The 124,405-nt window shown below is 43.6% G+C and overlaps 4 protein-coding genes and 1 long non-coding RNA gene across 8 annotated transcripts in view; 3 read left to right on the top strand and 2 right to left on the bottom strand.

The window, feature by feature from the left end:
• Positions 1–10,503: 10,503 nt before the first annotated feature.
• Positions 10,504–22,137, bottom strand: BLOC1S6 (biogenesis of lysosomal organelles complex 1 subunit 6). Of its 2 annotated transcripts, none has more exons than XM_029574390.1 (5): positions 21,883–22,121; positions 17,557–17,701; positions 14,936–15,023; positions 13,047–13,133; positions 10,504–11,405 (listed from the first exon to the last, which is right to left on the bottom strand). In XM_029574390.1, the coding sequence occupies exons 1-5, from the start codon at positions 21,977–21,979 to the stop codon at positions 11,286–11,288; spliced, it is 537 nt and encodes a 178-aa protein (XP_029430250.1). In that variant the 5' UTR covers positions 21,980–22,121; the 3' UTR covers positions 10,504–11,285. The 2 variants fall into 2 exon arrangements, with proteins under 2 accessions (XP_029430250.1, XP_029430251.1); XM_029574391.1 differs by lacking the exon at positions 10,504–11,405 and adding an exon at positions 11,413–12,904 and having other exon boundaries at positions 21,883–22,137.
• Positions 22,138–34,423: 12,286 nt separating this feature from the next.
• SLC30A4 (solute carrier family 30 member 4) lies at positions 34,424–60,353 on the top strand. Of its 3 annotated transcripts, XM_029574389.1 has the most exons (8): positions 34,424–35,034; positions 35,487–35,633; positions 47,318–47,471; positions 48,918–49,131; positions 53,766–53,871; positions 54,707–54,841; positions 56,885–56,997; positions 58,550–58,715. In XM_029574389.1, the coding sequence occupies exons 1-8, from the start codon at positions 34,629–34,631 to the stop codon at positions 58,571–58,573; spliced, it is 1,299 nt and encodes a 432-aa protein (XP_029430249.1). In that variant the 5' UTR covers positions 34,424–34,628; the 3' UTR covers positions 58,574–58,715. The 3 variants fall into 3 exon arrangements, with proteins under 3 accessions (XP_029430249.1, XP_029430248.1, XP_029430247.1); XM_029574388.1 differs by lacking the exon at positions 56,885–56,997 and having other exon boundaries at positions 34,425–35,034; positions 58,550–60,353; XM_029574387.1 differs by lacking the exon at positions 58,550–58,715 and having other exon boundaries at positions 34,426–35,034; positions 56,885–57,666.
• A 6,343-nt stretch (positions 60,354–66,696) lies between these two features.
• SPATA5L1 (spermatogenesis associated 5 like 1) lies at positions 66,697–78,632 on the bottom strand. Its single transcript, XM_029575327.1, has 9 exons — positions 78,443–78,632; positions 76,693–77,836; positions 75,606–75,791; positions 74,054–74,212; positions 73,664–73,873; positions 72,792–73,016; positions 69,462–69,596; positions 68,618–68,743; positions 66,697–67,186 (listed from the first exon to the last, which is right to left on the bottom strand). The coding sequence occupies exons 2-9, from the start codon at positions 77,761–77,763 to the stop codon at positions 67,004–67,006; spliced, it is 2,295 nt and encodes a 764-aa protein (XP_029431187.1). The 5' UTR covers positions 77,764–77,836; positions 78,443–78,632; the 3' UTR covers positions 66,697–67,003.
• Positions 78,633–78,766: 134 nt separating this feature from the next.
• LOC115075391 lies at positions 78,767–96,694 on the top strand. Its single transcript, XR_003852478.1, has 2 exons — positions 78,767–79,275; positions 92,134–96,694. It is a non-coding gene; the product is annotated as an uncharacterized LOC115075391 (long non-coding RNA).
• Positions 96,695–101,936: 5,242 nt separating this feature from the next.
• LOC115074739 (probable phospholipid-transporting ATPase IM) overlaps positions 101,937–124,405 on the top strand; it is a 126,248-nt gene continuing 103,779 nt past the window's right edge. Inside the window, exons 1-2 of the mRNA XM_029574501.1 lie at positions 101,937–102,058; positions 118,796–118,878. The gene's annotated coding sequence lies outside the window, so the exon portion shown is untranslated. The remainder of the gene's footprint in view (positions 102,059–118,795; positions 118,879–124,405) is intronic.

Genomic DNA, 124,405 nt, shown 5'->3' with positions numbered 1-124,405 from the left:
AATGGAGATCGCAATGGCTGACAGAAGATACTGAGACCACGCTTGCGAAAGCTCCTGCCAGATTAGAGGTATGCTTTGCTATTTTAAATTGGCCAGTTTCTAGGTCATATGACCAATTCCACAGCGAGATCAATAGACTGTGCTTTTCCTCTTTAGTTATGGTACTTTGTACATTACAGACAAGCAGATCTAACAATGTCTGTCTGCAATCAATTAATTCACAAGCCCTGACCAAGTAGAAACACAAAAGACCTTCTATTATTAGGAAGGGAATGGTGAATAAAACGGAAAATGTCATAATGCCTCTATAACACTCCAGGGTGAGACCGCACCTTGAATACTGTGTACAATTCTGGTCGCCGCATCTAAAAAAAGATATAATTGCGATGGAGAAGGTACAGAGAAGGGCTACCAAAATGATAAAGGGGATGGAACAGCTCCCCTATGAGGAAAGGCTAAAGAGGTTAGGGCTTTTCAACTTGCAGAAGAGATGGCTGAGGGGGGATATGATAGAGGTCTTTAAGATCTTGAGAGGTCTTGAATGAGAAGATGTGAATTGGTTATTTATACTTTCGAATAATAGAAGGACTAGGGGGCATTCCATGAAGTTAGCAAGTAGCACATTTAAGACTAATCGGAGAAAATTCTTTTTCACTCAATGCACAATTAAGCTCTGGAATTTGTTGCCAGAGGATGCGGTTAGTGCAGTTAGTGTAGCTGGGTTCCAAAAAGGTTTGGATAAGTTAATGGAGGAGAAGTCCATTAACTGCTATTAATCAAGTTTACTTAGAGAATAGCTACTGCTATTAATTGCATCAGTAGCATTGGATCTTCTTAGTGTTTGGGTAATTGCCAGGTTCTTGTGGCCTGATTTGACCTCTGTTGGAAACAGGATGCTGGGCTTGATGGACCCTTGGTCTGACCCAGCATGGCAATTTCTTATGTTCTTATGCTGCATATTTTTGCTCCATCTCTATTTTTGGACTCCCTTTATGACATTCTATACAAAATGCTTCATTTGATTGCTTTTAAATTTTGATATTGCATTTTTATATGCTTAGTATTAGAATCATTCACAAATATCTCATGATATGATAATTAAGGTAACTTGCCCATGCATACACTAGTAAATGCGAAATAATTTATCCCTTGGGATATTATTGGCTTTTCTTAATTACACCTCTCATGTTTGGTATATCATAGAATGTACTATACCATTAGCTCTAATGGCTAATTGTACACATAATTTCCTGTCAAGTTACTTTCCCTTTTGGCTGAAAGGGAAAATGTATGCTTGTCTGCACATTTCCTTTCCAGACTTGGAATGAGAAATGCACTTTTGTAGTCCTGCACGATTCCAATGATCATTTATTGTTCTAGTACATTTTATGACCAAGTTCTCCTTTTGGTAGAAGTAGCTTGGTCCCTTCCTACCTACACAGACCACAGTGCAAGGTCACACTTACAAAGTGGAAACCTGATGTAAGAAAACCATTTATTTAGAGTGAGACAGGAAATTGAGAATCTAATGCAAACAGCTCTCACTGAGTGCTTTAATGAGTTGACAGCTTTTTAAAATTAGTAATAAACTGAATACCAAATTTTCTGAATACATTTTAGTTTGGTGCACACACATTTTTAGACATGATGTATAGAAATTGAAAAATAGGGTGGAATCTCTAAAGGTTTGTGTCCATAATTTTAGAATTTTCTTTTGCTAATTACAGTGGAATCACTGAAACAGCAGTCAGCTAAGAAAAATAAACTTTATTAGCACTGGATTTGTTGTTAATACCACCATGAGGCCTATGCCATACACTCTAAAACACTTATGGTTGTTAGTGTTAGGTAGATGTTACTGATGATACCCCTATGGTTCTTAATTTAACCAAGCATTTAGAACACAATTATAAACGGTCCCCTGATTAATTACTAGAATGAGAGTGATAAACATTTTATCTTTGTGGGAACAAATTAAAGGATGGGGAACAAAATTATTAATCTATTTCCTCATAGGATTTGCATGTTGCATTGTAGTGGCTTTCATTATAATGGTTAAAGGTACTATTAAAGGGTTTGTTATCATCTCATGCCCTAATACCATACATGAAGAGCCACTTAAAGCAAGAGCTAAGAACTCATATACATAATCATCTGGACCTATTCTGAACCAAAGAGAGGGGGATGGAATGTGTAAGGATAATTTTAGGCAAGCTAGTTAGATCTCCAGAAGACTTTGTAACGTGAATAGACAGCTATGGATCAGAACAGACTCCAATGATTGATAAGTTTGAATCAATATATGGCATGGGATTGTACAAAGGCAGGACACTATGACTGTTTCTTCCCTCATTCCTGAGACTTCCTGGCCCCAGAGTGCTGATAAAGAGGGGGAATGGCCCCAAGGAACATTTGATATTTCTTATCACCTGGGAAGATCAGATTCTAAACACTAGTACCCATACCAATCAACCAATAACAAGTTAAACAATCGATGTCCTTTACCAAATGGGAGATCAAAGGACTGGTACTGAAATACCCTCCTGGATAAAAGTGTAAACAGAAGCACCGAACTTGCAGAGAGGGATATATAAGACATAGAATTTCCTTATTTTAATTAGATGAGTTGAGGAGGAACAGAGAATGGATAGCTGGTTCTTTCTTCTGAGTCTTCCAGCCCGTAAAGTCCTCCACATTTCCTAAGAATACTGGCTTATGTGAGGAGGGCATATAAGGGAGGTGTTCATCCTTTGATTAATGTTCTATTTTTATTTCTGTCTGTCTCCTATTCACCCATATAGATTTCTGTACAGCTCACTGTGATACTGTATTCAATGTTGATATTACTTTGCTGATTTATTATCCATATATTTACAACATTTAGTAAACTAAGTTTTGCATCACCAGATTGTGTGTAGAGTGTTCTATGATGTAATCTAAAATTAAACCTCTCACGACCAGGGTGCACATGGTTGGAACAGCAGCCTAAGAGCCTGGGGTCAAATCCTAGGGATGTTCCTTGTGACCTAGGGCAAATCACTGATTTCCTGTTGCCTGGATACCCATTTAGATAGCACATTTTTTTGAGAAAATGATCTATTGTACCTAAAGTTTAATTATGCTGAAAGGTGCTCTAAAAATTACTAGTTTAGATTATTTTTCAGTTTAGAGGTAACCAGTTAGTCCATCGACTATCGCAAACAGGTCTAGTTTTCAGGATCTTCATCATGAATATGCAAGGTGTCACTAGCCAGGGACTCCCGGGGCTTGTACCCTGAGGCTATAGATCAATGCTCCAACTACCGGGCAACCCAAAACAGCTTTTCTGTTTATTGCACCAGCCCCACCTGTGCCCCTTCTCTCCTGCTTTCTGAAGGCTGATGGGGAGAAGGGGCTGGGGAAGAAAGCAGAGCTGTTTTCCCACTCAGCAGGATCTGCTCCGGCCTTCCTCCTCCCCCTTCTTGGGGGGGGTGGGGGGAAGATGACCCTGAAGCAGACACTGGAGGTAAGTGGGGAGAAACGGAAGGGAGGGGCTGGAGGAGGACAATTTGTTCGGCTTTGCTCTGTTCCTCCAGCTTTATCCCCCCCTCCCGCTCCTGTTTCAACAGGCAGCACTGGGACAGAACAAAAAGGAAGAGATTGGAGCAGATCTGTCTGATCCCAGGACTTGGGACTCAGCTGAGAAAAGAGTGGAGCAGGCATCCTGGGTGCAAGTGACTGATGGGAAAGGAGGGGAGGTAGATCTTTTATCTTTTTATTAAAGATTTATCAAATCGCTTATCCAACAAGGCTCTAAATGATGTACATGTGATTCTAAAACACATAGAAGAGAATAAAACATCAAATAATAAAACTAACATAAAACATAGCTGAAAGGGGATGGAGGCGAAAAGGGGTGAATGGTGGAAGAGGGAATGAATGCTGTGGAAGGAATGAATGCTTGAAGTGGTGGTGCAAGAGGGCGTTAATATTAGAGGTAAGAAGGGTTCGCATGTTGGAGAGGTGAGGAGCAGGTTTGCATGTTGGGAGGGGGAGGAGCAGAGCAAGAGGGATAAATGCTGGAGGAAGCATGAGAGGGTGAATGCAGTCAGCTCCCTCCTTTCAGAAATTAGCAATGCAAACTTGGGCTGTCTGAGATGGTGAGAGAAAGTTAGGTTACAGGAGTGCTTGAGATCCAGATGGGAGGAGGGGTTGTTTATGGGTGGGAGTGCAGGGGCACAAGACCAGGAAATAGGGTGGGGGCTGTTTGAAAGAATGCCAGTGATGGTGGAGTGGGAGTGGGGCAGAGATGGTGATGGAGAGGGTGTGTGAGAGAGAGAACCATAGGTGGTGAAGTGGAGGAGGGTTACAAATGGAAAGAGCCAGCGTGGGATGAGGGTGGAGGAAGTGAAAGAGAGCCAGAGGTAGTGAGTGGGAGGAGGAAGAGGATGAGAGAGTGGGGTGTTGGGTAGTGGGAATTTGAGAGGACATTGAAGAATTATTGAAAAATTATTGCACATGAGCTGGCTGTGACAGCTGAAGAAGGGGCCTCTAATTTCAAAAGCTCATTACAATCATTGTTGGATAATTCTTACACTGATCCAGTAAAAGGTTTCAGAATTTGCCATGAATCTCGTGACTGGAATATAATTGTCAGTATTAAGTTATTGCATGTTCTATGTACTATTTATTTTTTTTTTCTGTGGAGAGATGTGGTACAAGAATGAAGAGTTTCGTGAAAACAAGCCGAGCCTCACCACGAGGCACAGAACAGGCGAGAGTGCCTCGCTAAGAAGGTGGCGGCAGCCCATCCCTGCTCGTCGTGTAAAAGGGTATCGCCTCAGCTCTTCCAGTGTGGTTGGTGCCAGTTTTTAAAATTGTCCCCATAAGCTCAGCAGGATCTCAGTAACATTAGTACCCTGCATTTTTTACAGAATTGTACGGTGCTGATTGTTGAACTGAATCATTAAAATCTTGGGAGACTGCGTAGGCCCATGCCCCATGTCTTAAGTATCTGGTGATGCCTCCGTAGATAAGTATTAGATGAATGTGCACACTGTTAGGCTGAGACCCTATTCTAGTTGCCTGGAAAGCAGAATCACCAGCAGGTCAAGGACCAGAGTGGGCTGAGTTTGGACAGTACAAGCAGCCAAGTGGGAGCTTCTATCACAAAGCACAGCCTGATACTTCACAGTCAGAGCGTTTGGGTTTTCTCACATTCACTTTTCCCCAATCCAGTTCACATCCATGAGTGGTTTGAACAGCATTGGGTACTGAGCTAATATTGCACCTTTTTGCTTCTGGCCCCTGTTATGCAGGTCTGAATTTGCCCCAAGTGTAGAAAACAAAATATCACAGGTACTGTTTTCATTTTCTAAATCATTGAGACCGTTTTGGTTTTTTTTTTCAGGGTTTGGGGGCAGGTGCTTGGTTTGTGCAGTGCGCACTGCCTTAAGTACAACTCGGCAGAGACGCATTTCACAGGAGGGAGTGAATGAAACCAGTTACAAAGTTAGTATCAAACAAATAAAGCCACGGTTTAAAACAGGAACCTGCTTCTAGAGAGGGGAAAATTAGCAAAGTGGTTGATAGGGAGGAAGTGAAAGCCATGCAGAGGCCTGATTTTTTTTTTTTTTTAGCGCTTTTCAACATTTTGCTATTGAAAATTATCTGAACCTCCTCTGAGCCCCCTTCGTTTACAATAGCATAACTTGTAGGACCATGCTGGCCCTTCACCCCCCACGTCTGGCTGGACAGACTGATCGAACTGCTGCTTTTGTGCGTTTGCTCTCCATATTGTAAAGCATTAAAAAGGGTAAATATCAGAACTTCTCCCAAACCTCAGCTGGAAGGGCTTCTGACAAAGGGAAATCTCTACTTTCCTGTCTCACGCCTTTCTTTCCAGAGTCAAGGTTCCCTTTATGCTAAGAGTCGTTGGGCAGCAAGAAAAATGCTTTGTCCAACTGCACCAACCGCACAGTATTTAGAGCAGGGGAGCCCCCAAAGCCACAACCTCGCCTGCTTGTCAGGACTTCCACAACGAAAACGCAGGACATTGTTTGTATGCACTGCCGCCGCTGTATACAAATATCCCTTATTCATTGTGGATAGGCAGAAACCCAGACTGGGTTCTGACCTTCACGGATCCCCGATCTTTAGGAACAATCCAGAGCCCTCTACTGTTGGGTCAGAACCAGGTGGGCAGCATCCAGCACTCATCCTTACAAAATAAGGACAAACAAGACCGTCTAGGGCCAGGTTCCCACATTTTAATCCAGGTTTGTAGCCCTCTGCTTCACAATATGTGAATTATCTGTACATATGACTTCAGAAGATGCTCAGATGTGCACTGATTAGTAAGCAGCTTCCTAGAAACCCCATTCCCATCCCTAGGAATCAATAGGAGCCCTTTTTTCATCTTTAAAAAAAATCATGTAATCAAAATCATGCATGTGCACATCCTGCGTGGTGTTTTGCACTTTTAACTTTAACACAGTCCAGGGAAGGAAAGATGTCAATCTTATGTTTTTGGCAAAACTTTCTCTATTTTACCACTGCCACTGATCAAACTGTGGTGAATTTCCAGGACTCAAGACGATGGTTGGCCTGAAGAAGTTTGAATGGCCTCAGCCCATATTAATGAAAGTTATTATGCTTCTGCCATCTAAGTACTTTTCAGATGTTGAAAGCTGACAGCTAATGGGCTGTGGGTGTAATCATAGTCCCTCCCAGCTCCCACAGGCATCTCCCAAGCAGCAAGAAAGCCTTTCTAGTCACCTTCCAAATCTGAATGGTAAACATTATTCAGAGTGGGGGGGGGGGGGGGGGTCAAAGCTATCCCAGAAGAGGGTGACAGTGAGCATCCTGATAAAAAGGTTCATCTCTCAGTGCTGCATGCCCCTGCTAGCTTTATTCAGCTTTGGTGGTAATGTCCAGATCATGGAGGAGCTAATAAAATACCATAGAGGGTTGGGATTAAAAAAAAAAAAAAAGTAGTCTTTCCATTGTTAATAAATAACCCACTCTTCCCACCAGGGATGCCCTCAATTTAAAAAATTGTAAGGATAAAGGACTTTTTGGGAATGTTACAGAGAATAACATGGTTAAAGCTTTTGCTACTTTTAATGAGGGAGTTTGCTTTCGAGGAAGGCAAGAGACAGATTTGCTTTCTTTACAAATTGCCCAGTTGCAAGGAGAAATCCCCCACCGATGTCACCACGCTTAAAGATGTTTGAAAAACGTTTACTGAAGCAAAAAAAAATACAAAACAAACAAAAAAAAAATAACACAGTGAAAAGGCTCGAATGAAGAACGTAGCAACTCCTTTTAGATACAGATTCTTGCAGTCACCTGTACTGGCGGGAACAGGAAAATGAATGTAATGTCAAACATCAGAAGAGGTATTGTGAAAAGTATGGGCCAGAGCTAAGAGATCAGCTACATCGACAATAAAGATTGAAAACGGTACATGGCAGTCTCAGCAAGAACAGATTCCTGCAGCTACATTCGTACGTGACTGCAGTGGCATGCTAGCATTTTCAGAAGTCCAATGATCTTTTTGGGTGTAGTCATGGCTAGGGCGAGCTTGAGTACCTTAATGACGTGACTTCCAATCATTCCACCTCTCACTTCTTTTAATGCATAACGTGATGTACTGACAACACAAGCTTCTGGGCCAGATTCTTTGTCCTAAAATTGTGTCGTCAGACAGAAAGTCAGTGACTGTTTCCTGTTGTGTTAGGCAAGATACTTGCTCTTTGCTGTGAGGTGTATTTAAAAGCATACCAGGCTAATGATTTCTCTTCAGTTTGGCATCTGTTATCCCACGCAGCTTTTGGAACATTTTTCACTTATTAAGACGACTGTGAATCTTATCGGATGTACTGCTTACTTGCTTCATTAGCAAAACAGACACATGATAATGTCTATGAACTGTTTTAACATAGGTTAGCTGTGCACTATTGTAATATGTTGTAGAGAACATGTCACAGGATGTTTAATACTTGGATAGTAGCATTTTGATAGTTATTTTAGATAAAAATAGAAAATTTTCAAAAATTAAATAACTTACTACAAAAATATAATTTACTGCAATTTTATTTTTATGAATAAAGATTGTGTTAAAAAGCATATTTATCATTTTTATGGTATGGTAATAAGTGTTAGCATAATGTTCATGTATTCACAGTATGTGTGACTGAACATTTGAATGTGATCGTTTTTGCTCACTCAAATTGTTTGTAATTTTATATAAAACCTAAAACAACTATTTTTTCTCTGAAGATGGTTTCATATAAACTGTAAAACAAAAAAAAAAAAGTTACCCTAACTTATAGAAACATAGAAATGACGGCAGAAGAAGACCAAATGGCCCATCCAGTCTGCCCAGCAAGCTTCCCTCATTTCTTCTCCCATACTTATCTGTTTCTCTTAGCTCTTGGTTCTATTTCCCTTCCACCCCCACCTTTAATGTAGAGAGCAGTGATGGAGCTGCATCCAAGTGAAATATCTAGCTTGATTCGTTAGGGGTAGTAGCCGCCGCAATAAGCAAGCTGCACCCATGCTTATTTGTTTTACCCAGTCTATGTTATACAGCCCTTATTGGTTGTTTATCTTCTCCCCTGCCGTTGAAGCAGAGAGCTATGCTGGATGTGCATCGAAAGTGAAGTATCAGGCCCATTTGGTTTGGGGTAGTAACCGTTTCTGTATTTATTGTTGCTGTTACAAAGCTCCTCATTGCCATCTTACAACTGCCTTAGCTAACAGGGGCTCAAGGCCACAGACATGGCAGAGATACCCTCCTTCCTTCTGGTATATGAAGGAAGCACAGAAGCTGGATGGGCCTACCAGCCATGGTTTTACAGCTGGCAAAAGTTACTTTAAAAATTAATTTCAGCTATAACGAGACAAACAAGCAAGGAAAAAAATTGCAGAGCAATTCTCACGAACACTTTTGGACTACAGCCATCTGTTTAAAGGGAAAAAAAACTGTCATTTTTCCCCAATTTTGGGCTAGATCCATAAGTTATCTGGAGAAACATTCTAGTTTCTACCTTTAGTGTACATATGCCTATCCTGAAAACTTGATTGTGTCAGTTGTATGGTCTGGAAGATGTGAATAGGCACTGTGAAAAACAAAAAGCTTAAGGAGAAATGTGAAACGCAGCTTCCCTGAAAAGGAATCAGATTTTTGTCTCACTTTGCAGCGAATGTCAATACTTCCTTTGAATGAGCCTGGGCTATCAGTAAGCAGTGGTGGCTGCTATTCTAAGATAAAGACAAATGCTAGACCGATCTTTATATTACCATGTTGTGCTTTCATCAGGACTATGTTTTACTCATGAGCACTGTACTTTAGGGAACCCAGTTTTATAACAACCGAAAACCTGATGTGCATAAATGATTTCCCTGCCCCATCTCTCTTTTACACATAAAACCCTCAGGCTAATTGTCTAAAACCAGGTTTATGCACAGATAAGCCTTTGAAAATTAGCCCCTTAAAGTGACACAAAGCATGAATAAATATTGAAATATAGCTTGTGTTCATCTTGTTCATAATGGGGCAGATTTTTTAAAAAAGTGCGACTGGCGCAAACAAGAGTACGCCGGATTTTAATAGATACGTGCGCATATTTTAAAATCTGGGGTCGGCGCGCGCAAGGCTGCGCAAAATTGGTAGCCTGCGCATGCCGAGCCGTGCAGCCTGCCTCCGTTCCCTCCACCCCCCCCACCTTTGTTTGAAAAGTTACGCCTGCCTGAGGCAGGTGTAACTTGCGCGCGCCAGCGGGCTGCTGGCGCGCCATAACCCGACCCGGGGGCTGGTCCGGAGGCCTCAGCCACGCCCCCGGGCCTCGGCCACGCCCCCAACCCCCCCCCCCCCCCCCGAACATCACACCACCCCCGACACGCCCCCCTAGCAAAGCCCCGGGAATTACGCGCATCCCGGGGCTTGCGATCGCTGCCGAGCCTATTCAACATAGGCTCGGTGCGCGCAGGGGGAGCTTGGAGTAGGTTTTCGGGGGTGGGTTTACGCGCTTATCTCTTTGAAAATCTACCCCAATTTGCTTTAACATGCTTTAAGAATCATATGTTCAGGAACACGAAGTCAGCAGCTCTATCTGTGGTCATCTCCCTTCCTCTGCCATCAAGGTCCCTCTCCCTCTCTCCCAAGGAGGGCTGAATTCTGCTCCTCCACTGGCAGTCTTCCAGGTGTCTATCCCCCTCTGCTAACCCTACATTAGCTGCTTGCTTTGTTTTTTCTATTATTCTGCTGGGTTTTTGTTTTGTTTTTTTAGCTTCCTAGGATGACCCCTTATAGGGGAGCTTATCATTCCATGAAAAATGCTTCCTTCTAGTACTACACTGAAACCTGCTACAGATTTGAGTGTTTGTATTGCATCTCTCGCTCCTTTTCTTCTCTCCGGGTAAAGCTTATAGTGGAGGCCATTTGAGTGGTCGCCCCTGAAACAAATCCATGTGTTGCAAAACATTGTGACAAGGTATTTATGAGAGCCAGAGGAACGCTAGGATGAAAAGTAAGGTTTTATCAGTAAGGGGAAGGGGGGAAACTATACCTCTGTATGAAATCACTGGTAATGCACCAGCTGGCAAACTGCATCCTGTTCCGGTAGCCCCATTTCCAGATGGCTACAAGAGCAGAGTCCATCCCCAAAATGGCTCATAAATGTGTGCGGCCTACGCCATAAACCCAATGAAGGGAGATCTGAAGACATATTTGTTCATTCTAGAAGCAAGTGAATATAACAGACATCAAAATATCTCACACGTAGGATCATCAGCTGTGAGAAAACAGTAAAGCCAGAAATCAAGTAGAATCTATGGCATTGTACCAGGAAAGGGAAATGGCCAGGCCAAATGGGTCTTTATGGGATGTTATATGCTCCGTTTTCTCACAGTGCAGTTCCTCCAGGAAGGCGGGGGAACGGCACATTCCAGTGGTTCTGTCTGCAATGTATTTGCATCCTAATGATTATAAGAAAAGAAAGGTTTAGCCATTCACTCTTGTGCTTGCAGAACACAATAGACTGTATAAGGCCAACCTTCAATGAGGTAAAACAAGGATGTAGTTACTCTAGAAGGTATATTTCCTATAAGCTGGTAAACTTTCTCTCCAGGGTGACAGTACATGCAGAGTTTACTAGAAGAGGAATTCTGGATGGCTGGATCCTTTGTCACCAGGTCAGTGAAGACGGGCTTCTGGCATTTATACCTTTGGCAAAAGAGGCCCACGGACTCCAAGTAACAAAACCACGACGAAAGATGAGAAGCCGACACATTCCTCGATTTTATGTCCTTTTGGCTGGTTTGGCCGTTAACTGTTTCTCCCTCTCAAGTTCCTTTTCCCGTTGCTGCTCCCGTTCTAAGTCCTCCTTCTGCCTCTTCTGCTGTAACTTGAGCGCCCTTTTCTACAGCAACAAAACAGCAACAAGTGAACAGCCTGAACAACCTAAAGTCAGCAAACTGCAGCAAATACAGAAAGGCTTACTGTTAACAAAAAAAAAACAGATTAAAAAAATGCAACTGGACACTCGGAGCATTTGAATTTACATCAAAACCACCACCGTTTCAGTTGCCAGCAGTGCGGCCGTGAACATTTGCTACACTGCGTTGAGAGTTGAAGTCTGCACAGCAGGTTTATTTTTTTCTTCCAATTTACATTTTTATTGAACCAAAGGCAATGTACACGGCAACAAACAGATGTCCAAAAACAAGTTACATAATGGAGAACCCAGTTGGTTCACCATTTCCCCTTAACTTCCCTACTATAACCCCTCCCCTGTGGGTCAAGTCATTTACCGTAACTATCGAAAGGAAAGCTGACAAGCCTCATCCAGAAAGCTCATGAACTTTGTCTTCCTAAAGAGTCCGCAATCCCCTTTACATCCCCCAACTGCGCACCGTCTTTCAAAACGGCTGCCACACGGTGTGAAATCTTGTAACAGTATCATTTCTAATCGCAGTTAATTTACTCATAAAATAAAAAAAACAAAAATGTCCAATGGTGATGTCGAAGGGATCCCTCAGATTGGGAGTTGCGACTTCTTACCTGCGTCAATCTCACAGCAAGCAGCAACAAGATTAGGACCATCAGGGGAAGGAAATCCCAACAAGAATATCTGAGGATCTCTCCTTAAGGAAGTGACCCACTGCACTATTGCACCAATACTTCCACGTCAAATCACAATTCTACCAAGTATGATAAAAACTCCCAACGCAGCCACGATTATACCAAGTGCCCTGCACTTTCATAAAATAGGCCGCTCTGGTTGCAGAACTGTCAAAGAGCTCAGGGAGCTCCTGCGGAAAAGTCAAACAGCGGGAATCCTGTCCGAGAGAAGGGGGTGGGGGGAGCCCCCGGAGTTATACCACAACTTTCCAGAGATGAATATTGCACGTTTTACAGCAGAGGTCATTAGTTATTTAAAAATCCTGGTCCAAGAATCAATGCAGTGTACAATCAATTAAAAACCCAGTACATAAAATTAAGTACAGTAAAATACAAACCTAACTTTCCCAGTTTATACATCAAACTATGCCCCACTGGACTTTCCAATAATTCATACAATACGCACCCATTTCCTAAAAAGCCATACCAGTCCCAACCACCAACCACCTTTGCCAGCCTCCTGCACCTTTGGAAAAAGCCAAGTCTTTAGCTTAAAGTCAATAATTTAAACTCTGGACAGATCTCCGGTGGCAACCTGTTCCAAGAAGTAGGAGCCGCAACAGAAAGCCCTCATCGTCTTAACTCTGGGCACCTTCAAAGTGCCCCGTGGTGCAGGCATCAACTTCCATTTAGTGGTGGGGGCAGTACTGCACCCAGGCACCTCCTTGGCTTGAAGGCACATCACGGGCATTTTCACATTTCCTTTTCATTCGCCAAGCAGTATTTACAGCTTTATTGCTATGAAGATTTTTAAAAAACATTTGTTCATTAAAAAAAAATAAAAATATATATATCTATATAATCTATATATATATATATATATATATATATATTCTACACATTTGACATTCCTTTAAATAGGAGGTAGATGGCAACTTACTTTTAACTTGGATGTTTTTTCATGCAGCATTAGCATCTCTTTCCTAATATTCACTAGCTTGCTGTGATAACACTTAGCTTCAGAAAACTAGAAAAGAAAAATTGCATATTCCAATATACACACGGTCACAACGGTAGAATATCAAATACAAGTTGCTAAAAAACAGGGTTACTATATTACTTAATGCATATCCAAGCACTGCTGGGGGATGCACCAACAGAAGTGTTAAGTATGCTACCCTAGCATGTTCTACTCTACGTTACCCTTCACATGCCCCAGCTATTGCCCTGAGGCTTAAACAGTTTGTACCGTACTAATGAAAAAGAGTGGAATTCCCACCGGTTTTACTCCAAGAAGCATGCAGTACTCACCCACCGCCCCTGCCTCATCCCCCATAACCAAACACCTAGACTTCCAGGTTCCAGCACAGGATGCCCACAGTCCAAAAGACCAGGGCTATCCTGCTGCACTGAAATAAAAGCAAAATGCAGGTAAAAAAGAAAATCTGTGCCACAATTTTTAATCGCCTACAGCTGCAGAACACTACAGACAGTGCAGAGCTGCATCATGCCGACGTGTGCTTCAGCTTCACCGAGGAAACGCAAACCGTATTGGTGCTGGTTACAACAAAAGTGATTTACACGTTGTATACAATTGGGGGTCACAACAGTAATTTTTTTAAAATTGTGGCTGGAATCTTACCATTTTGCCAATATGGTAAAGTAGCACAGATGCGGTGCTTTGGATTGTGTAACAAAATATTTGGACAAAAGGCACTTCCTGATACTGGCTCCAAAGTAGTAAGATGAGAGTAAAAACTCATGTTTTATGTGCACAAATCACGTACTGCACACAACATGTGTAAGGCACAAAACATGCTTTGGGTGGAAATCGTATTTTATGCACATAAACTGCAGAGTGCAGGACCATGGCACCATGAACTCCCTAGATTAATACTGAGCCCCAGAAAACCTTTACTCCACCCTCTGACCTGGAGTTAATTTCCAGGTTTAAGAAAACATGAGCTAAGCCTCCACACCTCTCTGCACTGGGGAATAAGAGCTAATGTGGGGTTTGCATGGAGTTGTGCATTACACTGCTTGCTGCATCAGGAGTAGCACAGAGCTGAGCACATCGTATTACATCAGGGCAAGCCTCCTAGAGACAAGGTCAGGAAGAGCTTTCCATTTATCGCTTCTACACCCACTGAATCTCAACCATCTTCTTCTAAAACCGAAGTCAGTCACAAGGCTCATGCCAATTTAATATGTCTGGATTTCTGCACCCATTCCCAATTAGAATACCAATTCCATGAAAACGTTTTAGCATGTGCTACAGCAGTGGTTAAACTGGTTTTGGGTTACGGACCCCTTTAAGAACATGATGTAAGCTATGGACATCCTTCCCCGAAAAATGCACACACACACAGAAAATGAGTGTGTCTGGTTCATGGACTCCAGATTAAGAACCCGGCGCCAGGACCCCTTTACAAAACACATACCGCTCTTGCAGCAGGTGTAGAAAATTGAAATAAATAAAAACGAACACACTAAACTGGGCACCAGGGACATTTTTTTCCATGAACTGTCCTTTGACTTTTTTTCCCCCTCGAGTTCTCCCCCTCCCCCACCAGCTTTTACTTATGTTGTGTGCATCTTATTTTGATTCTCCTCCACCCTACTTTTGATTCTCTTTGCTCTTCCCTTCCCTCCCATCTCTCTGCCAGCCACAGCGGCTTTCCCTGTACAGGTGCTCAGCCCCAAATCTTAGGCACCCGGGTTTTTCCAGCCATCTTTCAGGGGGATCTTGGTTAAAAGAAAGCAGATCCAACGGGAAATGAAGCCACGATCAATGCTAAGCTGTAAGAGAAGGCACTGAAACAGACTTACCAAGGCATTGATATCAAGGATCGAATTACACTCTTTGAATTTGGAGATTTCTTGTTCCAGAGTGTCAAGTAACACCAGTTGGTTCTGCCTATAGAAAAACCACAAAACCCAGTCATGGCACACGCTCCATTAATCAAGTCAAACCAGGCAGAATAATTCTCTGTAACCATTAGACAAGCAAGTCCCTTGAGTTATTCCTTCCTTGCCTACTTACTGAATGCTATTCATGCCTCTCTCACCATGACAGAGGAGATCCCTCCCCTGATCATCATTATGTGGCCATGGGAGATTCATGCCATCTGCTCATTTTGATTTAAAAACAAAACAAATACACAGCAGCAACAAAAAAAACCAGCAGGGCCTTGTACTTGTTGCAAAATTACAGTCTTCTACGAGGAAAGTTGTGGTGTGATTTGTTTTGGGTCAGTTAGAGTTGGCTGGGTGGTTGGGTTATGTATGATGTATATTTTTTGTCTTGTATATATATTTAGAAAAAGTGGGTTTGTTTTAGTTTTTTTGTGAAATTTGGGGTTGTATTTTGCTTTCTTTTTGTTTTAAATTGACTGTACATCCCTTTTGCAGTTTGGACTGAGTAGACAAAACATTTTTAAATTAAGCTGTGCCAAGACCAAAAGGAGTGCCAATCTCCCTTCCATGTCTCATTATGTCTCTAAATCAGGGTAGATAAACAAAAGTACAGACATCAGAATTTAAATCATTCCTTATTTAAAAATAACTTATTAAAAAAGCTTTTCTTTTTTTAAATAAAGATTAACAAAATCTGAATACGAGTACTTAAAATCTTTTGCATTAAAAAGGTCCTCTAAGGAATCAGAAGAAAAAAAAATATTTCCTGAAAGTCACATTTTATAAACAGAGCATAAAAAGTCAGCTACCTTACTGAATGTGATTTGTTGGGAATTCTGCGCTTGGGTATAACAGACTGAAAAATAAAGTCAGGGCAGGCCCTAGAAGTCGACTCTATTCTCATCCAGATGCTGCCATAATGCATTTGATCATAATAAAACAGTCGTACATGGCCACTTGATGCTTTTTCAAACCTATTCAAACTATGGATAGGAAACGACACTACACTTTCAGCCCCAGTTTCTTGATGACTTGGCAATGTCACAAACTACCTTGTTTTGCTTGCATGTGTAAATAAGATAGAAATAAATACAAGCAAACAAAGCATTTAAAGTTACTTTAATACAACAATCAATTGTATGTGTTTAAATTCCACATACCATCCTAAGATAGCAAATGCAAATCAAAAGTCTGTACACTGATGAATATCAAAGCTCTCTGGTGAATTGAATCAGTTTGATTTAATCAGTCCTCCCGGCTTTACGTCAACTCCCATCAGGTCCCACCAAGGTTTGTTTTTTTTTTGTTTAAAAACACTTTCCTACTTTTAGTCCTTGTTTCTCACTATGGATTTTAATTCTGCAGCCAACATGATATACATCTAATGTAAACAGGGATTAAGTGCAGGAGTGCTCAAATCGGTCATCACCCCCTCTTTAGCCAGCACGTTTTTCAGAATATCCCTAATGAATATGCATGAGAAATATTTGCAGACATAAAATATTTCTCATGCATATTCATTAGGGAATCCTGAAAAAAATCAGACCAGTTTGAGCACCCCTTAGTGGATTTTCAGGTTAACTGCATGCAACTCTGGTTATGCAAAGTTCTACTAGCTAGAATGGCCTGGGAGAAAACTCATCTTTATAGATTGTGATACCTTTCATTGGGCCAACAAAAAGACGATGCAATCTGATAATGGATGAGACTAAGCCACTGGTTTCCGGACTCACTGCAGGAGCCTTTAACACCTTTTGCTCTCAGTCATGTCCACTGGATACCTTAATACCTGTAGACAATATTTCTAATATCTCTAGAGACTAAGCTTCTGCTAATCGATACTAATCCAATTGCCACCTGCTACCACTTGAAGACCTGTACTGAGAGATTTCCTAAGTCATTCTGTAGCTTTAAAAAACTTTCTGCTGCCTTACAGTCACATCTGCAGAAAGGACCTCTGTGGGCTGCAAAGCTCATGTACTACCATGGGCTGTCCCCAAGTCTGTCCTGATGACCCACAGCCAATGAATGTGCGTATGAGAAATCCATACAAACTGGAAATCCGGTAACATACATGCCAAGCCTGCAGTAGTACCTTGTTATAAGGGTCGTTCGCATCATGTTAATCCTTAATACCATCCCCGTGTTCCCTTACTCCTCCCCCCCCCCCCCATCCTTCCCCCCTCTCCGGCACCCTTCCTTGCCTACCCTACCCCCTCCCCGGCACCCCATCCCAGGTACCCCCTGCCCTGTGCTCCCTTCTCCCTCCTCTCTTCCCTGCTTAAGGTTTAAGTAATCGTGTTTTAGCCCTTCACTTCATGTTTCTCGCTTTTGATTTTTACCAGTTATTTACTTTTTTATTACTTATTCTTGGAATCTCACCCTGGTCACCCATTTTGACCAGTACTACCTCTTGTTCATGGCAATCCCCTGTTTGATGTAATCCGATGTAATATGTTTATTTTCATGAACGTCGGTATAGAAAAGTTTTAAATAAATAAATAAGGTAATAGCATTAATAAGCGTCTGCCTACGTGAGTTCCTGTAGCGCCAGCTTGGATCGCTGAAGGTCGGGTAAATAGTGAGAGAGCAGTCCTTCGCTCAGTCGCTCCACGGCTTTCCTATTGACAGGTGCCAGCTCTTCTCCCAGCCCTTCGTCCACAGCCCCATCACTGGAACCTGCGGTACAGGCAAGGGCATGTTAAGACATGGCTAAGGCTAGTGGCCAGCTGATGAACCTTTTACATTATTAGGCTGGTAAAAGCGATACAACTTCTTGATTCATCTTTAAATGCTAATAATGTAAGTATTTACACTAAGTGCATACAGATATCTTGGGGATAGGGAGGAACTTTGACTTGAGACAAATAGTCCAGACACTATGTGACTGAACATTGCTGAAGGAAGTTACTGGTCTTAGTACAAAAAAAAAAAGTGACTATTTAAACCAAATAAAGATGAAACACAAATAAAAATAGAGAAAAATGTGTTTCTAAAACATGTACTCAATGTTAACTCAGAAACAGGTAACTTGTTTCACCCATGTAGGGGACCCAATTCTCTGTGACAGACACAGTGGGCCTAAGAAAAAGCCTGGCAATTCTAGACTTTATTAGGCAAATTGTGCACATTCTGTAATCTTTGCAATAAATAACATACATTTGCATTTACTAGAGCAGAGGGTTAATTAAAGTCAGCTCCCAGGCTCCTGCCCATCAATAGTGGAGGCGCTTAATTATCTCACTGTAAAATAAACAAGCTTATGCGAGGACGTGCACATCCCAGCTGGTTTCCTGCTGTGGAAATCCATGAAACTGCCTGTTAGCACTGCGCTGTACAGCGGCTCACTCTCCCCTGCAGTGCGCAGTACTGTGCTGCAAGCCGACTGGCGCTCTCTCTCTCATACAATCACATTTCCGCCAATGCTAAAGGCAGCAAACCAGACAGCCATCGGTCACTGGTTCCTTGGATTGATTTGTCATCCATCTGGTTAGGCAAACTCTCTCTCCCAGCAAGAAGCCATTGGAACCTTCAAGAGAGTCAGAGGAACCCACAGATCATCCCAGCATGGAGACCTCTTAAACCCCAAGAAACAGGCCACCCCAATGCAACTCATGGTCAGCATTTCTGCGCTATCAGTTGCTGTCCCGGTGTGTATGGATGATGTTAGAAATTTCGGCGTGGTTGGAGGGAACAAGAACACCACTGCTAGTCATTCAGGGGATCTCTCTTTGATTTCAACAGAAGATATCACCAGCCTTTTGGAAAGTTATCAGCCAGGAGAGGGGGAATCAATATAGCTGCAGGAAGCTGTGGTGGGGTATTCAGTATAGTCAAATAAAAGCTAAAGCATCAGGTTTCTCCTACAGAACTTTTTATACTACAACACCCTAAACAAGTTAGTCAAAACAGCATCTCAAATGGGATCCAAACTATGTATTGATCTCTATCTATTCCACTAGAAATATTCCAGTTTTCCAGTCTATTGTATTTTATGATTGATTATTACACTTTATTTTATAGTATATGATCTCATTTTTTAACTTTTATTGTAAACCGTTTTAATCAATTATATATATTGTTAAAGACAGTATAGAAATATTTTAAATAAATAACTAAATAAATATGATTAATTTGTAATCTATACCACTCATATTTTCATTATCGTGCCTTGTTGTAAACCGTTGTGATGGTTAGCTAACTTAACGACGGTATAGAAAATTTTTTAAATAAAAATAAAATAATATCTTCTAAAATGGATCAAACTATGGAAACTTTTGGTGTCCATGAGACTGAAATGAAAATGCTTAAAACCCTTTGGGGTAGATTTTCAGAGCCCTGCTCGCCTAAATCCGCCCAAAACCGGGCGGATTTAGGCGAGCAGGGCCCTGCGCGCCGGGAAGCCTATTTTACATAGGCCTCCCGGCGCGCGCAGAGCCCCGGGACTCGCGTAAGTCCCGGGGTTCTCGGAGGGGGGCGTGTCGGGGGCGTGTCGGGGGGCGGGCCCGGTCGTCGCGGCGTTCCGGGGGCGTGTCGGCAGCGTTTTGGGGGCGGGTACGGGGCGTGGCTACGGCCCGGGGGCGTGGCCGCGCCCTCCGTACCCGCCCCCAGGTCGCGGCCCGGCGCGCAGCAGGCCCGCTGGCGCGCGGGGATTTACGTCTCCCTCCGGGAGGCGTAAATCCCCCGACAAAGGTAAGGGGGGGGTGTAGACAGGGCCGGCCGGGTGGGTTAGGTAGGGGAAGGGAGGGGAAGGTGAGGGGAGGGCAAAGGAAAGTTCCCTTCTAGGCCGCTCCGATTTCGGAGCGGCCTAGGAGGGAACGGGGGGAGGCAGCGCGGCTCGGCGCGCGCAGGCTATACGAAATCGATAGCCTTGCGCGCGCCGATCCAGGATTTTAGCCGATACGCGCGACTACGCGCGTATCTACTAAAATCCAGCGTACTTTTGTTTGCGCCTGGAGCGCAAACAAAAGTAGGCTATTCGCGCTCGTCTGAAAATCTACCCCTTTGTGAGCAGGCCAAAAATAGTATTCAGACCAGAAAAATATAGTGGACGCCTTGTTAAAGGACAATTTGGTGATAGCAAGAAAAATAGACACATTGGAGAATATTCAAGGAACTGTAACTTGCATCTGATAAGTTTTCCAAAGATTCCTGCAGTGTTACCTATTGATCCTTTTAAGAGACTCTGAAGATAACAGAAGAGAGTATTCTGCCTGTATCGAAAATGTACATGTTCCTCAGTATGAGGAGAATAAGAAAACTCTACCAGGGGATTTACAACAGAATTTGACTTGATATTTTGGAGAAATCAGGGGAGGTGTCTGTGGTATCGGCTCCATGGTTAATCTCTTTAGCTTTAGATACAGCTATTTCTCAAATTTAAGAATGTATTTTTCTTGAATTGCGGTGTAAGAACTTTCCTGAAGAAGTGTAGGCAATTTCTTTTGATAAGACCAGCAATTTTATGAAATTGGCACTCTTTTTCCTTAAATACCATTGTGTGTTAAATATCACTCTAATAAATTTTGTTTTTAGCCATCCCAACTCACAACCTTTTTGAATGCCAAGGAAAAACTAAGATCTCCCCTTGCTGACTCATCCATATTAGAATTAAGGTCTGAAGCACCTATTTGTTTGGCTTAAGTGCTTCCATTTCCTATTCCTGGTAACTAATTTTTTTCTTCAGGTTTCCTTGATCTTTTCTTTTAGTATACCTCAGGATATTGTTTCATATTTTTGTTTTCTCTGGTTTTATTGCTTGATGTATTTTGCTTAAAGTAAAAAATTAAAGGAACAAAAAGGATACAAGGATCTGTACAGAGAAAGAGGGGACCAAGCTCCCATCTCAGCAGCTTAATTTACTTTCTGATACAATATAGAAGACATGGGATTACTACCATTAACCAATAAGCCTTGATGCTTTTGATGCAACTGGATCATCATCACTCTCTGCTTCGAAGGTGGGTGTGTGTGTGTGCTGGGGGGGGGGGTGAGAAGAGGAATGTGGATTCAGAGACAAAAAGCGAGCTATGACTTTTTTTTTTTTTTTTTTTACAGTCTGGGGTACAGATGCTCGGACATTAAGGAAAAAACACAGAACTGCTTCTAAGGCGAAGTCCATAAGCAAAGCACGTTAAGCAGCACCGACAGATACAGGGGATTAACCTACACGGTGCGGCAGAGACTACTATGGAAAGTTTGCTGGGCAGACTGGATGGCCCATTGGTCCATTTCTGTCGTCATTTCTGTTTCTATGTTGAAAAAAAAAATGGAGAGAAGCTGTTCATCTCTAGGTTAAGACAAAAAATAAGATAGGAAGCGAAAATAAGATACTGGCACAAAAATAATTATAGTCAAAAAAGCGTCTTATAGTAAAATAATGCAAAGATGATAAACAAGTATGTAACGGTAGTAAGCAGTGTCCAAAAAACAAGCCGAAACTGGCTTTACAAATAATAATGCAAGAAAATAGTAACTCTAGACTGCAAACCATCTGGGGACATGGAAATACTGTACGTAAATGTAACTCGCCTTGAACTACTAATGAAAAGATATGAGCTAAATCTAAAAAATAAAAACAGTAGTTACCCAGTCATGCCATGTCTAATCATACTTACGAAAAAGCGATTACAACAAAAGCTTTAATTTCATTCAAAACAAATCAAAAACTTTCCCTAAGAATGTTCCAGGTTCAAGTGCTCGGAAAGAAAACGGGATCCTTCGGTTACATTCCAGCAGATCGCCGTTCTTTCCCCCGCCCTATGAGAAATTAGATAAAAGTATCTGAACATGCTGTCCTCCAAGATCCCTCAGCACTGTGCTCCCCTCCACGTCTTCCATGCATCGCTCTCGGTCTATACCTGCTAGATCCTTTGTCGGCACCGGCGCGGCTTCCCGGTGCAATAACCCGTCAGTCCGCACTTCAGGCTCCATTGATCCCTCCGCCCTGCTGAACATGAACCGCAGTCAATGCCGGGGTCTAACCCCAGGGAACCTCCCCTCCTCAGCTGCTCGGACGCAGACGCCTTGAATCCGGAAGTCCTAACAGCGCCATACACAAGCCACTTCCTGCCTCTCGCCTGAAAGCCGATCTCTGATTGGTTACGGAAAGCTGCTTTCTGATTGGCTAGTTTTACTGCAACGCCTAATCAGTAACTAAGATGGATTTCAAAAGGAGTTTAAGCTCCCTCCAGCGGACTAGAAGAAAAATGTAGAAGGCTAGTGGCCCACCATCCCTGTTGCAACAGGTCCCCCTTCACAACAAAGTTATTAGTAATCACACTGACAACTTCCCTAAAATATTTAGTTAACTTTAGCAGACTCTGATGGCAGCATTTGACAAACTCTGCCTGCCAATACTTTGATGCAAAGAATGGTATTAGATAATTAACTATAAGCAGCGTCTCAAACTTTCCTTTGCTAAAACAGCATTTTTATGCTTTCTAACATACAGAATGATAGAATTCTAAAAATCTGATCAGTTTCACCTGTCCATAGGAACAATAACTCTCCTGAAAAGGGACAGAAATTCACCAAATTTGGCAGACAGGAATATCTAGAAGGAGTTTGAAAACATTAGGAGGTTCATATTCAAAAGTGATTTAGATGGATAAGTAAATGGCAAAAACTGAATTTTCAACTGCTTATCCAGCTAAACTCTAGCCAGATAACTAGCTATCTTAATAAACCGGGGCATTCTAGAGAGGAGCTGAGTAAACCAGATAAGTGAGATGGCTATCTCCTATATTAAGAGTTAGCAGGATAACTTATCTGGCCAACTCTGGTTGGATTACAGGGCTGTCTTAAAGTTAACAGGATAACTTATCTGGCTAACTTTAAGATAGCTGGATATATTCAGCAGCACTGCCATGCCCCAGAATATACAGCAATACTTAGCAAGATATGTTTATCCAGCTAACTAGCAGAGCCACACTGTGAATGAACATGAACCCTGGGGTATTTTCAGAGAACCAAGCCTAAAAACAATCCCCATTGCTTTCTATGGGAGACATTCAGGTCGATCCAGTAAAGTGTGCTCCGTCGGAGCGCACTGTCACCCTGCTCTGGACGCGTGTTTTCCCTTACCCCTTATTCAGTAAGGGGAGGAAAACACGCGGCCCACCCGCGGCACCTAATAGCGCCCTCAACATGCAAATGCATGTTGATGGCCCTATTAGGTATTCCCCAGCGATCCAGTAAGTAAAATGTGCAGCCAAGCCGCACATTTTACTCTAAGAAATTAGCGCCGCCCAAAGGTCGGCGCTAATTTCTTCCGGCGCCAGGGAAGTGCACAGAAAAGCAGTAAAAACTGCTTTTCTGTGCACCCTCCGACTTAATATCATAGCGATATTAAGTCGGAGGTCCCCAAAAGTAAAAAAAAGTAAAAAAAAAAATAAATAAATTTTGAATTCGGCCCGCGGCTGTCAGGCCGAAAACCGGACGCTCAATTTTGCCGGCGTCCGGTTTCCGAGCCCGTGGCTGTCAGCGGGCTCGAGAACCGACGCTGGCAAAATTGAGCGTCGGCTGTCAAACCCGCTGACAGCCACCGCTCCAGGCCAAAAGGAGGCGCTAGGGACGCGCTAGTGTCCCTAGCGCCTCCTTTTCCTCGTTTGCACCGCGTCGCCTAATTTAAATACTGGATCGCTCGCACCGGCGAGGGGCTGGTGCGCGCGCCGGGAGAGCGGGCGTTAGTCCGCTCTCCCACGGACTTTACTGGATCGGGCTGATTGTTAGCAGAGCTGCCAAGTTATACAGTTCCAGGAGGGATACTTTTTGGCTATCCTGGTTTTGAACTTACAAAGCTGTGCGGTATTTGTAGTTTCTGAATTTAATCATTTAAATCAGTGCTGCAGATTCCGTAATGCACCAAAATAGGGCTGTCAAAAACCCAGCATTGGCTTAATATCTCCCTACTGGAACCGAGTAACTTGGCAGCTAGGATGCTGACTGCTGCTCTAGTCTAAAAGCATACACTCTTCCAGCACTTTGCTACTGAGCAACACAGCAACATGGAAAAGTAACTGGAGCAGCTGGCAACAGATGGTATCAAAACTTGTTTTCAAAGCCACCTCCCCCACCCTTCCAAAGTTGCACATACATTCTGGCCTCACATACCAACACTACCACCCTTCTTCCCCTCCCCCACAACTCACAACCTCCATCTCCTCATACATTCCTATTCACCTGCCATCCACACATACTACACAAACACTCCTTACACCCCCACACATCACTACAACCCCACCCAAACCCACAGCCATACACACCCATTCCAACTCCTCATACACCCCCCACTTACTTGCCACCCTCACACTCACCCACCACACATATAGCCACATACAATCATTCTTACATCATCACACCCACGCAAATCCACAACCCACTACCCCACCACACACACATCCCACGTACTTTTATACATCCATACACAAACACAGCCATACCCCTTACATGCACTCCCTCCCCAACTCCCATATAGTGCACTCATCTGTCACATACACACACACCGCATACATTCCACATACCTCCAACCACCTGTCCTCTCCCTACTCCCCACACAAATCCACAACTCACACTCATCCCCCAACAATGTTCCTCCTACATGCTTTCCCTATTTGTTCAAGTGACAGAGAATTTTTTTCTCAGTAGCTTCAATGCACTAAATCAAAAAGTCCCTGAATTAACATCTGGATGATAATGGTAACTCTAATTAGGTTAAAAAAATAGTTCTCTCAGATGAAGAACGGAAAGATCCTAAATATTTCTGCATGGATAGTGCTTAAGATAGTGGTACTAGACTAAATGTATACAAAATTTCCACAGAATGCTTTGCACATGTGCAAAATGTAACAAAACTAACCCTGAAATCTCAAATAAATGTTGGAAGGGATGTGGTCAACCATATAGAGCCATAGAAACATAACAGCAGAAAAAGATTGTATGGCCCATCTTATCTGCCCATCCACTATAATCTCTAATACTCCCAGCTTTTGAGTGGATAAAAGTATTAACCTTGCTGCAAAAAGTGCATGTGCTGTCCTGCTGCTGAGAAGTTAAATGTTCACAGGGTGGGGGGCAGTGAGGAGAATATGGGGGCTATCTCTTTGTGCATCAATGCCTTTCTTCCCTGTTATTTTTGATGGACTCTTATAGGAGTTAATAAATAGTTGAGCAATCTATACAATATAACCAGAACAACATAATTCTTTACATCCTCATTCAAAATTATCCACTTTATAATGTAACTCCTGAGGTGTTATTAACTTTTACAGTTTTAGAACACTGCATTAAGCCCCTTAGGTATTAAAATGAGATGGAACACTCAGTATTAATACCTAATGAAGAAATTTAAATGTTTTGGGAGGGTTAGGTTAATTTGCATGTGCCTGAGAAATGTTGGTAACACTAGTGTGTGTGCAAATAGCAGACTTTAGCTTGATTAATACATGGATGATTAGATTTTTCCTATAGATAATTTATCTATGTATAGGCTGCTCTATCCCATATTCTAAGCAGCTTCCAAAAGTTACATTCATAAAAGTATATAGCACAGATAAAAACATCTTCATAAAACCATTTACAAAATAATCACAACCAAAATATAGAGACATAAAAACATGACAGCAGAAAAAGACCATATGGCCCATTCCGTCTGTCATCCGTCCAATTAATTTAGCATCAATTCCTTAGAGATCCCCTGTATGTATCCTATGCTTTCTTGAATTCAGATATTGTTTTTGTCTCCACCACTTCCATTGGGAAGTTGTTCCATGCATCCATCACCCTCTCTGTAAAGAAATATTTCCTAAGATTACTCCTGAGTCTACCCCCTTTCAACCTCATCTCATGACCACTTGTTCTAGAGCCTCCTTTCAATTGAAAAAGGCTCACCTCCTGTGCATGGAAACCTTTGATATTTGAATGTTTCTATCATATTTATTTTTATTTAGATTTTTATATTTTGCCTTTTGCACTTTTTTCAGCGCTTCAAAGTGGATTACATTCAGGTACTGTAGGTATTTCCACTCCCTGCCAGCAAAATAAAGGTCCTGCGGCATTTGAAGGATTTGCTGAAAGCCTCTTAGGAGCTGGCAAATTCACAGTGTGGCCAGCATAACTGGGAGTTCTCCAGATTTGGCCCGGAGACTCCTAAATTCTAAAGGAATTGCCGGGTCTCTGTGCTAGCAGCAGAAAACTCCGGGCACTGGCGTACTGAGGTGTGGGGGGGTGGGGGTGTTATTTTCTCATCCCACCCGGCAGCCGAACTGAAGAAGGTACATGGCCGCCAGCAATGTTCTCTAATCTGCGCTCGTGTGTGTTGTGGTTACGGGTGTTTTGGTGAATCTGGGTGCTGTGGAGATGACCACGCCCACAGGGAGGAGCCCCGGGAGGAGCTCCAGCAATGGGCTAGACTTGTACTACACAAAACACAAGATAGTTCTTTATTAGACAGCTTGAAGATCTCCACCAGAGGTGCAGTAGTGAGGCAGTCTGTAGTTGTAGTCTCAGGAACCTCGGCAGAGGGAGCCCTTCTCTCCTTGATGACGTCAGGAGTCTCCGCAGCAGGTCTCCCAGCGAAGAGATACTGTGGGTGAGATAGACTGAGAGTTAGAGTACTCACTAGGTGTTTGCTGTTGATATGCAATTCCACCAGGTATGTTGTAGAAGGTACAGGCACTGAGGCAGGGAAAGCAGGCCCTCGAGGAGTGAGTACCTGTTCCCTGTAAGGCACCTGAAATAAAGCAGAGGGCCCCCGAGGAGCGGGTACCCAGGTTAGCAGTTACCCCGAAGGGCAGAGAGAGAGATTCCAGTGGAAGCACGGAAGCGGCAGAGTAGAGTAGTCAGGAACGGATTCGAGTCCTTGCTAACTCAACGAGCTAGCAAATTAGTGAAGGTAATATACCCGGATGGTTTGATGTCAGCATGAGGGAACGCCCTCGAAGTTCGCACCAAGGGTGGTACAAAGACGTGGGTTGCGCGTGCACCCTAGTAGGTACCTGGGAGGAGCAATGGCGGGAGGCTGCACCATAGCCGTTCCAGGGATGCCAGAGAGGTCAGCCTGTAGACGCGGAGGTAGCCACCTTTCCCAGGTAAGCGGGAGGAGCTGTGAATAAGGTGAGGCAAACGGGCGCAATAAGACCAGTGGGGCTATGAAAGAGGAGATGAGGCCCATGTCTGCCAGGAGATCCCATCCCGGCTAGCAGCCCAATTGAAAGAGGCCCCGGCTGCTGGGGAATCCTGTCCTGCCCAGCAGGTGAAATCGAGGAGGCCCCATGGCTGCCAGGGGATCACATCCTGCCCAGAGGCCAAACACCAATATGCCAATAATTTCAACGTCGGTACTAGAGATAATATTAGTGAAGCGAACAATAAGCAATGAATGATGCAAAGTAGATTGTTAGTAGAAGTAGAACTTATATTTGCAGTTGGGGTGATCTAGAAAATGTATGACTATGAACTAGATTATTTATTAGCTGTTGTGCTGACCTAGAACACGTATGAATATGAACCAGAATATGTATTTGCTGTGATGTTGACCCAGAACATAAATGTTGACACAGTATGTGAATACTGACTATGAATATTAACGTTAATTTTGTAAACCGTTGTGATCTTCTTTTGGAACGATTGTATATAAAACACCTAAATAAATAAATAAATAAATAATACCCTTGTATCATCCCTGAGAGAGAGTGTGTCACACACACAGACTCCCACCATTCACCAACCTCTCACACCACCAGGAGGCAGATCCTGGAGAAGGGTGGGAGGCAGGCAATAGGGAATGGAGGAGTCCTATTTCTAGACCCAGGAGGTGGGGCAGCCAAAGGCAACCCCACTCCATTAAACATTTCTCTGGTGCCCCCTAGTGCGGACCCCGAAGACTGAGAACAAAAAATTAACAGGCCCAAAAACTGAGTGGTTAGAGCATTGGGCTGCAATGAAAGGAAGCCAGGGTTCAAATCCTATTGCCATTCCTTGTGACCTTGGGCAAGTCACTTCACCCTCCATTGCCTTCCCCCCTGCCCTGGCCCTCGGTGATTTCATCTGCACCATGCCAAAGGGGGGGGGGGGGTTGTGCACCATTTCATCCTCCGCCTCAGGCAGCAGATTGCCTTGAGATGCCCCTGGATAATCTGTGCAACACCAAGATCTGCCAATACTGACAACCATCCCAAATATACTGGCATAGGATAGGTAAAGAATAGGTATTAATATTTACAGAAGCACCCCCAATGGAGGTTCATTTGCTGAGCTGAAACACTGGGTCCCTGTTTCAAAATGGTGCCAGCCTCAGAAGGTACAAGAAGATGTTACATTTCACAACTTAATTTCTTTACTTTTCGATGCACATGACTTATTTTCATCCTCACCAGGCAGGGACGTAATGTGAGCCAGTTTCTGGCAGGAGACTGTAAATCAGTTCCAGTTTTTGACTTTCCATCCGCAGTGCATTGTGACACCTGTAGTCCAGTTTCTTCAATTTGTTAGGAGCATTAGGAGACCCAGTAGCCCCAGGGATCGGGAGCCAATCAAGCCTTACCCTATGGGTGACCTGTGCAGGTAAGGAGACTGGCTGCTTGGGACAGACTATTTACCCATTAGTTATTTATATCACCCAGAAAGGGTTTCCTCCTAGGTTTCTAGTCTGTTGGATGGAAAGAAAAATCCAACAGTTCATTTCAAAATGGATTTTCTCTGTGGTTACCCTGCAGGATGTGGGACCCATATGTCAATATCTGTGACAGCCCTCTACCACATTTACTTTCAGGCTTGAAAGTACCAGTGCTAGAATAGTTTTTCTCAATCTTTTTGAGGCCAGGTACCAGTTGGCTGGTAGAGCTGCGATAGACACCTGAAGAGGAGGAGGATTTCCCTCCTGTGGCTGAAGAGCAGGAAACAGAGAGTAGGATTAAATGGACAATTTTCTCAGTGGAAGGGAGTGTGCAGTGGAGTGCCTCAGGGATCTGTATTGGGACCCTTACTTTTCAATATATTTATAAATGATCTGGAAAGAAATACGACAAGTGAGGTAATCAAATTTGCGGATGTTACAAAACTGTTCAGAGTAGTTAAATCACAAGCAGATTGTGATAAATTGCAGGACGACCTTGTGAGGCTGGAAAATTGGGCATCAAAATGGCAGATGAAATTTAATGTGGATAAGTTCAAGGTGATGCATATAGGGAAAAATAACCCATGCTATAGTTACAAAATGTTAGGTTCCATATTAGGTGCTACTACCCAAGAAAGAGATCTAGGCGTTATAGTGGATAACACATTGAAACCGTCGGTACAGTGTGCTGCGGCAGTCAAAAAAGCAAACAGAATGTTGGGAATTATTAGAAAGGGAATGGTGAATAAAACGGAAAATGTCATAATGCCTCTGTATCGCTCCATGGTGAGACCGCACCTTGAATACTGTGTACAATTCTGGTCGCCACATCTAAAAAAAGATATAGTTGCGATGGAGAAGGTACAGAGAAGGGCTACCAAAATGATAAGGGGAATGGAACAGTTCCCCTATGAGGAAAGACTAAAGAGGTTAGGACTTTTCAGCTTGTAGAAGAGACGGCTGAGGGGGGATATGATAGAGGTGTTTAAAATCATGAGAGGTCTAGAACGGGTAGATGTGAATCGGTTATTTACTCTTTCGGATAATAGAAAGACTAGGGGGCACTCCATGAAGTTAGCATGGGGCACATTTAAAACTAATCGGAGAAAGTTCATTTTCACTCAACGCACAATTAAACTCTGGAATTTGTTGCCAGAGGATGTGGTTCGTGCAATTAGTATAGCTGTGTTTAAAAAAGGATTGGATAAGTTCTTGGAGAAGAAGTCCATTACCTGCTATTAATTAAGTTCACTTAGAGAATAGCCACTGCCATTAGCAATGGTTACATGGAATAGACTTGCCAGGTTCTTATGGCCTGGATTGGCCACTGTTGGAAACAGGATGCTGGGCTTGATGGACCCTTGGTCTGACCCAGTATGGCATTTTCTTATGAGGTACTATCTTTGGTTAAAATCTGTGTGTGTGGTCATGGGGGGAGGGAGTACACCTCCTTCTTTAGGCGTCTCAACTCAGCCACCCCTAAAGGTTTAATTACAAGAATTCTGACAAACAGGTCGATACTGTAAGACCGCGGGAGAGCAGACGAACGCCCGCTCTCCCGGCGCGTGCACCGGCCCTTCGCCGGTGCGGGCGATTCAGTATTTAAATGAGGCGACACGGTGCAAACGAGGAAAAGGAGGTGCTAGGGACACTAGCGCGTCCCTAGCGCCTCCTTTTGGCCTGGAGCGGCGGCTGTCAGCGGGTTTGACAGCCGACGCTCAATTTTGCCGGCGTCGGTTCTCGAGCCTGCTGACAGCCACGGGCTCGGAAACCGGACGCCGGCAAAATTGAGCATCCGGTTTTCGGCCCGACAGCCGCGGGCTGAATTCAAATTTTTTTTTTTTTTTACTTTTTTTACCTTTGGGGACCTCCGACTTAATATCGCTATGATATTAAGTCGGAGGGTGCACAGAAAAGCAGTCTTTACTGCTTTTCTGTGCACTTTCCTGGCGCCGGAAGAAATTAGCGCCGACCTTTGGGTCGGCGCTAATTTCTTAGAGTAAAATGTGCGGCTTGGCTGCACATTTTACTTACTGAATCGCGCGTGCATACCTAATAGGGCCATCAACATGCATTTGCATGTTGAGGGCGCTATTAGGTGCCGCGGGTGGGCCGCGTGTTTTCCTCCCCTTACTGAATAAGGGGTAAGGGAAAACACGCGTCCAGAGCAGGCTGACAGTGCGCTCCGACGGAGCACACTTTACTGTATCGACCTGAAAGGGGCTATGCTTCTTGCATCCAGAGCAGGGAAAGGGGAAAAAATCTGGGCTACAATCAGGAGACAATGTAGCCAGTGGCTAAAATTGCATTGGTGACAGTGGGGATAGATACTATCCCTGGGGCCTGGTGCTTGCAGTACCTTTATGACTGTATAGCTTAGTAACCCCTTGGATTACTTTTTGTTTACTTTCAGGTCTATCCTGTAAAGTGCGGCCGCGTTTACCCTGCTCCTAAGCCGCGTTTTACTCACTTTCCGGCCGCGTTATCCCTTCCTGCGATCCCGAATCCCCTTTAACCTACTCCTACCGCGTCCTAAAATCCCTGGCCAACCCCTTCCGCACGCGGCATGCATATTGCATGCAAATGAGCGAATTAGTTATTCCCTAGCATCCCGTAACCCGCGCCCCGACTATCGCTATCTTTCCCTGCCGTTTTGTCGCGCGTTTAACCTGCTAACTTACCGCCTACCCTGACCCTTGCGGTAGAGGCAGGGGTAAGAGTAGGTGGCAAGCTTTCCCCCAGCCCCCGCTCACCTGCCCCGGCCGCGATCATGGGTGCCGGTCTCCGGGGCAGCCCCAGTCCTCTCCCCTCCTCCCGAAGCAAAAAAAAAAGAGATGACAGCGGCGAAGCAAAAAAAAAAAAAAGCGAAAAAAACAAAAGCAAAAAGTAAGTCGCTTCGCCGCTTCACTCTTCCCTCCTCCTGGAGCAGGGCGCGAAAAGCAGCCTTGCTCCGGGAGGAGGGGAGAACTGACAGCGGCGAAGCACAAAAAAAAAAGCGAACAAAAGCAAAAGCAAAAAGTAAGTCGCTTCGCCGCTTCACTCTTCCCTCCTCCCGGAGCAGGGTGCGAAAAGCAGCCTTGCTCCGGGAGGAGGGAAGCGGCGAAGCGACTTACTTTTTGCTTTTGGTTTTTTCGCTTTTTTTTTTTTGCTTCACCGCTGTCAGTGTCTCCCCTCCTCCCGGAGCAAGGCTGCTTTTCGCGCCCTGCTCCGGGAGGAGGGGAGAAGAAATGACAGCGGCGAAGCCAAAAAAAAGCGAAAAAACCAAAAGGGGACCCGACCTGACTTACTTTTGCAGCCGTCCGGCATCGTTGCTCCCCTGCCTCCTCCGGGAAGATGGCTGCCAGCACGGGGGAAAGCGGCCCCTGTGCATTCAATTGGCTGCTCAAGATGTGACGTCACGACGTTTGGCGTCACGGCAGCCAATTGAATGCACAGGGGCCGCTTTCCCCCGTGCTGGCAGCCATCTTCCCGGAGGAGGCAGGGGAGCAACGATGCCGGACGAGGCGGGGGAGCAACGATGCCGGACGGCTGCAAAAGTAAGTCGGGTCTGGGTCGGGTCCCCTTTTGGTTTTTTCGCTTTTTTTTTTGCTTCGCCGCTGTCATCTCTTCTCCCCTCCTCCCGGAGCAGGGCGCGAAAAGCAGCCTTGCTCCGGGAGGAGGGGAGACACTGACAGCGGCGAAGCAAAAAAAAAAAAAGCGAAAAAACCAAAAGCAAAAAGTAAGTCGCTTCGCCGCTTCCCTCCTCCCAGAGCAAGGCTGCTTTTCGCGCCCTGCTCCGGGAGGAGGGAAGAGTGAAGCGGCGAAGCGACTTACTTTTTGCTTTTGGTTTTTTTGCTTTTTTTTTTTTGCTTCGCCGCTGTCAGTGTCTCCCCTCCTCCCGGAGCAAGGCTGCTTTTCGCGCCCTGCTTCGGGAGGAGGGGAGGGGGGACTGGCAGTCCCGACTTCCTGGTATCTGTCATTTCAAATGACATTTGAAATGACAGATACCAGCGTGGCGTGAAGCGTTAGGCCCGCGCACCCAGGATACTGTATAGGCGCTCTATCCAGTAAAATGGGTTGCGCGGGCCTAAGGCTTCACGGACGCGGTTTACATTTAAATAAAATTAGTGTTCAGGATCGAGCGGTAGGTGAGCTGCACTGTGCGTGCGGCAACCGCGGGTGCCGCAGGCACTAACGCAGCTCTTCCTAACGCTCGGTACTGGATAGACCTGTTACAGAGCTAAAGTGAGGCACTCTGGGGTTCCAGCTATGCTCGATGTTCATTTGGCCTAGAGGTTTAGGGCAGTAGAGAGTGACCTATTTGTGGCTATGGGCAACTGGGTTGCAGCTAGTGCCTGTGCGGCCGCAGGTTATTACAACATGGATCTGCTTCCTCCTACAATGATTACCAGTCTGTGGACCAGCAAAAATGCTGCCAGGGCCCACTGCTGGTCCATGGACCAGTGGTTGAGAAACACTGCATTAGTATAGCATGTGGTAACTTGTGGCAGGGATTGCTCTCAGCAGCTTTTTGACATGTTTATGCCTGGTTTTGCTTTGAGCACCCATATAGGCCGATACAGTACAGGGGTAATAGCGCGTCGAAAACGCGTGGCCAACCCCCCCCCCCCGAAACTAATAGCGCCCGCAACATGCAAATTCATGTTGATGGCCCTATTAGTTATTCCCGCACGATTCAGTAAGTAAAATGTGCAGCCAAGCTGCACATTTTACTTTCAGAAATTAGCGCCTACCCAAAGGTAGGCGTTAATTTCTGCCGGTACTGCTTTTCTGTACACCCTCCGACTTAATATCATGGCAATATTAAGTCGGAGGTCCCAAAAGTAAAAAATAATTAAAAAATTAAAAAAAAAAAGTAAAATCAGCCCGCGGCTCGCAGGTTGAAAACCGGACGCTCAATTTTGCCGGTGTCTGGTTTCCGAACCCGTGGCTGTCAGCGGGTTTGAGAACAGACGCCGGCAAAATTGAGCGTCGGCTGTCAAACTCGCTGACAGCGGCCGCTCCTGTCAAAAAAGAAGCACTAGGGATGCGCTAGTGCCCCTAGCGCCTCTTTTTATCGCGGGCCCTCATTTGAATACTGAATCACACGCACAGGAGAGTGGCCTGTGCGCGCGCCGGGAGAGCGGGTGCTTGCCCGCTCTCCCGCGACTTTTACTGTATCGGCCTGATAGTAAGGGCTGCCTTCAGCAGCTCCTTGCTACATTTAAATTCTGGTTGAAATAATACCAGTGCTAGGAGGAGTACCACAGTGTCAAAAAACTCAGTAACCTGTGGTTGGCAAGTAGACATACCTTCCAGTTCTTGTTACGCTGAGAGTGTTTGGTTCCTTTTCTTTTTGATATGCAGTTGCTCTGTTAGGCTACTTGAATAATATATAGAAGTGAAGGTCAGCAATCCTTCCACAATGCTACCTGTCATACATTCAGGCAATATCATCCTTCGCATCAACTTGCTCATTATGCTTTGACCAGCTCTCCAAAGCTGGTCAGAACTCAACGAAGTCCGGCCCATAGAAAGGAGTCGCCCTCCGCTTTTCTGCCTGATTCTCTTTCCACATACTGACACCCATGCCACATGAGTTTATTTCTAAGCAACATTTACGTAGACAGGATTGCTTTTCTGCTTCTCTGTTTTTTTTTTCTTTCAGCTAAAATATTTTTCTCTCTGACTTCCAGTCACGAGTTATTCCAGCCCACCTGCCAAGCCGCGCCTCCGTACGGCGGCGGCGGCAACTCTCCCCCCTCCCCCCAGCTGCTTTACAGCTGGCCTTGAACACCGCGAGACCGAGTGACAGCGGCTCGGACGGCGTCTTAAAAAGTCCCGACGCGGGCACCGCCGGTTTCCCCTAGGAGGTGGTGGAGCACCCGCGCGCCCCGCTCCCCCCCCCTTCCTCGGCTCTTTCTCCCCGCGTTCCGGCGCGCGGCTCCAGTCTCATTCCAATGGAAGGGAGCCCGGGGGAGTGACGTCACAGAGCCAGCGCTGCCTGGGGCCATGGCACGGCCCAAAGCCTGGTGGAGCAGTCTCGCGACTCTGCTGCTGCCCGGCCGGCGCGAGCCGCATCTCTACCTGAGCGACGCCAGCAGCGCCTTCGACCTGTCGGACGAGCTGCCGGAGGAGGAGGAGGAGGGCGACGAGCTGCCCAAGTTCAACAAGCTACGGGTGGTGGTGTGCGAGGACGATGATGAAGCCGCCGCCAATGGGGGGCAGCAGGCCGTGCTCTCCCCCCCATCGTCCTCCGACGAGTCCCTGCTGGAGCGGGACGCGGCCCTGCGCTGTCCTCCTCCGCCCTGTGACGGGTGCCGGGCGCGGAAGGAGCTGTCCGGCCGCAGGACGGTACGGAACAGGCTGGTGGTGGCTGGGACGCTCTACCTCTTCTTCATGGTCGGGGAGCTGGTGGGTGAGTTGTGCGCCGCCGGGGGTCTGCACGGGACTTTACTCTGGGCAGAGCTCAGCTACCTCTACCGGACTTGAACGGTTGTCGCCGTTTACTATCTCGGGGAGGGCTCCAAGTATGTTTCGTGGCTTTTAATGCATAAATGCATTGTTTCTCCACGGCAGTCATGTTACCTCGTTTGCCTGTGAAATATTTACAAAATTCACTTTTTCTAGATGAGGCACTATACTGACACTTCCGGCATTCCAAGGAGAAGGATAACAAAATAGAAGTTGTGCATTTGGCAAGGATACAATAATTAATTATTTGATTATCACATATTTATGTAAAGGTATGAGAAAATGTAGATTTCTAAAGGCAGCAGGTTTTTTTTTGTTTGTTTGTTTTTTTAAATAAAAACATCTCCGAGCAGAGTCTTTGTGATCACAGTTAAACTTTTTAAACTTTAATTTCAGGTGGATATATTGCCAATAGCCTTGCAATCATGACAGATGCACTTCACATACTAACAGACCTCAGTGGTATTATTTTGACTTTGCTTGCTTTGTGGCTGGCTGCAAAATCTCCAACCAAAAGATTTACCTTTGGATTTCATCGCTTAGGTAGGTATGCCCTTTGGGTTTTCTACTGCCATAAACTGTCAGTTGTAAAGATTAATGGATTTATTGATGTTTAGTTTATGCCTTTTCATCGGTGGCTCAAGGCAGGTTGCATTCAGGCACAGTCTGTGTTTCCCTTGTCTCTAGAGGGCTTACATTCTAAGGGGCCAAGGTAATTAGCTGAGCATTAAAACTGTATGCTGAAATTCAGCCCACAGTTTAATGCTCAAGATAATTTTTTTTTTAAACACCTGATGCGGTAAGCTAATGGCATGCTAATGCATGGGAAGATTTAAAAAAAAAAAAAAATGCATACGGATTAGAAAATGTGCACAAGAAAAAGCTTAGGGCTAGATTTAAAAAAAACCAAAACGTGTGCACGTCCATGTGCATGCAATTTTATAATATGTGCGCACATGTTATAAAATCCTGGGTGGCGCGCACAAGGGGGGGGGGGGGTGGAAAAATGCAAAATTATGCGGCGATGGGATTGGGGCCTTCCCCAGTTCCCTCCCAGTCTGCTCCAATTAAGGAGCGGACTGGGAGAGAACTTTCCTACCCCTACCCACTGTTGGAAACAGGATGCTGTTTGGGCTTGATGGCCCTTGGTCTGACCCAGTATGGCATATGTTTATGTTCTCTCTTCTCCCTTCCCCTCTCCTCCCCACCCTCTAAAACTCTTTTTTTTTAATTATTAAAACAATTTTTTTGTTTTGCAAGCTGTGCATGCTGACAGCTGAGACAGTGAGGAATGGCGCCGCTGCGGGCTGCCCCTTTTAAGGCCCCAGCACTTGCTTGCATCCCGGGGTTTATGCGCGTGGCCGGGCCCGTTTGAAAATTGGCCCGGCGCGTGTAAAGCCCGCTGTTTACGCATGCTGGGTTTTTAAAATCCAGTCGATAGTGCACACAAAAAAAGTTTTTTTGTGCACAGAGCATGTCTTGTGCATATAAAATACAGTCTACAGGTCCGTTCGCTGGAAGTACTGCTTCTAACATTAGCGCTGGAAACTACTCCATCTCATTTCCAGCACAGACATGATTGAGCGCCCGTTCTCCTAACGCGCGATGATCTACTTCCCCGGGGCACCCGGTTTAATATTTAAATTGGCTGCCGTGGTAAAAAGGAGACACTAGGGGAAATTGTGTGCCCGTAGTGTCCTCTCAGCAGCGGGTGCTAAGGAGAGGTGGCTGTCAGCGGGTTAGGAAAAAGGATGCTCAATTTTACGAGTGCCCCATTTCCTATCATGATATTAAATTGGAGAAAGTACAGAAAAACAGTATTTTCTGTTCTTCTGTACACTTTTTTGGGCTGCTCAAAAATTGCCTGCTCCAGGCAGGCATTAATTTCTGAGGGTAAAAATGTGCACATCGGGTGCACTTTTTCTTTTTGCATTGGGCGAGAAAAGCTAATAGCCTCATCAACGTGCATTTGGAGGTGCTGTGTGCTATTAGCGTCGCGGGGGAGGTGGACGCGCATTTTGAATTCACTAATCCCCTTACATAGAATAAGGGATTGTGGATGTGCATCCAAAACACGTGACCAGCCGTGGGTTAACCAGTTAACACTGGCAGGTAATAGCTAATGATAAATCAAAACTAACCAGGCAAGTGAAGAAAACAAAATGTTAATCAAGACCACAGAATCTACAAGATTTTCTCTCTTGATTCATAGATAATAACTAATGCTTTATTCGTATGGGATTCTCATGCATGTGCACTAAGTAGTGCATTCAGTTCTGTGCATACGTTTTTGTACATAAAACTCAAGTTTGCCGGGAGTAAGTTTGTGCAAAACAAAATGCACACAAGAGCGGGCAAAACTGTGTGCTGTGCTGAGCGCATCTTATTGCATCAGGTCCTAAGTTTGTATCTTAGATTTACAGAGTGAAGCAGAAAGTTGCTGAAGGAAAGAGATGTGTATTGGCTGTGGGAGAACTGCAAACGCAAATTTTGTACCTTGGTGTCCGCATCGCATGTGTCTATAATCACTTTCAAAGGTATAAATAAAAAAAAGTTTTATATTATGGGGAACCTCCTATTGATGGAGTTTAACTCCTTAAGGCTCTCTGAAGACTACCTGCCCATCCTTCAGCATCGGTGCACATCCACTGCTTGGGTGGGAGAGAAAAAGGAGCCCCTGGCTATCCCTACTTTCCCTTACCCCTGGTATATGAAATACCTGAAAGATTACTGGTATTCCCTGCTGGGTAAGGGGAGGCAAATGGGATGAAAGTGTGTAGGGGTGCCAGGTCGCATATCAGGAACCTATTTTAAACTTTTTCATTTTCCCCATTTCAGCTGGTGTGGAAAATGGAAGTTGTGCTGGCCCTGATATGAGATATTAAAGAAAAAAAAATAGCACTTGGAGGGAGCTAGAGGGTGGGAAAAGCCACAAGGGGCCAGATTAGCAGGTGTTTTTATGTGTATATATAGATAGTCTGACCTAGAAAAGATATGCAAATATTAAGTGTATATTCTATGTACTGTACTGGAATGTAACTCACCTTAAGCTGCCAATGAAAAGGTATGAGCTAAATCCAAATAATAAACTAAAATTATTTTCACCTCCACTCTGCTAGAGCAGCAGTTAAAGTGGAAGTGAACCTGTCCTTAGCAGATTTTTCTCCATCATTCACGGTTTGCCCTACAAGGGAAGCGAATGGGCAGGGCTCACGATAAATCTTGTCAGCAGACAGGACGGCTTCTGTTATGGCGGGTACTTGGGGTAAATCCAGAAAGAACCCTCCTTTGTAACCACAAGTTTAAAGCACATAACTCTAATTCTGCTATAACGTGGTCTCTTCCCAGATCTGCAGCATCTCGGCGCGCTCTCTGTTTTACATTAGGTTTTTTGTGCCGTCATTACTTTGGGGAGCAGCAACATTGTTTCCATTTGTATGAATTTTCTGGAAATTCTGCTATCTAAAACTGTTTCTCAAAGTGTTCTTGTTGCCCTGTCCCTGTGTACAAAAAATTATGTACAATCTGGGCTCCCTTTTTCTTTGAAAAGTTAAGAGTAAGTTGTGGTGTTTTTATGGGTCCATAAAAAAAAGTGTGTATATATTTGTTCAGAAAGTTTCTGGCAGTGGACGGTGTTTGTGTGGCTGGAATTTGACCATTTCTTTTTTTTTATGGTGAGTTGCAATGTGAAATCTTACGCCCATTGCTGGGGGAATTTCTTTGAATGCAGAGTGTTGCAGAACTGGAAATATTGGGGTTATATTGAGAATCTGTTCCTTCCTGGATGGACTCTCAAGTTTCACTCATAAAAATATAGAAGACTTGCTTGAATGATGCTATCAAATAATGTAAATTAATAGTTTTAGTGGATGATTGAAACTGGCTGGCTTTTTTTTTTTTTGGGTGGGGGGACTCTTTCTTATTGTGTGTTTTTATAGTCCGTTTGAAGGCAGGGGACTGAGCTCTGGTTTGGGTGCAATGGGTGCAAATATCACTTTGCCTTGCCCCTCTCCTCACCCCAGCTGCCATTGCTCATTAGGGTTTTTTTTTGAGAAGACCATTCCCCCATCCTTCAGTAGCTGAGGACATCCAATGCTGGGTAGAGAGAGAGCTGTAGCCATGCTATGAATTAAGGCTTATGGCCCTGCGGCCTTAATAGAGACTGATTCTGATTGAATTAAAAGCGCACAAGCACTGGGCCAGAAATACAAAGAGAGAGTAAATATGAAAATGTTCTTCACGTGAGCATACTCTGTCCTTTGAGTGTACAGTGCTGTTCTGTATTGCGATCCATCCTTATGAGCTGAAATCACTTTTTACAATTAGAAATATTAACATTTATTTCTGCTGTGTTTCTAAGGAAATGTGTGTAGGGAACCAGCAGTGATTATCTGCCAGATCACACCAGGTTGCTGACCTGGAACCTTGTCCAACTTGCCTCCTTTTCCCCATTTCAGCTGGCTCAAGCCTCATACTTTTTTTTTTTAAAGAAAATTACCACAGTTAGGAACTTAACGTAACAAGGAGTCTTGCAGGTTGTGGACTCTGGGTCTCTGCCTCACTGATGAGCCCAGCAAGGGTGTATGATGCCTCAGAGAGGGCTCAGAATTTTTTGGGGGAAGCAAATATATAACTTTTTTTTTTTTTGGTGCATTAGAACATTTATTTTTACCTCCCTAAAAGTCATTGTGTATGAGCAGTTTGATATAAACAGACAACTTGAGTCACCAAGTGCTACTTTTCACCTTTAGTACACAACATATACAAAGTGGAGTGTTTGAAATGAGCAGACACATAATGCAAAGTCAATCCAAAGAAAAACTGATTAATACAAAGTGAGCAAAATCAACAAGAGTACACATCTAGTAGAGCAATCATCCAATGTAATACTTATATCTGTGCACATTACTTGTAAATAGTACTGGAATAATAAGTCTTATATTAAAGCAAAAATTATGTTAGAGAGAGAGCGAATAGGACTTTTTAATGGGCATGAAAACTAATATCTAGGCAGGTGCAGACAGCTTCCAAGTTTTATTAGTTCAAGAAAGCAAAGTAATTTTCCAGTAAAACAAGTTTGAAAATCCTGTTTCACAGCCCTTGGATGATCCATCTTATGCCCAGCAGCAGGCTGTTAGATTAGCTCGGCCACTGTTGTGCGGAAATTGCTCAGGAATGCTTAGGCAAAGTCACAAAACTCAGAAGGTACTCAAACCAGAAATGATCTTACACATCTTACTATTGCACTAAAAAAAAAAAAAAGCCCATGGCTGGACCTGGTGGTTCATTGAAAGAGCTGGGTTTGATGTTTGGCTAGGAATACTGCAGCCGCAGAGTTCACAGCCTCTGGTGGGGAGGGGAAGGGGGCAGGCATGGTCGCAGTGCAGTGGAGAGATGCCTGGTGGCTGGATTTAGGGTTCCAGAGGGGACCTGATGCTTGGCCCCTGGCCAAGGACACTCTGAAATGACTGGACCAAAGCAGATTGGGAGAAGTTATAAAATAGATGGAAAAATTTCCAGGGTAATTGTGAAGGATCATCAGATCCCAGCCCTGGTTTTGACTGAACCGAAAACCCAAAGGAGCAGGAGAAAAACTGCTGGCTCAAAAACATTCACTTTGGGAGTTGGATGACCTGGGGGAGTTGGCACTGGGCACAGAGCCTTTCGCATCTGGGTCACAGGTTTAAATCCAGATCAAATTGTTGGCAGCTGAGTCATTAGCTGTCTAACCCCTAGATTCATCAAAATGCTATAATTTTGCACGGCTAACGCCCAGGATAAGAAAAAGGGGTGTGGTTATAGTAATTTTAGAATTATTGCACCATGTGCTATCTTACTGCTTCACCTAGGTAGTTTTCACAAGGAGGAAGACTCTTTCTAAGGCCTTCTGAGTAGTGAACTATTTATATCACTATAGGAGGGCCAGCTAGTAACTAGAGGTGAAGTTTGGGGGCCAGTTTTACATGCAGAGTGAGACGTTCGAAGATTTGACATCGTTTGAAGTGAGGGAAGTCTCACACAGATGAGATTTCTCCAGTGCTTGCTTGAACCCTGGTAGAGAGTCCATCTAAAGCTCCCACGCAGTATTTTACTGATGTCCTTGTACTAATGCACCAGCGGTGCAGCCTTTGGCGAGGGTAAGAACCCACTGATTTGAAACCTTTTTGCTGACAAAACAGATCTGGTGCGGTTGTGGTCGCTCTTGCTTCTGTCAAACCCAGAGCAGGGTTCAGCTGGTGAGCCTAGAACTCTCTGAACCTCTCTGCTGGCTGACTTTTGCAGGACAAAACAACTTGGCAGGAACACGGTGCTTTGCGTGAAGCTGAACTTATGATTTATTTTTTTTCTCAAAGCATCTCTCCTGCTGTTAATCCTTTCCCAGCCCTTGATGTTGGAAGCAAGCCCAAAGGTACCCAGAACAAACACAGATCTTTTCTTAGTTTTTATTAGCTGCCTCTAGCAGTTTTGGCTCCCTCCAAAAGGACGGTTATATACGAGCCGTTGGGCTCGTGGTGATCCGGAGTGGATAATGCCTTCAGAAACAAGTTGTCCCCCAAGAATTCTGATCGCCTCGAGGGTATGGCTCTTCCACATCTAACAAGTTTGTGAGCTGCTGGGGAAAGAGTGATTCTGCCGCAGTTTGAAGAAGTTTTCCAAAATAGTTTGGGGCAAAAAGAAAAGGGGTTGTAATGGGAGGAAAAATATATATAATAAAAGAAGAGACCCGCTGTACACAAGTCATATTAGACCTGGGGCTTATTGAATTTCTGGTGCAAGGTCTCTGGAGGTTTGTTTTTATCCAAGGAATACTCTCTTGCTTTGAAGGTGAAGTGGGTTATTGCCTTGGTTCAACAGGTGTGCGGGAACCAGGGCTGGCATCTGGCACAATAAACCTTAGTTCGCAGCCACCCGGGGATTTTATTCCCCCATTTGATATCCCATCCCAGCTTGCTTCTTGTCGGGCCATTGCAGCAGCACTCAGCTAGGGGTCATGCACCCCTGTGGTCCATGGGTCCTAAATACGGGTATCACTGTTGTACATCGCCTGATGCTCCCTTTCCCCTGCTTCCAGGGGCTGTGAATGCTGCCTCTGCAGCATTCCCAGCTTCTCTTGGGCGTGGAAGACCCGACCCAGGAATCAAACTCAATTTCTTCTGCATGGTAGTGCACAGCATTGCTACTAATCCAGGCTGGCTGCTTTCTTTCTAAGGTATAGATGGACTGTTCCTAATCATTGTGTACAAGCTGAACCAGTCCCAAATATCCCCCCATTCAGTCTATGGAAGTCTGTTTGCTTTTTCTTAAAGGTATTCTTTCTGTGATTCCTATTAATTGAATGGGGCAAATTAAATTCAGATATAAACCAAACACCAAGGCACAGATACCTTCAGCTGTGGCTGAAGGTCGTTAAATTGTACCGTTTTTTAATGAAGGGGTTCTCATGAAACACAAGCAGATTGCCACTCAAAGACGAGACCTTAAAACATACAGACAAATTGCAATGGAAAATAACCAATTAAGGAACTCTGTTGTACTGAGTATCTCACATTAATACTCAACTCTACCATCAGGATCGTGCTCCCAAAACTTTGTATAAAGTGCAGTTCTCTCAAAGCTTCCTGGAATTAATGTGCATGTCTGCCTGCAGTTATCTGAAAAGTTACTTAAAGTGCATTTCAAAATGAGTTCGTGCAAAAAATGTGTAAGTGGAAAGCAAATGCTGATGGCAGAATATTTGTGAATGTGAAAATATTTTAAAAACTTGTAAAATCATATTGAAGCCTTTCAGAGCCCAAAACAATCACCTGCAGGAAAAGCCATCAAACACAAGCTGGGTTTTAATCAAAAGTGCCTGCATCAGGATGGTTCAAACTGTGGAAAAAAAAAAATTGCCGTGTGCAAAAAGTAGGAAGTGCAAATATGTTAAAGGCTGGATCATTTTTATGCAGCAGATTATTTCCCTACTTTTTCTCTTTGAAAATGTTTTGTAGGTTGAATCACCCTCACACAGGCACTCTATGCCACCATTCGGCTTAGTCAGATTTGCGCTGTAAATGCGGAATGTTTTGGGTTTTTTTTTTTTTTTCCCCTGCAGAAGTTTGAATTCTCCTGCTTAAGGCAGTGTCCTTAATATGCTCGAGTGGCAGGCATTATTCCCTCCCCACCACCAATACCACACATCCAGTATTGCACAAGTTCAGTCTCTGCCAAAAGACCAAGCAGAAATCCTTGGTCAGCTCGTGGCTCAGATTCTATACTAGGATTCTAGCCAAAAAAAAAAAAAAAAAAAGTCAAGAGCATACTCTGACTTATCCAGAACACTTATATCAAAATGTCTGATCCTCTTGTAGGAAATGTGGAGTGGGGGAGGAGCATGCTGGCTGATGGGACTGCTCTTCCAGTTCACACACTCCCCCCTTGGGTGTAAGGCATGTTCTGTGGTCAGCAGCGGATATTTCTCCTCTGGAGTGAGTCAGTCTGCAATTCGAGAGCCTCTAAGTGCCACTCCAACAAGAGGAAAGATGGCACCCCCCTTCTCCCCTTCCGACTTGTTAGGCAGTAGAAAATTATAAACTCAAAAAGCACAAAAACCCAATAATGGAAGTAAATAACCTCTTAAACAAAGAAAGGAGATCGCTAGAAGCGAAGTGAGATAGAGACCTTCGTACAAACGTAGCTGAGCAAACTGAAAGTCACCGTGTAACTATAGATTTAGATTTTTTAATATTCCGCTTTTCACACTTTTTGCAGTGCTTCAAAGTGGATTACATTCAGGTACTGTAGTTATTTCAATTCAGTAGTAGTGAATGTGATAAATATGGGTGACTTATCTGAAATTCACTTGAAATGCTACACTTCAGTCTTTAAAAGACTATCCAGACAACATGATTTGCGGTTTGTGCACCTTCGTCAGGGGGCGTCACCAGTGGGGGGACGCTATGGACTGATGCTTTATTAGCTGTTTCATTAGCTCTAACATTTTGGCAAACATTTCTGGCCCCTGAGGGAAGGCGCATGAAACACGAATTGCGTCGGGCTGGTTAGTCTTGAACACTGAAGTGTAGCGTTTTCAAGTGGATTCTAGATTCAAGTTAAATCACCCATATTTATCACGTTCACTACAATTGAATTTAGTGTCTTGCATCTGCATAGAATAATAGTTTCTTCACAAGTCCATTTTTTGACTCATGAGACCTATGATAAAATTGACCCTAGCTCAGGGGTCAGGAACCTATGGCTCGGGAGCCAGATATGGCTCTTTTGATGGCTGCATCTGGCTCGCAGACAAATCTTTAATAAAAAAGTAAAAATCTAACAAAATCCCCCACCCTCCTGATGCCCCCCCAAGACCTCCAAAATTAATTTACTACAACCCCCACCCTCCTGACCCCCCCAAGACCTGCCAAATGTCCCTGGTGGTCCAGCGGGGGTCCAGGAGCGGTCCAGGAGCGATCTCCTGGACTTAGGCTGTCGGCTGCCAGTAGTCAAAATGGCGCCGACGGCCCTTTGCCCTCACTATGTTACTGGGGTCGACCAATGGTGGTGGTAGCCCCTGTGACATAGTAAGGGCAAAGGGCCGTCGGCTGCCAGTAATCAAAATGGCGTCGACGGCCCTTTGCCCTTACTATATCACAGGGGCTACCGCTGCCATTGGTCGACCCCAGTAACATAGTGAGGGCAAAGGGCTGTCGGCGCCATTTTGACTACTGGCAGCCGACAGCCCAAGTCCAGGAGATCGCTCCCAGACCCCCGCTGGACCACCAGGGACTTTTGGCAGGTCTTGGGGGGGTCAGGAGGGTGGGGGTTGTAGTAAATTAATTTGGCAGGTCTTGGGGGCGTCAGGAGAGTAGGGAGTTGTAGTAAATTAATTTGGCAGGTCTTGGGGGCGTCAGGAGAGTAGGGAGTTGTAGTAAATTAATTTGGTAGGTCTTGGGGGAGTCAGGAGGGTGGAGGGTTGTAGTTAGTATGGCTCTCATGGAATTACATTTTAAAATATGTGGCGTCCATGGCTCTCTCAGCCAAAAAGGTTCCCGACCCCTGCCCTAGCTCATGAGCATTGGTAGGGATTTTCTTTGTAAAGTTACATTGTGACTTTCGATTTCCTCAGCTACGTTTGTGTGAAGGACTCTCTCTCACTTCATTTTTGGCATTTGGTAGTTCTTTCTTTTGTTTACTAGAAAATTTAAAAACGTAGCACAATATCTGTACCTCTGAAAGGCACAGAACAATAAATGTATTGAAAGAAAATATTATTTCTGATAACTTTAAATTTAAAAGTTTTTAATTCTCCTAACCACAGCTCTAAGTGGTGTACATGCCTAAAATCATACATAATAAAGGATCAACAGGTAAAAACAAAACAGAGAGCAGAAAAATGTAATCTCATATTAGCACCAAAAAACCTAGCATACTGCAGAGCCCCAAACAGGCAGCTCATCTGCCTAATGCCAATTCAGACAGATGTTTTCAGCACCTTTTTCGAGGTCTTGGTAGAAGTGGTTAAGTGTAGGGTTTCGGGCAGCGAGTTCCACAACATTGGACCCACCTCGGAGAGAGCTCTCACACAAGAGTCTAGCATAGCTAGCAGACAGAACACCCAAAAGTCCTCTTGAAGAGGGTCTTAAAGCTCGGCTATATATGTAGCATTGAATTGATCCAGGATAAAACTTCCGTAGTCAGCATTTTATGCACAAGCAGTGCTATGTTAAAGTAGACCTGCCAACAGACTGGGAGCTGTGTAAATCCATCAGGACAGGGGAAATGTGATCTCTCCTGCTCAGCCCTGCTCTAAGTTGTGCAGCCCAAGTTCTGCAGCATCTACAGAGCTCGTAAGGCAGAGGCAGGCAAACCTACGCACAGCCAATTACAGTAGTGAAGGCTATGGAGAATTAAGATCTGCACCACTGAACAAAATTCATATGACTTAGCAATGATTTAAGAGGATGCAGGAAGTGAAGTTTATAGTAGCCAGATTTGATTATTTAATATGTTGGTGCAACTGAAGATCCTTATCCAGTATGGCCTCTGAACTCTTGACCAGTGTCACTGTGGGGGGTATCAGTATTCTCAGAGATAGGATGACGGGACTAGAAGCGTTTCCTCCAATTTCTGCAAGACCTCAGTTTTCTTTAGGTTTAAGGCTAATTTATTGTGACTCATCCACCTCTTGAAAGCCTAAAGACAAATTAACACTACATCAAATGTTCTGGATTAAGACAAGGAGGTAGGGATGAAAATTTTAACGTCTGCATATGTCCTTTATCCCACCCAGAGCCCAGCCAAAAGCTTGCAGATAGATTTGCATAATGTAGCTCAGGGATGGTGAACTCCAGTCCTCGAGGACTACAAACAGACCAGGTTTTCAGGATATCCACAATGAGCACACATGAGAAAGATTTGCATCCAGTGGAGGCAGTGCATGCAGATCTTTCTCATGCATATTCATTGTGGATATCCTGAAAACTTGGCCTGTTTGTGGCCCTGGAGGACTGGAGTTCGCCATCTCTGATTAGCTGACAAAGACTGAGCCATGAGGTGTGGATATCTGTTTCCAATATCTGCCATCTAGAATAGTTGGGTGGATGGGGGGGGGGGGCAATAGCAATTCAGTAATTTGTCTCAGATAAATAAGACTTAAACAAGTCAAATACCACTCCTGATATTCCATATTCACTCAGGTGATTATAACAAGATTTGGTGATTAATAGTATCAAACGCTGTGGTGATCTCTGATAGGACTAGGATGAAGCCTTGCCTGCTGTCAAAACCTCATCAGAAAACATCAAGGCTTGGAAGCAAAAATACTTCAGCACTTTAAATTTTTTTATGGCATCCAAACTGAAATTGATCTCAAAGCTGATGATCCTGTGTACAATCGCCAAGCTGTTTCAAAAACAGCTGCTTCAATAACTTTTGGATAAAAATGGTAATGATGAGATCTGTCGATAACTAACTTACAAAGATCAGCAGCTTGCTCAGGACTTCCTGTCTCGTCCTGCTGGGCTGCTGCTGCTGATAAACCACTTTGAGTTTTCAGTATGAAAGGTTTTTTGTTTTTGTCTTTAATGGAGTTTTCATTGCTCTGTGCAGACAGGGCAGCATTTATCTGGGATTGTTTCAGGATTTAGTTTGCTTTTTATATTTTTAAAACTTTTTTTTTTTTTTTAAGGAAATCTGTAAACTGAAATGTTATAATTCCTCTTTAAAATTTCTGTTCCCCTTTGCAGAGGTTTTATCAGCCATTATTAGCGTACTGCTGGTATACGTCCTCACTGCATTCTTACTATATGAAGCTGTTCAACGCACTATCCACATGGACTATGAAATTAATGGTGACATTATGCTCATCACAGCTGCTCTTGGTGTTGCAGTAAACTTAATGTAAGGTTTCATTTGTGTTTTCCCCCACCCCTTATATTTTAAAGCAGCAGTGCTTCTAGTGAAACTCCAAACTCTCAGGAGGAGGATGTGTGCCTTCTGTGCAAGGGTGAAGAATTGCTATGCAGGGAGTTTCCCATAGGTCATGTTTTGCCAAAAAAAAAAAGAAAATAAAACAAATCAACCTGAGTTCTTACTAAGCAAGAAACTGGCCAATGAGTTAATAAGTTCATGGTTTCTCTCTTCCTCTTTGTTCTGTTTTACTCAGATCATTGTTTGGTGCTTTTGAGGTGACTCCCAAATGGTATCTCTGAGCATAAACCAAAGAGGCAGCCATGGGTCCACTAGACATTTTCTGAGTTCTGTGTAATTCAAATTGAATCACACTTTTTTTTTTCTACAGTGGGACTGTTACAGAAAGATACAACCAAGTGAGTTTCATCCTTGGAAGATCTACCTTCTCCCTGTGGCTTGCAGTATATTTAACATTTAATTAATTCACATGCCTAGCTGTTATGGGTGCTAGTAAACATATTGAATACCAGCCGCCAGTAAGAGAGAAATCTTTACTCTTTTACTACAAGATATTTTATAAATAAGAGCAGTGCTTACCAAACAATGCAGAGTAAATCTTCAGCTCAGCATTCCTGAGCCTTTCCAGTCAGTTAAATACAACACTGCCTCTATCTTTCAAAACAGTGACTCTATTTGTATAACATTTTTTCCTAATTGGTCAGCATTATAATTATATCTTGTATATGCTAACAAGACTGGATTCTTGTAAGCCGTATGATTACTTATAAATTGAACCCATAAGGCAGAAACAAAACTCAGTGCTGACCTTTTAACCTACTTTTTTGACCTTTAACATACTTTTTAGCATTTCAGCCGCCTTGGCTATTCTGCAAGCTGAGCAGTGCACTCTCATTGCTGTAATTATTTTCTTCACCACCAAACAGTCTGGCTTCATAGAAAAAGCTTTTCAAAGCACCTTTACATAGCTTAGTAACTGTTATGAATTATATCAGTTTTTGCACTACCCCGTCTATTAATAGATACTTAAAGTCTGCCTTTTACCAAGAATGCCTAATGCAAAAATATTTTACATAGGGTGGTAACTTATAGTAAATTGTGTATTGTAGTTTAATTGGAGAGTCAGAGGTGGGAAGCCCACTTGTTTCAGTATTGCTTTTTTTTTTTAACTCTATTTGAGCTGCATAAAAACATCCAACACTAACAAGCTCATTGACAGCTTTGATATACAACAAACCGGATCTTGTTATGACAATTCAAAATCATTTCCACATTTTATCTAAAAATGCCCCCCTAACTCTGCTTGTCTTAATTGTCTGGCATCTTTGAAGGACTATGTACAGTGTTTATTGAAATTGCTTTTGTTTTTTTTTTCCTTACATTGGCCTAATACTGCTTTTTTTTGTTCATTTACAGAATGGGATTTCTCTTGAATCAGTCAGGACACCCTCACTCCCATTCTAATTCTCATTCTCACTGTCCTCCAACAAACTCTCCTAATGCAACTCGGGGCCAGGATCACAGTCATGGACATGGGAGCCTTGCAGTGAGAGCAGCATTTGTCCATGCTTTGGGGGACCTAGTGCAAAGCGTGGGTGTCCTTATTGCTGCTTACATTATTCGATTTAAGGTAAGGTAGCTCATCTGTATGATGCTCCCTGAAGCATGATCAAATGGTTAGAGTAGTAGGCTAAGAATCAGGGAAGCGAAGGTTCAAATCCCATTGTCACACCTTGCCTGGGGTATACATGTTTGAGGCCTGTTTACTAAACATTTTTCCCATAGGCATAAAATAGGAGAACACCTTTAGTAAATGACCCCTTTAGATTGTAAGCTCTCTTAGAACACGGAAACACTATGGTATCTGAATGTGATCGGCCTTCAAATGGCTGACCTGTCACAAAAGGTGGAATATAAATTAAAAAAATAAATAAATCTGCAATGATATTGAAAACTTGTCTTTCTAGGCTGCTTTGAAAGTCCCAACATTATAAAAGGTCAAGCTATTAAGTTTTATGGGTATTTTTGTTTTTATTTCACCCTGTCTGCCACTTCCTGACTTTTAGGCTTCCAGCCCAGCCAGGACCCACTTAACTTTCTAATGATGGGGTGCATGGACTATCACGCCGTTCCTTCTCCCTGGTAGCATTTCTGTAAGAGGCACATGTATTGCAGGTTCCTTTTGACCCCAGGGCATGTGCACTCTTGAGTTGTCCTGTCAGTGTTGCTAGTGATTCCCTTTTTCTCCTGGTGTGGTGAGGTGGGGTCTGAGCTAAACACAAATAGTAGAATCTGGGTTTGGGAGTTGCATGCACTGCTGCAGAGGGGCTATTGGGTTGGTTTTATACTAATTGATGTCCCCAATGGAAAGCAACTGGAAAAAAGGATGCCAAAAACAATGCACTCTTAAATGCAGATAAATGTAAAAAAAAAAAAAAAAATCAAACTCCATACAAATATTTTTAACAAAACAGCCTGCAGTCTTTTTTTTTTTTTTTTAATAGACATTCAAATAATGCCTCTGTTCCTAAATTGGTATCCTAAGATTGATTGTTACAGCACTGTAACCTAGTGCAACTACACAGGATAATCATATACTGATATCATTGTAGTGCATAATTGTTTGGTATGACCTATCTTAGTTAAAAATTATAAGAAGAAATCCTACGCTGGGAGGAAGTGGCATCATTGCAGGAGATGGAAGCTTGAGAGCAGAGCTCCGCTCCCTGCCTAGATTTTTTTTTTCTTGAATTATTGGAGCTACTTGAGTTTTTTTTCTCCCTCCTGATGTTGGATGAGCTTTCCTAGAGCAGCAGAGTGATGGCTGCAAAGGAAGGTCAGTTGAGTTTTTTGCCAGTTCTCCTATCGGAGGGGCGGTACAGCTGAGGATGAAGAAGGTTATAATGGAGGCTCTGACCTCGTGGACGACATGAGTCCCTATGATGATTTCAATGTTGCCTTGACTGATTTCTCCCCTTCCCCCCCCCCCCCCCCCCCCCACGTAGAATTCAGGGGCTGGTTCTGCAGTTTAAGGAAAGATATGAAGGATTATAAGAAAGCTTATGGGGATGATGGAGGACTTTCGTGATGAACTTACTACAAAGTCAGCATGGCTTTACCCAAGGCAAGTCTTGCCTCACAAATCTGCTTCACTTTTTTTGAAGGAGTTAATAAACATGTGGTTAAAGGTGAACCGGTAGATGTAGTATACTTTCGATTTTCAGAAGGCAAAGTTCTTCTGGGAAAAGTAAAAAGTGATGGGATAGGTGGCGATGTCCTTTCATGGATTACAAACTGGCTAAAAGACAGGAAACAGAGAAGGATTAAATGGACAATTTTCTCAGTGGAAGGGAGTGGGCAGTGGAGTGCCTCAGGGATCTGTATTGGGACCCTTACTTTTCAATATATTTATAAATGATCTGGAAAGAAATACGACAAGTGAGATAATCAAATTTGCAGATGATACAAAATTGTTCAGAGTAGTTAAATCGCAAGCAGATTGTGATAAATTGCAGGAAGAACTTGTGACGCTGGAAAATTGGGCATCGAAATGGCAGATGAAATTTAATGTGGATAAGTGCAAGGTGATGCATATAGGGAAAAATAACCCATGCTATAGTTACACAATGTTAGGTTCCATATTAGGTGCTACCACCCAAGAAAGAGATCTAGGTGTCATAGTGGATAACACATTGAAATCGTCGGTTCAGTGTGCTGCGGCAGTCAAAAAAGCAAACAGAATCTTGGGAATTATTAGAAAGGGAATGGTGAATAAAACGGAAAATGTCATAATGCCTCTGTATCGCTCCATGGTGAGACCGCACCTTGAATACTGTGTACAATTCTGGTTGCCGCATCTCAAAAAAGATATAATTGTGATGAAGGTACAGAGAAGGGCAACCAAAATGAGAAATGGAATGGAACAGCTCCCCTATGAGGAAAGACTAGAGGTTAGGACTTTTCAGCTTGGAAAAGAGATGGCTGAGGGGGGATATGGTAGAGGTGTTTAAAACCATGAGAGGTCTAGAACATGGATCGGTTATTTACTCTTTCAGATAATAACTTCATGGAGTGCCCCCTAGTCTAACATGTGGCACATTCAAAACTAATCGGAGAAAGTTCTTTTTCACTCAACGCACAATTAAACTCTGGAATTTGTTGCCCGAGGATGTGGTTAGTTCAGTTAGTATAGCTGTGTTTAAAAAAGGATTGGATAAGTTCTTGGAGGAGAAGTCCATTACCTGCTATCAATTAAGTTGACTTAGAAAATAGCCACTGCTAATACTAGCGACAGTAACATGGGATAGACTTAGTTTTTGGGCACTTGCCAGGTTCTTATGGCCCGGATTGGCCACTGTTGGCAACAGGATGCTGGGCTTGATGGACCCTTGGTCTGACCCAATATGGCATGTGCTTATCTTCTTATGGGCCATCTAGTGGGCGATTTAGAGAACCACGTGGATTTTTCATGCAGAAACCTCTAAGCATCTTAAGGAGACGTGTGCTGAGCTTCAAGAAGAAAATTTTACTTATGAAAGAAAAGCTGGCAGATCTGGAGAACCAAGCTAGGAGGGGAAACCTTTGGTTTAGAGTTTCAGGAATCTCCTGAGAATGTGAACTGTGCATTAACATGTTTCTGAAAACATCTCTTGGCCGTCATTTAAACTGGACGCCAATGCTGCTACTGCTGATATTAAACTGGATAGAGCACACAGTGCCCTGGGGGCAGCTAACAACATTAGTCTGCTCTCACAATTTTTCTATAAAAGAAAGAGTAGCTGGTGCTGCTGCTGCTAGAAAACAGATTGCTTGGAACTAGGAGGGCCAGGAGATGGCTGTATACGCGGACCTCTCCCAAGCCCCGTTGCAGAACAGGCAAGAATTGAGAGAAGTTACAGCTTTCCTTTGTAAGGAAAATATCAAATCTAGATGGCTGCATCCATTTGGGCTACCTTTTTCTTGTAATGGTGTGACTTCCAGGATCCGCTCCACCTTTCAGGCTGCTACTGCTTTGAAGCATCGGGGGGGGGGGGGGGGGGGGGGTTGTCTACTCTACCCTGCAACAGAGGTCCAGCAAGGTCCATAATCAGAGAGAAGCGCTGCCTAAATGACCGGCTTAAGAGAAATTCCCTCCTCTGCCAAGAATGCTACTTGGTTTTTGTTTGTTTTGTTTTCTATTCTTTAATGTATTTCCTTCTTTGCGGAGGTTCACTTGTCTGATGTACTAGTTCAACGTGTTCATCTCATTTATAGCTCCAATCAGTGTTGATGTTCGTTCTTGTTTCCAGTTTTCTTTTTCTAGGTAAGGGGGAGTTCCATCCCCTGATGTTCTACCTTCCTCCTTAGGAGTCTATGTGGATGATCTGTGGGCAGGTTTCAGCAGATCTGATTTGTTTACTGCAGGATTTTTTTTTTGGGGGGGGGGATTTGTTATATCCTTCTATGTATTTCCTTTTTTTTTTTTTACGCTTTTGCTGAAATCACCTCTGCACATTCTAGTTCTGCTAGAGGTCCAATGGACTCCCTTAATATTTAACTTGCAAATCCGAATCCATACGATGCTGACATTTCAGCAAACTAGTACCTGCTTTGGGATGACTTCAGACATGGAAGACCCAGCTGAGCTGTTTCACATCTGTTTATGTATTAAATGATAATTTTGATCCCAAATAAAGATGGACTATCACTATAATCAGTACATGATCATATCCTGTGTAACTGTACTGGGTTTATAATGTTGTTGTGAGACAGATTTAGGGATGAAGGCATTGTTTTGGTATGTCTATGAAAAGTCTATATGTTGTGGGGTGTGTCATGGGACATATAGAGAATTAATAACCCCCTGTCATATTCTGTATTGTATTTTTGTTTTAATTTACACACACAGCCTTTTTATTGTATTTATTTTTTCTTGTCTTGGTGTGCTGCTTTCTTGAAGTATGGAGGAAGAGTGACTCTTATCAGTTACAAAGACTTGTCAGACACTTTGCTTACTACAAGCAAGGTCCCATGGGAGTGGGGCGCAATTCAGGCCATAATTCCTGTTAGTTGGGTTTGTGAGGAAAGGTCAGATCTTCCAGTCAGGTTGGCCAGTGTTGTCCGTTCAGTGACTCAGGCTGAGGTGCTTGGCCCCCTGCAAGTTGCTTGAAATTTGGATCCCTATAACTTTTTTTTTTTTTTTTTTTTTTTAAAAGCTGTGCTTTCCTAATATAAAACATTAAGCTGGATTCCCTGAAACTGCATAATTCCTTTTTTGCTTTTCAGCCAGAGTATAAAATTGCTGACCCCATCTGTACATACATCTTCTCAGTATTGGTGGTTTTTACAACTCTGCGAATCATACGGGACACCACTCTCATAATACTTGAAGGTGAGCTGCACATGGATTCTTAGATGCATAAACTAATAACACCTCTCCAGAACTACATGTGATGTTGCATTTCTGTTAGTGGAGACTAATGCAGGTTCATGGTTGAAATGTAAGATTGCAATTCAGACTTTGTCCGTTCCTGCTGGTATTGCTTATTCACCATAATCTAGCTGAAACTTTACAGCGGAACAGAATGATCCTCGCCTTTCATTGCAACATTTCATGTAGGAGCTGGGGGTGTGTGTGCAGCAGCAGTAATAATTGATGGGATCTGCTGCTTGCATGGTTAATGAGGCTTCTCTAGTTGGGAGACCTTTGTGTGGAATCTGTCTTGAAAACTTAAAATACTGCAATCCCCAGGGGTGGAGGGAGTACTAAGAATACCCTAAGGGGATCCATTTCATTTTTAATGCATAGACAGATGGTTGCTATATCTGTTCCCTGGAGTGCATTTAAAGAGGCAATAGATGGACAGTCCAGAGAGATGATGTGAAGGAAGGTCTGCCTGCCATTTTCTCAGTGCCTGGTTAATTCCATTACAGATGGGTGTGTGTGTGTGTGTGTGGGGGGGGGGGGGGGGTTCCTAGTGTAATGAAAATGTCTGGGCAGTTCTGCTCCCTATCAGACATATATGGGCTATCTTTGCAGATTGTAATTTTTGTCAGGCAGGAGGCATTGGGGTGTTTTATGGCGAATTTGTAGTCCATTATCAATGTAAAAGGCAGGAAAATCCATCTGTCTGCTGCTAATATCTTCCTCTAAGGTGGCTGCTAAGATGATGATCCATTGATAACTTGTACATTACAGAAATTCAAAGCAAATTTATGTTCTGCAGGTACTCCATGGCACTTGAATCTGGATCGTATTAAAGAAGACCTCATGAAAATTGAAGATGTCCATTCAGTAGAGGATCTTAATGTTTGGTCTCTTACTACTGGAAAATCTACTGCAATTATACATTTGCAGCTGAGTAAGTAGCAGACACCTGAGCCTTAATAAATTTGCAATAAATGTTTGATAGTTCAAAAAAACAGCAGAACTAGTGCACAAATGTTTGTGCATCATTTATTTGGTAGTTGAAGATTTTTTTATTCTACGTTTTGGGTCCTATTCAGTTTTTTGTTTTTTGTTTTTTTTTTGCTGAAGATGTGTTGATTAATTAAATTAAAGCTGCTCTTTTTAACCATTTCTGTGGTTATGAATCTAAATTAAACTGGGTGATTCTGTGCTTAACCGTCTGAAAACTGAATGCACAGATTCATCCAGTATGAATCTAGCACAGGGATGGCCAACTCTGGTCCTCAAGAGCCACAAACGGACCTGCTTTTCAGGATATCTGCATGAGAGAGATCTGTATGTATTGCTTCCATTGTATGCAAACACGTTTTATGCATAACTGTTGTGGAAATCCTGAAATCCAGGCCTGTTCGTGACTCTTGAGGACAGGTTGGCTAACTCTGATCTAGTATTAACAATTGCAAAGTTCAAGAAGAATTATTTTTTAGTTTTAGAAATGGTGACATGACTCTGAAGCAGAGCTGGGTAACTAGTCCTTGCGGAGTGTAGGTAGGGTAGGGTTTTCAGCATATCCCTAATGAACATGCATGAAAGAGATTTGCATGCTCACTACCTCAGTTGTATCCGAATCTATTTCATCCATATTGGGGATTTCTTGAAAACCCAATTGTTTTGTGGCCTTTGAGAACCAGAATTGTCCACTTTTACCCTAAAGGATGTGCATGTTATATTCTATAATCTGAAAATATAAGAAGTAAAATTGTATTAGAACCAAAACAAAAAGGCCATATACAATGGTCTTCACTTGTAGTCCTTGATGGAGAGGCAATAGGTTGGGTTTTCAGAATGTGCATATATGAGAAAGTTGCATGCACACTGCCTCAGGTGTTATGCAATTATCTTATTGAGGGTCTCGTGAAAATCTGACCCATTGTTGGCCCTTGGGCTTGAAATAAATACCACTGCCATAGGATAAAGATCAAAACAGCAGGAATGGAACCAAGAAATAAGCAAGTAGCATTTAAAAAAACAAATGTAGCTGATTTTACTGCTTTAGAAACCTGTGAGCCATCCTTTTTGTTGGGGCAAACCAAGAGAATTCAAAAGACTCGGGAGTAAGTGGGTTTTCACTTTGGGAATTCAGACTTGCGTTGCAACAGGAAAGGTCGTTGGCTTTTACTCGTGGGGGTGGGGGGGGGGAAGATGTGTGCGATATCTTTAAATGGGAGGAGCAGCTTCTAAAAGTACCATCAGGACACTTGTACCTAAGTGGTGGGTTGGGATTTCATAGTTTGGAGAGAAGATGTTTATAACAATAGATATGGAATCTAGGCCAGGATTTAGGCATAAGCAACTGCCTAGGGTGCCAAATATCCAGGCCAACGAAGAGCTTCTGCTTGCTTTATGGCCAAGTGCCTGCAAAAAAACCAAAAAGGGGCAGGTCATGGGCATTCTGGGACTTTAACATGAAATGGGCACACGAGTCCCTTCCTGCGTAACTTTACTACTGCTATGGATAAAATAAATTCTAGGCTGGTCGGTGGGGGTAAAAGGGAGGCTATTTAACTAGAGGGTTAGGAAGTCCTATCCCTTAGCTGGGCAAACTGGAAATAAACTGGTCATTGCATCGGCGCGAGTCTACTAAAATCCCCCCACTTATGTGGTAGAGGCAGCATTTGCATGCACATGCGCGCATCCATGTAAAATTGTGCACACATGTACACGTGTACAGCCCGTTTTTATACCATGCGAGCACGTACGTGTAAGAGATAATTTGGCTGCATCCTTTGGCGTGAGCCGGCATATGCGCGTACATGTGCGCCCGCATACCAGGATCAGTTACCGTCCCCGTGAATACTCTTTTTAAATGGGTCCAGGGGCTCCAGTCTATAACTTCATGCAGTTTGACAACTGGAATCCATTTATTTCCTGTTCCGAACTCTTAACGTCCAGCTGTTTGCGCACATTTTAAATGTTGTTCTCTTGGTATTTGCAGTTCCCGGTAGTTCATCCAAGTGGGAGGAGGTCCAGGCCAGAGCCAGACAATTGTTGCTGAACACCTATGGAATGTATCAGTGTTCCGTCCAGCTGCAGAGTTACAGGCAGAACGTGAGCAGCGCCTGTGCAAGCTGTCAGAGTTTTGGTGCCTGACCTTTTTTATTAGTTCCGTGAACTGCTGCCTTATGTACACACCCCCAGTCCTGTCCAAAAGACCTGAGAGCAATAAATGGCCAACTGTAAGAACCGAAGGCGATCCCTCATGACGTAGAGGGGCCTGCCGCTGAAAAAACTGGCATAACTCGGAAGCACATCCTCCTTTCCTTGGTTTTAAACTGCTCTACTCTGCAAAGCGGACATTCTCGCTTCATAAGCATACGCAGAAGTTTAAGTGGTTATATCACTGGTGTTTTATTACCAAAAAAGGGTTTTTTAAACTACCTTGTTTACGGAATAAGATGCAATTTTGCACATATCTCGTACTTAAACCAACATTATTGGCATGGGTTAATGTCACACTACATGCATTCCAAAGTGACCATCGTAGACGCTCAGTGTTTAAGTGGAAAACTTGAAGCCATCTGAATTTAGTCAAAAGGGAGCAACATTTACAGCCGTCACCAACTCCTCTGCCTGATTATTCCAAACAGTTATTGCAGTCCTGTACCCTTCATATTTAAATCTACCCACTCCACGCAAACCTCTAATTCTCTCCATCTATACAGGTGCTTTTCTTTATAGGGCATGAGTTCCTTCAGGGAAGCTGAACACGACAGAGGAGAGAGAAGAAGAAAATAAGGGCAGGGCTGCCATGTTAGGCAGGACTTAGTAGCAGATTGAAAAACTTTGAAAATGGGGAAATGCTTCAGAGGCAAGAAACCTTTTTGAGAGGGATAACCCTGTTGCAGTCTTCTATAGCTATCCAAGACCAATAGAGATCCATAAGTGCAAAGTATTGGTATTTCTCCAAGCCCAATGTTTGCTAATGTAGTGTGGAAAACCTTAAAAGAAAGTGTATTAACCCAACCCTCTTAATAATCTTAGGTATGCAAAAAGTCATCTCTACCAAGTCTCCTTGGTAAACTGTTGGTGGTACCGGAAGACCCTGGGGCTTGATCAGATGCCATAAATAGTCTTTGTTAAATGTAAGCAGGCAGCAGGATGTTGCACCACTATTCCTGCTTTTCTGCAGTCCATAACACTGAACCTTTCTTCTCTCCCCACAAATGTTGTTTTTTCTTGTATGGATTTCTATTGGACTTTGATGTCTCTTAATAACTGCCGTGTCTGGAAGCTGATTGCGTAAGACACCTTAATACGGTGCTAGGGCAAGTTAGTCTTTAATACCTGTCTTTTTTAAAGGTCGATGAGTAACCAGTGAAACCAGTGGAAAACTCTGAGTGCTTCAGTCCGTAGCACTGATTGCAGCTAAAGGCTGGAGTCTCTTCTGCAGCGATGTACTTTTTTTTTTTTTTTTTTACAAGCTTTGCTCTGTTTAGCACTTACAAAGTTTTGAAATACTCTGAGTTGCTTTTTTTATGGTCTCTTTCACTGTGACCTAGTTGCTTGGACGTTTGGTGCCTCGACAGTCTGATTCAGTTATCACTTTTATGGGCCTGATAGATGGTGAATGGACCTCATTTTCTCTTCTCTTGTTCTGCAGAGTGGGATGAAAGCGTATTCCTGAACATTCTTTTAAATACAAGAGTAATACATCTTATGGATAGCAAAGCATGGGGAAGGGGCATTCCAGTCCCCAGAGGTGGAGCAAGCAGCACCTGTTTGTCTGTATTCAGTGATTGCATTTTCTGGTGAGCTGCTGACTGCATGTATAGTGATACCCTAGAAAGAATGCCAGTGAACCATATCAGACTATTATCTTTTTTTTTTTTTTTTAAAGTATAATTTGATTTGTGCTGTGATTTATTCTTTTTTTTTTTTATTACACTTTCCTTAGTATGTAACTGACATTACTATCTCAACTGAACATATCCTTCAGCCAGAAGGAATTTCCCCCACAAACAGTGTGCACTTAAAATTAATACTGATCTTCACAATTTTGTTGAACTAGATCATTACTTTATAATCTGTTAATCTCACAGTGATAAGTCTGAAGGTAGCATGGAGCATTTTTGTAAGCTGAAGTGGCATGGTTAACTAGGATATATACCAGCTTCCATAAATCGTTGAAACTCCTTCCCCAGCAATCAAGTATTTTGTCCATGATAGACATTCAAATAGGCAGGGCTTTCCATCAAGTTTGCCTTACAGACAAGCTGCTAGCATGTGCCTAGGCCAAAAACTTTTTCAAAGTAGAGGGCTATCTACTTGTACTCAGAAATCGTGATTGATCATAGTATTAAACCATCTGGTTTTCAGAGCAAAACGTATGTACTGGATGAACTAAATGGCAAAATTATTCATTCATTTAGTGTTTCCACACCAGAGCTAGTGGAGTTTTAAAAGCTTCAGCATCCAACACAATGTGCAAAGCTCAGATGTTCTGGGAAGATCTGTATTCATTCTTGGGACCTGTGGTGATTTAAAATAAATAAATAAATGTTGTTGATCTTAGGTGCTGTATTTGGAAGTTGATGCTCAAACAATTTCTAGTAGGCAGGGCAGCATGCAACTTTTTTATGGTTGACATTTTATTTTAGCTTCTGGTTTAAGGATTAAGAAACACCCCATCCAGACAAGATTAGTCCTGCTGTAGTAATATGTTAGCATTTATATGGTATTAAAAAAAATATATAAAGTCAAACATTCCACATACTAATAGAAACCAGGTTATTTCTAAGCAGTTCTTGTCTACTCTTTCAGTCAGTCAAGTAGTTGCTTGGAATCAAAACAATTTTTTTAAATTGAGTTTATATTTGACACCATGCCAGAGGAAGAAAGTCAGGCAACAGTATTACTACCTGTGTGGGTATATAAACACACACACATGTATATGCTTTTTAAATGGTCAGCTCTTATCCTGCTACTGGTTGCTCCAGTGACATCTCCATTAAACCAAATGATTAGAAAATATATTTAAAGAAAACCAGAATTAGATGATTCTAGCCACTGTGCAATCAGTCAGATATGTGTTTTGATGACTGGTTCTGTCCAAAAGCAGGCAGCCCATTCAAGTATAGTTAGGGGGTAATTTTTGCTAGATTCTGTCATGCATCATTAACTTGTGCAAAATCTGGGTATTTTTTTTAATTGGCATTCTGAATAGCTGGGCTTATAATACAGCAACTGTTAATGGAATTAACTCTTCTAGTGTAACTTTATACAAAAAATAAGGGTCTTTGACCTTGTAACTGGTTTGGCTGACAGATCTCATTTGGTATAATTTTGTTCTGTGACTGGAAAACCAGCTATTGGTTGGATATTTCTGTACCATGGGGTTCATGAAACTGAATTTTAAAAGCACAAATTGTAATCTTTTTAAATAAAATATATTTATTTAAACTGGATTGTTTTTTGTTTTTTCTTGATTTTTATGTCTTAATTCTAATTTTTTTTCCTATGAAAAACAATTCCCTTGCAAGACATGTTATTCCCTTGCAAGATATGTTAAACCCTTGACTTGAATATAGCGTTGGAGGTGAAATCTAGGGTTGCAAAGGTTACTTTTTTTTTTAAAAAGTAGTGTACTAGTTACTGTCAAAAGGTACTCTCTTACATTGTAATTTAATTTTCTCTCCCTTCAAGCAAGTTGAAAAGTTGTTCCTCCTTGGTTTAAGTATATTTTATGGGAGAGTACTAAACATTTCTATAACACTAGGCTGCATAAACTGTGTTCTAAAAAATGCATAGAACAGTTCCTGCTCCATGGAACTTGCAATCTAGCTGAGACAAACATTTTATTTTCTAGTGATTAGAGCACACAGCTATTGGCCACCTCATTTCTTCTTTTCTTGGCTGACTCTTGTCTGACTCCTGGCCCAGTAACTGGATGCTTTACATATGGATTTTTTTTTCTCACCTCCTTTAACTGCTTTTATTTAATTTTTATAAATTTGGGCAGCTTCCTCTTCAGCCCGATGGCTATGTGCCCTAAACAGAGAGCCCCTGTGGCATGTTCTTTGTTTTGTTTTTTTTTCTCTCAAGAATCTGGGCAAATTTGCATAACTTTGCATAGATTTGCATCTGTGACTATACAAAATAAGTCTACCGTTTTATTGAAAACCATTTGTTTTTAAACAATATTTAAACAGGATACAAATGTAGCAAATACAAAAATCAACAAATTCGCAACTTATAACTGTGGAATGTCTTTGTTTTGAATTGAAATAGTGCACCCATCCTTTTTATATTTTCTTGAGAAAGTTCTTGTCTGAGTATAGGAGCTTAGGTATACTAAAAATGCCCTCCTCAACAGTTGCATGCTGTTAATTGCACAGAAAGAGATGTGTGCCGACATGAGGGGGTTGAATTAACACAAGTTTGCAACTTGTCAGCAGTAGAAAGTCACCATGGCCTCTATGAATTGAAATGAATGCCCCTCTGCCAGCTGAGACAGCAGCAGTTGCAGATTTAGAAGTCCAGGTCCTTCTAGATGGTTTATGATTGGCCACATGCTGGGGGCAACAGAAAGGGATTGGATTAGGGAGCTGAGTGCTGCTTTCAGAGGCTACGGACAGCCTCGCCCCCCACCTCTGCCCTCCTGTTCCCTGCGAGCTGCTTGCAAAGGGAGGGGCTAGAGCAGAAGCAGAGCTGAAGGCAGGCACCCTGCAGCTTTTTTTAAAAAAAAAGATTGAATTAAGAGGCTGGAAAGGTTCAGGTATATTGACTCTGTGGCAGGTTCTCAATTATGCAACAACAAGTTAATTGTGCGGTTTCTCCTATGGTTACACAGATGCAGGAGGCTAGGGCCACTGGCCGTAAACTTTCTTTCACAAAATTGCAGGGTTTTATTCCATTTTCATACCTCTCCCATTTAGACCAGAGACGGTGTATTGACGATCCTCTGGTTGCGCGAGTTGACCAGTAGGTGACTCCCTCCCACTAGGGGCCTGTGAATGTTGCTAGACCCGCTACTGAAACCATGCCTTCTGGGCAGCATTTAGTGCTTAGTCTCCGTGCTATACAGAGGTGTATTAGATGGTACTGAATGTTGCAGTTTCTCCCTTAATTTTTGAAAGGACTGGATCTAGCTAACAAGCTTTCATGTGGAGGTAGTTGCTAGTGCTACATCTAACTTTCCCACTTTTTCAAAAGTCGGTGAGTGATTTTGGGGGATCCTGGGAAAGGGACAAAGTTGGCAATTTTTTTTTTCCATAAGAAATGCATAGGGTGTTGAATAGAGGCTAGGTACAGCATTATACTTCTTGTACTGGTTTAATAATAGGTGATGTCTAGAATAAGCATCGTGTCCTCCCCAGACCCTCACCACCAGAGTAAATTCCTCCTTCCTTACTGTAGCATATCCAGCATAACTTCAACGGCAGGGGAGAAGAAAAAAGGATTCACACTCACAAAGCGGGGAGTAGCTGGCTTGTTACGGCGGTTACTACCCCAAACCAAATGTGCCTGATACTTCACTTTCGATGCATATCCAGCATAGCTCTCTGCTTCAACGGCAGGGGAGAAGAAAAAAACTGATACCTCACGCATATCCAGCATAGCTCCCTGCTTCAACGGCAGGGGAGAAGATAAACAACCAATAAGGGCTGAATAACATAATCTAGGTAAAAACAAATAAGCATGGGTGTAGCTTGCTTATTGCGGCGGTTACTACCCCTAACTAATCAAGCTTGATATTTCACTTGGATGCAGCTCCATCACCGCTCTCTACATTAATGGTGGGGGTGGAAGGGAAATAGAACCAAGAGCTAAGAGAAACAGATAAGTATGAGGGAAGCTTGCTGGGCAGACTGGATGGGCCATTTGGTCGTCTTCTGCCGTCATTTCTATGTTTCTATGTAAGTTCAGTTTCTCTCTATTTTAGGGGATTGTTCTGGTGTGGCCTCCATCCTTGGCTGGGAACCTGGGAGCGCTAGGGAGGGGAGAAACCAGCCATGGTCTGTGTATAAAGAAAGGGTTCAGAGGTCAGAGCAGTAAAAAAGAGGACGAGGAACAAAAAAATAAAGCAAAACAAGCTTGTAAAACCACAGTCCTGTGATAAAGGTCAAGCAGGAAGATATTTAAAACAGGAAAAGTTCAGGTTAATTTCAAAACTAGCATTAACTATTTACACAAGTGAACCTTCCCCAATGACTTTCATTAAGTAAGAACATGATCATCAGAAATTCATAACCAAAATAAAATTTCCCAAAACTGAATGGATGATCATCCCCAACAGGGGCATATCTTGAAAGGTTTGGCCTTTGAACTGCTTTAAGTCTTTTCCTACGTGAAGCCGGGCACAAAATGCTCTGCCCCTTCCCTTCTCCCTAGTGGCTGACTCCTGTCACTGGGTGATGTTGAGATCTTTGTGCTCTGTGGGGCTGATGCATAAAAAAAAAAAAGTGCCGAAAGCAGGCATTCAGTGTTGGCGTGCATTAGGAAAGTGGGCACTCCAGGCACCTCTCCTGGGGCGCCATGCAATATTTAAACTAGGGGTCACACTGCCAAGGAGGTGCTAGGGTTGTTTGTGTACCCCTAGCGCCTCCTTGGGGACAGGGGCCAGGAGAGGTCAGCTGTGTGTGGGTTAGGAAAGTGCTCAATTGTACGAGCATCAGTTTTCCTAACCAGCGCACGGCCTCGGCTTACTGCTTTTCAGTGCAACTTTTTGGGGTGATCAAACGCTGCTCTGGGCAGGTGTTAAGAAATTAATGTAAAAAGTATGGGCTGAATAACTAATAGCCTCAACATGCATTTGCATTAGTTCTGCAACGTGCTAATCCCCTTAGAGCAGGGGTGGGCAGTTCCGGTCCTCGAGGGCCACAAACCAGTCTGGTTTTCAGGATACCCCTAATGCATATGCATGAGAGAGATTTGCATGCACTCTGCCTCAGTTATATGCAAATCTGTCATGCATATTCATTAGGATATCCTAAAACCTCAACAGGTTTGTGGCCCTCAAGGACTGGAATTGCCCACCCCTGCCTTAGAGCATAAGCAGCTGTAGATTTGCCCCCAAAAAGTGCGTCCAACTGCGGCTTAAACAGTGTGCTTGGCCCCTTTATTTGACAATGGCAGTTGCTCATTTATCTTCCTGCAGGCTGATTACACACCAATAAAATAAAGTGGTTTAGGAATCTGGTGCCCTGTATACAGGCCTTTGCTCTAGGAAGGAAACAGAAGTACTCGGTTGCTAAGAAGTTGTTTATGTCCAACAGTAGTGCAGCACTAAATATACTCCTGTACCCCTGCTCTACAGTTTGACAGCAAACCTCAGCACTAAGTATACAAAGAAGGATAAGTCTTTAATCCATTTTTTAACTTGGTACCTGACAAAGTCCAATTGCACCTAAAGGTCTAGTATCTGCAAAATGTCTGCATGACTCTTCTCGAGCTTTCAGCCTCTTGTCTGTAAGATGATCACTTTGTTAGCCTCTCTGCACTGCTGAATGTAGTGAGTGGTTTTTGTATGTATAATTTTTTTTATTGTATTATAATAAAGTACACAGAGCAAGCCAAGACTCCACTACTATGGTAAAGCAAACATCTAACCCCCCCTAGGGGGGGGGTTAGATGATGGGTCCTGCAAAGGGACAGTAGCAAACAGACCACACTGCAAAGATGGCTTTGTCATCAACAGCCTTTCCTGCTGTTAATCTAACCTGATGTCCAAGATTCCCTGGCTGGGGTGAGGAAGATTAACTTCCTCGCCCTTGAGCATTAGTCAGTAAGTTAAGTAAGCATTAAACACTCTTGTATACAGCCATAATGATCACTCTGGAAGCAGCTTTGGGTTCCAGCTTAACTTTTACTGAGGAGTGACAGAAATAGAAAATATTAAGTTCTGAGTACTTACAATTCATTTTACACCCTTAGCACTATTACATTTGTACCATTCAGCTTCCAGTTAATATAGTCCAGGGGTCAGGAACCTTTTTGGCTGAGAGAGCCATGAACCCCACATATTTTAAAATGTAATTCCGTGAGAGCCATACTAACTACAACTTCCCACGCTCCTGACTCTCCTAAGACCTACCAAATTAATTTACTACAACCCCTACTCTCCTGATGCCCCCAAGACCTGCCAAATTAATTTACTACAACCCCCCATCCTCCTAACCCCCCCCCCCCAAGACCTGCCAAAAGTCCCTGGTGATCTAGTGGGGGTCCAGGGCTCGCAGACAAATCTTTAATAAAAAAAAAAGTAAAAATCTAACACATCTAATGGCCGTCGATGCCATTTTGATTACTGGCAGCCGACGGCCCTTTGCCCTTACTATGTCACAGGGGCTACCGCCGCCATTGGTCGACCCCAGTGACATAGTAAAGGCCGTCGGCGCCATTTTGACTACTGGCAGCCGACAGCCCAAGTCCAGGAGATCGCTCCCGGACCCCCGCTGGACCACCAGGGACTTTTGGCAGGTCTTGGGGGGGGGGGGGGGGGGTCAGGAGGGTGGGGGTTGTAGTAAATTAATTTTGGAGGTCTTGAGGGGCGTCAGGAGGGTGGGGGATTTTGTTAGATTTTTACTTTTTTATTAAAGATTTGTCTGTGAGCCATAGATTCCTGACCCCTGATATAGTCTGTTACTGAGCTCAAATGCTATGTTCTATTCATGATCTGTGTAGGAGCTTCCTCTATTACAGTCTAAGGTGGCATCCACCAACTTCTGAAAGTCCCATATTTCATCCAGATGTCCAGTCGCTTATTACTGCACTTGTGGTACTAGCCTGGCACCTCCTTACTCCTCTCTCCACCCTCTTGATAATGTGAATGTGGTTAACACCGGATGGATAGAAAAATAGAAATGACAGCAGCCAAAGACCAAATGATCCCTCCAGAAAGCCCATGGCAGCACCTGCCACACCATAGAGATCACTCCTCCGCTGATCAGTTTCTCAGACTGTAAAAGTCAGGGCCCTTGTTTATTGCTGAATCCAATTCCCCCTTATCTCTTGCTGGTGAAGCTGAGGCTTATCAGTTAAAGGTAGTAACAGCCGCACCAGCAAGTTACCCCCCATGCTGCTTTGTTTCCCCAGACTGTAAAAGTCGGGGTCCTTGGTGGTTGCTCTCTGAATCCAATTCCCTTTTTCCTCTTTGGATGCCACAGATCTTCCCCCCTCCTCTCTCCAGGAATGAACCCAGGCTCATTCCTCCACCAGGACTAATGCTATTCCACCCCTGCTCTCTAGGTGAGAGACACCAATCCGCGTGCTATGGGACGCAGGTAGGTGGGTAAAATTAAAAGCCTTAGGAAAAGGGTGGAAAAACTCTTTCCTCCACAAGGTTTGGTGAAGGCACCCTTTCTTCCTTTTGTTGTCCTTCCCCTGAGTACACTAAGAAAATCCGCGTGAGCATGGTGCCCCTAAGAGGAATAACAAACAGTCCACCCCTGAGGATGGGGGTAGGAGTTTTTATATAATGTGAGAGCTCACTCACGGGGGAGCGAAACCCCACAACTATCCCTACTTCTATTCCCCTCATTCACTGGGATAATCCTCCTAGTGGAAACCCAGAGGGTTCTCTACTCATGAATTAACGATCCCTCTCTCATATAGCTCATGCATCTTCATGGTGGATATCCTGAAAAGCAGAGTGGCCTATCTCTGCCGTAAGAAATAAAGGAGCCAGGGAAACTCTTACTGCCGTTTGATCCCTTCTGCCTCCTACCTGCTGCAAACTTAACATTTTGCACTTAGAGGTAGTTCTGCTTCAGTCACACTATACAACGGGTTTGCTTGTATCAGGACATATCACAAATATTATTACAACTCATTCAAAGCCTGGCAGTATTCAGTTGGGTTTTTTTTTTTAAATTGGTCATAAATTATGCTAAAAGGTCAGCCACTTAAATACAATGAAGGTAAACAGTTTTATCTAAGGTTGGGACTGTTCACTACTATGGAAATGCGGGGCGTAAGAATTTGAAATAAAAGGAGATCATAAAGAGTCCTGGTAGCAAACAGACCACAGTGTACCATCAGATTAACAAACAAATCATCCATCTCCTGCATTGCACGTCTCTGCATGAGCAGTGTCAGGTGACCTCTCTCGTCACTGTTAGGAGTAACTTTTCTCTTTAGCAGTTTCTGGGTCAGATTTGTGCTGTTTGAAGAGCCGCTGGTAAGATTCCAACTCCTCCTGGGTTATGGATGCTTTCAGAGTGGTCAGTGATCTCACAAAATGCTCCTGCTGCACCATAGTGGCCTCCAGGCCATTCTCTTGTAATGCCAATAAAGCTGCCTGTAAAAGAAGGAAGGTCAGAGCTATCATCGGTTCAGGGGATGAGGTGCATTTGAGGAAGCCTTTCTGTTGTGAAACAGATCTCAAAATACTTATGTTAATAAGGAGAAAGTTTGAAAGAAACAGATTGGAGACTATGTGGCAAAAAAGGCTGAACATGGTTTCTTCCTATGCCAGTGATTCTCAACTCCAGGCCCACTGAATTTTCCAAACACTCATGAGACGGAAGAGGTGCCTGCCCTTAAAATCCAACTAGCCAAAGGCACTAGCTGGAGAACCACTGCATGCAGCCAGCACAAAGCAAAAATGCACCTTAAAAAATAAACACAGACTTATTTTCCTTCTCCCAGGTATTGTATGTTAACTCCTAACTCTCAGCTGCAGAATATAACCAGGAAGAATGCAATTTTCAAAAGTGTGCTAAGTCTGTGGGTATTTTCCCTGTGAAAATCCCTCATAGAGCTTTGCATCTGCTTTTTCTACAGATATGTTTTCCAGCCCAGACTATGCACATTGCCTCTCCCCGTCCGAGGGCATCAAGGACCACACCGAGGCCTGACTTTTAGTATAATCAACATCTCGCAAATAAATCAGTCTTACTTTAATTAGTTACTGTATGCACACACACACTTGGGGGTATATTTTCCACAGTGTGCACGTGCGTCCATGTGCGCGCGTTTTCCGGTGCACACACCTAGGCGCAGTGATTTTCTAACATGCGCGCACCGGGCTGGGAGGGAACTTCCCTACCCCCTACCTAGATTCCCTCCCTCTTCCCCTCCCCACCCCACCCCTAAAACCCTACCTTTTATTTTTTTTCCTTTGTTTCACTACTTCCTTCAGCTCCAGCTGCCAGTGTGCGAGTCTGAGACAGCGAACAATGGCGCTGTCCCGGCCCGCCCCTCCGCCATGCCCCTTCCCACCCAGAAAACGCCCCCGCACTTATTCACTTACCGGCGTTTACGCACGTAGCCGGGCCTCTTCGAAAACTCGCCTGGCGCGCGCAAAGCCCGGCCACGTGAGTAAATGCCGGAATTTACACAGTTAGGGCTTTGAAAATCCACCCTTTAGGGCCTAAAGTTTTAAATATCTTTTTCTCATTGTGTGTCTATAGGGAAAATGCACCACAGCACAGCAGGAGATACCCACAGCAGGCCCTTAGGTCCTCGCTGTGGGTATCTCCCAGTATTTGCTGCCATAGGTTCACTGCATTTTACATGGCTTGGCTCAATGCCAGTTTTCTGCCTAGCTAATTGCATAACAGCCTTATTAATTGCATAACAGCTATTAGTTGCATCAGTGGCATGGGATCTTCTTGGTGTTTGGGTAATGCCAGGTTCTTGTGACCTGGTTTGGCCTCTGTTGGAAACAGGACGCTGGGCTTGATGGACCCTTGGTCTGACCCAGCAGGGCAATTTCTTATGTTCTTACCTCTTTACAGAGATTTTCCAGATCAGCTCCAGAGAATAGATTTGTTTCAGCTGCTAAGCTTTCCAAGCACACATGAGAATCAGTGGGAATCTTTGTAGTACAGAGTTTCAGTATAGCCAGTCTTGCCTGTGAAGAAGCAAACAAAGCAGGAGCAAAAAATAAAATCTGAGCAACAAAAAAAAAAAAAAAAAAAGTCATTGCAGGCTGTGTGCTTGCCCCTTGCTGGCTGGCCAGTGTGTGCTGGGGAGCGATGCAGCCTTTCCCTGAGAGCTGGCGCTTTGATATCACACCCAGCCAGAGCTCTCCTGCAAGGCAACGTGCTGAACACACACACAGCCCAACTCTTGTAAATTCCATGGAATCAGACACAAAAGGAAATGGTGACCTGAGCCACTTGCTAAGAATAATTTTCAGTCTGAATATTAATACAGTTTGCCACTAAAGAAACATCACGTCACACTGTATGGAAAGAGGCAATTCACAAATCCAAGAACAACTAACTGGGGCTCAAAAGATTTTGGTCTCTGCTTTAGCTAGGTGGAAAGGGCCAGGGTCAGGACCTGTGGCAAGCGGCTGAAACTCAGTCCCAGGTCTGGAGAACGGCCCACTCTGCTCTGTTAAATGCTCAGTCAAGAGTCTGTGCGCTCACCCTTGTCTGGCACAGAATAATCTGCATGACATCACGGCTGACTGACAACCAATCTTTTGATAGGTAACGTAACATCTGATTTAGCTGAAAGTTTATTACAGCCAAGAAAAATAAAGAGAAAAGGTTTAAGATACACAGTTTCATTAAGAACTAGGGGCTTGTATACCCCTGCTCACATACAGCAGTTTTGTTCACCTGTTCATCTGGAGGGGGAATGTAGATTATTTTGTCTAATCTTCCGGGACGTAGCAAGGCATCATCCAACATGTCCGGTCTGTTTGTCGCAGCCACTATCAGAACATCTTTGTTACAAACTTCTTGGTATTCAAGCTAATGGAGGCAATACACATAGAAAGTAGCATGAGGACCATGATCTGGGATCAGGCTACTGCATATTATATTACAGCTCAAAACATTGTTGGGAGGCTGGGCTCCCTGCAAGCCTCTCTTCACTGGTGCACAGATTCAGAGTTGGAGATAAGATAGGCAGGATGCAGCAAGATCCAACATAATGAGCATCTGAAGTGGAAGTGAACTGCAAGCACATCAGTCTTAGGATTTATATGAATCAAGGGAAAGAAAATTAAACCCAGCGACCCAGGGCTATCAAAATACACAGCAGCAAATTAAAACAGGGCCATTATGGAGAAGGGTATGATACAGAATCTCAAAACCGGCTGCTGAAGATGATGGAGAATGATAAGTTTGTTAGCAATATGGCTTGTTGTCAGACCTGGATTTCTGCACAGGCAAACACTAGGCCTGTCACCCTGAAGGCCTCCAATCACAACCCTGTCCCCTTTCCTCTTGCTGGTCCTCTGATTTTTTTTTTTTTTGCCATTGCTTGCCTGGCCCTGCTGCAATCTCAGATCTCCAGCTAGTGCTGCTGTTCTGACCAAGGCAGGGACCGAGTCGGCCCTCCCAGACCCCAGAGTGGACAAGGCTGCCACGGTGCCTGTGAGTGCAGGGCTGTGAGCTGACTCAGTCCTTGCGCACACGCTGAATTGTTTGAACAGCAGCACCGGCTGGAGATCTCAGGTCAGTGGGGGGGAAAAAGAATCAGTTCCCAGAGAGAAAGATCTACTAGGGGGTAGGGGGAGGGGCCTTCAGAAAACCAGAGGTCCAGAGGGGAGTGGGGGCAGCACAGCACCTGCAGAGGACAAAGTCTATCACAGATTTGTTGTGCTTTGTGTGTGACTGAAATGAAAGTTTAGGAAAAAATTTCAGAGCAACAGTGGAATTAGCACAGGTTTTCAAAACATACATTTCCAAAGGAATTCTTGTGGCTGCTTCAGTAGCACCAGCAGAGACCATGTGGACCCACCATGTAGATGAGGTACCATACAATTTGTAACTTCAGCCTAAACTGTTGTGTGCTTTTTCAAAGAACTTTTTTCTTTCCCCTCGATATAATGCAGTTAAAGAATTAAGATTTTTTTTTTTTAAATCTGCAACTAGGCTAGCTTGTTATTGGATTTTGTGCCAGTATCCTGTCGCTGAGATCACCCTTGTCTTAAAGAAGACGAAGGCAGGATGATGCGCTTTAGATCCTCTGCTGTCAGTCTTGGAAACGGATTTTGGTATACGTTGTAAACTCATCCCTGGAGTATGATGTAATCTCCCCCCCCAAAGAAGAGTGAAGCAGGGAAGAATGAAACCTGTTCTTAAAAAAAAAAAAAAGTAGTTTAGATTCTTCTCTACTTTCTCACTATTATCCTGATTCAAACTTGCCCTTTGAGGGGAGAAGGCAAGATCCACACAACTGTTGGAATATTTGGATGAAGCTTTTCTTACCCATCCCTATCACTGGGGTTCCATTAAGGGCATGGGACTGAGGTAGTCTTGGCATCCATTACTAACAACATCTGGATGGCAGCTGACAGAAGCAAGGATTTTATTTGTGTATTCCTTGACCTGTAGATTGCAGTTTTTGGTTAACTCCGCTATGGGCGATGGGGATAGGGAGGAGTAGAGCCTCTTCTTCCTAACAGAACCTAAATAGTATTATTGGGGTGTGTGTGTATACAGGTGTAGGGGGCAGAATGCAGTCTGACCCTATGGTATTAGATTGTGGTGTCCCTTGGGATTATGTTTTCTCTCCCCTCCTTTTTAATGTCTACCTGAGCTCTACTGTGCTAGTTGTAATGGAACACGAGGTCAGGTACGACATCCAATTGTGGGTCACCCCTGCAGATGATCAGGCAGACACAGTTCTCAAATCTGAATAATTGTCTGTCCGCCGCTGCAGACTGGTCAGAGTGTAATAAAGCTCAAATAAAATCCTAAAAAGTGAGCTACTAGGGCTGGGCAAGCATGGGAGAGCTCTGTCAGTTATGCCAACTGTTCAGGGGGATGACTCTGCATGCTAAGCAGTTTGTTTGAAGTTTTGGAATTCTGCATTTAACAATTCAAGAAAAAAGTTAGTTCTGGGGCGTATGTAGCCTTTCAATTTGTGTAAAATCTGTCACATGCGACCATATCTACAGGGAAAAGATTTGACAGTATCCATGCATTAGTTTCCAATAAAGTAGATTATTGTAGTGTATTGTACCATGGCTGCAAGTGGTGCAAAATACTGCAGCTAGGCAGCCATCAGGAAAGGTTCATGATCACTAAACTCCTCTATTCTTTCAGCTGCACTGTTTAAATTCTTGGGCATTTTTTTCAGGGTTGTGCATTGGGCTCCCTCCAAATCTCTGGTCAATTTGTTAGTGGCTTATAGCCTAGCTAGGTCTCTTCATTCCTCATAACTCGCTTTATTTGCTACTCCTGGTCTGGCAAAGGTAAAGTTGATCTCTACAAGGCACAGTCTTTGCTTTTTTTTTTTTTGCATTACAACTGGAATTAAATTATCTGACTTTCTGCAAAAAACCCAAGAAAACATGGTTTTGTACAGGATAGTGTGGTAATTATGGGGCATTGTAAAACTTTACAATTGACAGGTTGTATCGCTGTGGTTGAGGGGCAGGTGGATAAAAGGAAAATATAATTATTGAGTTGGGGGACCGATGTATGTGGAACAGAAGAATTGTGCGTGCTTATTCTATTTTAATGTTGATATTGCCCTTTTCTTATGTATTTTTTCTGCATTCTGATGTTTGTACCTCCCTCAGTTTAAATTAAAAAAAAAAAAAGTATAAGTGAGAAAATGCTGAATCCATCACAGCAGCACCACCTCTCCCCCTTGTTGCTTTTTAACGCAATATGAACTCTTCCGACTATCGACCAGTACTCAGCCAATGGTACTACTGGTCGATTATCTCAGACCTGCGGATGTAATTTCCCTGTACAGGGAAGCATGGGACAGATATCCTCCCAGCATCTAATTCCTGATCTGTGACTAACATGAAGGTGGTGAGGATGATTAAGAAGGGGCAGCATTTTACATGAAGGTATCAAGAATGCTGACCAGGTCTTATTCTGTCAATTTGCACTTAAGTTTTAAAGCACATGCACCAATGATGTCCGCTTCTCCAATTTCAGACCAGGCACACTGTCCTGCTTCACGTCTGCTCTTGGAAATACCTTTTTATCCCCGTCGTACTCCTGGCCCTCTTCACACCGAGGGAGCTGATGTCCTCGTCTCTCTGTGACCTTGAGTCCCACCCCGTCCAGTTCATTCAGAAGGACAGAGAGCACCCTCTCCTGTACACCCCGGCCTGATCTGGCCCCAGACCGAGATCTCAGGATAGAATCAATCTCATCCAGAAACACGATGGCTGGGCTGCTGGCTCGCGCTTGTCGAAAAACCTGTTCAGGGTAGCAGGGGGGGGAAAAAAAAGGGGTTACATAAGATAAGTCTTATCTTATGTACTGTAAATAGTGTAATTATCAAGTCAATAGTATGTTTCTTTTTAACAATTACTTCCCCTTTAAAGATACAAGAAATCAAAAACTGCATGCGCACTTAGCAAAGTAAAGAAAGACTAAGAATATATGAAGTGCCTTGCTGGGTCAGACCAAGGTCCATCAAACCTAGCATCCCGTCTCTGACAGTGGTCAGTCTGGGTCACGAGTACCTCAGAGACCCCCCAAAAAGTAGATCAGTTTCTTGGTGCTTTCTTCCAGAGATAGTGATGGTGTTCCATGTCTACCCGACTAATAATTATTTATGGACTTTTCCTTCAGAACTTGTCCAAATTCTCTTTTAAACCCAGCTCTGCTTGTCACCTTGACCATGTCAGAGGACAGAGTAATGTTGATCCTAAATCCACAACAGTTGAATTTCCAAAACAAAACATGGGGTAAAGTAAAACCTGAAAGATTCTGATGTGACCTACACTTATTAGATGTCCTTATCAAAGCTTCTGAACACAAAATTGTACTTAACTTGTTAGAAAGTAAGTCTGGGGAAGACAAAAGCACCAAAGCTTAACAGAAATAAAAAGAGATCAGACCTGAGCCAAAATCTTCTCTGAATCTCCAACATATGGCGAAAAGAGGTCAGCGCCGCTGAGCGAGAGAAAGGAACAGTGACAGCTGCTGGCTGCAGCCCTCACTAGGGTGGTTTTGGCACATCCGGGTGGCCCATAGAGGAGAATTCCTCTCGGAGGGGTCAGTCCCATTCTAACAAAAGCCTCCGGGTACTTCATAGGCCACTCAATACTCTGCAAATACAAAGCCCAAGGAAGACACGTCCTTACTACTACATCTTGGCACAGCTTCCCTGGAGAAAATAAAAGCTTCAGACAGGAAATACACAGGGGTAGGTGAACTGCCAGGGCTGGTGGCGGAAGGTTTCTTTCTGCCGCCAATAACAGGCTCGGTAAACATCGTCCACATTTTACCTGTTGTAACTGTAGTTTAACATCTTCAAGTCCACCAATTTGCTCCCAGCTAACTGGTTTCATGTCCGCTAGTCCCACAGAGCTTCGGAAGGAGGATGGACAGATCTTTTTAAAAGCCTCGTGAAAGTCTGCCATGCTAATTGACTTGTCAACGGTACCCTGAAAGAGAAAAAGGCCAGTCAGTAGCTGAGCACTGGGGGTTTGCTATGGCCCTTGGGACTGATAAATTCGAACACCCTTTCTGCAAGGTCACGAGTGGGAGACACCTGCAGGTTTTTCATGCAGCCTATAACAAAACCATTGGTAAAGATAGCTAGCGTTCAGAACACACACAAAGACATTCTGACAACTTTCACAGATGGATCATTCTTTCCTGAGCAGAAATAAACATTTGAGGTTTCTGACAGCTTTTTATTGGTCACTCCTATCCTAAGAACTTAACAAGTTGCCATACTGGGTCAGACCATGGATCCATCAAGCCCAGCATCCTGTTTCCAACAGTGGCCAATCCAGGTTACAAGTACCTGGCAAGAACCCAAACACTAAGTAGATCCCATGCTACTGATGCCAGTAATAGCAGTGGCTATTCCCTAAGTCAGCTTGTTTAATAGCAGTTAATGGACTTCTCCAAGAACTTATCCAAATCTTTTTTAAACCCAGCTACACTAATTGCACTAACCACATCCTCTGGCAACAAATTCCAGAGCTTAACTGTGCATTGAGTGAAAGAATTTTCTCCAATTAGTTTAAATGTGCTACTTGCTAACTTCATGGAGTGCTCCCTAGTCCTTCTATTATCTGAAAGAGTAAATAACCGATTCACATTTACCCGTTCTATATCATTCTACATCCCTAAAACAACCCAGGTACTGCTGATCCAGGAGGCTCACAGATTACAAGGCCGCTTTCAACAGGACTTCTTTTGCTGAAGTCCATGAATTTTGCTCATCTCTGGTCTTACGTAGCTTGTAAACCTCCTCAGGCCGCTGAGCTGCCTATTCCATGAGTTCTTGTTAAAGCCCCTCAATTCTGCAGGCAGCCCAGTCTGGAAAGAAGTAGCCAAGTTAAGCAACTGGCTAACTGCCTGCTCCAAGTATCCCATACAATGGAGCCTTCTCAAATGCTGGCTAACGTCAACCCAAGCACCTCTCACAGACATGCTCCACCATACTCTAAATTAAGGCTTTCTAGCAAGGAAGCAAAGTGCTCTAGTGTGAAAAGCACTTGTGAAGCCATATGAACATGGGGCGTATCTGCTAGTGCCTGCTTAACTCGCTGCCCCAAGAATGCACTTCTTACAGCAATATTTTCTTAATTTGCATGGTGGCTGCAGAGCTCCGCTATATTAATAAAGGGGACTCCCATCCTCCTGTATGTCCCTCCTAACGTTTTCCAAGTTGGCCATTCTAGTGCCGTTGCTGTAGACATCTCCATTCTCTAACTCGTTAATGCCACCCAGTGAGAGGCTTAAAGTGACTCACCTAACCAGGGATCTCAATGTCACCCACAAGCCTCCCCATAAAATGGAAATGGGTGTCCTCTGCTCTCTCACCAGACAGTTGTGTAGTACAGCCTGCATCGCAGCTTCTCTGCAAAGCGCTGTGAGGTCGGCTCCGACATAGCCTGTCGTCATTTCTGCCAGCTTACTCAGCTCCACGTCCCCACCAACAGGCATGCGGGACACCAGCACTTCCAGAATAGCTCTTCTCTGTCTCAGTGTCGGTGTCCCAATAACAACCTAAAACAAACACAACAAAAGACAAAACGCAAAGATCTTCCATATCAGGAAGTTAGAAAGCACTAGGGGCTGCTCAGCCAACCAAACTGCTTGCTTGACTGGCGCACTCCCTCTTTTTATAGGGCACAACTGTTGCCATGAGCAGTAGGGGGGAGTTTTCTCTATGGCTATTTTAAAAAAAACTTGAAAACAGATAATTACAAGTGTGACATCCCAAGCTCCTTTATAATACGTTCACGTGTCTTGCAGGAGATACCTCTTATTGTATAGGGGAGTGGGCTGATGGAAACCCTTGCCCCACTCGTTTCACATTAAAACACAAAAGAATAACACTCCTATACAATAAAAAAAAGTACCTTTCCCATGATATATTCATTTACTTTACATGCACTTTCCTCGCTAAACTTTGATGCTTCAGATATTCTTTTTACATGAGGCAGAGTTCTCTCAATAAAAGCATGCTGTTTATTACTTCCCACTAGCTTACCATTACCCCAGCACTATTTCCCTCAGCAAAAAACTACATCTGCCTTACCAAATACTTCCATGCCAGAGCCCTAGGAATGGGGATCACCATGACCCATTTGAAGGCTGGAGCAGCCACTCATTGATTACTGTCTCTTTGGCACCTTTTACATTAGCAGACTAAAAGGGCCAGTGGTCTTTCTCTAAATACAATTTCTCTGTTTTGCTGTAAAATAGCAATAAATTAGTTAAAAGAAAAAAAAATACTAGTTATATAGAATTAAACTTTTAAAGATATTTTTAGAGAATAAATTACATTTCAACTTTCAAGATCCTTTTAAAGAGGCCACCAAGGTATAAGTTGCATTTATTCATTTTTAAATTAAACTAATTACTTTATTAAGACAAGTGAAACTTCAGATATAGAAACTTTTACCTCTCTGTCAAATCTACCTGGTCTCCTCAGCGCAGGGTCCAGTGCATCAGGCCTGTTTGTGGCAGCCATAACAACTATATCCTTTTCACTGCCCACTCCATCCATCAGGGTCAGCAGCTGAGCAACAATGCGGTTCTCTGGGGCATTGCTGGAATTTCCCCGTCTGGGGCAGAGTGAGTCAATCTCATCGATAAAAAGGAGAGTAGGCCCTTCGGCAGCCGCTTCTTGGGCTCGCTGGAAAACCCTGCGCAGATTTTCCTCACTTTCTCCAGGCCTCGAACCAAGTATAATGGGACCATTAATGCTAATCAAATATGCCCCTACTTCCCTTGCCACAACTTTCACAAGAAGGGTCTTGCCCACCCCCGGGGGCCCTATCAACAACACACCCCTGGGACAGGAAAGGCCCAGCTTTGTCAAGGTTTTAGGATAATGGAAGGGGAAGTCAATGATCTCTTTCAGTGAGCTACGCAAGTCATCCATGCCAGCAATGGATGGTGCTGGGCCCTGGGACACATGTCTGTATCGCTCCAAAGTGACCACTTCTTTAATCTGTATGTGTGTTTTTGCAGTTATGAAGCCGGCCTTCTTTGTTAAAGGATCTGTGTCAAAGATTTCAAGCAGAATGACTGGCGTTTCCACGGTTGAGAGCGAGACCACAAAGCAAGGTGATACGTAAACATCTCTGAGCAGTTCTTTCACTGTCTCCTGTAACATAGCTCTGTGGCTGCCTTCTTTGGCCCCAGCTGTCTTCACTACTGCTCTCACTGTGACTTTTTTTAAATTGCTGCAGGCCTGAGGATATAGGTGCCTAGAGTTCAGGCTTAGATTTTTCAGTTTGCTTCCAATTAGATCTGAACTTATACATTTCAAATCAAGCTGGATGAAGCCCTCACACAAATCTTTTCTGGGCCAGGCCGTACACAAACAGTCACTATCCTGCAAGGTAATCCGGAGAGGAGAACCGATTCGAATTCCTAACGAAGACAGGACTGAAGGTCCTAGCCGACATCTTTGTGTCCCAAAGTCTTCTGGGTCCAGGGGGAGCATTTTTAGAACTGATCCATCCATGGCTGCCAGCTCATTTCAGTCAGGACAGAAAAGGACCAATACCAGGTGAACTATATGACATCTTCTCAAAGTTCTGAAAGAAAAAAACAAACAAAAAAAACCCATCCTGAAGACAGTTTTCAAAATGATCTATCAGAGGTTTTGAAAATTGCCCACAGATGACTATCTAAATACAGGCTCCCAATAAAACTAAGCCCCTCTGTTTAGCTGCTCCAAGAATGTGGGTGTGGGTCAGGGAAGTAAACCACCAGAGTAGGCTGCGGTACTTTTCTTCCCATGTAACTTGTAGGGAATTTTCAAAGGGAAACTACTTGGGTGGCTTCCCTTTAGCACAAAAGCATCTATGCATCCTGCGGGCTTACTAAAAAAGTTTCCCCCTACTAAGTTTTCTACAACAAAGCTGAATATGCTATAATCTCTACAAAACTGCTTTGCTACATATACTTTGCAGAACTATGGCAAGAGACACTATAGGGGTTTATCCCATTTTGGGAGTGCTTACATTTAGCCGCTCAGCTGGGTAAACTTCCAAAGGCTTTGATCCTGCTGGCTAACTGCATACGCAGATGGCTCGATCCCTTTGAAAGTTAACCCCCTTATTGTCTAAAATGATTATTTTCAAACTCAGGTAGGAAAATTCTGTATAGAGCGGGTAGTGTAAAACGTATTTGCTTTTTACCCAGAATTGGTGGTCAGCGGTCCTGACTTTTCAAGACAGTTTCTGAATTAGCTCAGCTACAATCACTTGACAGGGTGAGGAGCCCCGGAAACAGAAAGCAGCGGGCACATTTGTTGTTTTCGCTGCTTACGGCTCCTGGGCATGAATGAGGATCCCAGCAAGAGAGTTGGATCAGAGCGGAAGAGCCTGGTGTCACATTTAAAGGGGACCGGGAGGAAACAATGACAAACCTTTTTTTGGTTCCCGCCGGTGGACGGGGCATATAAAACGGCGCACTCTGGCTCGACGGAAGGCGAAGTTCGTTAGTTGTAGGGGGCGGAGAGCTGGTGCTGCAGACAAGAGAGCGGGGAGGGGGGGGGATCTCAGCTGAGTGCAAGGGATTGAGGCAAGAAACTAACGCAGAAAGTTGCCGGGGCGCTTGAGAAGTTCAGGGGCAGTGACGAGAAGCTGGTTTGGGAAATGCGTGTGTGAGAGAGAGAGAGAGCGAGCCTGCTGATCAAAGAGAAGGCAGAGCTACCCTGGGAAGGATGTGAGAAAAGAGGACGATGAAAGAAGAGGGGGTAAAATAAGTCTGAAAGAGATCAAAGAAGGAAAAAAGAACCTGAGCGGACTATGAGAGGAACATTCCCTAAACTAACTTCTGCCTGCATAATTTTAAATGTACTTTAGCTGTGCTGGTTAAGATTGATCAGAATCTGGGCATCTGTGAAAAAGGGGATCAGTCACTAGCACGAGCTCTGCAGTAGGAAGAGGCAGTGTAATATGAGCTGACTGCCTGGGAAAAAAAAAAGCTACAACCAGACTGAAAAGATGATCAGATCACTTCTGTAGAGGTATGAGAAATAAAAAGTTAGCAGACAAATATATATAATGGTGATTCCTTAAATGAGGTATGAGTAAGTTTCAGGTTGGGGATTTGCATAGAACTAACCCCATGACCCTTATTGCTGAATTACAGTTAAATATCACTTCACAAACAATAGCAAAATCCTAAATTACATAACTTTGATGAAAAGAGGTAGTAGTGTTGGGAATGTGTCAAAAGAATCTTACCAAGCAGATGGATCCTCACCCTAAAAGAGCCTCCCTCGGGGAGCCTCCCTCACTACTATTATTATTATAATTTGTTTATTGTTTATTGTTCCATGTACACCATGCCCATGGTATTTCTAATTCTGGTTATCTGTAAACCGAAGCGATATGTAAAGTTAGGGAGGATGGGATTTGTACTCTTTTCTCCTTGTATCCTGCCAGGATCTTAGCCTTGTAATGAAAAAAAGTTTCTCCTAGCTGTTTAACAGACTGTGGAATTACCCAAATTATTAACACGAAGAGCTAGACTCTTGAGAACTACAGCCACTAAACAATGGGCAAGCTATAAGGCTAGCTGAGCTATAAATTCTAGTAATGGAAATCCCTCTCACCAAGAGATAGGAGGAGGACAAGGGCTTATCTTTTGGTTATGCAGCAGTGAAGCTTTGGTACAAGGCGTGGGCCCAGTGGCTGATTGAGAGGTGAAGTCTGGTCCCCCAGGAGGACATAGGCCTAGTGGTGGATTGGTAGGCAGAGTTTGATCCCCCCAGAAGGATGTGAACCTAGCAGCAAAATTGAGATGGATCAGAGGAGAACAGCAGTAGTCTGGATGCAATGGATTCCAACCCCCACATGACTGGCAGTAACTATCAGCTCAGTTGCTTTCCTACATATGTGAGACAGGGTACAGTGAGAAGGGAAAGAGGGTGAGGGTAACCAATGGATCAAATAGAATGCAAGTAATTTTTTTCATGCTTGTGGGGTGATACTGTATGGTCTACTATCTCCCAAATAGCTAAATATGATGTCTAGAAGAAATGTATAGTTGTGTAATCAAATATAACTTGTACATATTTATAAATACTACCAGCCCTGATTACAGTCCAATCTATATTTTGGGTTTTCCTGGGGTGAAGGGAGGGAAATCCCACCTACTAACACGTTCTTCCTCAGGTAGAAGCACCAACAGAGTCTGCCCGAGGGAGGCTCTTGCCATTTTGGGCCTGATCCCAGGAATGCCCCCACAAGGTGATTAGGCATGGAGGCATTACACTTGTGAATGAAAACAAGTAAATTAATTCTGTGTGAGACTCAGAAGGATCAGGAAAGCTGTACAGAGCCTGTATTCTTTTTTAATTTTTTATTTATCATAATCAGCAAATCAGACAATACCAGAATACAAATGTAATAAAAGAAGTTGCATTACTGGGTCAGACTGAGGTCCATCAAGTCCAGCATCCTGTTTCCAACAGTGGCCAATACAAGTGCATGGCAACTCCCTAAACATTAAATAGATCCCATGCAGCTAATGCCAGTAATAAAATGAGAAGCTTGAGAGTGAGCACCATGGTGGTAGCATGGATTACAAGCTGGTTGATGGATAGAAGACAGCTTGTAATGGTAAATAGAACCTGCTTTGAAGAGAGAATGGTGTTAAGTGGAGTGCCACAGGGATCGGTGTAGGAACAGATTCTGTTCAATATCTTTCTGAGTGACATTGCGGAAGGGATAGAAGGTAAAGTTTGTCTATAAGCGGATGATACTAAGATCTGCAATAGAGTGGACATGCCGGAAGGAGTAGAGAGAATGAGACGTGAGGAAGCTTGAACAGTGGTCAAACATATGGTAGCTGGGATTCATTGCCAAGAAGTGCAGAGTCATGCATCTGGGGTGCGGAAATCCAAAAGAGCTGTATGTGATTTTGGGGGGGGGGGGGGGGGGTGAAGGGATGTTGTGCACAAAGCAAGAGAGAGACTTGTGGTGATAGTGTCTAGTGATCCGAAGACGGCAAAGCAGTGTGATAAGGCAATAGCTAAAGCCAGAAGAATGCTGGGCTGCATAGGAAGAGGAATAACCAGTAAGAAAAAGGTGATAATCCCCTTGTACAGGTTTTAGTGAGGCCTCACCTGGAGTACTGTGTTCAGTTCTGGAGACTGAATCTCAAAAGGGACAGAGACAGGATGGAGGCGGTCCAGAGAAAGGTGACAAAAATGGTGGGTGGTCTCCATCAAATGACTTATGAGGAGAGGTTGAAGACCTAAATATATATACCCTGGAGGAGAGAAGGTGCATGGGAGATATGATACAAACCTTCAGGTACCTGAAAGGTTTTAATGATGCACAATCAACAACAAACCTTTTCCGTTGAAAAGAAATCAGTAGAACTAGGGGTCATGAAACAAAACAACATCAGGAAATATTTCTTCACGGAGAGGGTGGCGGATGCCTGGAATGCCCTTCCGGAGGAGGTGGTGAAGACAAAAACAGTAAAATATTTCAAAGGGGCATGGGATAAACATGTGGATCCCTAAAGGCTGGAGGATGGGAATGAAGAAAAAAATGCTTGGGGGTAACTTGCTGGTGCGGCAGTTACTACCCTTAACCAATAAGCCTTTATAATGTTGATGCAACTCCATCATTGCTCTCTGCTTCAACGGCAGGGAGAAAAGAGGAAAAGGGGAATTAGAGTCAGAGAGCAACCAACAAGGACATTGAATTGTACAGTCTGGAAAAACAAATAACCATGAGGGTAACTTGCTGGTGTGGCTGTTATTACCCTTAACCAATAAGCCTGATAATTTTGATGCAACTCCAAAATTGCTCTGTGCTTCAACGGCAAGAGGTAATGGGGAATTGGACCAACAAGGGCCTGACTTTGAAACGGATTATAGGGGTGACTTGTATGGCGCAGTAGATACTACCATAAGCTTGCTGGGCAGACTGGATGGACCGTTTGGTCCTTTTCTGCCGTCATTTCTGTGTTTGGCTACATTCCACCTCCTTTGGGTCAAATACTAACTTCCCCTTTTGATCACGAATTAAAGTTATCTTTGCTTGGAATGTTTTTTTGCTTTAGCCTGTGTGCTAAGAAATGAGAGGCTTCATTCCCGCACTCATAGTAACATTGCTTAGCTAACTGTAATTGATAATCAACTTCATAAACCATAAGCTCCTTCAATTCCCCTCTTGCCTTCTCTAATTCTCTCAAAATGTTTGCAGATCCCAGGTCCCTATGCCTTCTCTCCAATCCCTGAATCTGGGCCCTCAGCCCAGCAGACCTCTGCTCTCTCTCTCTCTTTCTCCTAGCCCCTCACTGAACAAGTTTCCCTCGCAAAACTGCTTATAGTCCCTCCCACAAAATCATTGGTGTAACCTCCCCATTATTGTTGAATGTTATATATTCCTGAATTTCCTGAGCGATACTCTAATACCTCTGTATCCCTTAGCAAAGATTCATTCAAATCTCCAGAATTTTGTTTTCTTCCTTGGCCTCCGTTCCCGTATTTCTGCCCATAGCAGGGTATGAGCAGACCACACAAAGTTATCTATTTTTAACTACCCCTTGAGCACCGAATCTACCAAACTATAATCTGTCCTGGAGTATGATGTGTGTGATGCTCATACCACCTCTGGTTTGGATTCAGTGCCCTCCAACTATCAACCAACTCCAGATTGGCTAGCGGATTCTTCAAACCACTACAGTCCTTAGATGAAACCTTACCTCCTCTGGCTCCTGAATGATCTCTCTCCGGTCTTAATGTCATGTTTAAATTTTCCCTTGGCAAAAAGTGATAAGCGTTCCGTGATGCATGTGAAAAAACCTCTCTCTTCCATATCTTGTCAGTTCCAGGAGACCCGTAAGTAGATATTATTCCTCCTCATCCAGTTTTCCATATTTTCAGTTTTTCTTTACATTCTGCTACTTGTTGTTGCATTGCGTCCGAGTCTTTGGCTAGGCCTGCAATCTGCTCCGCCTGATCCTCCATTTTTTGCTCCATTTCATCTATACAGCCGCCTAACTCAGCGACTTCGGAGTAGAGAGCTGTGATCGAGCCAAAATCTCTCCTTTCACCCCAGCAATGTTCTCTTTTATTTTCAGAAACCAGCGCTTCACATCACCTCGGATTGTGGTCTCCCCCGCCCCATACCCATGGCTTCTCCTTCGCTCACACCCTCCAACTCCGATGAAGTCTGTGCATGTGGCTCCACTGCTTTTTGCGTCCTCCTCGTTTCCGCATTGTAGGCCCCGAAGTAGGACTTAATTTCTCCAGTTTTCTGCCTCGTAATCATTCCCCTGCCCCTTCATCCAACTAGATTTGATAGTTTGGGGAGCTGAAAGCCAGAAATGCCATGCTTTTAAGTGATTCTAAGTCCCACTTAGTCCGCAAACAAGAACTAAGCAGCCATTTGGGTAGGTGACATCACTTCCTCTCTAGTTCTGATTTTCTTAGGAAAATAAATGGTAAAAGCCAGAAATATATATACATGTCTTCAGTGGGGCAAAAGCAGGACTGGATCAGCCTGTTAGATTGACCTGGGGTGAGGTGGCCACCCTACACCCACACACTGCTTCCTTTCATGCCAGCACCATGCAGCTCTTGAATTACCTTTGAACTACGCAGCGGCATGCTTCACTTTGGAGATCCATGAGGAAGACTGCCCTGGTGATTGTTCTGGCCATTGCTGCTGGAAAATGCCATGCTTTCTCCCTGTTCTATATAACACAGAGAGAGCCGAGGTCCTGAGCACCTGGACAGCTTCCTCAGGCTTCATAGTCCCCAGATTTGCCTTTTTTTTTTTTTTCTTTTTTTTTTTTTTTTTAGCAGGAGGTTTAGTCCACCTGCTGTCAAGGTCAGGCAGGCTGGATTCAGGTATTCCCCTAGCAGGAGCGGTACAGGGCTCTACAGCAAGAGTCTTCTGCCTGGCCAGCCACCTCCCCCTTGAGTTTAGCCTGCAGGTTTTGGTGGTCGGCAGGATGTGGTCAGGGCAGGCAGTGTTCAAGCAAGGTCGGTGTCCAGGCAGTGGTCGGGGCTGGCAGAGATCAAACAGAGGCAAGATTGAAAGTCAGCAATGAAGATCAGACCGAGGAAGGCAAAGCAAAAACAGGACAAGGAAGCTGGATAGAGAGAGAAGGCTAGGCAGAGCAGGAGCACAGATAGACAAGGCAAGAACAGGGTAAAACACAGGCTAAACTGTAACAGGGGTGCAAGGCAGGGTTCAGACATGCTAGATAGATAGGCTTCCAGGAGGCCTGGGCAAGACAGGATAAGTCACTGGGAGGTCAACAGGCATAGGAGGGCCACTGGGAGACCCAAAGGAAGCAGGAGGGGCTACAGGTATGCCCAGACAAGGCAAGGACAGGAACACAAGAACAGAGCAAATGAGACACACACAACCAGGATCCAATGGTGTAAGACAAGGTAAAAACAATTCAAAGCAAGACAGGTTTGCACACAAGGAGGACCAGCAGAAGGCCCAGACAAACAAGAACTAGGGAAACCAACAACCAGAGACAAGGCAGGTCCAGACAAGAAGGCTTAAACAGGCCACACGGAAACAAGACAAGGCCGCAGAGGCCACATGGAAACAAGGAAAGGCGGCAGAGGCTGCACAGGAATAAGGCAAGCCAAGAAGGCTGCGAAGGCCATGCAGTAACAAGAACAAGCGCAAAGTTGGTCAAAGCAAGGAGCCAAGGTGATTCGATGATGAGGCACCGAGGAGTCTGTGAGGGCTGGCCTTGCTGTGTCAGAGCAGGGCAGCTCATGGCCCAATGAGGGCCCTTGCTGGTTGGGAGCTGCCTAGCAGCCAGAATCATGACATCTGCTTTGGCAATGGTCATCGTACAAGTTCTCAATCTCAGCCAAAATACCACAAAAGGACTGTCTTCAACTTATTGTTCAGATTGTGAGCCTTGATCTTAGACAAAAGAGACTGAGAACTGATCATTAGCACATCACATATTAAATAGTCCTAATGCAAAAGCTCAGTGTCCTACCAGTTGCAACACTGTTAAAGTATTTTCAAATAAGGCACCGAGCAGAATAGCTATTTCATTTAAGACTCTCCAGTTTATTTCTGACATCCTGGGGATGCATTAATGATAAACATTTTAGAGAGAACCTTCAATTTGCCCCCATAATGAAACCAAAGATAGTGAGGAATGCTGTGCAAACATCACACATTGATCCATGGAACCGAAAAGTAGATTCATGGAAAAAACGACTTCTAAAATGGGGGGAGGAGGCCTTTTACGTCTTCGAGTATTAAAATATATACACGTGCTAAAAAAAAAAAAAATCTAAAAGGCTCAGAAGAAGGAAGCGTTTAGAGCAAAAAAGGAAGCGAGAGAGCCAAGAAACAGGTAAGTTGGACTGATCTGAAGAGCTTGATGGGTTTAAAGCCCGTCTCCTTCCAGTCCCGTCTTTCCCCTAATCAGCTGGGTTCTCCAGAAACGTTGGAATTGGGAAGGTAGAAATACCTGCATATTCCCATTCCCGTGATCTCCTGTGCCATACTTGGAAAAAGCAACAGCATACAGTACGGGATTTACCTCTCATTCATCCGTGCTATGGCAAACTGATCTATAGTCTTACATGTTGTACATTTCTTATTCAAAAAGGCAGGTAATAAGTCCAAATGACGATAATACAAGGAGTTGTGAAAAGCAAAGTTTGTTGGGATTTTCCTTGGCCAGAAGGTGGCAGTGGAGTCCTGGGAACCAGGTTCCAGCTTGTCATGCACTTTGAAGCAGAACAGTCGCCAGGAAGGAAGAAATCTTTGCTGGCTCTATTATTATTATTGTTTTTAAACAAATCAGGCAGCTTGATTTTACTGCAGCCCAAGCATTTAGAGTCAGCAGAACTTACATAATTTGTATTACTGTAACTAGAGATGAATTGTTTTTTTGTTGATGGCTGCTTTGCGTGCAACAGAACATAGCAGTCAGCCCCGGGAGGGGGCAGATTCTGCAGAATGGGGCTGAAAATTCAGCACCAGCTTTTGGGATTCTGTGGTAATTATGAAGTGCATTTGCACTTAATGCTTAATGTACAAATAAAAATCATTTGTGAAAATATTTTCTCTCTTTAACGCTTTCCAACCTCTGTTGTGTGTTTGGTTACGTTTTCTTTTTTGTTTCTCTGTTTTAGTTTTGTATTTTTGTTTGCATTCCCTTCTGGTCTCCTCTCGCCTCATCCTTTTTCAGCAAGGAGGAAGGGGTGATATCGAGCTGCACTCTCCTTCCTGGGGCAACAGGGAGGGAGCGGGGAATCCTCCCTGCTGTAGGGACATTTTTTCAAATAGTCTCAAGAAGGAAGGAGGGAATGGGTCCGGCTGTGCGGAGGCAATTTTTCAAGCAACCCACCTAGTATGATTTACTGGGATAGGCGGAATATTAACAGACCGATGCAATACAGGGATGAGTGCATCCAAAATGCGCGTCCAAAACACCGCGTAGCTAATAGTGCTCATCACATGTAAATTCCATGTAGATGAGGCTATTAGCTAATACCCCCGATTCAAAAAATTTCCCGTGTGGCCAATGCAGCAAATTTTATACCAGTCCGGGACTGGCATAAAGGTATGCCACACTGAAGGGCTCATTGAGAAAACCAAAAAAATCCTGCTTTCTGTCATTCCTCCTATTAGTATCGTCGCGAAAAATAACCAGTCCAGGCCATGTATCTTGTGCGTGTATATTGTGCTGGTACGGTAGTGGGAGAAAACGGATGCTCGTATTGCGTGTCTGTTTTTCCAACCCGCGCTGACAGCCGCCTCTCCTGTGTGCCCGAGGCTGGGGAGGCGCTAGGGATGCACAATTTTCCCTAGCGCCTTCTTTTTAGCGCGACCCCTCATTTAAATATTGCATCACGCGCCCAGGAGAGGTGGCTGGGCGTGTGCTAGGAACGCGGGCACTCAACATTGAGTGCCCGTTTTCTACGCACAAATATTGCATTGGTCTGCTATTCTATTAAATAAATAAATAAATAAATAAATAAATTTGGAGGCCATTGCAATATCGGACGCTCAGGCCAGCGTCCTTCTTAACGCGCGGTTGGACATATGTTTTGGATGCGCTAGACTAATGCCTGCTGCAATATAGAACACATGTCCAAACAAGCACATAGCTAATAGCACTCATCACATGTAAATTCCATGTAGATGAAGCTGTTAGCTATTACCTCGCAATGCAAAAAAATCCCCGCTTGCTAAACACACCCTTGTTAATGCTGCAAATTTAATGGCAGCCCAGGAGTTGATGTTAAGCCTTACAGCGCGTATCGGGCTGAATGAAAATACAAAAAATAGTGCTTTCCGTGGTTCCTCCTACTTAGTATCATCATGAAATTAATTAGGAGGAACCGTAGAAAGCAGTACCTTGCCAAATTAAAAATGACTGCCTGAAAAAAAAATAAATTTCTATGCGCACAATATGCATGCACACTTCAGGCTGTGTCTATTATGTGCGTATATTGTGCTGGTCAATCAGCTGCCACGGGATAAAATGGATGCACTATTTAGCTTCCGTTTTCCTAACTCACACACAGCCAAGTTTCCTGGGCGCCCGATACCAAGGACGTGCTAGGGACACACAATTTCAATACGAGCGCCCGTTTTTAGTGTTTATATTGCATCGGGAGGGAGAGAAGAATTGGAGCTCTGCCTGGGGAAAGGAGCAGGAGGGGGATGGTGGCCGGACAAACTTAGGCCTGCCACTGCAGTGCTTAATTGAAAATCAGCACTGGCAGCCGAACTTTCTCCCCTCACCTTACCCCACCCAGAATTTGAGCAGCTAAATTTAGCTTGTGCAGAGAAGTTTAGCTAGGTTAGATTTAGCTGGTTAGACCCAGTCAGTTTTCAAAGACTGATCTAGCCGGCTAGGGATTTGGTTCACTAACGTGTTTCTCCCATTCTGTATGTATGGAAAAACGACTCGATGACTCAGTCCCTAAGCCCTAACTTACGTTCTGATGTATTAAGATGCACTCAGCTGCATGCACACGTTAGCACGCAGTTGTGCGCACACGTTTTGTATGTGCAGTTTTGCTCCTGATGTAACAAGGAATTTAGTGCACAAAAACTGGGCACAACTTAACTTTCGCCATACAACTCGCATGTTAATCAAAGCATTAGCTACTACTCCCCAGCACAGAGGTGCCTAGGCTTAACTCAGGTTTCTTTAAAGCTGGACAGAGGTGGAGTCAAGTTTCTGGTGCTCGTATTATTTGATGCAACTGAACCTGGAGTTCATGGTACCAGGATCCAGTACTCGGCACTTAAAATACGATGGTGTGTGCACATTGTTGTGTGAAGAACATGATTTGTGCTCTTTAAAGTTAAGGCCACAACTTCTGTACTCCTCGGGTTTTGTGCACATGACTTCGCCATGCACAGTTCATGTTCTGTGCACACAACAATGCACATATGCTCATAAAACCTGAATTTTGCACATAACACATGTTGTCTATGCAGAAAGCATGGCTTATGTGCACTAAGCCTTGTTGTGCACACATTTTCGGGTTGGCTGGCTTTTTGAAAACTCCTGATGCTTTTGTATGCCATTAGCTTACTGCATTAGGAGTTAACTTTTTTTTTTTTATCAGATGAGTAAAGTTCAGCACACATTTTTTCCTTGTGTCTTATGATTTTGGGGCCTTAGCCAGCTCAATCCCTTTGAACATTGACCTGATATGATTTATGAGCACAAAGCATGTCTTCTGCACAGAAAGGATTATTTATGTGCCTATATGATGTAAAAAAGCATTTTTTGTGTGCATATAAATCATATTTTATGTGCAGAAAACATGAGTGGTACACTTAACCCATGTTTTCTGCACATAAAACATGATTTATGCAAAGAACTCACATCCAACTGTGTGCTAAGCCTCTTCTTTGCACATACTTTCTGGTTTATGTGCAATTTCCAACTCCCAGCGTATTAGCATACTGCCTTCCCAGTTAAAAGAAAATTAGTTTGTATGTTAAAAAATTAAAAGAAAATTAGTTTGTGTGTTAAAAAGCTGTGTGCTGAATTTTACCCCATGACGAGACAGGAGCTGCCTTTGAAAAGAGTAACCTGTGCTAGGTAGTTCCTTTTCCCCTCACCCATATACCCCAGTTCCTGCTTTTTTATATAAGGGGGCCGATATAATTAGCTGAGCATTAAAACTGTGCTTTAGCAGTTTAGGTGGTCTACACATAATATCGAAAAACAGCTGAAAACAGAATTATCCATGTGGTGTAGGGAAAACAAATTAATTTCCTGTCTCACAACGAGTTCATCCGAGGTGAGGGGTTTTGTGTGGTAGGTGACAAGGTACATTAAAGGGCCTTTGCAATATATCTGTTAAGTTTTTTCTAAACATATTGAGAACTGCTTGGGGAGGAACCTGTGTGCCTTCAGTTTTCACAGACCCCCACTCTGCTTGCTGTCTCTCTGTACCTGAGCTCTTCTGGGAATAACTTTCATAAATGTTGGGTTTGCAAATCTATATAATAGCCTTATAAGTTCATCAAGTTAACAAAGTTTATTTTTTTTCTTTTAAAATGCATTTGCCTTTTTTTTTTGCTATTTGCACACTGTAAACACATTTTGTTAATTATTTCTATAATTATAAACTGTTGGGCTGTTTAACCTGGTAAGAAAAGAGAGGATGGGTTTGGGATGGGCACAGCCACTGACGACAATTATGCAAATCATTGAACTTCTGTTGCTGGTAATAAACACACAATTGACTTTGATGAAATGTCTTGAGTCCATATTATATGAAGAAGTGCATTGATGATAAACACACAATTGACTTTGATGAAATGTCTTGAGTCCATATTATATGAAGAAGTGCATTGATGTTGAATTGTAAATAGACTTGTATGCTTTATTGCTAATTCAAATGTTAATTCCTCCCCCCCTCCAAAAAGAAAAGTAAAAAGCTTGAATAAAAGTCACATTAAGGAAAGATCTTTCACTTCACTTGTCAGTTAAGTCTCTTAGTAGTAAATATGCCCAGCGGTACTCAGTGGCCAAAGGAACCGTTGCATTCTCTGCTGTGCGTCATTGCTTTAATTTCCCTCCCTTACAATCCATGGTAAAATAAAAAACAGTAGCAGGTTGGGGCCAGCAGTGGATTCCAACTGCAATGGGGAAAAGGAAGGAAGTTAAAAAAAAAAAAAAAAATCTTCCAGGTCAATGGCCTTGCAGAAAATCACCACTGCCTACAACACAGAGTAGGTTGCATTTCTGGATATCTGAGGACAGGTAGACAGAGTGGCTGAGATGAGAGGAGCTCTTTGACAGGATCTCATTGCTGAAAAAGGCGTTAACAGCTGATTTGGGGTTCTTTTTTCACTTGACATAAAACAGGGCTTCCCAAACCTGTCCTCAGGACCTCACAGCCAGTTGGGTTTTCAGGCTATCCACAATGAATATGCATGAGATATATTTGCATGCACTGAGTCTCCATGATATGCAAACATATCTCATGCATATTCATTGTGGATAGCCTGAAAACCCAACTGCCTGTGGGTCCCCAGGACAGGTTTGGGTAGCCCTGATTTAACATTTACCATCACACGATTTCATGCATTATTTAGCCCAGTAATAATTTTAAAAAAAAGTACAGGGTTTGGGGCCAGTGGTGTCCTGTACCTTCCACTTTTTCCCAATGGAGAAAAGGAAGCAAATTATAAAAGGTTCCAGGGAGACCCCTATTGCACCATAAGACCATGAAAGGAGGCCTGTGTGCTTTATGACTGCCTGTACCGTGCATGGAGGGGCAATATATGAAAATTATGCCATGGATAACAAGTGATGGGAATGGGAGAGAGGTATAACTTTATTTGCTGGAGCTCTGGCCACTTCCGGTTTCCAAATCTTGACTTACAGAGTGGCAGAGTTTGCTGCAGTGACTGATTCCTATAATGCAGTTGCCTCTTGCTAACTAGCGCCACGCACACAGTTCCATGACTCTCCATTGGCACAATGTGGGCGCATTCCAGCGTGCCAAATGAGCTCAGCACATGCCAATTGCATAACTCCAATCTGGTACCTGGCTAGCTCCACACATTGGCACCATGCGTTCTGACTTTGTGCCTGCAAATAGGATCCAAACACACACAGTCCTTTACAGAGCATTTTGTGATGTCACATCATGCAAGGGTAAATCGAGTGGAATGTCTTCTCTAACCAGTCGGCTGTAGAATGATGTTAGTGTGCACTACTAAGTTTTACTGCACATAGTCCTTGTGAGTGACCTTCAAGAGTGTCACATGACAAATTTATATCAAATCGAATCCTGCACGGAGAATCACAACTGGTGTAAGCAATTCAGCCAGTGCCACCTCCAGGGTCTGCAAAAGCCTGCAACAATGGTGGGAGAAGGAATCGTGTTTGCTTCGATTCTATGTCTGGGCAGAATCTGTGGTAAACAGCTCAGGAAGGGAGACCATCTGAAGGATGAACTGGATTTCATCCTCTTTTGCTAAAATAAGTGTGACAGATTGAAGGTGGAATTACACTGCATGGCAAACTGTTGAACCAAGAGACTGTATTGCTGTCCTCTATTTTATTATAAGGCCTTCAAATCAGGGCCAAGGTTTAGTTATTGTACTTTCAAAAACAAAAAGTTATTTCACAGTTGTAACTGATGAATATAAGAGAGTCACCATTAACAGTATTTTGCTACTAAAATGTTTGCCTATGAATCTGCTTTATTTGCAAATAAGTCTTCTTGTAATTTTGGGTAAGGTCCATGACACATTTCTTGAGTTTAAGTCGTTAGACATAAGGATGTTGTGTCATTTTTTTTGAGAATGCACACACCCATTGTATTTCACTGTTGTTCCATAATCACTAACAATATTCTGAAATTGCTATTTTGCAGGGAAAAGGGCACGTCAACAACTTAATGCTGTAGCAATGCAGAACGAACCCGCCAAGACAAAATTACATCCACTGCAAATGGAGTCTTCCAAGATCTAAATTGTCCAAAACTGAAAATATAATGAGGAGCCAGATGAGTGTTCCAGAAAAAGACAGGGTCTAAAGCCCAAGCACAATTGGAAAGTTCCCAGAGAGATGAGAGAGGAAAACAGAAGAGGAGAACTCCTCAACCTCGGAACAACTCCCTGCTAGTACAAAGTTACAAAAAGGCAAAGACGGCTTTCATTAAGAAACCTTGTTCACTAATCTTTAATTCTTAATGAGATCCAAAGTGGAACATTTAAAAGCAACAGTGTCAGGGAATCAAAATCAAACATGGAGCAAGTTGGCAGAGACAAGCAAGTGAAGCAGGAGAGAGGGATTTTGGAAGTTAACTATTTCATGTTCTTTGACTTTTAAAATTGACATAGTGAGAAGCAGGGGAATATTGTTTTATGCAATTTACTATGGGCACAATAAATTGTGGATTACAGTAAGAGCAGGAAGGATATAATTTCATAAGGCAATTCTATTTACCTAGAAAAACTGCAAGCCCAAAGGTTAGTCTCTGGCACAGAGTTGCTGGAACTGTGATCTTCTAATTCCTATTTTGCAGCTTTTTAAAACAATGACTGGGATGCAGGGCTTTTCTTGACAGCATTTTGCAGTGAAAAATAACGACTCTTAAGCTCTTCTGGACTCCTGTGGCAGTGAAGGCAGAAAGCAACGGAGTAATTATAGCTTTTCTGAGTTGCTAACAAAATCCCAGGTGGATGAGAAATTCTACCTGGTCATCTGAGGGACTTGGGAGTCAATCAGAGCAAGCGAAGCCTCTGAAATTAGTGCAGTGAAATAACAAGGCTCCAGGGAGGGATCCCTCCCACCAGCACCCCAACTCCAGCAGAATAGTGAAATCCGAAAATAGCCTCAGCTGCTCGCACGCACTTTAACGGCCGACGGGGAAATATCTTCAGACTAATCTGCAAAATCAGCAGGCGCAATCCATCACTTGAGAGAGATCTAGTCTTATGCTTTATGTCCATTACCTCTATTGGTGTCGAGCAGTTTTGCCCCTCTGCTTCTTTAGGTGTCCAGCTCACTTGAAACGGACCTCTAGTGGATTACAGCACTATGAGCCTTTCTCCTATTTCAGGGATTCCCACCCTTTGAGGGAGCACGGACCCCTTTTCAGCCTCTAAAAGTCGGATGGACCCCCCCCACGCTTCTCTTTAATGTAGGTATATGCCATAGCAAAAGAAATACTGCTGTGTACTCCAGAATAATTCACAATGTATAAATATTAAATAATGCTTACGTAGGGAGGACAATTTACAGAGCTATTTAAACACTGCCCTCATAAATGCAGGGCGGGGTCAATGGTAACTTCCCTTCCACTCCAGCTGCACTAGGGAATGTAAGATCTGTGCACCTTTGCTGCTGTGGTGAGATTGGCTCAACCTATGGGGAAGGCCTTGCTCACCGACAGCTGGCAGAGCTATGCAGAGAAGAGACCGACTAGGAGCTTCACCTATACCAGCTCCTTTCTCCTTGGGTTCCGGGGACCAGCAGGTCTTAGGCCAGAGTCTCTGTGGTTATAGTATAGGTGTCTATCCAGGGCCAGACTAGGGTTAAAGGCAGGCGGCAAACAAGAATAGTCAGGGTCCAGGCAAGGGTCAGATCCAGAAAGCCAGTCCAAGAAGAGGTGAGGATAAAAGGCAGGGCTGGGCTGGAGAGGCGAGGCAAGGCAGGAACAGGAGCAGCAACATGCACTACACTTCCAGCGGAGACAACCCCTTACTGAGTGCGTGCCACTGGGCCATAAGTACTCGGTCGTGTGACATCATCAGGAGGTGCCAGCAGCCCTGGTTCCTGCCGTGGGCCCCTTAAGAGGTGGGACGAGGCGCACACCTAGAGGCAGCCCATAAAGGAGGGAGGAAAATGAGGCAATGGCGGTGTTTTGCTGTGACGAGCTCGCCAGGCATCTCCCCGGCAGTGAAGTAGCGAGTGCTGCCAGTCACGGATGGCTCCCGCGACTGGCAAACATATCCGTGTTTTAAAGCCATCTGTAATGTTTAGTTGACTGTGGGATGACCCCACAACTGGCCGCACTTAGATGCCAATGCGGCTGACATCGCTATGCCATGCTTTTCCTGGGCCTTCCTAGGCATGCACATGCATGGCTTGCGCAGTGCACCACCACCACTTAAAGGTCCCGCGGTGGGAACTGCTACTGCTGGCACCCAGTGATGATGTCACCTGGCTGGGTATTTAAACCCCTGTGTGCTAGAAGCACTTGCCTCAGTAGCAGGGTCCTCCTGCAGCATTGCAGTGTGTGTTGCTTTCCTTGGTGTCTCCGTGCTTTGCCTTGTCTCCTTTTTGCCTTGTTGCCCTGCCCTGTCTTGCCTTGTCTGGCCCTGCCGTGCCTTGGTCCCTTCATGTCCTACTCTAATCTCTGCCTGACTCTAGGTTTTGAACTCAGCTTGGACCCCGACTACTCTTCTGGCTCTCTGCCTGCCCTGACCTTGGCTTGCACCTTGATGCTGCCTGATCCTCACCTGCCGTGATCTCTGCCTGCTACCTGACTTTGTCTGACCGCACCTTACTGAACCCTTGCCTCAGTCCTGCTGGCCGCTGGAACTCCAGGGCTCAACCTGTAGGGAATGGGGCAGCTATAGGTGAAGTCGTAGTAGGAGACTGTCCACCTGCTGATGGTGTGGGCCTGGTGGCATCACCTGCTTGGCTGAGTGAACCACGCCACAGCCAAAGGGCTCATACTCCGTGATATCATCTCTTGTCTTATCGACCCACCTCCTCCTCCTACGTCTTTTCTGTTGTAGATTGTCGTTCGTATTCACAAACTATGCACACTTTCCCTTCTAACCCTTCCACGATGTCACCTATAAAGGCACTGATGAGGATTAGGCCTAGTAATGATCAATGTGGCATCCTGTTGGTCATTTCTTTGTCACCAGAGTGGACTCCATCTGAGGTCTGCTAATTAACAAACCTTTCACTAAGTTTCTATTTTTCTCCCAGATTGGCTCACTTGCTCAGCAATCTTCTTTGTGAAAGAACATTAAAGGCCTCACTGAAATTCAGATAGGTCACATCTATTAAATTCTTCTCCCCAGCCCTCTTCTATTAATCAGGTTATTTCACCAATAATTTAATTGTTTGACAAGGTCTCTCCATTGTGAAATCACATTGTCTAGGATCTTGTTACCCACTGGCTTCAAGGCATTGCACTATTCCAGTGGTATTCACTCCCAATCAGGTTGAGTCCTCAGGTTATCCCTAATGAATATATCCAAGATAGATGTGCATGCAAATCATTGGGGATATCCTGAAAAGCCGAACTGCTTGCAGCCCTTGAGGAATGGGAGTGAATAGATTCCACTGCACTGTTCTGTCCTTCTGTAGTGTTTCCTTTCCTTTTCCTTCCAGTGAAGTCTATATTTTTCTCTTTCCTCTTTGCTCCCACCCTTGTGGATCACTATTGTATGTGCTATGATCCAGTCTTTTGGAATGTACTCCCTTGTGCTCCTTCAGCATTCTGGAGTAGATACCCCATCGGGTCCCACTGCGCTGCCTATTTTCAGCTGTACCAGAACCTCAGCAAATGGGAATGTGTTCATCCTACAGTTCTAATATGTCCTTGTCTTTTGGTTTTTGATCCAACAGCCTCTCCCTTCCAGTATTACTATTGATCAAAGGAATCTTTTTTCAATATGTCTGCTTTCTTCTGATCCTCCTTCTCACTATCCCATGTTCTCCTTTAACATAGTAACATGGTAAATGACGGCAGAAAAGGACCATCTGGCATATCTAGTACATCCAGCCTGCCAACTAATGCTCAATCTAATTGTAAACAGTGAATGATACATCCTAGTTGCCAACCACAGAGCTGACCACCTGCAAGATTTCTTCTTGTCCAAGACAGTCTTACCTTAATGCTTACCATTTCCCTTTCATAGTTTTCTTCTTTACATGATAATCAGAGATTTTTAATGTTCATCTTGCTCACTGAGAAGAAAATAAAATGAAAGGTTCCATTTCAATATATAATTTATCTTCCGATATGTAGATCTTCATATAGTAAAAATACCCTCATAGACAGTCCACATCCATGAACAAGCCCTAACCTACAGAAATTGCAAATCTAAAAGCTTCTGACATTTTTTCCCTGAGTTTACAATTTCAGGCTGGATTGGCATCTCTCATCTCCTCCATGTCGACTCTTCAGATTTCCAAGAGTAAACTGTCCCATAATCCCAGGAGGTATCCACTTGCAAACTATAAACTGATGAACTGATAGTGGGACAGAAAAGAGAGATTTAAAAATATTACACTTTTGGGAAACATAGATAAAAATAAGTTTCTTTTTCTATAGTTTGGAAAATGAAAAGACTCCTTTCCTTTTTAAAAAGAAATAGAAGCAGGGATGGAGCAACAGAAGAATGTTAAAGTGTGAGCAGCTGTTGGGAAACTGGAAGGCTTAAGAACATTAAACATGTGCATGGTTATAGTGGACCTGGTTTTATTTTGTGTGTGAAATCAAATAAAAATGAGGCAAGGAAATTTGAGTAGTGAAATGTAAACTATTGCATATAGCTGTGAGTAAGAGCTGTCAGTGAAGGAGTTGAATATATGCTGTTGTGGCAAAGAAGAAAGTCATTATGCTGGGATACCCAACAAATGTCTCAGGCTGTGCGCTGTCTATTTTATAAACTCCTTGGGGCTGATGCAAAAAAAAAAAAATGCGCTGAAAGCGGGTGCAGAGTGTTCCAACGTCGGCTTTCCTAATGCGCCCCCCAGGCACCTCTCCTGGGGGAGCCATGCAATATTTTAATTAGGGGTCGCGCTGTCAAGGAGGCACTAGGGTCGATTGGGTACCCCTAGCGCCTCCTTGACAGTGGACACCTGGGAGAGGTCGGCTGTCTGCCGGTTAAGAAAACGGATGCCGAATGTATGCTCCAGGCCGGCGTTAATTTCTGAGAGCAAAAATGTGCATATTGGTCGCACATTTTTTTTACTGCATGTGGAGTGAATAACTAATAGCCTCATTCACATGCATTTGCATGTGATGAGCACTATTCGTTTCCCGGTGCGTTGGATGCGCATTGTGGAAGTGCTAATCCCCTTATAGCATAAGGGGCTGTGCAGGCGCCTACAGTTTACCAATTAGTCCACCAGTTTGCCCAGTCCTTCTCCAGGTCATTGAGACCTTCCTGGTTCTTCAGCCTGCACTACCCCCAGATCTCTCATCCAGTCATACCACATAATAAATGCGCTTAATTATCTGGCGTAAGCAATATTAGCAAATGTATGCTTGTGGCTCTTAAAATAACAACTAACGTGTCTTAAGTATTGGCCCCACCCTGGAATGCTCCTACCCTGACCCTTTTTTAATGTGCATATGTGTGCACGTGAAAGTGAAAATACGCACATATGTTTGGCTTTTATAAAATATGGTATGCGTGAGAGAGGTAACGTGGTGGGGCCGCTTGGCAATAGTGATCATAATATGATCAAATTTGATTTAATAACTGGAAGAAGAACAGTGTGCAAATCCAAGGCTCTCGTGCTAAACTTTCAAAAGGGAAACTTTGATAAAATGAGAAAAATTGTTAGAAAAAAACTGAAAGGAGCAGCTACAAAAGTAAAAAATGTCCAAGAGGCGTGGTCATTGTTAAAAAATACCATTCTAGAAGCACAGTCCAGATGTATTCCACACATTAAGAAAGATGGAAAGAAGGCATAACGATTACCGGCATGGTTAAAAGGGGAGGTGAAAGAAGCTATTTTAGCCAAAAGATCTTCATTCAAAAATTGGAAGAAGGATCCAACAGAAGAAAATAGGATAAAGCATAAACATTGGCAAGTTAAATGTAAGACATTGATAAGACAGGCTAAGAGAGAATTTGAAAAGAAGTTGGCTGTAGAGGCAAAAACTCACAGTAAAAACTCTTTAAAATATATCCGAAGCAGAAAGCCTGTGAGGGAGTCAGCTGTACCGTTAGATGATCGAGGGGTTAAAGGGGCACTTAGAGAAGATAAGGCCATCGAGGAAAGATTAAATGATTTCTTTGCTTCGGTGTTTACTGAAGAGGATGTTGGGGAGGTACCCGTAATGGAGAAGGTTTTCATGGGTGATGATTCAGATGGACTGAATCAAATCACGGTGAACCTAGAAGATGTGGTAGGCCTGATTGACAAACTGAAGAGTAGTAAATCACCTGGACCGGATGGTATACACCCCAGAGTTCTGAAGGAACTAAAAAATGAAATTTCAGACCTATTAGTAAAAATTTGTAACATCATTAAAATCATCCATTGTACCTGAAGACTGGAGGAAAGCAAATGTAACCCCAATATTTAAAAAGGGCTCCAGGGGCGATCCGAGAAACTACAGACCGGTTAGCCTGACTTCAGTGCCAGGAAAAATAGTGGAAAGTGTTCTAAACATCAAAATCACAGAACATATAGAAAGACATGGTTTAATGGAACAAAGTCAGCATGGCTTTACCCAGGGCAAGTCTTGCCTCACAAATCTGGTTCACTTTTTTGAAGGAGTTAATAAACATGTGGATAAAGGTGAACCGGTAGATATAGTATACTTGGATTTTCAGAAGGCGTTTGACAAAGTTCCTCATGAGAGGCTTCTAGGAAAAGTAAAAAGTCATGGGATAGGTGGCGATGTCCTTTCGTGGATTGCAAACTGGCTAAAAGACAGGAAACAGAGAGTAGGATTAAATGGACAATTTTCTCAGTGGAAGGGAGTGGACAGTGGCGTGCCTCAGGGATCTGTATTGGGACCCTTACTTTTCAATATATTTATAAATGATCTGGAAAGAAATACGACAAGTGAGATAATCAAATTTGCAGATGACACAAAATTGTTCAGAGTAGTTAAATCACAAGCAGATTGTGATAAATTGCAGGAAGACCTTGTGAGACTGGAAAATTGGGCATCCAAATGGCAGATGAAATTTAATGTGGATAAGTGCAAGGTGATGCATATAGAGAAAAATAACCCATGCTACAACCCAAGAAAGAGATCTAGGTGTCATAGTGGATAACACATTGAAGTCGTCGGTTCAGTGTGCTGCGGCAGTCAAAAAAGCAAACAGAATGTTGGGAATTATTAGAAAGGGAATGGTGAATAAAACGGAAAATATCATAATGCCTCTGTATCGCTCCATGGTGAGACCGCACCTTGAATACTGTGTACAATTCTGGTCGCCGCATCTCAAAAAAGATAAAATTGCGATGGAGAAGGTACAGAGAAGGGCTACCAAAATGATAAGGGGAATGGAACAACTCCCCTATGAGGAAAGACTAAAGAGGTTAGGACTTTTCAGCTTGGAGAAGAGACGACTGAGGTGGGATATGATAGAGGTGTTTAAAATTGAGAGGTCTAGAACGGGTAGATGTGAATCGGTTATTTACTCTTTCGGATAGTAGAAAGACTAGGGGGCACTCCATGAAGTTAGCATGGGGCACATTGAAAACTAATCGGAGAAAGTTCTTTTTCACTCAACGCACAATTAAACTCTGGAATTTGTTGCCAGAAGATGTGGTTAGTGCAGTTAGTATAGCTGTGTTTAAAAAAGGATTGGATAACTTCTTGGAGGAGAAGTCCATTACCTGCTATTAAGTTCACTTAGGGGCGGAGTTAAAACAATACGCGCGCCGGTACTTTTGTTCGCGCCACTGGCGCGAACAAAAGTACACCAGATTTTATAAGATACGCGCGTATCTTATAAAATCCGGGGTCGGCGCGCGCAAGGGGGTGCACATTTGTGCAACCTGCGCGCGCCGCCTGTTCCCTCCAAGGTCGCTCCGATTTCGGAGCGGCCTCGGAGGGAACTTTCTTTCGCCCTCCCCCCACCTTCCCCTCCCTTCCCCTACCTAACCCACCCCCCCGGCCCTATCTAAACCCCCCCCTTAACTTTGCGCACATCGCCGGCAGCCCCGCTCAGTCCTCCGGTCCCAGGGGCGTGGTCTGGAGGCCTCGACCACGCCCCCGGGCCCACCCCGAAACGCTGGGGCACGCCCCCGAAACGCCGCGTCGTTTCGGGGACGCCCCGGACATGCCCCCTCCCGCCCCTTTTCAAAAGCCCCGGGACTTATGTGCGTCCCGGGGCTTTACGCGCGCCGATGGCCTATGCAAAATAGGCACGCGAGGGCCCTGCGCACTTAAATCCTGAAGGATTTACGTGCGCGGCCCTTTTAAAATCCGCCCCTTAGAGAACAGCCACTGCCATTAGCAATGGTAACATGGAATAGACTTAGTTTTTGGGTACTTGCCAGGTTCTTATGGCCTGGATTGGCCACTGTTGGAAACAGGATGCTGGGCTTGATGGACCCTTGGTCTGACCCAGTATGGCATTTTCTTATGTTCTTAAGTAGAGCTACCTAAGCGTATGTATGCTCATTTTTACACGTGTAATGTTTTGAAAAGGAATTATCAGTAATTGGAATTCACTGTGAAGTAGGTTTTTTTTCCTGCTAATTGACTTTTCTTTGTTCTGATTTACAATTGCTTGTATAATTGAGGTCTTAACAAAGGTTTGTGTTGTGAATGCAAAGAAACCTCCACCTCTTAACAGCTCTCGATAAATATGAATAAAGCGCTAACCTCAGCGAACTCAATTTCTTTAAGAACTGATTTGATATTGTTCTTGGACATGAAAATTAAAGACAAAATATTTATCCAACAATAAGATTTTTTTTTTATGTTCTACAGTTAAATTGAGTTTCTAGTCAATTCAGTATTCTATAAAATGTTGGAAAATACAAAGGCTGAGGGAGAGTCAAGTAAAAAGAAGTTGATAATACTTCTGAAATCACATTGTGAATGTATCATTATGCTCTGAAGCCCTGCCTTGATAAAAAAAAGAAAGGTAAAGTTACAGCAGCCAATCTGAGCCCGAGTGGAAGAAATTGGATATTATGGGAATTCTGGGTTATGTAATGATGTGCTATTTCTTGCTGGTGCTTTTATGATGGTATACTGAGGGCCTTTGAATAGTCCTTAGGTGCACTTAAAAGGCATCTTCCCTGGAATAAGGAGGCAGTGTTCAGTTGTGCTGGTAATCTTGTGTTTTTTGTTTTAATTTCTATTCTCACTGAGCAGTAGGACTTTAGGCTAGCTGCAGAAAGAGCAGAATAACACATGCTGAACTGAAGTGGCTGGTTTATTGAAATTACAGTAAAATATATAATGAAATCTTATGTGACCTATTTATCATTATGATACCGCAAAATACCCTACGCGGAGTTCAAAAATGTAGCAACAACTGGCCCATGAGACTACAGGAAAGTATCTGTGGCATTTTTTTTTTGGATTAAAAAAAAAAATCGCCCAAAAGCAATTTATTGCAAAGCACCTGCCCCGTTTATTGGCGTTAAAGTTCAATAATAAATACAGACCGCCGGCAGCGTTTGATGTGTGTCAGGGGCCACGCGTTACACTTTTCGCGGCAGCCCTGCGCGCTCTGACCTTCAGCCAGCAGCACACGTGACTAAATGATGTTCGGGGTGAGAAATAAAATAACACGAGCTGCCAGAGAGATGAGGGCAGAGCAAAGCCCCCGGGGCCCATCCCGCGCTCCCTCAGAGATCCCCTCCACCGAAAGTTGGAAATTGATCTTCGGGCTGGTAGCGCGCCCTAGAAAGTTCCAGCCCGAGCCCCTCAAAGCGCAGAGAAAGGTGAGGGGCTGGGGGGGTTGCCTCTGCCCTCCCCTGGCGAGCGGGTCCTCCTCCTCCTCCGTGCCTGACTTCCTTCCCTCCCAGCCCCTGCAGCCTCCGTGTCCCCGGCTCCTCCCTCCCTCCCCCTCACTGCCTGCCAGACCATGAGCGCTCGGCTAACGGTCTCCTCTGCGGTAAGTGCCTCCGCTCGGGGGCGGGGGCCGGCCCGGGGGGGGGGGCTCTGCCCGGCGTGGAGCGCGGCTGGGGGCGGGGGGGATCCCTGCCGCGCTGGGCGGCGCCGGCGGCTCGGGCTTTCCGGTGGCCGCTTGTTGCTCTCCTCCTTTGCACTTTGCGGGCGAGCTGAGAGCTTGCTCCGGGCGGGGTCCCCTCCTCCCCCTCCCCCCCTCTCCGTGGCTGGACGTGGGGTGCAGGAGGGCTGCAGCTTCCTTGCAGGGGACCTGGGGTCCGAGGCTTCACATGCCTGGAGCAGCAGCAGCGTCAACACCTGTGTTATTGTCTGCAGCGCTGGGCAAGTCAGGAGGCCCCGTTTCTTCTGGGGGGTTTCTGGCGTTTCCTACTATTATTGCATCAGATTGTCTGTCGTTTGTTTTTTTTTAATTGCTGCAAATCATATGGTGCCCTCCTTCCCAGATACAGACAAAATCCATAGTGCTGTCTGTACACAATCCCAACTCTTCCACTAAAGAACAACCCACTAGTTTCCGACAGAAAATCGGTGGTGATTTTCTGACAAGTCGCCAACCTGGTACCCTTTTGAACTTGCTTCGTTTTTTTTTTTATCCTGTGCGAATACGTGGAGGCCCCTGTTGGAGCTGGCCCTGTACCTTTTTTTTTTTTTTTTTTTTTTTAAAGAAAATTACCACTGTCAGAAATAATAGCTCCATGGTCCTAAATCACCTCTTTGGGATGTTGATGGCTCTTTTTTTTTTTTTTAATGCAAGCTGCCACAGTGGACTCTGCAGGCCTTTCTCACAGGAACATAAAACTTGCTGCATGCATGATTGGTGCTTTGCAGATTTCTTCATGCTATGCATCAGTGTTAGATTTCTGGATGCCCAGCATCTCCATTATATTCCCGGAATTTAAAAGCTAGGGTTAAAATAACAAGGTAAACCATTGCTTCTCACACATGGCCTGGTGATCCCCACAGTCATTCTGATTTTCAGGCTAAATTTACACATGGTTAGTCTCCAGTGTCTGAGCAGTTCTCTCATGCATATTCATTGTGGATATCCATAAAACTGGCTATAGGGTCACCAGGTCAGGTTTGGGAAGTCCTCGGTTAAGTATTGCTAGCTTGAATTAAACATGAGGGCTTGCTTAGATTTGCCTGTGCTTCCAGCTTTGCTAAGACTGAAACAAGTTAGATAACATCTTTTTGTGTGGAGACTGATAATTTTGGAGCCGAAGAAATGGCAGTAAGAACTGTGCCATCTGTGGGGAAAGAGTTTACTGAAGGGTTGCTAAGGGGGATGTTGTTGTACTGTGAACATAGGACACGAGACTATGGGCAGGGCTCGAACCTGGTTGTTGTGCCTTTGCTGTTGTTGCATGTTTGTTGGAAAACGAATAAAGAAAATTTAAAGATACCTCAGCTGGATATTTTGTGGCTGATTAGTTAGATAAGGCAGAAGATGGAGCTGTGGCCTGGAGTAGATTTGAATCTTTCTGCATGACAGCCCTCTTGTTGGATGGAGAGAGCTTCTGACAGAGGGGCCAATGTAATAAGACTCACGCTGAAATTGGTGCAAATTTTCTGCATTTTTTTTTTTTTTTAGCACACATGGCAAAAGCAGGCGCGTCTGTGGGTGTAATAAGGGAACAGCATGCATATTAGATGCATGCAAAAAACCGTGTGCAAGTCCAATTTTTTGCCCACTGATACCCACCTAAGCCCCCATGCAGAAAGCCGTGGGAAAAGCCTGCATTACAAGAGGTGCAATTGAAAAAATGTTGCAGACTCGCAAGGGGTATTTCTAACTTAACTGCTGATTACATCAGCTCCGTGTTATTTGAAAATAAATTGTTTCAGCTCCTTCTGGCCCTCTTACTCCATTGCTGGCATTTGTGTGGTTGTGTGTCCGTGCAGCCTTAGCCTCCCCGGGTGCCCGGGGCTGTTTGGCATGGATCAGCCGCTGGGAGAGAGCAGGAGCCAGGATGGGTGATCTCGGGGGGGGGGGGGGGGGGGGGGGGGGGGGGCTACAGACAAGTGCTGACAGCGCCCAGAGCCGCAGCAGTGTTGCCGGGGCCTGCACCAGGACCGAAAGCCACCAAAGTGGTAGAAGCAGTCCTGATCAGTAAGCCCTGGGTACCAGGTGAGGAAAAGGCCGCACAGACCCACAACCTGACATCGGAAAACTCTTCAGGAAATGAAGGGAGTTTAAAGAAGCTCAGCAGAGTTAATGTCAGCAATGGAACACAGTCAACATGGATTTACCCAAGGGAAGTCTTGCCTATCAAATCTGCTTCATTTTTTTGAAGGGGTTAATAAACATGTGGATAAAGGTGAACCGGTGGATGTAGTGTATTTGGATTTTCAGAAGGTGTTTGACAAAGTCCCTCATGAAAGGCTTCTAAGAAAACTAAAAAGTCATGGGATAGGAGGCGATGTCCTTTCGTGGATTACAAACTGGTTAAAAGACAGGAAACAGAGAGTAGGATTAAATGGTCAATTTTCTCAGTGGAAAAGGGTAAACAGTGGAGTTCCTCAGGGATCTGTACTTGGATCGATGCTTTTCAATATATATATAAATGATCTGGAAAGGAATACGACGAGTGAGGTTATCACATTTGCGGATGATACAAAATTATTCAGAGTGGTTAAATCACAAGCAGATTGTGATACATTACAGGAGGACCTTGCAAGACTGGAAGATTGGGTATCCAAATGGCAGATGAAATTTAATGTGGACAAGTGCAAGGTGTTGCATATAGGGAAAAATAACCCTTGCTGTAGTTACACGATATTACGTTCCATATTGGGAACTACCACCCAGGAAAAAGATCTAGGCATCATAGTTGATAATTCTTTAAAATCGTCAGCTCAGTGTGCTGCAGCAGTCAAAAAAGCAAACAGAATGTTAGGAATTATTAGGAAGGGAATGGTTAATAAAACGGAAAATGTCATAATACCTCTATATCGCTCCATGGTGAGACCACACCTTGAATTCTTTGTACAATTCTGGTTTCCGCATCTCAAAAAATATATAGTTGTGATGGAGAAGGTACAGAGAAGGGCAACCAAAATGATAAAGGGGATGGAACAGCTCCCCTATGAGGAAAGGCTGTAGAGGTTAGGGCTGTTCAGCTTAGAGAAGAGACGGCTGAGGGGGGATATGATAGAGGTCTTTAAGATCATGAGAGGTCTTGAACAAGTAGATGTGAATCGGTTATTTACACTTTTGAATAATAGAAGGACTAGGGGTCATTCCATGAAGTTAGCAAGTAGCACATTTAAGACTAATCGGAGAAAATTCTTTTTCACTCAACGCACAATAAAGCTCTGGAATTTGTTGCCAGAGGATGTGGTTAGTGCAGTTAATGTAGCTGGGTTCAAAAAAGGTTTGGATAAGTTCTTGGAGGAGAAGTCCATTAACTGCTATTAATCAAGTTTACCATTACTGCTATTAATTGCATCAGTAGCATGGGATCTTCTTAGTGCTTGGGTAATTGCCAGGTTCTTATGGCCTGGTTTTGGCCTCTGTTGGAAACAGGATGGTAGGGTTGATGCACCCTTGGTCTGACCCAGCATGGCAATTTCTATGTTCTTGTGAGTAACGGGGCCTCCAGACAGGCACTTTCACTTAACTTCTGCCCTGACCCAGACGCTAAGAAAACCCGCACTAACCAATCTCCCCACTAGCACTGCTCCCTGTGTGACCCGTGACTAGATAATTACCTCCTTTATGTGCCATTTGCATGCACTGGCACAAAATCTGCCATGGGTTATTGACAGGTATGTGTGGGTGTTTTTTCTTCACTAAACGCGTTTACTGTGTACATGAGTAAGATTAGTGAGGAAAACCACGCGTAATTACCCGGGCACAGAGTGAGCTGCTAAGAGCTGGACTGCCATGAGAGTTAGACTAGGGGAGGAGGCTTATTAAACCTGAGTAGCATCAAACCCTTGAGAGGGTAGTTGTATTACATCTCAGAAAATAAATTACTAACCTAATAACTGCATAATAATAAAAGCAAAGATGCACAAACAGTCCAGTAGCAGGATGGGGGCTATCCAATCTTTTGCACTGATTGCCCCGTATGCAATTATTGGGGTTGGTACAAAGATACCCTAAGCCATCTTCTCCGTTACACAGTTCTGCACAAGAGGGAATGCCTCTTGCCCCACTCAGCATCCAGCTCTCACTCTCCTTTCACTCTCTGCCAAGTCCTGCACCCCTTCCCTTTTCCTCCTCTCCGCAATGCTCAGCACCAGTGTTCACTCAAATCTTTGAAAGACTGCGTGTGCAAAAAATTCTTTTTCTGCAACTTTTTATAGTCCAGGTTCAGATCTGTGCCCTCTGAACCAGTGTAATGCAAATAATGTTGTGATTTCTTGTGCTCGCTATGTTTTGTTGGGTGCTTGGGGTTCAAGATCTGTGTGCTCAGAGGCAACCATGCTCAGCATCCCTTTTCTTTATCCCCCTCTTAGCATCTCTCTTTCTTCCCTTCCCCATCATCCTTCTCTTTCTCCTTGCTTAGCACCCCAGCATCTCTGCACCAGAATCCTCCCTGCCTCTCTCTCTCTACCCCATACTCACCTGCCCAGCACTCAGCTTCCCCTCTGCCTCCACCCCGTACAACCATTCCCTTCTTGTGGCACTCTGCCTTAAAAGTGGGTAGGTAGAGGGTTTTGCCGTCCTCCCAGATTTTGGCCCCCTAAGTGGCTGCCTAGTTTGCTTAATCGAACTGGCCCTGACAATTATCTGTCTGTTGGGGAGAGGTTGTTTATGCGCAGCCCATGTAATGAGGGCCTAGCTCTCGGAGAATGATTTTGGTTTCTAGAGGCGGACAGAGGAGACATTCAGGGCCATAGTAGTGTGGTCCCAACCCCATTCTCACCCAAGGTGCCTGCCTGTGTGTGTGAACATGGCTTGGTGCCTGCCTAGGGGTCTGTGTGTGTGTGTATGCGAATGAATTGGTGCTTGCCTGGGGTCTGTGTGTGTGTGTGTGTGTGTGATCATGAATTGGTGCCTGCCTGGGGGTCTGTGTGTGTGTGATAATGTATATTTGCATGCCTGGGGGGTGGGGAAGCAGTGTGAGATTGAATGGGAGCTTGCCTGGGTGTTTGTGCGTATGTGAGGGAGCCAGTGAGAGTGACAGGGTGTGTGTGATTATGAGAGAATACGGAGGAGTAAGAGCTTGTGTGTGAATGGTGGGGGGAGAGAGAGGGTCTTAGAGCCTGGGAGTTTTTCAGTGTCTATGAGAGAGAGAGAGAGAGGTTATGGGTGTGTATAAGAGTATGTATGTATGTGTGTGTATGTGACAGTGTATGTGTGAGAGAGAATGGACATGCGAGTATGTGTGTGTGAGAGAGAGAGGATAAAGTTTGTGCACACACACCCCGCCCCAATCCACAACAATTTTAGGGTGACTGGAAATCAAGATATTGAGTATGGATGAATTTTTTTTTTATTCTTATTAATTTAATTGATGAATGTTATTTGATGTGTCTTGTGGTTTGTTTTTTTTTTAGAACATTTAAACATTTTTTGATGTCCTGTTCATCAGCCATTTTGAAATATATTTTTTTTTCCATTTATTCTTTATTCATTTTCAGCTTACATAAACAGCAAAAACATGCATGCCAATGCAAAAATTCATATAATCACAATTAACCAAACTATTAGAATACCTTATATTAACTCTTACATAAAGAAATATTTCTTGATTATACATCCAATTTATAAGGAAATGGGAGATCCAAGATTCCAATTCAAGGCAAGCAAGAAATAATTATAATTAAATCAGAAGGTTACATCAATTTTCCTAATCCCGTGTCAGGTTCAAGTAGCATTATTTAAAGAAGCATGTGAATCAAGAAATCTACGCAAATCTTGCGGGTCAAAATACATATATCTTTGAGTATTTATTTTTAATACGCATTTACTAGGATAAAGGATCACCATATATGCTCCCAGGTTTTTAACTTTCTAGGCCATCTGAAGAAATCTCTTTCTGGGGAGTTGCGTGTCTCTTGTTATGTCCGGGTAAACCCATACTTTTTCACCAAGATAAAGTTTTTCTCTGTTTCGCAAGAATAATCTTACAATGGTGTCTGTCTGAAGAAAACACAAATCTTATACATAGAGATCCCCGAAATTCAATTTGTTCTTCCATGGACTGTTCCAGAAACTCTTAAATTTTCCATATCTTGTGCCTGTATCTCTATATTCTGTTGCCCTTTTTCTGTCTTCTTCCCAGAGTTTATATAGAAAATCTTCTCAATAGGAGGAATAGCATCTGAGGATATTTGCAAATTTTCCAGTAAGAACTTTTTAAATTGTTCCAACAGGGAAATCATTTTTACACATGGAAAATTTAATATTCTCAAATTTTTATACCTGGCTTGGTTCTCTATATTCTCAATTTTTCTTGTATTAATCTTTTCAGCTTGTATTAATCCAGTCTGAACTACCTTAATTTGAGTAACTTGTTCTTGCAGACTTTCTATCTTTTCAGTATGTTGAGTCACCACTGGGTCCAATCTTTGGATTTGGGTCTGTGTAGCTAACAAAATACTGGAATATTCACTATTGAGGTTTTTAATTCTAGTAATACAGTCCAAACATTCTCCAATGTTATTTTTTGCATTTGATCCACAAGTGCAGGAAGAATAACGCTTACCGGACCTTCTTGACGGCGTTCCTGCCTAACATCTAAGGCCGCCATCGCCATGCCTTCCTGCCCCTGTGGCGTTGATGTCAATGGTGAAGCGATGGAGATTTTCACTCCGCTCTCACTCAGCTGTTGCCGCAGAGGGTTTCCGGGAATCGCTGGTACCGGGCCTGCCTCTACAACATTTTCCGCCCCGATAGGGCCTTCTGCTACCAACCTCCACGGGCTGAGCGTTCTGACCCGAAGGCAGGGGTTGTGTATGGCTCGGCGCCACGGGAGCTCCGGGGCTTAAGGTCGTATTCAGGTCCAAAACCACTGGGATTTGCTCCAGCCCGGCGGCTACCGCAGACACATCTCCCGGAGGCATATTCAGCGGCGTGAAGAAGCCTTCTATTACCGTTTGAGACAGGGTGGCAGTCGGGGTTTCAACCCAGACTCTCCCTTTTCTCTTGGTATGAGGCATTTTTTGAAGAAAAACTTCCAGCACAGGAGCGCTTCCTCACCCGACCTTCTTTCAGAACGCCATCTTCGATCTCCCCGAAATATTTGTTCTATCAGTATAGTTTTACTATTATGATTAATGTTATATTTCTTGATTTATTGTTTTATGAGGAATGATGGTGTTTCTATTTTTCCTTTGTTGGCCTGCATACAGATCTGACTTCATGCAGTTTCCAGTTCAGTTTTGTCTGCACATTTTTGTTTATATTTTATTTTATATGTGGTGTCAATCCGTCTGGGTTCTACATGTGTGATCAAAGGGACATAGTCTGCTTGGCATGCAGTTTCTGTGTAGGGATACAGCAGCCTGGTTTACTTTGTTTTCCTAATAGGAGGTGTATTGGTGTTTTAGAACCTGTGTCATATTTGTAGTGTTGTCTTTTCAAAGGTAGGGTTGTTACTGCTTGAGTGGTGGCATTTAGTGCTGTTTTGGTATGGGAGGTTTATTTATTTAAAATATTTCTAGGCCACTTATAGCTAACATATTGTACTAAGCAGATTACAATGTAAACATAAAATACATCATAATAGGTTTATTTTATTATCATTGTTATTCAGTTTGCTCATGGCTTTCTGAGGGCTATGGCCACATTAAATGTATTTTACAGTAGGTCTAATAACAAATGTCTTTTTTGCAGAGTTTTCTGGTTGGCACCAGTGCATGTAAAATAATATACATATTGCTGAGATATTTTTACTTTGGAAGACTATAAATATCTTTTTTCATGTACAATCTGTTATTATAAATGCATAGTTTTTTTAATTGTGTGTGGTGCGGGTTAGAGTGTAAAGTTCACCTAATGCACCTGATACACTTGCACCGACCTGGAGAGAGAGTGACACACTGACCTCCTCTCCCCCCCACACACTATTCACCCATTTCCCACTTCTCAGGGGGAAAATGCTGCGGAAATGTGGGAGGCAGGTTGTAGTGTTCCTGGGAGCGTAGCTGGGTCGCCGGCTTCTAAGAAATATCATCAGTGATGCACTGTCAGCCATGTCTTTGGGAATTCTGACCCTTCCTTTCCCCCTTCTGTAGCATTTTCAGTCACCGGAAGGGCCAGACTCCAAGGGGACGCTCTGCCCCCATGACCCTCTCTATGATTTGACCTGTACTTTGCCTTTGGGGTGAGTGGGGGGGGGGGGGGCACCATCTCATCCCTCGCCCCAGGCGGCAGATTGCCTTGAGCCGCCCCTGATGCCGGAGGTAGGCTGAGCTCTGGAGTCTCAATACTTAGATGAGACGATGGTGCAGGGAGGTGGATTTCAGATTCAGAAGGAACTGGGGGAATTTTGGGGAAGAGGGAGTCCTTTTTGATAGGATGTAACCTGACTGCTGGTGCTAAGCTTAACAGGAATGGACCCTGGCTGCTGGTACTAACCACTGAAAACGAGTCACTTAGGAGCACATACAGGCTGATACAGTACAGTGCGCTCCGACGGAGCGCACTGTTAGCCTGCTATTGGACGCACGTTTTCCCTTACCCCTTATTCAGTAAGGGGCAGAAAACGCGCGTCCAACCCGCCGAACCTAATAGCGCCCTCAACATGCAAATGCATGTTGATGGCCCTCTTAGGTATTCATGTGCGATTCAGAAAGTAAAATGTGCAGCCAAGCCGCACATTTTACTTTCAGAAATTAGCGCCTACCCTCCCGCGGACTTTACTGAATTGGCCTGATAGTTTGCTGTAAGGTATTTTTACAGGATGTGTTAAAACAGGAAAATTAGAGGATGTTGAAAAAGCTGAGGTAACTCAGTTGGATTTAAATGACGAGCAGATAAATAAGAATAATTCCAAATTACCTGATCCAGCTGCTAATAATAAGCAGGTTGAGAGTGGGAATAAAAAGAATGTCTCTGCCATTGTCAGAAGTCCAAAAAATAAGATCAGAGAGTTAGAATGCATGCCACTAGTTAAAGGTATAGACCATGGACAGGTAAACTCTGGCCCTCGAGTGTTGCAAACAGCTCTGGTTACAGCTCTGGTTTTCGGGATATCCATAATGAAAATGCATGAGATACATTTGCATGCACTATCTGCATTGTATGAATACATATCTCATGCATATTCATCATAGACATCCTGAATACCAGACCTGTTTGTGGCCACTTGAGGACATAGCAGATTATTTTGGAGACCCGGTGGAAAGAGGAAAATCAATGGGACAGTGTGACACAGAGCACAAAATAGGTCAAAATGCCAGATGAGATTGAACTGGCAGTGGAGTGGCACTGTATATTTAAAGCAGGGGTAGGCAACTCCGGTCCTCGGGTGCTGCAAACAGATTGGGTTTTCGGGATATATGCAATGAATATGCATGAGATATATTTGCATACAATAGAGGCAGTATGTGCAAATCTCTCTCATGCATATGCACTGTGGATAATCTGAAAACCCAACCCGTTTGCAGCACTCAATGACTGGCGTTGCCTACACCTAGTAGCATAGAGTCAAGTATGATAAAATTCTTCTGGAAACAAACTGCACTCTAGGGACAGAAATTCCATATGTGATGGGGGAAGAGTATAGGAGAGGAGTTGTATTACACTTCACCTGACCAGGATGATGAAACAGCCTTTGAAATGCTAACCGAGATTAATTACCAGAGATGCTAAACAGAGGGGACTAGAACTGCAAACACAGTTTCCCCAATAACAGGGCCTGTTGGGGTTCCTCAGTGCTTTATAGAGCAGCTGGTCCTGGAATCAGTGGGGGTGGGGGGCGTTCCTTAATATCCGGGACTCCCTGGAATCAGTGGGGGTGGGGGGGCGTTCCTTAATATCCGGGACTCCCTGGAATCGTAGGGGTAACAGTGGTGGAGCCATTTGGCAGTAATGATCATAATTAATCAAATCATTCATAATCAGTGGCGAGAGAATTATAAATACAACTACTGCAGGACCTAATAAGGAAAATAGGAAAGAACTTATTGACAAATGAGATCTAAAACATGAATAAGGCAGGTCAAAGGAGAATTTGAGGAGAAACTTACTAGTAAGACATAAATGAATAATAGAAACGTTTTGTAGTACAACAGAAGCAAGACGTCTGCAAGGGAGTCAGTTGGACCATGAGATGACCAGGGGGTAAAAGGGATTCTTGGAGAGCATAAGGTCATAGCAGATTCAACAAGCTTTTAAGCTGAACCCAGAAAAAAATGAGGTGTTTGGGGGAGCCAAGACAGGTTTCATTTTTTTCCAGTTCAATATTGTCTTGGAATGGGTAATTTTCCGTGTTACTGGTCATGTTCATAGCTTTGGTATTAAATTAGACTCATTTGCTGCCCAGATTTCAGCTGTGGCAAAGTCTACGTTTTATCACTTTGGCTACCCAATTACTTCAGATCCCTGTTTAATACCTCTGCCTTAGCCACTGCTTTTCAGGCATTTGTAATTGCACTTCTTGGCTATTGTAATCCTGTTTACATTGACCTTCCAAATAAGCTTGTTTGGCATCTTCGGTTCATTCAGAATGCTGCAGCCCAATTTCTGATAGGTGCTAGGAAGTTTGCCAAAGTTAACAAACTGTTGAAAACTCTTCATTGCCTATCTGTGCAATACCATCTTCGATTTAGTTTTGTCAAATTAGTTGTTCTCTTAGCTAATTATTGACTTGCTGGAAAGCATCGATTGATTGCTATAACAATTTAGCCATCTCTGTAAACTAGTGCTACAAATAATAGTTTTATCAGTCACCTTGCACTATATTATCGTCCAGTCTGTCCCTGGCTCCTGCTCATGTGCATACTGGTGCTTCATTCCAGTTAACGTGCCTTACTAGAGGCAGAATTGATCCTGTCTTATTTAGAATGCCTCTTTCTCCATGGGTGGCAGCACAAAATGCCTTTCCAATGGAAGAGTTAGTGGAGAATTGAAACCTGAGTGTAAACTAAGCCCTAGATGTTACTATACCACAGGTGTTGATAAATTAAGTTCCAAAAAATTTGGCTGGTGTACAGGTGAACCACATTCTTTATAAAGATCAGTTCAATTTCTAGAAAGAAGTTGATTAGCCAGTGGAGATTCTTCTGTTAAAAAAATAGAGTTGGAGCTTTGATGCAAACCATTACTTTCAGAGACCTTGAAAGTTTAAAAAAAAAAAAAATTACTACCGCGGACAGATTACATTAGCCAATAACAATGTTCATGAACTATTTTTTGTACTAGAAAGGCTATTTGGCTGAGAGGTTGCACCTATCAGAAAGTATAGTAGTTTGCCTAATTGTGAGCTCTTTGCTTACTATTTCCAGTGCAAAGGGTTTGAGCTGCAGGCTAGTCTGATTCCTTTGGATGGCAAAAGCTTCTCTGTTAATGAGGAGCTTATGATGGTTACTTCTGTAGTAGGTTCAGATATTCATTCTTTGGAAGTTTTTGAGGAAATTTCTCAGAACATGTGTACATTGTCAGGAGTGAGGCCTACTACTTGTATTTCAGACTCTTGTCCTTCAATAATGATGAAAGATTTCTCTGAGGAGGTTTTGTAACATCTGCTGACTTGGTAAATGTTTCTCTAGGGTTGGATGCTTACCCCTTGGGCTTAAGAATTCAGTTATTCCAATTTAAAAATAAATTGTTTTAGATAAGAACTATCACCCAGTAGCCAATAATTCATTAGATTATTGAGAAACTGGTGACTAATTAAATGACTTCATTTTTAGAGGACCCTGATGGTCTATCCGTCTTTGAAGTTGGTTTCGAAAGGTCATAGCATCGAGACCATTCATGTCTCATTGCATGATGACTTCTTTTATGTTGGATAGATCAGGGCAATCAAGTAGTTGTGGCTGTGCTGCTAGATCTTTCATCAGCTTTTGAGCTAGTTGACCATTGGACAAATTGTTGCGACCGTCACTGCCCGATGTCTCCACTACACCCACCTTAACGCTTTGGCGACTCCCTCTAAGCCTGTTGGAAGTTTGGCTGCCGCGGCGTTCTCTTGCCGTCCTCCTCCAGCGTCCCCGGATCGGCTAGATGCTGCACACCGCCATGTTTCCCCGGAGCCTAGGGGCGTGCACGTGGCACGGCCCCAACCGAAGTAACAGCAGTGGCTCGAACCTCAGGGGTGTCCCTCTGAGGTGACGTCATCCGCACCAGATATAGTAAGGAGTTAGCAAGGGGTTACACTACCTAAGCTACTTTGCCTCCTCGGACTTACCAGGGGTACCTGCTCCTCGGGGGCCTTGCTTTCTCTTTTTCTTTTCAGATCGCAGTCTGGAACCGGTACTCGCACCTCGAGGGTCTTCGTTCCTGGACTTGCTACTGAATACCACTTCTGCCTGGAAGTCATCGCTGCCTACTATATCAGTGAGTTACCTTCTCTCTCTCAGAGCGTTCCCTGGAACCAGGTACTCGCTCCTCGAGGGCCTACTTCTTTCCAGCTCCTGGGCTGCTTCCAAGGAACTATTGTGTGAGTGTTACCATCAAGAGTTCTGTTCCTGAACTCTGCATACCCTGCCCACTCACTATGTCCAGTTTCTCTACAGCTCAGCTATCCAGGATCACTGTTCCAGTATCTGAGGGACTACAGCCCAGCCGGGCGTTCCAGCTCACTGCTGCCACCTCTGGTTCCATATACTGTCTAATAAAAGAATTAGTGTGTGTCTTTCTCCATACTCTGAGCCTGACCGGTGGTACCTCTTGTGATCTTCCCCCAGGGCGTGGTCATCTGCTACCGGCCCAAGGATCCACCCATAACTACCTCAAACACTAACACAGATGTCATCTTATGTGCCTGAAGAGCTTGGAGTTACAGTAGAGTGACTTAATTTCTGGCAGATCGTACAGCACTTTTTAAAGCGAAGGATATAACTTCAGCTCCCAGGAATCTGACATGCACGTTACCTCAGGGTCGTCTTTATACCTACTTTAATTTAACATCTTTGTTAAGCCTTTGGGACCTCTACACGTGCTGGACCTAAAAGGTTGTATGTATGCTGCTGATGTCCAGTTGTTGGACCCCTTGAAGCCAAATCAAGATGACATTGTTGCAAAACTCAAGCCAAATGTGAGAGCTATTGGTGATTGGTTTCATCAAAATAAACTTGTTTTGCATACATGAAAGCTATAGATTCTAAAAGTAGGAGGAAATGGCTCTATTTTTTATCTGCCTTGGCCAGTAAAGTTTACGAAGTTGCACAGGCAACTCCTGTGGTTTAAATCGCTTGGATTTCCAGTAAACAGTGGTTTCACCTTGGAAATGCAAATGAAGGCAGTGAGAAAGCTTTGTCTTTTTTTTTTTTATTATTTTTATCTTGATTGACATCACTTTCGAACAGTGGCTCTGTTGGTGGTAGTTTCGCTTCTTGACTGCTTTAACAGCCTGGACGTGGAACTCCCTCAGAGACTCATGAGCAGGCTGCAGGTAGTACAAAACGCTGCAGACAGATTAATTTTTGGCTGCTCAAGATGTGTAACTGCCCCTCCATTATTACATTCTCGTCACTGGCTATCCATGGTCATTTGAAGATCCTGCGTTTGATCTTTCGTTCAGTTAGAGATTCCGGTCCGGTATGCCTCGATCTGATCAAAGTGCACCTGCAGATTCCAGCAAGTAAAGAGGTTGGCAGAGCTTGTCTTTGAGTTTATTCTGTTTTAGTCATTGGTCTCTTTGGAATAAACTTCTGGAAGCTTTGAAGCAAGAATCTCTTTCTTGGCTTTCAGAAAACATCTTAAGGCATATTTATTTCCCTGGTACTGGGATCTGTTATAGTGGACTCTGGCTTAGGCTGGATTTCTGGCTTCTGTATAAAAACTTGGAGATATGTTTTATTGTGGTTTTAAATGTTTATTTTTTAAATTGTACACTGCAGCATTTTTTCTAAATGTTGTACACCACCTTGAGTGACTTTTCGAAAGCTGGGGAAGCAGTTTATAAATAAACATAAGAGTTTTTAGTACTTACTTTCAAAGGATTTAAGGGTAATGTATTATCTTATTTATGCATTTATTTCTAGTTTCAAACTTTTTATTTGCATTTCAAGACCCGTAACATGCAGTCCTACAAAAAAATCGCCCAAAAGATGTGCTCATCACTAGGCAATATACAACAGGTCTTAAGATACATCTTTTCATATTTCCAGCAGCAACATATATTCTCCTCCACCCATCCCACTCTTTTTATCAGAGAGAACAAAACATAATATGATAAAATGTTATGCCCCTAACAGTAAAAATTCCATCTCCTACTTCTTTGCTATGTTGGCATATCATTCAAAATTAAACTTGAGCTTTAGGTGATAAAGATTGTAAATAAGCATCCCATCTCTTCAGGAAATCATGCCTTTATTTCCATGTATTTATTTTGATTTAGCCCACAGCTTTTTATTGGTAGATCAAGGTATGTTACGTTCAGATACTGTAGTTATTTCTCTGTCCCCAAAGGTACTGCAGTCTAAGGGCATTTTTCCCACAGACTGGTAAGTTTATTCATGACCTACCCAAGGTCACAAGAAAGGCCAGTGGGAGAAGTGGGATTTGAACCCTAGCTTCACTGATTCTCAACCCACTGCTCTAACCACTAGGCCACTTCTCAGCTTATTTCAGTGACCATTTCAAATCTTGTACATCGACTTTTTTTTCTTTTTTTTTATATTCTCTGCATCACAAGCTCTGTTGGAGTCCTCTTCATGAAACAAATTAAGTTTGCAAGTATCGGAATCTAACATTTTCTGGAGTGGCACCCAAATTATGGAACTCGTGCACCATTGGCATATGTTTGACTGGGAATTTGTGAACCTTTCAAATATTACTTAAATCCTAGCTTTTTAGGCGGGCATTGATTGCGATGTTCCTGAACAGTGCTATCTGACTTTTCATTGATCCTGATGATGGTTGATTGATCTCTTTCCCTGGACAGCCTGTGTATTTGTTGACGATTTACCTCCAGTGGAGCTAAATTCATTTGGGCCCAGTATTCAAAGATATCTGGCTATCTAAGTTTTCAATGAAGTGACTGTGGCGGTGCCCTGAAGAATCGGCGTTGCTTTTCTGTTTTGTACCTCTGCTTAGAGAGAAGAGATGGCAGCCACTGCAGTTTCCTTGCACTAGATCTCTGCATTAGCGGTCGTTTGGAAGAAAATGTCAGCCTGAAAAGTTTGCATGGAAGAACTCATCTTCCTTTGCTGATGGGACAGGTGGTCTCAGAAAAGAACTGTATCCTGCTAGGTCTCCAAAATCTGGAGGAAAGGCATTCGAAAAAGTAGTGAAGACGTGCAGGGGATCAGGAATCTATCACACTAAAATGGCTTTTGACTCTGATTTTCAAATGGACTTATAGAAATGACGGCAGAAAAGGACCAAATGATCCCTCCCCCCTCCCAGTCTGCCCAGCAAGCTTATGCCAGTATCTGCTGCACTGTGCATGAGGTATTTACCCTCATGCTTAAAAGTCAGGGCCCTCGGATGCTGGTACAACAGAATCTCTTTTTGCAGGGAGGGTCCTTTTTCACCCAGTCAACATTTTATTTGCAAATGAAAAAAAACCCCCCAAACAATATGTGGACCACTGTCTGAGAATAAAATATGATAAAGAAAGCCAATAACGTAACCGGGCATTGACACCTTTTGGCTGGGCAAACAAGCTACAAGCTTTTGGGACTACTTAGCCCTTTCCTTGGGCATGTTGGCATGGTTCATTTTCTTTAAAGGGCATTTTATTTTGGGCTACCATTTTCATCCCTTTACTTTTCTCTAGCAGTTCAATTCCCCTTTAAACCCAAGTCACTTGGGCTGGCCCAGTGATAGTGCAGTGCAGGTTTGGGCTGGCGATGCTGTGGAATCAGCATACATGGCCCCGTGGGGAGAGGGCATTCCAGTCATCGTGCAACCGTGACACCATGATTGCCGTGTTCCAGAAGGAGCCCCAGTGCCATAGCACCCAGCTGAGAAATGGCCCGCAATCCTGAGCAAATGCTTTCTTCCTTTCCCCCCACCTCCTCTAAAACAACCCTACAAGTCATGGCTAGCTAGCTATAGGTTGGGTCTTCTATAGATGAAAATAAATCAATGAAGTAAACACTTTAATAAGTTTTTCCTGTACCTGCATAGAGCGCTCTGTATCTCAGGTCTCTGCCAGATGGTGACCTGGAGTCACCTGGCTTGTTTCTTGGTGACTTCATCTTGTTTCCTGTGGTAGTTGCTCGTTAGTGCTGCACCAGTGGGTTCATGGTATATGATGATGCAAGATGATGACAGCCTACCTTGATTGACAATGGTTTGAGATTCACAAGGTCTAGTGCTAGGATGTGCTTAAAAAAAGGTAATTTATTAATTGTAAAATATGGAAGATCTAAACCCAGCTCAAAAATGCTTAAATTTTAAGGCTGAATTAAAAATAAGAAAATAAATGCAAGAAAAAAGCAAAACTGGTATGAAAATGAGAGCACAAGAAGATGTGCCTCTAAGAGCTCAAATCCGACACGACTCTCTAAAAGAAGCATTTCATTTGTGAATAGTTTGCTTCTGTGTTGAGCTGATGCTTTTGTAACTGTTTTACCCCGGAATGACTTTTCTCTTGAAGAAGCTATGCAAACGACACTTTACATTGAAACATTTTTGCATCTTCTCTTTTAGAGTATCTGCAGTTTGAAAAATGATTTTCTTTTGGTGTGATATGAAAGAGATTGGAAGGAGCCGGAGCCAGCCGTGCTGTTGTGGTAAGTGGAGAAACGCATGGCAATAGAGGTTTCAGCCCAATGAGCATGCTGTGAGGTTACCTGCTGCTGGAGAAATATACCTTGCCTCCCAGTGCTGGTAAAGGCCAGCAGAAGTTGTCTAGTTCGGATGGTGGTGGAGTTTTGCTATCCCATTATGAAAGTAGAACTTCTTTGTATTTATACTGTAACCACATGAGCAACACAGCTGGCCAACCAAATTCAACACGTTTTCCATTTTTAAGACTTTATGCTAAATTTTCAAGTACAATCCACCTGGCAGAGAACAAGTCATTTTGGGCCTCTTGTATTAAAGGCTTTTTTTCCATTTTGTGTCCATGAGAAGATGCTTATTCTACAGGCCCCTTAAATGTTGAGCCTTTGACTATTCTGTCTCACTTCTGTTCAGTACGTGATCCCTTAACGTCTCATAATGGTTCATATTAGCACATCAAATCTCGATGAGCCCCATTGTGATGCTAGCTTTTCAAAATCAACATATTAATATTAATTTTTTATTTATTCTGAGCTTTGTGAAAATAATGGAGCACCTTTAAGAGGTTTCCAAGTCTAACGTTGTATGTCAGTAGTAGTAGTAGTAGTAGTAGTACAAGCCATTGACTCGACAGCATCTTTTGGTCTTGCTGCACATGTTGGCTGTAGGTTTATAATTCAAGGGATGCTATATGAGCAAGAGTGCAAGCAGAATCTTGCTGTATCAATGGACATATTCTGAAATGAGTAACCTATGTAACTAGTGACATGTCTATGAAACTAATATTAGTGATGACGGCAGAAAAGGACCAAATGGTCTATTCAATCTGTCCAGGAAGTTTCTTATGGTAGTAACTGCCACTCCGTGCAGATTACCCCCCATGTTTCTCTTAAGAGTAGTAGCTGCCGCTCTGTGCAGTTATCCCCAATCCTTATGATAGCCTACAAAATATTACTGCTAGTAACATTTTTACTGAGTGATGAGCTGCCTTGACATTTCAGACAGTGCTGCTTGATGTGCTGTGCATATGGGTTTGGCATTAGACGCAGTCCTGCTCTTTTTCCCTTAAGTCTGCATATCAGTACCCCGGACCGTAAAAGTCAGGGTCCCTATTGATTGTCATTTGAATCCAATTCTGTTCCCCCTCCCCATCCTGTTCAGGTGGTGAGACGAGTAAAAGCTGCCACTCCATGCTTATCAATACCCCAGACCATGAAAGTTGGGGCTCTTGTTGATTTGCTTGAATCCATTCCCCTTTTCCCCCCTGCCATCGAAGTGGAGAGCAATGTTGCAGTTTCATCAAAAAGCATCAAGGCTTATGGTTAAGGGTAGTAATCTCCCTGCCTTCTGTTAAGGGTAGTAACCACCGCACCAGCAAGTTACCCCCATGCACCCTTTTCTTCATTCCCATCCTCTAGCCTTTAGGGATCCACAGTTTTTATCCCACGCCCCTTTGAATTCTTAGACTGTTTTCGTCTTCACTCCCTCCTCCAGAAGGGCATTCCAGGCACCTGCCATCCTATCCATGAAAAAATATTTTCTGACATTGGTTCTGAGTCTGTCCCCCTGGAGTTTCATATTGTGACCCCTTCTTCTACTGATTTTTTCCCAATGGCAAAGGCTGGAAGTATGTGCATCGTTAATATGTCAGGATACAGACCTTCAGATACCTATCTCCCCTGCACGTCCTCTCCTCCAGGGTAAACATATTTAGATCCTTCAGCCTCTTCTTGTAGGTTTTCTGACACAGACCCCCACCATTTTGGCTGCTCTTCTTTGGACCGCTTCCTTCCTGTTTCTGTCTTTTTTTGAGATACAGTCTCCAGAACTGAACATGTTACTTCAGGTGAAGCCTCAGCAAGGATCTGATCATTTCTCGTTTCCTGCTAGTTATGCAGCCCAACATCTTTCTGGCTTTAGCTATCACCTTGTCACATTGCTTCGCTGGCTTCAGATTGCCAGACACAATCACCCCAAAGTCTCTCTCTCAGTCCGGGCACATCAGTCTTTCACCCCCCATCACAAACAGCTCTTTTGGCTTTCCGCACCCCAGGTGCACGACTCTTCAAAAATGGCACTGAATCGCAGCTGAAAAATCTTTGACTACTCTTCAAGTTTTCATATAGAAACATAGAAATGACGGCAGAAGAAGACCAAACGGCCCATCCAGTCTGACCAGCAAGTTTCGCACTTTTTGTTTCTCTTACTTATCTGTTACTCTTGGCTCTTAGTAATCTTTTGGTTCTATTTCCCTTCCACCCCTACCATTAATGTAGAGAGCAGTGTTGGAACTGCATCTAAGTGAAATATCTAGCTTAATTAGTTAGGGGTAGTAACCGCCGCAATAAGCAAGCTACACCCATGCTTATTTGTTTACCCAGACTATGTAATTCAGTCCTTGTTGGTTGTTGTCTGTATATAGATCTACTTTTCTTCATTCCCCCTGCCGTTGAAGCAGAGTGTTATGCTGGATATGCATTGAAAGTGAAGTATCAGACTTTCTCCCCTGCCGTTGAAGCAGAGAGCTATGCTGGATATGCGTGAAGTATCAGTCTTTCTCCCCTGCCGTTGAAGCAGAGAGTTATGCTGGATATGCATTGAAAGTGAAGTATCAGGCTTATTTGGTTTGGGGTAGTATCTGCCATAACAAGCAAGCTACTCCCTGCTTTTTTGTGAATGCAAATCCTTTTTTCCACATTTCCTCTTGCCGTTGAAGCTTAGAGCAATGTTGGAGTCGCATTAACCGTGTGTATGTTAATTAAATAAGAGTATTATCTCCAGGTAGTATCCGTCATTCCCGCGAGCCACCCACTCTTCATTCATGTCCTCTAGACTTTATGGATCCACAGTGTTTATCCTACGCCCTTTGAAGTCCTTCACAGTTCTGGTCTTCATCACTTCCTCCGGAAGGGCATTCCAGGCATCCACCACCCTCTCCGAGAAGAAATACTTCCTGACATTGGTTCTGAGTCTTCCTCTCTGGAGCTTCAAATCGTGACCCCTGGTTCTGCTGATTTTTTTCTGACGGAAAAGGTTTGTTGTTGTCTTTGGATCATTAAAACCTTGCAAGTATCTGAAAGTCTGTATCATATCACCTCTGCTCCTCCTTTCCTCCAGGGTGTACATATTTAGATTCTTCAATCTCTCCTCATAAGTCATTCGATGAAGACCTTCCACCTTTTTGATCGCCCTTCTCTGGACTGCCTCCATCTTGTCTCTGTCTCTTTGGAGATACGGTCTCCAGAACTGAACACAGTACTCCAGATGAGGCCTCACCAAGGTCCTGTACAAGGGGATAATTACTTCCCTTTTCTTACTCTATATTCCTCTCTCTATGCAGCCCAGCATTTTTCTGGCTTTAGCTATCGCCTTGTCATGTTGTTTCACCGACTTCAGATCATTAGACACTATCACCCCAAGGTCTCTCTGCTGCTCCGTGCACATCAGCCTTTCTCCCCCCATCGAATACAGTTCATTCTGATTTCCACTCCCCATATTCATGACTCTGCACTTCTTGGCATTGAATCTCAGCTGCCATATCTTCGACCACTCTTCCAGCTTCCTTAAATCCTGTCTCATTCTCTCCACTCCTTCTGGCGTGTCCACTCTGTTGCAGATCTTAGTGTCATCCGCAAAAAGACAAACCTTACCTTCTATCCCGTCCGCAATGTCGCTCACAAAGATATTGAACAGGACCGGTCCCAACACCGATCCTTGACGTACACCGCTTAAAACCGCTCTCTCTTCAGAGAGAGTTCCATTTACCATCACACATTGTCTTCTGTCCGTCAACCAGTTTGCAATCCAGGCTACCACCTCGGCACTCACTCCTAAGCTTCTCATTTTATTCACCAGTCTCCTGTGCGGGACTGTATCAAAAGCTTTGCTGAAATCCAAGTAGATGACATCGAGTGCTCTTCCTTGATCCAATTCCTCTTAAATCACTTTTCAGTCTCTCTACTCCTTCATCCGCAAAACGGCAAACTTTTCCTTCTAACCCCGTCTCAATGATTCACTTCCTGTTGGATGGATTGAATAATAAAATCAAATCTGCCATTGTAAAAATGAAAACTGATTGTCATTTTAGTGCTCCAGAGAGAACGATTCTCCTTTGTCCTTTTGAAGCCGCAGTTCAGTCTTGACCTGACTCAGAAGCAGCTTGGCTGAAGTGCTTCCTCTGGTGGGAAAAGCCTTCCAAGGAGAAAACTCTTAAATGGAAACTTATTTGCTTTGGGCTTGGTGCTCCGTTCTTCCCAACGCTGCTCCAGCCTCTGAGCTGGGTGCATGGAGGAGCCCATGCTGCTAGACCCCGCCCCACCCCCAGTAGAAGGTCAGAAAAGAGAACGTGGCACCTGCACCTGGGCCTCACATTCACAGAGAAAAATATCTTTGAACTGGAAGGGTATTTTCAGCTTGGTAGGATGCATGGCTGTATTTTATTGCTGGACCCACCGAAGACCAGGCCCGGATTTAGGCATAGGCAGTTGCCTTGGGGGCCAAATATCTAGGCCAAAGAGCAGCCTGCTTCTGTTTTCCTTAGGGCCACGTGCCAGCACCGCATCAGAGCGGTCCTGCCATGGCGCTCTGCCTGTTGGTGCCAAACTTTAAATTGGCCCTGCTGAGGAAAGCATTTTTTTTTTCCTGCTCCATTATGTAGAAGTGCTGCCTTGAGGACAAGGTTACTAGTACTGGAAATATCTCTCTGATTGTTTCTCTTCTTGCCCGATTAGAGCAAGAAACTTTTATAATGTGAGCAAAATGTCTGGTCTTGGTGCTGGCCCCATTGTGTAGACTGGAAATTCATGCGTGTATTCGAATGGAACTGAACCCCGCGTGCCAAATGTACTAAAGGTAATAATATAGAAAAAACCTTAGTGGATAGTACGAAAAGATAAACTACAATAAACACATATTCACCAAAAATAACACACAGATAATATTTTTCTATGGGACCATCATATAAAGCCCAATTGTTAGTATCTTTTAGAGCATTAAATGTGCTCCATCGATAACTCGGGGGTACGGTTTTAATCATTGGTCCAGTTTTTTAAAGGTTTTTTTAAGCATTTCACACACACAAATTATTTTAAAAAATGCACTACTTCCATTAATCAAGGAAATAAATTCATGCCCAACACGGTGCCATGTTTCGCAAAGCTGCTGCTTCAGGGGCTGGAATCAGTATGTTTCAGAATCCAAAAATCTCTTTTTTTTTCTTTTCAGTTCCGTAATTATTTTTTTAAATTGACATGGCTGCTCGTTTCTTCAGAAGGCATTTTTACCCGCTGAGTTTGTGGCGGGTAAAAATGCCTTCTGAAGAAACGAGCAGCCGTGTCAATTTAAAAAAATAATTTGGATTCTGAAATAATAATTTGGATTCTGAAACATATTTGCAACAACATTTGTTGCAACTTATTTGGTTAAGGTCAGGGTCATGGGTACAAGTATAATTGAAAAGTGACCTCCCAGCTGTGTATAATGTTGTATTTGTGTATTGGAATCTGTCTATGATTAGGGACCTTCATTTTTATTTTT

Source organism: Rhinatrema bivittatum, chromosome 13 (genome assembly GCF_901001135.1).
Source record: "Rhinatrema bivittatum chromosome 13, aRhiBiv1.1, whole genome shotgun sequence".
Classification (NCBI taxonomy): Eukaryota; Metazoa; Chordata; class Amphibia; order Gymnophiona; family Rhinatrematidae; genus Rhinatrema; species Rhinatrema bivittatum.
The sequence above is the reverse complement of the archived record's forward strand: the minus strand, read 5'-3'. Positions and strand labels throughout refer to the sequence as shown.

What these genes read in the sequence shown, in the direction of transcription:
- BLOC1S6 (XM_029574390.1), bottom strand. Translation starts at nt 21,979, where the DNA reads ATGTTCAGCAGGGCGGAGGGATCAATGGAGCCTGAAGTGCGGACTGAC. An exon ending in GCCGACAAAGGATCTAGCAG is followed by an intron (nt 17,702 to 21,882) that starts GTATAGACCGAG and finishes CCTGTACCGCAG; the next exon opens with GTTCCAGTGATGGGGCTGTG. An exon ending in TCCTTGATATCAATGCCTTG is followed by an intron (nt 13,134 to 14,935) that starts GTAAGTCTGTTT and finishes TTTCTTTTCTAG; the next exon opens with TTTTCTGAAGCTAAGTGTTA.
- SLC30A4 (XM_029574387.1), top strand. Translation starts at nt 34,629, where the DNA reads ATGGCACGGCCCAAAGCCTGGTGGAGCAGTCTCGCGACTCTGCTGCTG. An exon ending in CATGGTCGGGGAGCTGGTGG is followed by an intron (nt 35,035 to 35,486) that starts GTGAGTTGTGCG and finishes CTTTAATTTCAG; the next exon opens with GTGGATATATTGCCAATAGC. An exon ending in CACTCTCATAATACTTGAAG is followed by an intron (nt 53,872 to 54,706) that starts GTGAGCTGCACA and finishes TATGTTCTGCAG; the next exon opens with GTACTCCATGGCACTTGAAT.
- SPATA5L1 (XM_029575327.1), bottom strand. Translation starts at nt 77,763, where the DNA reads ATGGATGGATCAGTTCTAAAAATGCTCCCCCTGGACCCAGAAGACTTT. An exon ending in CAGGTAGATTTGACAGAGAG is followed by an intron (nt 75,792 to 76,692) that starts GTAAAAGTTTCT and finishes TGTTTGTTTTAG; the next exon opens with GTTGTTATTGGGACACCGAC. An exon ending in TTCCCCCTCCAGATGAACAG is followed by an intron (nt 68,744 to 69,461) that starts GTGAACAAAACT and finishes GCTTCTTCACAG; the next exon opens with GCAAGACTGGCTATACTGAA.